Genomic DNA, 121,896 nt, shown 5'->3' on the forward strand with positions numbered 1-121,896 from the left:
AGCAATTTCCACAGTACACACACACACACACACACACACACACACACACACACACACGCACAGTCTCTTGACCTTCATGAGATCACTGATCACTGTTCATATCTGATGCAAAATTCCTCCTCAATCTAGTAATCCTCTCTAAGGAGAGTAGCTAGAGTTATGTTGAAGAAGCAAAAGAAGTTTGGCAGATTATCCTCAAACAATTTGGATTTGAAAAGACAATTGAAATGGTCTTCATAAGAAAATACTCTCCAGGGGCCGGGAGTTTGGCCTAGTGGTTAAAGTGCTTGCCTAGCATGCATGAAGACCCGGGTTCGATTCCTCGGTACCACATACATAGAAAAAAGCCGGAAGTGGTGCTGAGGCTCAAGTGATAGAGCTCTAGCCTTGAGAAAGTCCAAGGACAGTGCTCAGGCACTGAGCTCAAGCCCAGGACTGGCAAAAAAAAAAAAAAAAAAAAAAAAAGAAAATACTCTCCAGTCTCCAAGATGAACCAGGAGAATACTATATGAGAGACATTTGAAATGACTTTCTCAGCAATGCTGGAAAGTAGCTACTAACTAATCCAAAATAATTCCAGACATAAATACCAACACACACACACACACACAGGCCAAGATTGTGGTCTAGTGGTAGAGTGTTTGCCTATCATGCATGAAACCCTGGGTTCAATTCCTTGATATCATATACACAAGAAAAACCAGAAGTCATGCTTTGGCAGAGCACTAGCCTAGAAAGCTCAAAGACAGAGCCCAGGCCCTGAGTTCAAGCCCCAGGACTGGCAAAAAAATATACCCCCACCAGACCAGAAGATGGAGGAACAGATACACTTATGTCCTGACATACCCACTGAGACACAGACAAGGGTCAGTATAAGCTGACCCTTGCACAAACCCTAGCACAGCTACTAGAAACCATGCAAATGTACAAATATCCGTAGGACTCAAAAACGTATTCTTCTCAAATAATGCTGGGATACAAAGCTAAATAAAAATAGGGCTTAGAGTGTGGGTCAAGTAGTAGAGTGCCTATCAATAAGTGCAAATTCCTGATTTTAAACCGCAGCAACACACACACACACACACACACACACACACACACACACACACACACACACAGGTTTAGGGTTGGGATGTAGAGCACTTGCTTAACATGTGTGAGACAAATAGCAACAAATGGATATAGTAGCACTGAATATCTTTGGAAAAGAAAATAAAATGCTCAGACATGTTGGCACTCTGGCAATATCTTTATTAACTTGAAGATAAAATGGAAGGTTGAAGGCCAGACGCCAGTGGCTCATCCCTGTAATTAGCCACTCAGAAGATTTGAGGTTTCTGATTCAAAGTCACTCCAGAAAGTCCATGAAACTCTTACCACCAGTTAACCACCAAAGAATCAGAAGTGAAGCTGTGGCTCAAGTGATAAAGTGCCAGCCCTGAGCAAAAACACTAAGGGCCAGAAAACTTAGGCTCTGAGTTCCAGCTCCAATATCATTGCATACACAAAAACTGAAGGTTGAGATCCTACAACCAAACAATTAAAAGTACCCAAAAAAGATAGCATTTAACTTTGTTGTCTATAATTCTTTGTATACTACATATTCCCAATAGGACATCTCATCTCAACTGAAGTCTTATCAATGCCTATTCCTTCTCTGTAGCTCCCTTTCCCAGCCCCATCCCCAGCCACAGATGGCATATCTGACTGCCTACTATAGATTGTTTGTAGTTTATTGTAGCTAAGATACATTCTGAACTTGTTTCTCATATAACAGATCAGCAGTTGACAGCCCAGTACCAATTAGATAATGCTTCCATCCTCAACTTCTTCTCAGCTCTGAGCCCAAGGCAGCTGCCTTTGTTCTAGCTTATCTCCTAACCTGTGGGATGTTAGAGAGTCAGGAGAGTTTATGAGCAATCATTCTAAAAGCAAAATACATATTACCTCTTCTTATAGACCATTGGTCAAAGTTGGTTCTCATGGCCATCCTTTCTGCAAGAGAGATTGGAAGCAATGTTTCAAGTTAAATGGCCACAGCTAAAACTATCCTTTATGAAGGGAAGAAAGATTTGTATTTGGGGACTGGGGTGGAATCAAAGTCTACTCTATCCATCAGATTCATCACATTTAATATAAATAAAAGCAAAATCATCCTCTTGCTCTTCTCTCAAACCCTGTGTCTTCTAACCAATCCCCAGTTTCATCAATGACCCACTATTAATACACTCACCTAAGTAGATTAAATACAACTTAAATGGAGGGACAAAGGATGAACAAATGCAGTACTCACTAGACTATATAACTATATAACGTGTGGGTGGGGGCAGTAGAGAAAAACAGAAAGAGTGAGGGAAGTGGTGACATTGTCCAAAAAAAAATGTACTCTGTATGTGACTTATGTAACTGTAACCTCTGTGTATATGACCTTTATAATAACAGTTTAAGCATTTTAAACATTCAAAATACAAAAATACAGCTTATATTTAAAAATACACAAGGAATAATGCTTGATTATCAGTTCATCTCAAATACTGCATGCCTTTACTTTTTCATTTGAGTGGCTTGAACTCGGCCTGGGTCCTGTCCCTGAGCTCTTTTGCTCAAGGCTAGCACTCTACCACTTTGAGCCACAGTGACACTTCTAGTTTTAAGTGGTTAACTGGAGATTAGAATTTCATAGGGGCTTTTCTGCCTAGGCTGGCTTCAAACCACAATCCTCAGATCTCAGCCTCCTGAGTAGCTAGGATCACAGGCGTGAGCCACCAGTGAGTGCCCAGTGGCTCTATGCATTTTTATTCACTAAATCTCCTACCTCCAACCTAAGCCAGAAACCTTGGAGCCAACCTGATTCCTCCTCTTCCTTCATTTTAATTGCCTTCTATGTCCTCTTGACACATTTCTGTACTGGTTCTCAATCTGTTGCCTCCTTTCCATTTCCATTATATCTTCCCTGATGTAGACTATCCTCTCTCTCTAAGAACTCCTGCAATAGTCTCCCTCTGGCCTTTCTGTTTCCCGCTATGACCCTGTTAATTCATGCTCCACATATGCAGGTAAACTGGTCTTTCTAAGAAACAAATCTGATTATATCCCTCCTCATGATCAAAATCTTTCCATTGTTTCCCATAGCTCTCAGGATAAGCTTCAAGTTTTCAGCCATGTTGATAAAACAGCAGCAGCAGCAGCATTATGGTGCCAGTCCTGGGCTTGAATTCAGGGCATGGATGCTGTCCCTGAGTTGTTTTTTTTTTTTTTTAACTCAAGGTTAATGCCCTATCACTTGAGTCACAGCTCCATTTCCAGCTTTTTTCATACTTAGCGATAAGAGTCTCATGGACTTTTTTGGCCCAGGCTGGCTTTGAACCATGATCCTCAGATCTCAGCCCTTGAGTAGCTAGGATTATACCCTAATTTATATTTTAAGCACATGGTTTTGTTCCCATAGCCCTAGCCACTCTATGGTCAGACTGACTCATCTAAATGTTTTCTCAGTTACATTGTAAGTTGCTTTAGGGCAAGAACTCCCTCTTGCTTATCTTCATGTACTCAGCAACGGATACAGTACCCTGCACAGAATTGTTTGACTTAAATTGCTCATAATCCTTCCTCTAGCTGCTGCAGCATATCTCAGTTGGAAGTGTCTGTCCATCACCAGATGTAGGCCTGGGTTTTGGTTTTCAGTTCTCAATTGTGATGAAGAGCTGCTTGTCTACTCCATTACGCTGTTACATAACAGATGCTGAAATGAAGAAATGACACCTTAGGGATGGAGGTCCTGGCTGGTTCCCCTCCAGAGCTGAGTCTCCGATCCTGATTCCAGCCGACATTGGACAGCTGTTTGGAGGAGAGGCTTCCCCTTCCCTCTCAACCTCCTCAACCTGCCTCTAGCCTTCTCGCACCCCCTGGGGACAAACTTCTTTTGTGTGTGTGTTGAGCCATAGCAGTGTTTAGTAGGAGCAGGCAGCCATGCCTTGTTTGAGCTGTGATCTAACACCAGCTGACAGGTGGGTTTCAGTGGGTGTCTCTGGGGCCATGGCCTGTTTAGTGGATTTACCACTCTAAACTCAATTACAGGAGACTTTCACGCTCCACAGGCAACTCCAGTCCCTTTCTGATAAGAACTCTGGTGAGTAAATAAGTCATGAAGGTGATAGGGGCTTGCCATTTAATATTCATTGAAGTACACATGTTTAGAAATTGGAAGCAAAGTTTAGTCCATTTTCATATTTATATCAACATGCAGCTTTAAATAGGATCTCTCCTTTTCCCCAGCAATCTTGTATATGTGCTTATTTTTGCAAGATAACAGTAAAGAAGACTCACACATTTTAAAGTTAGACATAGCTGAAGCTGGTAAAATATGAGTTCCTTGGGCCGGGAGCATATCCTATTGGTAGAGTGCTCACCTAAAACATGAGTTTCCAGATTCATTCATTTTCACTGAAGAACTGCTTCTTCCTTTTCATTTGAACTCATGGGAGAGGTGAGTTAATGAGCAACTCAAAATCATTGCCATTTCTTGCAGCTAAACTTTTAGGGTTAACTTTACATTGGGAGCTGGTTAAAAAAAAAAAAAGGAATACAGGAGGACCTCAAGCCCAAGGTCCAGGCAAAAGCATCCTCTTCTGAATAAAAGTAAGATTTTCATAAAAACATGTGTTTCATGCTGACCAATAACAATTCTAGAACTCTTCAGTGAGGGACTTATGTATTCTGAGGGGAAAGAGTGAAGAGTTTGGGGGCACTGTGGTGATATACCTCTCCAACCTTTCTTTAATGTAGATGAATATTTAAGTATGGTGCTGTGGTAGAGGGCATCTCTTTTAATAATGTAACACATGACTTCCTGAGGGGACAGCAGTTGATTTGAAAACAGAATATGGTGCACTCTAAATTCTCGTCCCTGAGGAAAGCTGACTAACGGATAAGTGCCATGAGCGAGCATGGGGACTCATTCTGTCAAATCAACTTGCTAGAGAGGCCCCATGCGGAACCTTCTCCAGTCTGCAGGAGCTAATGTGAGCAGACACTTGTGACATTAGACAGAGCGCCTGGCCTGGCATGAAGGAAAAGTTCACCATCCACTGACAAGGTAGTCATTAGATGACAAGGATAAAGAAACCAGTGAAAATTTGTTAATATAACAACTTGGAAAAGTATGCTTTAAAAGGCCACTCTGTGGGAGGCAAAGGATCAAAAGAAAAGGCATCTACTAGTAATACTTGAAAGCTTTTTTGGGCTCCTTCTATGTAGGGGGCCTTGCATGTTCTCTGGTGCTTGGTAAGCTGAAATATGTCCAGTTAAATGAGCTAGTCCCCAACTTTGTTATCCCACAAAACCTCACGCCACCTAAAACTGGATAAAGTAAAAGGAATGGAGTGAAATAATAAGGAAGAGAAGGGAAATGAAAAAATCTGCATGTTTTTGCCTAAATAGAGAAAAGAATGCCTTTTCTGTTTCAGATGGTTAATGGTCTGGTTCTTTTTTTTTTTTTTTTTTTTTGCCAGTCCTGAGCTTGAGCTCAGGGCTTGGGCACTGTCCTTGGGTTTTCTAAAGGTTAGCGCTCTACCACTTATGTAACAGCACCACTTCCAAACTTTTTTCTATGTATGTGGTACCGGGTCTTCCCACATGCTAGGCAAGCACTCTACCACTAGGCCAAACTCCTGGCCCCCTGGTCTGATTCTTTGAGTGAGGTTCTTTCCAACTCTTGTCCATTTAGCCTAAAGGAAAATGATTGTTATCTGAGAAGAGAAATGATTACAAGAAGTTGCTCCCACTCTATTTTCTATTGTCCTAATCATTCCCTAGACTGAGTAAAGAATAGATATTCATTTTAGTTCATGGTTCTGGGAAAAGAACTGGGAATTCCAAGGTTCTAGCACCAGAATCTTCTCAAACATTTGACCTAGTTCTCCTCCTACCCCAACTCATGGTAGAAGGCATAAGGGTAAGTGGATTTGTTAAAAAGAGAGAAAAGGAGTGTCTTCCACCACATAAAAAGCATTAAAGTGTGTCATGAGTGGTCTACCCCTTTAACCTTCTCACCTCTCACTGGGCTCACCTTCCAACAATGCCCAAAGGATGAGTTAAGGCCTCAACACTTGAACCTTAGGGGGATATACTCAAACAATAACACTCCATAATATAAAATGTAAGAACATTTCTGTAACTGGAACAAATGAAAGACTTTAAGAATTAAACATCATTCTAGGGAATGGGAAGGTGGCCTAGCATGCATGAAGCCATGGGTTCAATTCCTTAGTACCACATATACAGAAAAAGCTGGAAGTGGTGCTATGGCTCAAGTGGTAGAGTGCTAGCCTTGAGAAAGCCCAAGGACAGTGCCTAAGCCCTGAGTTCAAGCCCCAGGACTGGCAAAATTTTAAAGAATTAAGCATCATTCTGGAGGAAAAAAATGTTATTTATTGAGATCAAATAGACAGATTAGATGCCCAGGTACATATGATTTTCCTTAACTATAAAGACTTAGAGCTCTTTACAAAAATAATTTATGCTGTCTATCTGAGAGACAAAAGGCATGTGTTTTCTCTCATATATGAAAGCTGGATCCAAAATACAACTAGACATGATTACTTACACAGAACTCTAGGAATTCACATATAGTCAGACTGAAGGAAGAGGGGAGGAACCCAAAAACATCTCTGAATATTTAAAAATACTATATATTAACAAATTCCAGGAAATGGAAACATGGAGGGGGTGTTTTCATTAGAGGTGTTTTGCTTTTCTTGTCTTTTTGGGATGACAAAGGAGGGACATAGAAATGGAGAGAAGAAGGATGAATAAATGCAGTCATAAAATTCAGTATATACCACGTGGAAAATGAGCTATGTAAATTAAGGGCAAGGACGGGGGGGAAACTGAAGGGGTGACATTGTCCAAAAATAATTGTATTCATTACCTGATTTATGAAATGGTAACCCCTCTGTACAGCAACTTAATAATAATAATAAACGTATGCTGCCACAGTTTAGGCAGTATAAACCCTATTAGTTAGACTTTATTAGACCTGTTTTATCAATGAGGAAACAAGTCTCAATGGAGGTGACATATTGTGAATTTTCTCCAAGATCTCATAGTCAATAAGTGATAAAGCCAAGAAATCAACTTCACATCTGCCTGACTCTAAATCTCTTAGAACCACAGAGCTTAAAAATTGGAAGTGGCAATGTGACTCAAGTGGTGAGTGGTATCCTTGAGCTGAAGAGCTAAGGGACAGTGCCCAGGCCCAGAGTTCAAGACCCACAACCAGGGGGGGAATAAAGGACATTGAAACACATTTTAAATGGGAATTAGTATTGGCCACATATAATTTATTTCTACCAGTTTTTACAAACTTTTTTAATTTCATTTTTTTTGCCAGTCCTGGGCTTGAGTCCAGGGCCTGAGCACTGTCCTTGGGATTTCTTCAAGGCTGGAGCTCTACACTTTGAGCCACAGCACCACTTCTGGCTTTTTCTATGTATGTGATACTGAGGACTTGAACTTGCATCTTTGTGCATGCTAGGCAAGCACTCTACCACTAGGCCAAACTTCTAGCCTCACAAACATTTTTGATACAAATGTCCCTATCTTGAATAGCTAAGGACTGATAACTGAGTATAGCATTATGCAGAAAATAGACAACACTGGACTGTCCCTTAACTGGATGATTATTTAGGGACATTGGCTAATTAATTAACTTTCCCTATGATCTATGTATACTTGCTAGGATTATTACTACGATGACTATGTGTCTGAGGACCCCATCTGGAGTAAGTCCAGTCACCTGTATTAATTGAGCTCTACCTCCTGGTGTTTCTAGATGGGAAATTGACTGCACAGCCAGTAGCTTCATGAACTGAAGTAGAGCAAGTTCTGTCAGAGAAAGAAAATCCATATTAATGATATGCTATAAAACACTTTTGTTAGTTACATATATTCCTTTACTTTCATTTCCCAAGAATAGCTCAGCTGTCAAAGCAGTTCCAAGATTTCCATAGATTCGGCAAATACTGTGCTATCGAATTATTGCTCTGAGAGAAGCTACAATTAAAACACATTAATCGTTGTAACAAAAGATCCTTATTGAGGCTGACAAAGATGGTGAAATCTGATGAATAATTAGTCTGGTTAATCTTTTAAAAGTGAATTAAACTGCTAACAAGTTAAATCACTGTGATTCTGAAAATAAGCCTCTTGGGTGAGCAAAGATGGGGGATATTATCATGATTTCAAAAAGAGTTTTTTCTCTCTTTCTTATCTCTGGGCTTGCACTGGAATACCTGTAGTTAGAATAGCACAACTCAGTGCCAGCAGGAAGAATGAAGCTGAACAAGGCATGAGGGCAAGTTCTTTGCTTTTTCTCAAAATGACTAGGAGAGTTACACAGTGACTGGAAGGGGAACTAAATTTAATGTCATTTACATCTGACTCAAAACTAATACAGTACCCTCTTTCAACCACTCTCAATTACCCCAAGTGGAATCCAGTGTGTGGTTCTAACCAGCCCCAACAATGAGGTCAATCTTGCAGAATATCCATGCCCGCACCCTCTCTCCAGTTAGGTGACTTCATTTGACAGGTCACACCTCCTCTTTTTGCATTGCAATTACTATAGATGAGATCCATCATTTTCTGAGTAAAATGAAATGGGCAAAATGTACCTGACAAAATATGAGAAGGGGGATAGAAAAGGTCAACAGGTCTAACAGGGACTGTCCTTAGTAAACAAAATTACCTCAGTGAAAGTTTACATCCTTTAAGGGTAGCTAGTAACTTATTGATGGTTGAGGTGGAACATAAAGACGGGCCCAATTTGGCAGAGTAACACAAACAGCACGCTATTAGCATAAAAACAGGTACATAAGCCAATGTAATCCGTGACCCTGACATAAACTCACATACCGGCAGCCATCTGATTCTTAACAAAAGTGCAAAAAACTATATATTGGAGAAAAGTCAACCTCCTTAACAAATGGTGTTAGGAAAATGGGATGTGTCCAAAGGTGGAAGATTAAAAGTTGCTATCATCTCTCATTCTGTACAAAATCAACTTAAAATAGATCAAAGACTTTAATGCAAGACCCCAAACTTTGAAACTACTGGTCAAAAATATAAGGGAAATACTTCATGACCTGGGAATGGTCAATGGTATTCTAAATAGGACTCCAATAGCTCAAGAAGCAATAGCAAGGGGCAGGGAGTTTGGCCTAGTGGTAGAGTGCTTGCCTAGTATGCACGAAGACTTAGGTTCGATTCCTCAGTACCACATACATAGATAAAAGCCAGAAATGGTGTGTGGCTAAAGTGGTAGAGCTCTAGCCTTGAGAAAACCCAAGGACAGTGCCCTGAGTTCAAGGCCCAAGACCGGCAAAAAAATAAAAAAAAGAAGCAGTAGCAAGACTTGACAAACAGGATTGTATCAAACTAAAAACACCAGAAAGGGGGACATGTGCCCTTAAAAGAAGTTAGAGCCAGGCACTAGTGGCTCGTGCCTGTAATCTTAGCTACTCAGCTGGCTGAGATCTGAGGTATGCAGTTCAAAGTCAATAAAAATCCCCATGAGATTCCTATCTCCAATTAACTACTCAAAAAATGGGAAGTGGCATTGTGGGGCTCAAATGGTAACGTGCTAGTCTTGAGCACAAAAAGGCTCAGGGACAGCGCCCAGGCCCTGAGTTCAAGCCTCACAACCAAAAAAAAAAAAAAAGAGTTGGAAGAAGGCAGGGTTTGAGTTGAATGTGAAAAATGACAAGCTTAATCTAAGTTTCTATGAAGTATTTGAATTGAAGTAGCTAGAGAAGCTGTCAGAGATCTCCCAATGGAGATTTAAAAAAAACAACTATTATTTTAGTCTTTATTATATTATACACCTATAATAGTCTTAATGTGATACAACAATAAAAAAAAGAAAAATCCTATCTTTATTGGAAAACAAGTATATCAGACATTAACAGGAAGATGAGGCAGAGAGAGAGAGGGAGAGAGAGAGAGACAGAGAGAGAGAGAGAGAGAGAGACAGAGAGAGAGAGAGACAGAGAGAGAGAGAGAGACAGAGAGAGAGAGAGACAGAATTACTAGAAAGTAGGTTTACTGTACAAGCATACATTTAATTTCTTGGCTCCAGTAATTGACAATAATGTAAATTCTCAGAGTCCCCTCAAGAAATTTCAGGTTCTAAACTCCAGTGGCACAGTTCTATCTTTTACATTCAGACCAGAGTCAGCTCCAATAAGAATCACCTAAAAAGAAAAAAGTCACATGAGACGGGAGGCATAGCTTAAGATTTGGTTGTAGAGCACTTGCCTACCTTGGAGCCTTGGGAAAGGAAGGAAGGAAAGAAGGAAGGGAAAAAATAGAATCATCTGGTATTTACTAAAAATTTATCAGTTCCTGAGCCGTAACCTGGACCCACTTATTCACAGCTTCCTGGGGAAATGGCCTGGAATTTACCTTTTAGTGTGTGTGTGTGTGTGTGTGTGTGTGTGTGTGTGTGTGTGTCAGTGAAGTTTTGTCATTAGAGAATTAGGGAAACATAGATCTCTTCCCTTTCTGTAAAAAGACAGCTTCTTATTAGATACAAAAAATAGGTAACTTGGGGCCGGGAGTTTGGCCTAGTGGTGGAATGCTTGCCTAGCATGCACGAAGACCTAGGTTTGATTCCTTGGTACCACATACATAGAAAAAAAGATAGAAGTGGTGCTGAGGCTCAAGTGGTAGAGCTCTAGCCTTGAGAAAGTCCAAGGACAGTGCTCAAGCCATGAGCTCAAGCCCAGGACTGGCAAAAAAAAAAAAAAAATAGGTAACTTAAAGATACTTGATTAATGCTTGGGGGAATGAATGAAACTATATCACTCTGTTTGTGAAAGTTAATTTTGAATAAATCAATGATTTAAGTGTAAAAACACAACTTCACAAAAAGTGATAGAGGAAATAAGTTTAAGATTAAAAGGTAATCTTCAAGTATGAAATTACTAAGTCAAAACAAATGGAAAGATATTAAGGAAAAGAATGATAATTGGATGCAACAAATTTCAAAATGTATGTGTTTGTGTGAAACCTCTCATAAAGTTAAAGCTAACTAAAAATACAGTCCACATGGTAGACATAAGGTTGTACTGAATTGATCAAAAAAGATAAATACTTAGAATACTCAACACCATAGCCACTTGGGGTCTGTGTCTTGGAACCTACAGAGGGAAGACAAATTCAGAAGAGCAAAAGTGGCACATCAAATCTTCCCTACTTTTCTCCTTTTGGCTTGAATGTGTACATATGCACACATATGAATGAATTTATATAGCAAATCTCAGAGAAAGTGCAAGTAGGGCTCTCCTACTTAGTGGAAGTCCAAAGGAAGGGAAATTTGATAGAATGATTAATGTCAAATTCACTGAGAGTCCATTGCTCTGGTTTAGTGTGACTGAGCGACCTGCTCACGTTTAATATGGACTCTGTGCTTCCATTTATCCAGGAGGCCACATGGTTTCGCTGTCCATGGTGCTGATATAGCTTGGTCCACTATAAGCTATGGCTATTTCTGTTAACTCTGGGACACCTGATGATAGACTGAAGGCTTATATTAAAATAATCAAGCTGGGAGTTAGTGGCTCATGCCACCAGGAGGCTGAGATCTAGAACCGTTGTTCAAACCCAGCCCAGACAGGAAAGTCTATGAGACTCTTATCTCCAATAAAATATTCAGAAAAAGGAGTAGTGCTGTGGCTCAAGTGGTAGAGCACTACCCTTGAGAACAGGGAGGCTCAGGCCTTGAGTTCAATCCCCATCACCAGAAAAAATTAAAAATAAATGAAATAATCACAGCAGCAATGGTAATCACTGGACACTATGGTGTGTGTGTGTGTGTGTGTGTGTGTGTGTGTGTGTGTGTCTTTTGCCAGTCCTAGGGCTTGAACTCAAGTGCTTGAGCACTGTCCTTGGGCTTTCTCAAGGCTAGCACTCTACCACTTGAGCCACAGCACCACTTCTGGCTTTTTCTGTGTATGTGGTACCAAGGAATCAAACCCAGGTTTTCGTGCATGCTAGGCAAGCACTCTACCACTAAGCCAAACTCCCAGCCCCTGGACACTATGTTGAAAATGAACTATCCAACTTGTGGGTGGTAATGGAAGGGAAAAACTGGGAGAGCACAAGGGAAGGGATGACACTTTACATGACTTATATAACTGTAACCCTTCTGTACATCATCTTTATAATAACAATACAAAATTGAACATATAATCATCATCCTAGTTGAACATTATATTTTCTATCTTTTGACTCATACTTTTTGTTTCATTTCAGAATAAAGCAATTACAATTTTTGTGATTCAATATATATAAGGGATCCATAAGCCTAAGAGTTCTATCATGCTTAAGTTACTTACAAAATGTTCCCTTGGAAGATTTCCCATCTATCTCAGGCAGTTTGAGATGCTCTCCTATAACAAAGTACCAAGACTAGCTCTTTCATCCTCCCCCTGCTCCAAGACATGCTATTGCTATGTAGCACAGTTTGGCCTAGAATTAACCATCTTCCTGCCTCACCCACCTAAGAGCTAGAATTACATGAACATTTGCCATCGTGCCCAGTGACAAATTTATCACAAGTATAAAAGTGTAAAGGCTAGAAGTCTGAGATCAGGTTACCAACACAGCCAGGTTCTGGTACGGGTCTTCTGGCCTTTGACCGTTGATGTCTCATAACCAATCTCAGATAGAAGAAAGACAGCAAGCTAGATTCTCTGTCTTCTCTTTATAATCACCGCCCCAAAGCCAAATACCATGATGACATATGAATTTGGAAGATACAAACATTTCCACCAATCTTTACCATATTTCATTACTTGTAACTCTGCCTGATTTTGAAAGTGCTGTATAATCTGGTGCTAATACTGAAATATCTCACCACCTTCTGGTTTCAGCCCACACCTTCAATGGCCTCTTTATCTCTCACCTGCTGCAGGCATTCCCTCCACATCTTAGTGCATTCTGGTTCCATCTATAATTCCCCTCACATGTTATGACTTTCCTTTCTGCTCATTCATATCTCACCCAGGTGCTGCCAATCCAGATCTTATCCTGGCTCATTTATGAAGCTTTCTTTGGTTATCTAAACACTTTCAGTTCCTCCTCTTTCTCCAAAGCCCTTCAGAATTTCTCTGATGTCTGGTAGACTCAAGAGTGTTCTTGGGCTTTGCATTTTTGTAAGGGAATCTCAATTTTAATTTTGTGTCAGTGTAGTACAATGAACAGGGAAAGCGCTTTAATATCTAATCATTCTCTTCTCCTAGATTGCTTATGGGTGAATTATCTAAACTTTCAAAGTTTCATTTCTTCTCTAATCATGAAGAACATTGTTTATCCTTTGCACGAGAAAATTATATATTAGTATAAATTATTTGGCATTCAGTCGACTCTCATTAAGCATTTTTTTGGGGTGAGAATATGGTTTAGTGGTAGTGTTTGCTTAGCATACATGAAGTCCTGGGTTTGATTCCTCAGTTCCACATAAACAGAAAAAGCCAGAAGTGGCACTGTGGCTCAAGTGGTAGAACAATAGGCTTGAGCAAAAGAAGCTCAGGGACAGTGCCCAGGCCCTGAGTGGAAGCCCTAGGACTGGAAAAAATTAAAATGAAAAAAAAGCATGTTTTTCCTTTCACTTATTTCTCACTGCAGTCTTTCGATGACCTAGGTCAGCGTAGAGCACAAAGTATCTTTTGACTTTGCAGAAAATCAGTTGATGCAACCTCACTGTATAAACTGCCTGCAAGGAAAACATCTCTGATCAAGCACAATTTGGCCAAAGAAGTACTCACAGATCTCACAGAGCAAACATAAGAGAGCAATTGGAGAAGATATTGAAATACTTCACTTCCATAATGGTTTGATTTCCCAGTGAGGTCTGATGAGTGAGTGTGGATGCATTAGTCATTCGGGGATGACACACATGGATGTAGAATCCTGATTTTTTTTTTTTACAGTCTATATCCCAAACCTTTTAAATTTCAAAGTACAGGAGTAGAAGAGATTTCCACTTTTCACAGCATGCCAAAATTTGACACTCTTCTCTTGATGTTCTTTATTTTCTATTATCAGAAAGGGCAGAATTTCCTGGGTTGGGGGGAGAGAAGAAAAAGAAGATACACAGAATATCAGTTTTAAGTGTTATTTTTGTTCTTGAAAAGGCTTCTCATAGTCTTTAAAAGGAAGCTTTTTTTTTCTTTCAGAGATTTATTTTGATAGAATTAGCTGAGCCTTGTCAGGGAGAACAAAATTTTTGTGAGCCTACCATACCAGTAAATGCCAAATTATATGCTGTAAGTTTTTTGTTTTATTATATCTGGGTCCAGGCAAAGAGAGAAAGGAGTTTGAATCCAGAACTATTAGCATTTGGAGACAAAAGAGACCCTTCACAGTATGCTCACCATGGGCTCTTTACAGCCCCGCCCCTCCGTCCTGCAGTTCCCTATCTTTCAGGTGGAAAGGGGTGGATTCCCCTCCACACTTCTTTGCAAACTCCTGGAGACCAAGGAGTCTCACATAGGATCAGTCTCCTCAGCACAGGGACAGTCGTTGGCTCAGTTACCCTTCTGCCCTCAAAGTAAAATTTTACTGACAGATACTAAGTCAGCACTCACATATTCTGATCAGAAAAGGGTGGATTGAAATAGAATTCATATCTAATTTCACAAGTATCTGTATGGGCAGTCCAGGTGAGCACTGAGGTATTGGGGATGGGGGAATGGTAAAAAGTGTTTTGTAGCTGGGAGCAGTGGCTCACGCCTATAATCCTAGCTACTCAGGGGGCTGAGATCTGAGGACTGTGGTTCAAAGCCAGCCTGGGCACTAAAATCTGTGAGATTCTTATCTGCAATTAACCACTAGGAAGTCAGAAGTGGTGCTGTGGCTCAAGGGGTAGGGCAGTACCCTTAGAGCTGAAGAGCTCAGTGACAGTGCCCAGGCCCAGAGTTCAAGAACCATGACTGACAAAAACAAAAAGTGTTTTGTAGAGCACTATATCTTCATGTTGGAGTGTTGGAGTGTTGGAGTGTTCGAGTTGACATCTTAACGGTCTGAGGGATGGAGAAGATGACTTTGAGTTGGGCACTGGTGAGTCACACTTATAATCCTAGCTACTCAGTAAGCTGAGATCTGCGAATCAAGATTCAAAGCCAGCCTAGGCAGAAAATGTCTGTGAAACTCTTATTTCCAATTAATCAACAAGAATGGCTCAAGTTCTAGCTTTGAGAGAAAAAACCAAGTGAGAGTATAAGGCAATCCCTGTGTTCAAGTCCAGTACCAGAAAAAAAAAAAAGAAAGGAAGGAAGAAAGGAAGGAAGGAAGAAAGAAAGAAGAGAAGAAGAGGGCTGGGACTTCAGCCTAGTGGTAGAGTGCTTGCCTAGCATGCACAAAGACCCAGGTTCAATTCCTCAATATTGCATACATAGAAAAATCCACAAGTGGTGCTCTGGCTCAAAGTGTAGAGTTCCAGCCAAGGACAGTGCTCAGGCCCGGAGCTTAAATCCCAGGACTGGCAAGAAAGAAAGAAAGAAAGGAAGAAAGAAAGAAAGAAAGAAAGAAAGAAAGAAAGAAAGAAAGAAAGAAAGAAGGAAAGAAAGAAAGGAAAGAAAGGAAAGAAGGAAGAAAAAAGATGGCTTCCAGGCTTTTGATTGGAATCATTAGAAAAGTGAATGAAAAGAGCCATGAATGAGATAGAGAAGACTGGGAGAATCTATTTGGGTCAAAGAGAACAGGGAAGGAAGAACTTTGCTTTGGTCATGTGCGGTTTAAACATATGTATAAATCATCTAGGTGGGGATTAAAAATGGAGCTTCAGAGAGAATGTTTCAACACCATCATGAAAAAGATAATATAAAGCCAAAAGTGTAGAGGAGATTGACAAAGGGAAGTGTAAAGAGAGAAGGAGCCCAAGAATCGACTGAGGCCTAGGAGACTGCTATGTTTAAGATTTATTTTTAAAGCAGGAAAAACAGTAAAAACAAACTCAGGAGGTATATTCACCTCTGAATTTGACTAAATGAAGGCTTTTGGTAAATGGAATGGGGGACTGAATGCCTAATTAAGGAAGTTCAAGGATGAATGGAAATTTAGAAAACTCTTTTTTGGGAATGTAATTATAAAGGGAGTGGCTAAAAAGAGAAATAGAGTCCAGAAAGACATTTTCTAGTTTTGGTGTGTATGTGTTCTGATACTGAAGGCTTGAACTCAGGACCTCTAGCTCTTGTCAACAGCTGAACCTCTACCACTTCCTCCAGTGACAGCTTTTTTTGTTGGTTAATTAAGATAAGGGTCTCCCCTTATCCTTGTATACCTGAGCTGGCTTCAAACCTCAGTTCTCAGCCCTTAGCCTCTGAGTTGCTAGTCACCAGTGCCCAGCATTGGTTTTTAATTTTAAGACAGAAAATACATGAGAGTTCATGCTGATGCAGTCGATTTGGTCAAGAGGGAATTTAAAATGCAGAGGAGAGAAGAAAGAATTTCACAAGTGCAGTAAGTACTTGAGTAGGCAAGAGAAGAAGGTGAGATCTGAATGTACACTAAAGAGTTGGATTTAGCCTCAATGGATTATAAGAGGAAAGAAGTCCAAGTTTGTGAGCACAGAGATACGGGGCTAGTAGAATAACGGCCATGAATATTCCAGAGGAGGGCCTAGACCAGGGTATTTTACTGAAGAGCACCATAATCAGGAGGAGGAAATTCTATTCATGTGCGGTTTCACAGCACATTACAGGGGAAGTTGGTTTCATGTGTCTTCTGGCTTCCTTCCCATGGACCTATCTATAGTTTCTATGGCTGCTCTAACCAAGCTCCAGCATGGACACTGCATGCTAATGAGACAAGACTTAGTCCAATCTCAGGCACTTGTTTCTGAATAATTAATCTGGCACTTTACCAGCACCTACGTGCCTTGGTTTTTCTGATGATTAAATAAAAGGCCAAGGCTCTTAACAATTGCCCATTAGCTCTTCTGTGCAGTTTGGCTTCATGTCATCTGAACACATGAGAAGGAAGGGAGCTTGGAAAGAGCTGATGAAAGTACACTTTCCCCTCCGCTGCTTGCGCCCTCCTACTCCCCCAACTTAGCTTAGACAGCAGGAAGTTCAGCTTTCAGGAAAATGAAGGAGAATAGGGTGTCCAGACAAATACCACGCCTCACATCATTTTTATCTTAATAAATTAATCAAGCAATCAAACAATCAATGTATGGTGCTGAGCATGGAATTCAGAGCTTCCATGTATGTTTGGAAAGCTATCTACTACTGAGCTACAACTTTAGCCTACCACATCCATTTCAAATGTCATGTGGACCCTCCTGAGCCCCTTTCAGTCATCCATGTGCCTTGTTTTTGTTTGTTTTCTGATCTTGTATTCCCCTCTCCTAGTGTTTATTTCTCATTGGTAATCATCAACATGAAGTTTCTCAATCTGCATTACTTAAATACTAAATTAAAAATTAAAAAAAAAAACCTCTCCATCTAGAGAAATTAAAATAAAAACAAGAAAAAAAGCAGTGAAGATGGTTTGTGCCTGTAATTCTATTTAGGAGGCTGAAATATGAGAGTTCTGGTTCAAAGCCAGTCCACGCAGGAAAGTCTGTAAGACTCTTATCCCTAATTAACCAGAAAACTAAAAACAAAAACCCACTGTTGGAAGTAGAGCTATGTTTGAAATGGTAGGGTACTAGGCTTGTGTGAAAAACCAAAGGGAAGCCAGATGCTGGTGGTTCACATCTGTAATGCTATCTACTTAGGAGGCTGAGATCTGAGGATCACAGTTCAAAACCAGCCTGGGCACAAAAGTCTGTGAGACTCTCATCTCCAATTAACTGCCAGAAAACTGGAAGTGGCATTGTGCTCAAGTGGTAGAGCACTAGCCTTGAGCTGAAGAGCTCAAGGACAGCAACCAGGCCCACAGTTCAAGCCCTAAGACCAAAAATAAAATAAAATAAGGGACAGTGCCCAGACCTGAGTTCAAGCCCCAATACCAAACGAAAGTGTTGGGACAGGTCCCCAGAGTTGAACTCTGAGCCTGTGTGCTGTCCCTGAGTGTCTTTTGCTCAAAGCTAGAACTTTACCATTTGAGCCACGCACCACTCCTGCCTTTTTCTGAGCAGTTTATTGGAGAAAAAGTCTCATGGACTTTCCTGCCCTGGCTGGCTTCAAACCACAATCCTAATAGCTAGGATCACAGGCGTGAGCCACATGTGCCCAGCTAAGTTCCACCTTTAAATAGGTTTCCAGGCTTCATTATGGGTGACTTTGAAAGATGGGAAGAAAGAAGATAGTCAGCAATCTGTTTTGGTGACATCCTGTCAGCACCACTGAGCTCTCTGAATTCACATAGGGCATCAGAGGCACTGAGATGGCAGAGATTGCTGTGGCAGAAGCAACTGGAAAATGTCCTGAGACTGAAACGCAGACAGATTAACATCACCCTAGTGGGCACTAATGACTCGCACTTTGAAATGCCAGAGGCTCATGTTGCTCGTTAAGACAAGAAAAAAAAAAACAAAACACATTTCTAGTCTCCAAAGACCTTAGATCTTTCCAAACTCCACAGGCAAGTACAGCCCCATGAATTTCTGCAGCAGAGCTGGGCCGCCCCTTCATGCCACAAGAGGAGTCACTGCAAGAGTTGCTACAGGCAGCTAGTCAGTCAGCAAAGCTGAATAAAACAATCACTGGAAACCACCCAGAGGTTAAGTTGGTAATGACTCAATTTATAATTCAGTGCAATCAAGCCTACAGCATTTCCAAATACTAGGCTGATTTTAGTGGCACCAGGTAAACTATTCTTTCCTCTGAACGCACAAAAGCTCAACAAATGGGTTTCCAAACAAGTTTTATGATTTCCATCGACAGATAATTAGAATGTTATTTCAATCACTGGCATCTGGGTAAAGTAATTTTGTCCCAGCATGGGCATTTCTGGGAAGCAAACAAAAGTCAAACAGGAAAGAGTATGCTGGAAGCTTTCTCAAAAGCAAAACCTCTCAAGAACCACTCTCCCATACAAGAGGGATTGTGCCTATACCAATTTGATTAGTGAAATATGCATGATGCAAATCAACAAAAAGGATTGTCTGATTGACTGGAAGAAGGCTCTAGTTACACATCTAAAATTCAAAAGGGTAGGAATTGATCAAATGTACTATAAATATCATGATTTTAGTCCTAAATGAATCTAAAATTCATAATGAGTGGGTTTCTAAAGCTACAATAGCATTTCCAAATTAGATAAACAAATAACAGGGAACTGCTCAGGTGCCAGAAGCCTGGTGAGATATAAACCTGGACTTGAGCCAAGTGCTGGTGGCTCACATTTGTAAGTCTAGCTACTCAGGAGGCTACGACTTAAGGATCTAGGTTTGAAGCCAGCCCAGGCATAAAAGTCTGTGAGACACCAAAAAACTGGAAGTGGAGCTGTGCCTGGTAAAACATCAGTTTTGAGTAAAAAAGCCAAGCAAGAGTTTGAGGCCCTGAGTTCAAATCCTAATACTGGCAAAAAAAAAAAGCAAAACAAAGCAAACAAGATGAACAACAAAAAAGTGGACCTGAATTGGTAATGGTGGTTGCATGCTTGTAACTCTAGCACCTAGAAAGCTAAGGTACAGGAAAAGCTCCAGATCAAGCTAGCCTCTATATTGACAGAGCTTATTTCAAGAACATGAATAAGGGCCAGGAATATAGACTAGTGGTAGCATACACGAAGCTTGGGGTTTGATTCCTTGGTATCACATACACAGAAAAAGCTGGAAGTGGTGCTAAAGCTCAAGTGGCAGAGCACTAGCCGTGAGGAAAAAGTGTCCAATGACAGTGCCTAGGCCTGGGCACTGAGTTCAAGCCCCGAGACTGGCAAAAAAACAAACAAACAAAAACATGAGTGAAATCCTGAATCTGAGTTCTTGTTAACAAAGTTGAGAAGACAAGGCTAACAGAAGGAGAATAATTAAATGACAAACTGTACATTGAACATTTGGAAGTGAAAGAAATCAGCAGAAGAATTCTTAGAAGAATACCAAAAGATCTCAAGTGTATACAAGTACATCTTCCACTGGCCTGCCTGCAAGGTTTGATTTAATTTTTGTGTCTCTTTTTTAAGGCCATTCTTTCAAACAGTACAGAGTAGTGGTTAAATCTCCTGGTCTTGGAACCAGCTTGGCCGGCTCAGCTATGTGATTCTCCTTCCTGTACCTCTTTTTTTCAGTTATAAAATGTGGCAATACAGAATCTAGTTTAAATACTCTTTGTGTGTGTGGGGTGGAGGGTCATGGGGCTTGAACTTGGCCTGGGCACTGTCCTTGAGCTCTATAGCTCAAGGCTACCATCCTATTCCTGGGCCTAGGCATTGTCCCTGAGCTCTTCAGTTCAAGGCTACCACCCTATCCTGGAGCCAAACCTCACTTCCCATTTCTTGGAGGTTAATTAGAGGTAAGAGTCTCAGGTCCTTTTGTGCCCAGGTTGGTTGTGAACCTTGATCCTCAGATCTCAGCTGCCTGAGTAGCTAGGATTACAGGCATGAGCCACCATTCTGGCTCTAGTCTAAATACTCTTAAGATGGCTAAATAACTTGTGTGACATGCATAACTTTCATTAAAAAAAAAGTTGAAGACATTAACTGCTCTAAAGCATGAATGTGAATTTGGGGAGGCAGTGGAACTGTAGAAGTGTAAAGTTTGATTCTTCTTTTTTCTAAGACATTTGGTTGGCAGATGATTTCTCTTTGACTTTTCTTAACCTTTCCAATTATTTACTACAGAATATCTTCGGTATATTAGCTCCAATTTATAAAGTAAATCTATCTCTGTAAGTTTTTAATTCACTTTGATGCCTTACTTTAAACTTTTCAGGATGGCTTGGCTACATTTTAATCTTGTACCATTTTCAGTGGATCATTTACTAATCATTCAATGAGGATAGAGCAACAAAATGACCAAACTGAAATAATGGGAACGTAGAGGATAAATGCTATAGCTCAAAAAGTAGCATGCGGGGCCGGGAGTTTGGCCTAGTGGTAGAGTGCTTGTCTAGCATGCACAAAGACCCAGGTTTGATTCCTCGGTACCGCATACGTAGCAAAAAGCCGGAAGTGGTGCTGTGGTTCAAGTGGTAGAGCCCTAGCCTTGAGAAAATCCAGGGAGAGTGCTCAGGCTCTGAGCCCAAGACCAGGACTGGCAAAAAAAAAAAGTAGCATGCTAGCCTTAGGTAAAATAGCTCAAGGACAATGCCCAGGCCCTGAGTTCAAGACCCGGGACCAGCACCAAAAATAAAAGAGTGAATGTATTCATGTTTAGAAGTATGCTGACAATATAACAAACTAAAACTAGAGAGTATGATCTTATAAACAACATGTATCAAATCAGGCCTTTTTCTAGTACAAACAACAAAACTTTCACTCAAACTAGATTTACCACAAATTAGCTCTTGTAACCAGGAAGTTCACAAGTGGATTTAATCATCAGCTTCTCTCCATTCTCTTTCTCCTATTTATGTGTGGTTTGGGGAGAATGAAATGAGAGATACAGGAGAGTGACTACCAGCAATTACTGATTCACAGAAATTCTTGCCATGGGACTCAAAGATTAGACATGCTTCTACTAGCTGCAGGTAGCAAAATTTAATGCAATTACTTTCGCTGGCTTGTTTTGGACTCCTGCAACAATCACTCTGGTAGGGATGGAGAAAATAAGGCTCTATAAGGCTGGTGAAATGACACACGATAGGACAAACATGTATGCTGGTAAAATGATAAATGATAGGATGAACATGGTGTACTTTCACCTGTTTTTCATTGGCTGTTGCCATCAACCTACATTAGTCATTTTGTTTGGCTGGTGAATGATTTTAGAAACATCCAAGTAGACCTTAGCGCCCCCCCCCCAAAAAAAAAGAAACAGAAGCAAACAACAAAAAGGCCCAACAACAATAAATTTCTCCAGCCTTGTGAGCCAAAAGAATGAGATTCTCTTAGGCTAGGCCTGTGTCACATGCAGATCTCTGTGACCAGGGGTGTGTGTATAGTGACAGTGGAAATTAGAATATGTTTTTAGAGAATGGGCTGGGAAGATGGTTTAATGTAGATTGCTTGCCTACCATTCATGAAACCCTGGCTTTGATTCCTCAGTACACATAAACAGAAAAATCCAGAAGTTCACTGTAGCTCAAGTGGTAGAGCACTAGCTTTGAGCAAAAGAAGCTCAAGGTCCAGGTCCTGAGTTCAAACAAGAGGTTTGTCTATAGGGGAACTATTGGAGAACAACAAAGGCCAACACAGTCTATTTCTTGACTTCAAACTTGCCATCATAATCGCATGCTTGTCTTCCTTAACTAATTCACAAAGGACTTTAAAGCTAGTCAACTGAACTACATTCAAGTGAAAACTTAGTACTCATTCTTCACTGAGAGACAACCAGAAAAAACATTTATATACATATATTACCTGTCTATATCTCTGCTGGTAGACTTGCATTTGTATCAATCAGAATCCAGAGGCAGCACCTAGGTCCTGAGCACAAGCCCCAGGACTCACCAAAAACAAAGACTGTCAAGAATGAATTCTTCCAGTGACTTGGTCTGCCATACAGGATTTCTCCCTTCTGGGTGAAGTACTCATTTCCTCAGCTCCTAGGAGTGTTGGAAGTTTGTGACTCTTGCTTTGAGCATTTCTTCTTGGGAACTGCCTTCAGCTTTACCTGACCCAAGGCCACAACTCTTCCCCAGGGAGTCTATAGATGGGAGTGGGGGTACAATTGTCCAGGTGCCTTAACTCAAGGCAGGACCACTTCAAAGGGTCTCTAAAGGTCATGGGCTTCTGAGGGAAACCCATCAAATTTTGACTTCTCTGACCAAACGTGCTTCCCTCATCCTTCATAGATAATGGTGGCTAGGACATTCTCCAACAGACTTCCTGTTCTCAAAGCTGTGGCCCACTGTATGTCTCTAGGAAGCCATGCTATGAATCAATTATATAAGACAATATGGATCTGATACTTGATTCCAGGGAGGATGAAAAAATGATGTCTGACAGAGGGGAATTGTTTCCTTCATCAGGGAACCTGAATCTTAAGGATGTCTCTCTCCAAGGAGTCCCCCTTCTGTTTTGGGATATCCTCTTCCTTACTTGGCATCCCACTAACTTCAAGGTAAGACAGAGAATTCAGCCTCAGCAATTCTCCCAGGACCACATTATCTGACATCAGGTGTCTTAGATGGAGAACAACTAGAGAACGAATTGAGCAATAAAGAGTTTCAACTCTCCTTTCGGGTGACTCAGCAGGAAATGTTTTCTAGTCAACCCTACTTTAACCCTGTTAGAGTAAAAATAAATCATTGCTAAAAGAAAAAAAAATACAAAAACAACTGGAAAACTCTATGACTTTAGAAACTAAAACACCTTCCTTATTAGTTCCCTTAGGGACAGTTTTTGATTAGGCCAGATTGAGCCTCATTTCTGGGATTGTTACAGAATCATCTATTTATCAGGTGTCTCTATGGAGATTTAGTGGTAGGCATCTATTGGAAGAAAAAAAGAAAGCAAGATAAGCAGCCAAAAATAATAGGCATATCTGTGTCTTGCAACTTAATGCAATGGAAAATTTCTTTTCCTTTTTTTGGGGGGCGGTGATAGAAACTGAACTTCAAGCCTCATATATGCTCGATAAATGTATCACTAAACCACACTTCCCAATACAGTATTCTTTGTACAGTCTTTAATAAGACCAAGTAAAATCTTTTAGTCTTTCTCCCATTAAACTGGAAGTTATCAAAAGGCAATGTGCATAAAAGTGTCCAAGGGAAATTATTTTTCAAACCTTAGAAAGCCATCAGCTAAAACAAAAATTCATTATACATGAATCTGAAACAGGAAATTTGTAAAGAAAAGAACAATACATATGCTCAGAAAAAAATTAAATACACTTTCCAGTTCCTTAAAAAATACATAAAAGAAACCCAATTAACCAGATTTAAGAAACGCATGGCACATTTTGGTAATTAATGATGACTGTTCAACAAAGACTTCCTAAAGTTTATTTTCAGCTATTATAAGGATTATAACTGCTTTCGGTATTGAAAGGACTCAGTTGTGTAGTACACTGAAATGCCAATTATGTTTGACTACCATTGTATATTGATTTATCTAGACACTATCTGCCCTATGGGAAACACATAAACTTTCCAGCCTTCACACATAGTAATGCTGGGAAAATATCAGCTACAAACCCTTGTTGCCAGCATGGGTGGTTTTCTTATAGTAAATGACCCTGCATCTGTCTTCTTGGTTTGTGCACTTAAGAAAGAATTGTTGACAGAAGTGTTGCTGAAGGGTGTAGCGATAACAAGTTGGACCTCTATTTATAATGAGAGTCTCCAGACTGTATGCAAACAAGGATCCAAGTGCAATATTTTGAATAATTGGGAATTATATACATGAATAAATTTGGATATGAAAAATGTAGTCACAGATGGCAGAAACCCTTGAGTCAACAGATAACTTGCCTTAAGTAAAAAAAAAAAAAAACACAGCTAAAGATTAAATCTGCTACTTAAAATATGGGAAGGCTTTTAAGTAAAATAGACATTTAGACTCAAGACAATTATTTGATTTTTTTTTGCTCATCCTATTTTGAAGATATTTATATGAAAAGAGACTAAATCAGTTTTATTTTTTGATCCTTTGTGAGTTTCATAAACTGTGTGTGTGTGTGTGTGTGTGTGTGTGTGTGTGTGTGTGCTGTAAGGGACTCGAACTTAGGGCTTCATGCTCTATTTTTTTTTTTTTTTTTTTTGCCAGTCCTGGGCTTGAGCTCAGGGCCTGAGCACTGTCCTTGGGTTTTCTCAAGGCTAGAGCTCTTCCACTTGAGCCTCAGGACCACTTCCGGCTTTTTTCTATGTATGTGGTACCGAGGAATTGAACCTGGGTCAAACTAGGCCAAACTCCCGGCCCCACTCTACTTGTTTTTTTCACTTAAGGCTGGCTCTTTACACTTGAGCTCTAACTCCACTTAGAAAATTTTCCTTGTTTTTGTTTTTGCCAGTCTTGAGGCTTAAACTCAGGGCCTGGGTACTGTCCTTGGACACTTTTTGCTCAAGGCTAGCGCTCTGCCACCTGAGCTATAGCACCACTTCCAGCTTTTTCTGAGTATGTGGTACTGAGGAATTGAACCCTTTGCACATGCTAGGCAAGCACTCTACCACTTGGTTCCCCCGCCCCCGACTTTTTTTGTCAACAGTTGTGGGACTTGAACTCTGGGCAGGGCACTGTCCTGAGCTCTTCAGCTCAAGGCTACTGCCCTACCCCTTGAGCCACAGCACCATTTCTGGTTTTTGGGTGGTTAACTGGAGATAAGAGTCTTACAGACTTTAGTGCTTGGGCTGGCTTTGCACCGTGATTCTCATATCTCAGCCTTGTGAATAGCTAGGATTACAGGCGTGAACCCCACATACTCGGCTCCTTCTTTGTTTTTAAACTTTGTTTTTTAATGAAAATTTGTCTCAGGTTGTAAAGGTTGTATTCTCTGATGTTTAACATTTTATGTAAAACAATTGAGAAACAACTGTAAGCTTTGACGTTTGAGCAAGTATTTGTTGGAGAAATCAAACAATTATGTTGCTCCTTGAACTTAGGTTGGTTGGGCTCTTTTTTTTTTTTGTAGGTTGAGGGGCTTGGACTCTGGGTGTGGGCATTGTTCCTGGGTACTGTCTCTAAGCTCTTCAGCTCAAGGCTAGCACTCTACCACTTAAACCACAGTGCCACTTCTAGTTTTCTGGTGGTTAATTGGAGAAAAGAGTCTCATGAAGCTGGCTTTGAACTGTGATCCTCAGATCTCAGCCTCCTGAGTAGCTAGGATTACAGGTGTGAGTCATCAGCGCCTGGCTGTGTTGAGCTCTTAAAAGTACAGTTTGGTATATTTGTTTCCCTGATGCTTTATGTTTATTTTCTTTTAAAGATTTTATTTACATTGATTTTTATATCATATTTCAAATGTCATATTTAACAAACAAGTATTCAAGAGAAGGGATTCTCTATCTACAATCACTGGGCATAGATTTTAGAACATATTTAAAATTAAGCTGAGGGTTTGTATGTCATAGGCCTTATATTTATTTATTTATTTAAACTTTTTTTGTGGGTCATAGGGCTTGAACTCTGAGCCTGGGTACTATCCCTGACCTCTTCAGCTCAAGGCTACCACCCTACCCCTGGGTGTGGGGAGATCCTTATCTCTAAACCAGCCAAAAGCCTGGGATGAAATTGTGATTTAAGTTGGCAGAGCAGTAACCTTGAGTGAAAAAGCTAAAAGACAGCATCCACCCCCTGAATTCTAGGCCTAGTACAATAAAAGAGAAATAGTAAGAAAATCCAAATTTGTGAGGTTTACCCTTGATCACGAAAAGTAATAACAGTTAAGACAGTTTGAGGCTTCCTTACTCAAAATGCTCAGAATTAGAGGTATAGAAATTTTGACTGGAATGTCATTTATTTCACTTTTTTTTCTTTTCTTTTTTGCCAGTCCTGGGACTCGAACTCAAGGGTTGGGCACTGTCCTTGGACTTTCTCAAGGCTAGTGCTCTACCACTTGAGCCACAGCACTATTTCCAGCTTCTTCTGTGTATGTGGTACCAAGGAATCGAACCCAGGGCTTTGTGCATGCTAGGCCAGCACTCTACCACTAGGCCACGCTTCTGGCCCTTATTTCACCTTTTAAACCTGCTTCCTCTCTCAGTTTCCCCACTTATACTTGTGCCATCTCCATCTTCCTAGAAGCTCTAGCCTAAAATTTGAAGGCATCCTTTGATTGTACCCAATGCCAATCTGTGAGCAAATATTTTGTTTCTATTATTTGAACAGAGTATTACTTGGACCCTTTGTCACCATTCTACCTGGATTAAAGCCACCACTATCTCTAGTGCGCATTATGAAGTGGCCTCCCTCTTTCTCCTAATCCATTCTTTCCAAACAGCAACCAGGAAGCAAGAATGACCAGTTAAGAAGGCAAATTCAGGGGGGCCTGGAGTTTGGCCTAGTGGTAGAGTGCTGGCCTAGCACTCACGAAGACCTGGGTTCGATTCCTCGGTACCACATACATAGAAAAATCCGGAAGTGGTGCTGTGGCACAAGCGGTAGAGCTTTAACCTTGAGAAAGCCCAAGGACAGTGCTCAGGCCCTGAGTTCAAGGCTAGGACTGGCAAAAAAAAAAAAAAAAAAAAAAAGAAGAAGAAGAAAAAAGAAGGCAAATTCAGGGTTGGGAATGTGGCTTAGTGCTAAAGTGCTTGTCTAGCATGCATGAAACCCTGGTTTGATTTCGCAGTACTACATTAACAGAAAAAGCTGGAAGTGGCACTGTGACTCAAGTGGTAGGGTGCTAGTCTTTAACAAAAGCTCAGTGACAGTGCCTAGGCCTTCAGTTCAAGCCCCAAGAATGGGGGGAAAAAAGGCAAATCCATACCAGAGCAAACTTTCTGATGATTCCCCATCTCATTCTGAATAAGTCCTGAAATGAAATAAAAGTCAAAGGCTACCTGTAATCTCTTGCACAATCTGTTACTTATGTCTTTGAACTTCCCGTCTACCCCAAACCCCTTACCATTCTCTCATGAGTTACCTCCATTCTTAGCTCAAGGTTCTGATGTTGCTGGTCTCTAGACCAGTTTCCTCCAGAATTTCCTTCTGGCCTTTTCCTACCCTTTATTCAAGACTGTGTCAAACTGGTTAAACAGCCCTCCCCATTACTGGGGTTTGAATTCTGGGTCTCAAGTTTGTTAGGCAATGACTCTTATCATCCTATAATACCTCCAGACCTTTTTGCTGTAGTTATTTTTCAGTTAGGTAGGGCCTTGCATTTTTTTACCTGCCACCTTTGGGCATTGATCCTGTTTAGCTGTGGTTATGCCAACCAACACTCTGCCCCAGCTGGTAACTTTCTTTTCTTGCAAAATATTTTTCAGCATACATGTTGTAGTACAAAGGTTTCATTATGTTGTCTTCACACAACCTCATCCTCTCCATCATACGCCCTTGCCCAACTCTCCCCTATTCTACTGATCCTTCTTAAAATTTCAACAGGTTTTACTGTTCTATTTTCACATATACATATGAAAAAATATCTATGAAAAAATGTATGTATAGCCTGGAGCATCTTTGAGCTCTTTTTGCTCAAGGCTAGCAATCTACCACTGATCCACAGCACCACTTCTGGTGTTCTGGTGGCTACTTGAAGATAAGAGTCTCACGGACTTTCCTGCCCTGGCTAGTTTTGAACCATGATCCTCAGATTTCAGCCTCCTAGATAGGATTACAGGTGTGAGCCACCAACACCTGGCTTTTTCTTTTCTTGTGTGTGTTTGGGGGTGGGGGGGAGTTTCTAGAGATGGAAGGGCCTGGCCTTATTTATTTATTGCCAGTCCTGGAGCTTGAGCTCAGGGCCTGGGCATTGTCCTTGGGCTTATTTATTTATTTATTGCCAGTCCTAGGGCTTGAGTTCAGGACCTGGGCATTGTCCTTGGGCTTGCTTATTTATTTATTTATTGCCAGTCCTGGGGCTTGAGCTCAGGGCCTGGGCATTATTTATTTATTTATTGCCAGTCCTGGGGCTTGAGCTCAGGGCCTGGGCATTATTTATTTATTTATTGCCAGTCCTGGGGCTTGAGCTCAGGGCCTGGGCTTGCTTGCTTAATTGCTTGCTTTATTTATTTATTTATTTATTGCCAGTCCTGGAGCTTGAGCTCAGGGCCTGGGCATTGTCCTTGGGCTTATTTATTTATTTATTGCCAGTCCTGGGGCTTGAGCTCAGGGCCTGGACATTGTCCTTGGGCTAATTTATTTATTTAATGCCAGTCCTGGGGCTTGAGTTCAGGGCCTGGGCATTGTCCTTGGGCTTATTTATTTATTTATTTATTTATTGCCAATCCTGGGGCTTGAGCTCAGGGCCTGGGCATTGTCCTTGGGCTTATTTATTTATTTAATGCCAGTCCTGGGGCTTGAGTTCAGGGCCTGGGCATTGTCTTTGGGCTTATTTATTTATTTACTTATTGCCAGTCCTGGAGCTTGAGTTCAGGGCCTGGGCATTGTCCTTGGGCTTATTTATTTATTTACTTATTGCCAGTCCTGGGGCTTGAGCTCAGGGCCTGGGCTTGCTTGCTTGCTTTATTTATTGCCATTCCTGGGGCTTGAGCTCAGGGCCTGGGCTTGCTTGCTTAATTGCTTGCTTTATTTATTTATTTATTGCCAGTCCTGGAGCTTGAGCTCAGGGCCTGGGCATTGTCCTTGGGCTTATTTATTTAATGCCAGTCCCGGGGCTTGAGTTCAGGGCCTGGGCATTGTCTTTGGGCTTATTTATTTATTTACTTATTGCCAGTCCTGGAGCTTGAGTTCAGGGCCTGGGCATTGTCCTTGGGCTTATTTATTTATTTACTCATTGCTAGTCCTGGGGCTTGAGCTCAGGGCCTGGGCTTGCTTGCTTGCTTGCTTGCTTGCTTGCTTGCTTGCTTTATTTATTGCCAGTCCTGGGGCTTGAGCTCAGGGCTTAGGCATTGTCCTTGGGCTTTTTCAAGGCTAGCACTCTCATTGCACCATTTCTGGCTTTTTCTGTGTAGGTGATACCAAGGGATCGAAACCAGATAGCGCGGCGTGGGGTAAAATTGAGTGTTAAACCTGCGTGTCCCTCCGACCACAAGAATCACACGTCCCTTGGAGCGTCGGCGGGCGGCACGCGGCCCGACGCGAGGTCCCCCGGCGTCTCCGCCAGCCCGGCCCCAGCCCAGGCTCGTCCAATCCGCGAGCGCGGCAGGAACTCGTGGTTCCCGCGCACGACGTCAGAGGCGACTTCCGGGCACTCCTCCCACCCTCCGCGAAACTCACGGTAGGCCCCCGTGCAGGGCCCGCTGCGTCGGCGCTGGTTGGCCCCCCGCGAGCCTCTGCGCGGACCGGGGCGGAGTCGACCTTTTCAGACGCTACCAACTCACAAGCGCAGGGGTGCCTGCACTCAACACGCCCCGGGCGTGGACTTAAGGTGGGACAGCACACCTTGTTAGATACCAAGCAGACATGCCGTTTAATACGCGGAGGGCCAGGATGCCGGTGACCTCAGGAAAGTGGTTTCCGTCGTCTCCATCTAAAACGAGCCCCCGTGCGGCCCCTCGGACGCCGCGCACGCTCAGACGTTGGTCTCTCCCGCGCTGGGCGACCCCGGTGTCACGTGCTCCTCCAGTCCTTCTGGCGGAACGTGCGTCCACTGTAGGGCAAGCTGAGCCATGGCCGCGCTGCTGAGACCTGCAGGCCGCCTCCTGGGCGTCGGGGCCTCCCCGCGCCTCCCGCTCTCGCTGCGGCTCCTCTCGGGCAGTGTATGCCGCCCGCTGGCCGCCCCCTGTTGGCCTGCCGTTTGCGCCAAGCCGGTCGCAGGGTGAGTAACCGGACCATTCCTTTCTCAGGCTGCCGCCGGCGTGATCAGCTGGGGACCGGGTAGTGTCCCGCCGGCCCGTCGCCGCTCCAGGATCCGGTGTCCCTGGGCTTGAGTCGTCTTCTCCACTCGGAGGAAGGGGGTTCGGATGACAGGCTCGCGCGCCTTCCGAAGGTCATGGCGTAGGGCACAGCTCACTTCCGGCAAGGCCAGTGAGAATGGGGATGGCGGGGTGCCCGCTACGAGGGTGAGGTGGAAGTCCACCCGCGCTTGGGTGCTGCCCCACGTGGGATTACTCGTGGTTCCCCGGGAACCGACTGCCGTGACGCTTTTGCCTGAGTTCGTGCCCGGAGGGCTGGGAATTGACACAGTGGGATCTGATCCGTTGTGCAAACTAAGTGACCACATTCACGCAGGACACTCTCGTCGTGGGGTGTACAGACGTATTAAATTCTCAGTGGGTGTCAAATGTGGGAATAAATGCCCCTCATTGGTTGAGGTTACTGGGATGTCTGATACTGCAGACTTGTGGAGGCAGAGAATAAGGAAGGTTGGTGAGGGTGTTAACTTTGAGTGGTATTCTAACCACTCAGATAGGGGAGATATGGGTACTTAGGTATTGCATTGAAGAGAAACTTATTGAAAGGCTTCGAGGTAATGGTACATTGGATTTAACATACAAATTAGAACTGACAATCCGAAATTAGAGGAACGGTTAGGCTCCTCAGAGTGTTTTCATCTTGCCATTGGCCAGATCACGACCTCTTTGGGTCTCAGTGGCTATAGTTAAGAAGATTGGAGTAATAATAATGTTGCTAGGAGTTTTGCATGAGATTTCCCTACAGAGCATGAAACATAAGTGCTTTACTGTTACTGTGTTTATGTGGACCTTTCATTGACCAGACTGGAAACGTAATCTCTGCACAAAAGTATATATGTATATATGTAGAAAATGTAGGCTTTCTTAACATTTTAATTATATTTGTGGAATATAGCCTACTTGTAATTGAAACCTGCAGGTGTTTTTTTTTTTTTTTGGTTGGGGCCAGAGAGTTGACCCTTGGGCAGAAATCATGGCCTGCTATTATAGAGCATAGAACTATGTGTCTGGATTTTCATAGTTTCTTTTTCTTTTTTTCTTTGATAGGTCATGGGACTTGAACTCTGAGCCTGGGCGCTGTCCCTGAGCTCTTCAGCTCAAGGCTACTGCCCTACCCCTTGAGCCACAATGACTCTTCCAGTTTTCTAGTGGTTAATTGCAGATAAGAGTCTCCCTGTCTTTAGTGCCCTGGCTGGCTTTGAACCACGATCCTCAGATCTCAGCCTCCTGAGTAGCAAGGATTACCAACGTGAGCCACCTGCACCCGGTCACAGTTTCTTTTAAGAAAGTTATGCGAATTATTGTTACTTTATCTAGTCCTTACCATGCCTGTGAAATTAGTGAAGGGTTAACATTATCTTTGATCTTCATTTTTGCATTGAGGAAAACTGAATGAATGCATTTTAGTAGAAAGTCTGTTGGTTTGAGTGTTAATCAGATCTGAATTCAGTTTTATTACTGCATAACTTTACCTCTGACCTAAGTTGTCTACACCTCAGTTTCATTATCTTTGAGGCAGAAGTAGCAAGGCCTTTCTCTTTTTAAAACTGATTTCTTGTCATTCAGGACCCAGATGTTTATTCAGAGAAACCTACCTCAACAAACAATTTTAAAACTGATCTTAAGTCTTAGTTTTATCCATGTTTCGCTTACTACTTATTTGTTAGGTTTCTTTAGTATATAGTAAGCTACTTGAGGGTAGGGCGTTCTCTGTGTGCCTAGATTATAGACAAGTCTCCTGAATTCTGAATGCTTTTACAGTCTTCTATCTCATAGCCTTTAAGTACACCTAGGTCTTTTCTACTTGAAGAACAAAACATAGTCTCTTCTATCTGAATTTCCTGTCTTCTTTGTCTCTTCACTTTTCACTCACTCTACACACTGTAGCCATACCCCTGGCAAAGGTTCCATCTTTGCCTTTTTTTTCTGTATCTTTAAAAATTACAAAATTTGGATTCCTTCAGGAACAATTGGGAAATGCTGAAAAAATTAACTAAAATTCACCTTTTATCACTATCCTTTATTAGAAAAATCGATGTTTATTTAATTTTTGCAAAGGAGGTCTTATCAGATCCACATTTTAGGCCTTAACATTTACTCTGTCATCTAATTTCTCCTTGAAACTTTTCACAGTATTGAAGATGGACTTTGTGAATCTCTTCTCTAAGATTTTCCTCATTCTTCTTCTTGCTTCCTTTATCCTAGGTAAATAAATGTATCTCATCAGATGCTCACATCCTTGGGATTATTGCTGTTGGTCACTTTATGTTTTCTCATTTTCCCCCCTTTCTCCTTGGAGTAACAGTTATTGAATTACAGATGCATCAAGTGCATCTCAAGTTAGACTAGGCTTTTCTACCAAATCTGTGCTTTGTGTATTGCTAGATCTTGTAAAGGATGGTGTTTTCCTTTTCTGAAAGAATCTGGCATCTTTATACTTGAATTTTCATTCCTGTTTCATCCTCATTACTCTCCTACATTGATTGACGGCACAAATGATTAAATCCTGTAAGACCTGCTTCATTTGGACTGGATCCCCTTCTTCCAGCCTCAATACAATCTCTCTGTCTCTGTCTCTCATCCCCTCCCCTCTCTCTTTTTTGCCAGTCCTGGGCCTTGGACTCAGAGCCTAAGCACTGTCCTTGGGCTTTCTCAAGGCTAAAGCTCTACCACTTCATCCTCAATACCACTTCCAGCATTTTTTCTATGTATGAGGTACCAAGGAATTGAGCCCGAGTCTTTGTGCATGCTAGGCAAGCACTCTACCACTAGGCCAAATTCCCAGCCCCTACAGTCTTTTTTTATACTGTGTCCTGATAAGGGAATATTGTTTTCTTATTTATATTTGAGCACTGGGATGTCTTCTTTTGGTTCTGAGATAAAGTCCTGATACTAGCATAGGTCATTTAGAAACTAAGAAGCCTCTGGAGCCTCAGACCTTAGATGGCATTCTGATTTTAGTCATACTAGATAGGTTACTATATGGGCTTAAATGGCAGGGCTTCTCAAACAGGACATGATTCTCTGTGAATCTTGGTAAAATGTGCATTTTGTAGGTCTAGTCAGAGAACTAAGGTTCTGCATGTCTAACAAGTTCCCTAGGAAACAGTGCTGCTGGTCTGTGCATTAGGATCTGATGAGCTAGGATATATATCTTTTTGCTCTTGGGTGTATTGTTTACTCCCCCCCCCTTAGATGTCCCCTTTCTTTGTTAAGGTTTTCTAGACTGCTTCCCATTTGTGTCCCCGCCCCCCATTTTTTTTTTTTTTTGGACCAGTCCTGGTGCTTGAACTCAGGGCGTGAGCACTGTCACTTGGACTTTCTCAAGGCTGGCAGTCTACCACTTGAGCCACAGCACCACTTTTTGTTTTTTTTTTTCTGTGTATGTGGTACCAAGTAATGGAACCCAGGGTTTCGTGCATGTTAGGCAGGCACTCTACCACTAGGCCACACTCCTGCCTCCCATTTGATCCTTTTGTCTCTCCTCTTATATCCTCTACCATTAAGAACTCTCATTAAGCTGAGCATCAGTGGCTCATGCATAGCTACTAGGAGGCTGAGATCTGAGAATCACAATTTGAATCCAGCTTGAATAAATCATGTAGACTTTTTATCTCCAATTACCACCAGAAAGCTAAAACTGAAGATGTGGGTCAAGAGGTAGAGCTAGTGAGAGTTCACAAATAAGCCATCAGAATACCCTAAACCATTAGCTCTCTAGACCTGACTGTCAGTTCCTTAAAGGCAGGGACTTCATCTTACCCTTTTGATATCTTTTGATATCTACCATATAGTAAATATCAAGCGTTTGTTGAAAAAGCCAGTGAACATTCTAGTCATTGAAAAAGGAGTATTTTAAGATAGAAAGATTGATCCATTCATGTATACTACAGTGTGACTATACAAATTCTCCATGATCTTTCACTCTCACTTTTTATACATTTCTTTTTATTCAAATACCTTCCTCTAGCTCTTATTCATCATGAAGAGAGGGGACTTTTCTCAAAGATTTTTATTCTGACACTTCTGGATCAGAAGCTACTTATGTATTTCTTGTGAGAAATTTTAGAGTAATATATCCTTCAGAGGAAAGATAAGCTTTGAACTAAATCTGTGTGGAAGTTTCATATTCAAAGGTAGATATCGCACATCTATAATAGAATGTTGTTACATCTACTTCTGAGACTTGAGATAAGAAACTTTCCCTTATTTTCTTTTCATTTTAGGAAAAAAAGTCTCTTCATATATTGAGTCTCTGAATTTTTTTGGACTTGTGAAGACAGTAAGATTCAGCCTCTGATTCTTTGTAAGTTTTATAGAAGACAATGACAGGCACATAAATACTTATTGTTTATGTCCTGTCTGTAAGAGAGGAACATATGTAATCCTTTGGTATATCAGAGGGAGGAGTAGTCAGATAATTTTTTTTTTTGTCCGTCATGGGGATTGAACTTTGGGCACTGTCCCTGAGCTCTTCAGCTTAAGGCTATTGCTCTACCACTTGAGCCACAGTACCACTTCTGGTTTTCTATTGGCTAATTGCAGATAAGAGTCTCATAGACTTTGGTGCCTGGGCTGGCCTTGAACTGTGATCCTCAGATCTCAGCCTACTGAGTAGCTAGAATTACAGTTGTAAGCCACCGTGTCCAGCTAGTCAGATATGTTTTATGGTAAAGAACCACTTGAGTTTTAGAGGACAGATGGTAATGGATGTTTATTGTGTTCCAAAATAAAGAAGTCCTTGGAAAGATTTGGAGTTATACTTTTTTTTGGTCAATCATGGGGCTTGAACTCTAGGCCTGGGCTCTTCAGCTCAAGGTAGGGGCTGTCCTTTATCAAACTGGGCAGCATGGAGGAAGTGATCCTGCAAAGGCTGATTCCTTGAAGCTTCCACAGTTATATAGAAAGATAGTTGTAGGTAGAAATGAAATAATTTAAAAACGAATGAAAACAACAAAAAAGAGGACTGGTGGATGGTTGGAACCCATTTTGAGAAGTGCAGGTTTGGACAGTTTACATAAAGATAAGGGACTGGCAATTGGTACTGCATATTAAGGAATCATAGGACTCCAGCTAGTAGTATAAAACACAAAAAAAACTTTTCATCTTGAGACAGCAGGAGAGGCTTTGGAAGGGTGGGTTTGGAGATTAGTATAAATCATGGTACCTTTACTGCAGATCTTTATAATTTTCTTAATATGCTCTAAATATGCATTACCATATGCCCTCTTAAAACCCAAGTTGAAGTTGTGTGCTCAGGCCTGTAATCCTAGCTATTGAGAAGGCAGATCTGAGGATTGTGGTTCAAAGCCAGGCATGGGAAGTCCCAGTGAAATTCTTTTTTTTTTTTTTTTTTCGTGGGACTTGAACTCTGGGTCTGAGTGCTATTCCTGAGCTTTTCAGTGCAAGGCTACCACCCTATCTCTTGAGCCACAGCGCCACATCTGGTTTTCTGGTGGTTAATTGGAGATAGAGTCTCATATTCTTTAGCCCTTGGGCTGGCTTTGAACCGAGATCCTCAGATCTCAGCCTCCTAAGCAGCTAGGAACAGGCATGAGCCACTGTGCCGGCCCTTCTTACCTTCAATTAACCTCTCAAAAACAAGAAATAGAACTATGGCACAAAGTGATAGAGTACTATCCTTGAGCACAAAGTGGCTCCAGGGACAGTGCCCAGGCCCCAAGTTCAACCCTGTGACCTATCAAAAAACACAAAAAACTTAAGTGGTCCTATCACAAAACAGATATGATTGTTCCTCTGAAATACCAGAGTTTTACACTCCTCTCTTATAGGACAGCACATACATAATAGGTGTAAGTGTAATAAGTACATATTTTCTAAATGTATTCATCACATACGTATTTCATCCTCTATAGATTGACAGTACAAATTAGGAAATTGAATCTTAGAAAAGTAATTTTTAGCCAGGTTTCAAGTTGGGATTCTGTGATTGTGTTTTTAAATGTGTTATGTTTTAGTTCTTAGGGGATTATTTATGGATATAGTCATTTTTTAAGGCAATATATGAACTCTTAAGGAATTAAAACCTTTTACAAGTAATCATATGATAAGATACTAGAATATTATATCTGAGCAAGAGCTTTAGAATCTAGTGTAGCTCATACATGTTTTTATATAGGTTCTGAAAAATCTTGCTTCATGTTAAATCATAGGTCCTAGCCAAAGTCCATCATAAGACTCCAGCATTTCATAGCAAAGGAGACATCCCTTTGGACTAGAGGAGCCTAATAGGGAGGGGATGTATAGATAGAATGGATTGACCTGTAAAGCCTAGAGTCTGTTACCAAATGTCAGACAGCTGCTAGTAGCTTTCTAGGCTGAAATTCTATGACTACCATAAAGCATAGAACTGCAGAGAACTTAAACTTGGCAAGACTTTTTTGGAGACTCAGAGCTTTATACTAATACATTTGAGAGAAAGTCCATTGTTAGTTCTAAAGTTTTAAAAACAACCATCTGGGCATGGTGGCTCACGCCTGGCTCACGTCTGTAATCCTGGCTACTCAGGAGGCTGAGATTTGAGGATCACAGTTTAAAGCCAACCAGGGCACTAAGGAACATGAGACTCTTACCTCCTATTAACCACTGGAGAACTGGAAGTGGTTCTGTGGCTCAAGGATAGGGCAGTAGCCTTGAGCTGAAGAGCTCAGGGACAACGCCCAGGCCCAGAGTCCAAGTCCCAACTCCGACAATAAATAAATAAATAAAACAATCAAGAAATATTTGTACCTATATTTAGAGCAGTTATTTATTGAGCACTGCTTTGTTAGAAGTCTTAAATTTGTTGATTATCTAACCCTTGAGCCACACCACCACTTCCAGTTTTCTGGTAGTTAATTGGAGATAAGAGTCTCATGGACTTTAGTGCCCAGGTGGGCTTTGAACCTCCATCCTCAAATCTCAGCCTCTTGAGTAGCTAGAATTATAGGCGTGAGCCACCGTGCCCAGCATTAGTACAGTTCTTATGGAACATTGTTTCTCCCTCCCTTGTTTTCTCCTACTACTACCTCCCTCCATTCCCCTTCTCTCCCTCCAAGTTGTAAAGTTCATTTCCAACATAGTGTCTTGTGAGTATCACTGTTGTCTTGGTTCACCCCTTGTCCTTTGTCTCACCATTTCTGTGATTCCCCTTCCTATCCCCAAGTCAAATAAACATATGTACAATACAAAAAGTGCTGAAATAAAAAATAGTGACAATAGTGGGTAAACAAAAGGAAAATAACTGCATACAGTACAGTTAGAGGCAAAAAACCTGTCTTGTTTCCATATCTTGTAGTTCATTTCTATTAGCATCATTTTTATAAGGTCATAGGTACATAGCTTTTGAGCTACTGTGATCCCTGCTAAACCTATCCTAGACATATACTAATTATTACAAATGAGGCAAACCAGTAAGAATGGCTAATGGACATTTGAAGAGATGTGTTCAGAGTCTCTGGCTACAAAAGAAATGTAAATCAAAATAACATTGAGATCTACCTCACAACAGTTTGAATGGTTATTACCAAGAAATCTAGTAATAAGAGATGCTGGCAGGGATATGGCCAAAAGGGAATGCTGCTATTGTTGGTGGGAATGTAAAGTTGTTCACCCACTCTGGAAAGTAGTATGGAGGTTCCTCCCAAGGCTAAACAAAGCTTCTCTATGATCCAACAATTCCACTCCTGGGCATTTACCCAAATGACCACCTGCACAGCTATGTTCATTGCAGCATTATTTATCATAGACATAGAGTCAGTGCCCTGCAAGGGATGACTGGATCAAGAAAATGTGATACATACACACACACACACACACACACACACACACACACACACACACACACACACACAATGGAATTCTATGCTTCTTTCAGAAAGAATGACATGGCCCAATTTATAAGGAAATGGAAAAGTTTGGAAAAAAAAGTATTAAGTGAAGTAAGCCAAAATCAAGGTGTAGATTTTTTTTGAGAGGGAAATCAAACCCATGGTTTCATTCATGCAAGTGAGCTGTATCACCAGACCTAAAATAGTCATTTTCATTCAAACCTAAATGTTTAGAAAGAGCCAATACCTTTTCTAGAATCACATAGCTATTAATAGCACAGCTTAGATTTGAACAGCCCTTTAAAAATACAAGTCTTGGCCAGGAGTTTGGCCTAGTGGTAGAGTGCTTGCCTAGCATGCACGAAGACCCGGGTTCGATTCCTTGGTACCACATACTTAGAAAAAGCTGGAAGTGGTGCTGAAGCTCAAGTGGTAGAGATCTAGCCTTGAGAGAAATTCAAGGACAGTGCTCAGGCCCTGAGCTCAAGCCCAGGACTGGCAAAAAAAAAAAAAAAAAAAAATACAAGTCTTGTGATTTCTAATTTATTTTGCCAATCCTGGGTTTGAGTTCAGGGCTTGAGTATTGTTGTTGGACTTTCTCAAGGCTAGACCTCTACCACTTGGGCCTCAATACCACTTCCGGCTTTTTTCTATGTATGTGATACCAAGGAATTGAACCTGTGTCTTTGTGCATGCTATGCAAACTCCCAGCCCAGCTTAACTATTATTTATGTTTAATATTTTTTGTTACCTTTGTTTTAGGTTCAAATTGACTTCTTTATATATATATATATATTTTTATTGTAATTAATAAAAGGGTTACATGATATTTGTCAGATAGAAGGTGCATTAATTCACATACATTGATACCCTTTCACATGTCTTGGTACCCAGTACCCTCCCACCACCCACTCCCCGTATTGGTTTTCCCCTCTTCTCTATCAAGTTTCAGATAACCAAATACAAATAAATTCAATATATCAGATAACAAAGTGAGATACTGTAACAATATGAGATACCCAAGGGACAGCAAAGGAGATGAGGGATAACATAGCTTAATTCCCCTAGCTTAATTTTGTGTTGTACACAAGTTATTATTAGTAAGATAAAGGGCTTGGTATGATAGTTTCTAGTTGCTTTTTGTTTATGTACTTGGGTTTGAACTTAGGGCCTTACACTTGGTAGGCAAGTGCTCTCCCATTTGAGCCATAAGTCCTTCCCCTCTTTTTAAAAATTTTTTTAAAAAATTTTATTTATTTTTTTCCAGTCCTGGGTTTGAGCTCAGGGCCTGAGCACTGTCCTTGGACTTTTTCAAGGCTAGAGCTCTACCACTTGAGCCTCAATACCACTTCCGTTTTTTTCTGTGTGGTACCAAGGAATCGAACCCAGGTCTTTGTGCATGCTAGGCAAGCACTCTACCACTAGGCAAAACTCCCAGCCCATCCTCCCCTCTTTAAAAGTATACGCACTGAAATGAAAAATCATTGTCTAACTACTATCTAAAACCATCTTGCAGCCTCTCACCAGTGGCTTATGCCTGTAATTGTATCTACTAAGGAGGCTGAGAGCTGAGGGTCATGGTTCAAAGTAAGCATGAGCAGGAAAGTTCATGAAAATCTTCTCAACTACACCAAAATCGGGAAATAGAGCTTTGGCTCAAGTGGTAGAGCAGTAGCCTGGAGTACAACAGCTCAGGGACACTGCTCTGGCCCTGAGTTTAAGCCTCAGGAATGGCACCAAAATCAGTCAATCTTGCCTTGAGGAAGTATAGCACTGTATCACATTAGTTAATCATCACAAATAATATCCCTATGAAATAAATTCTGTTGTCCCCTGAATTTTAGGCCTACGGAATATTTTATGAGATGGTAAAGAAAATTTGAGCATTGGTAAAATTGTTGTGAACAGAAGTTATTTTTCACAAATTTAGAAGTCCAAGATGGTTGGGCTGGCCTCTGACCAAGGGCCTTCTTTGTGCATCATTCATATGATGGCATGGCAGAAGAGCAGGACAATTCATTCCTGAAAGCCATTTTGAAAAGGCATTAAACTGGAGTTGGGAGTGAGGCCTAGTGGTAGAGTGCTCGCCTAGCATGCAGGAAGCTCTGGGCTTGATCCCACAGTATACATACATAGAAAAGGCTGGGAGTGGCTTTGTGGCTCAAGTGGTAGAGCACTAGCCTTGAGCAAAAAGTGTTCAAGGACAGTGCCCAGGTCCTGAGTTCAAGCCCCCCAAGACTGGCAAAAATAAAAAATCTGGGCTGAGCGTGGTAGCTTACACCTGTAATCCTAGCTACTCAGCAGGTTGAGATCTGAGGATTACAGTTCAAAGCCAGCCTGGGCACTAAAAAGTCTGTGAGACTCATCTCCAATTAATCACCAGAAAATTAGAAGTGGCACTGTGGCTCAAAGGGTAGGGCAATAGCCTTGAGCTGAAGAGCTCTAGGACAATGCCCAGGCCCAGGGGTAGTGTGATACCCTCAAGCTGAAGAGCTCAGGGATAGCACCCAGGTCCAGAGTTCAAGTCCCACAACTGACCCCCTCCCTCCAAAAAAAATCTGTACCTCAAATAAAATTTCAGCTGCTTCAAAACCCATGAAGCAATCCTGTGTTTTCTTTCCATTCTTATTTTTTCCAGTCTTTTTTTTTTTTTTTGCCAGCCCTGGGGCTCGAACTCAGGGCCTGGGCACTGTCCTTGGGCTTTTTCCTCAAGGCTAGTGCTCTACCACTAGAGCCACAGCACCACTTCTAGCTTTTTTCTATCTAGCTTTTTTCTATGTATATGGTACCAAGGAATCAAACCCAGGTCTTCATGCATGCTAGGTAAGCACTCTGCCGCTAGGCCAAACTCCTGTCCCCCTGTCTTATTCTTAATGTCATTTCGTCTCTCTTGACTGTTTTACCTTGCCTGGAGTACTTATCCTCTGCCATCTAAATATGTTTCCTCTCATCTTTAGTCCAGTCTTTTAAATATCACCTTCCTGACACATTTGTCTGGTGCAGGTCCTTGCTATTATTCTTTATCATAATTCCTACTTAATTTTGTTCATCCCATTATATTTGTATTTTTTTTAAAGATTTAATTACCAGTATTCTCACTAGCTAATTGAACAGTACTTTGTGCATAGAACTGTGCTCTTTTGAATTAGTAAATAAAAGAACTTACAGTTGTGATGAAGGTAAGAAGCAAGGATAGGATTTTAATGAGGGAGTAACATGAAAGAAGGTGGGTTTGGGGATGATTGATCTGACAGCTGAAGGCTGAGAAAATTAGCTTTCATGAATCCCTGTATTCTGATTTTAGCAAGGGCCTTGGAAAGAAAGATACTTAAGGATTCAACAGATGGGATGCAAACAGTGATTAAAAAGTGAGCAGTAACAATAATTACTAGTATAATAAATGCTATAAAAAATATACTAAAAATTGTATAAAAAAGCTATCATACCATAGGAGGACATCGCAGAACATGAGATATTTATTTTCGGTTGTGGGCCTGGGCACTGTCCTTGAGCTCTTCAGCTCAAAGCTGTCTTACCCCTTGAGCCACAGTGCCACTTCTGTGATATTTTTTTTATGACATTGTCATGGTGAATTCATGCCATGTATTTGTCACTCTGTAGTTACACGCACATAGAGTGAATCCTAATGTAAGGTACCATTTAGCTTTTGTAACAAATGTAGGACAAAAGGCAAGGATGTTAATAGGGGAGGCTAGAGGGTAAAGAATGTATATGGGAACTGTATTTAATGCACCATTTTCTGGTAAACCTGAAAAAGCTCTAATAAAGTATACATTGTAATATATATTTTAGAATTCTGAGTATGTTTATAGTAATTTGCTCTTTGCATCTTTTGGCTTTTTGAGATATGAGCACCTTATTACCAACACCACCACTACCATAATTTTGTGTAAAACAATGAAAAATAGCTCTTTAACATGTCAGGTATTACCAGAGGAAATTGGTGTTGCATGCCAGTCTCAGGAGGTAACCTGAGACATTTACCTCAGCATCATGAAGGAAACATTACTAATGATAGTTGAATGATGTGGTATGATCATTTTCCCTATGTAATCACATCGGTTTTTGTCAGAATTTGGAACTGTGTGTCCCAACTTGTGAAGTCTGGTAGGTAGGCTCCTACTTTGTGTAGTCTTACCCTAATTTAGCCCTGTCCCTTTTGGTCACAGAACATCCATTGCTTGGGGGTTGTGGAGTCCTTGTTTCCCTCAGTGAACTAGAGTGGATTTATGAAGAAAATCTGGCTGGGGCCGGGGTGAGGAGGGTGTTAGCTTTTCAAGCATGACTGTGATCCCCAGCCAAAAGTAAGTTCCGAACTTACATTGCACAATGCAATGTATCCATCCCTAACTCCAATTTATTTAATGGCAGATGGATGTTTCTGCTTTAAAGCCAACATGTTTCATATAGAGACTTGGCTTCATTCTCATTTATACGCAGGTGGCAAGAATACTTAACTAGCACTCTGAAATTTCTGTATTGGTTAGTCAGTTTTTGTTGTTAAGTAGATTTACATACTCCCCTGAACTTTGAACTCTGGTAAGGGTGATTTAAAAATAACCCTGTCAGGGCATAGTTTGGTGACAGCTGCTACAGTAACAAATATGTATCCATAAAAAAACTGTGGAAAGTAAAGGATAAATATGTGTCTCCTCTAGTTCCTAATACACTTTAATCAGTTGATTATCTTTAATGTGCTAATCAAGTGTGTAAAGATGACATTGTAGCTTGGGTTTGTAATTGGTACAGTGCCATAATATTGGGGTTTAAGAAAAAGGTAACTGAGCTGGGAGTTTCACCTAGTGGTAGAGCATTCATGAAGACCTGGGTTTGATTTCTCAGTACCATATACATAGAAAAAGCCAGAAGTGATGCTGTGGCTCAAGGGGTAGAGCTCTATCCTTGAGAAGCCCAATGATAGTGCTCAGGCCCTGAGTTCAAGCCCCGGTACTGGTGAAAAGAAAAGAAAAAGATAACTAACTTGTTTGCTTTGATGTCTGCATTTTTTGTGTTGTTTTTCAATTTGTGTGTTTATGTAAGTGAGATCATTGGTGGTATGTTCGCATTGGGTTGAACGTGGTACCTCTCACGTAAAGAAAATGAACTTGAGGCCAGGAGTTTGGCTTAGTGGTAAGAGTGCTTGCCTAGCATGCACGAAGACCCCGGTTCAATTATTCATTACCACATACATAGAAAAAACAAAGCTAGAAGTGGTGCTGTGGCTCAAGTGGTAGAGTTCTAACCTTGAGAAAGAAGCCCAAGGACAGTACTCAGTCCTTGAATGCTCAGTCCCCAGGACTGGCAAACAAAACAAAACAAAAAATGAGTTGGGAATTAGGCCTAGTAGTAGGCTTGCCTAGCACTCCTGGGTTGGATTCCTTGGTACCACATACATAGAAAAAGCCAGAAATGGTGCATGGATCGATCCAGTGGTAGAACTGTAGTCTTGAAAAAGCCCAAGAGTCTGAGTTCAAGCTCCAGGACTGGCAAAAAAAAAAGAAAAATCACCTTGATTGCTTATGATCGATACCTCCAGTCTGACATTTTGTTGTTAACTTGAAATAGAATGTCCTAGACTTATTTGTCTGCTTAGACTAACACTGATGGTTGTTCCTCTGGATCTCAGCCTTCTGAGTAGGTAGGATTACTGATGTGAGCCATGTTTGTGCTTTGTGATAGAATTTTTAGTCTAGCATCAATTATAGACTGTAATGACAAAACAAAAAAGAACCTCCAGTGTAGCTCCTCCCCCGCCTTTTTTTGTGGGTCATGGGGTTTGATTTTGGCCTGGGTGCTCTCCTTGAGCTCTTCAGCTCAAGGCTACTGCCCTACCCCTGGGCCTGAGCGTTGTCCCTCAGCTGTTCAACTCAAGACTACTGCTCTACCCTTGAGCCAAGCTCCATTTCCCGTTTCAGTTTTTCTAGGGGTTAATTAGAGGTAAGAGTTTCAGGTCCTTTTGTGCCCGGGCTGGCTTTGAACCTCAGATCTCAGCCTCCTGAGTAGCTAGAATTACAGGCGTGAGCCACCTTTCCCTGCTTCTAGTGTAGCTGTTTATTAAACTGCAACTTCATATATTTGATCATTCAGTTTGACTGCTTTTGACCACAATCGTTTTTTTTGTTGTTGTTTGATTGCTTTGTATTTGTACTGGAGATCAAACCCATGAATTTTGTGCAGACTGAGGATGCACTGAACAACAGCTCCAGCTCCTGCAGTTTTACTTTTTATCTCATCACTGGCTGATAAGACTACTATATACATGCCAATAAATAAAAAATAAATAACTGAAGTCCTTTCTGAATTAATGACTTTTTACGTTTTACTTATTTTATGCTTTTTACATAATATTTAGTTACATGCAGTGGCTGCTCTAAGATATTTGGAATAAATGTGTGTGTCTCCAAGAATTTAAGTGTTATCTGTTAAAAATGATAGCTATCTAAATTGAGAGAAAAGCTTAAAGTTCAAACATTGGGATAGGGCTTTCTTTACAATAAGGAATATTTTTATTGAAGTCTGATATTTGTAATCCGGTGTAACCTATATTTTTGCAGTTTAGAATGCCTCTTATTTTCTGCTTTAGAACATTTGGGTATAATTAAACTCTCCAAAAATATGTGCTATTCAATATTCTAACCCCTAATTTTTCTCTTGACTTGAAAAATTAATGTTTAGGCTGGGGGCACACACCTGTAATCCTAGCTATCCAAGAGGCTGAGATCTAAGGATCTTGGTTCAAAATCAGCCCTGGCACAAAAGTCTGTAAGACTCTTATCGCCAATTAACCACCAGAAAACTGGAAGTGGTAGCTTAAAGTGGTAAATCCTTGAGCTGAAGAGCTTAAGGATAGCACCCAGGCCCTGAGTTCAAGCACCATGGATCAACCAAAACAAACAAAAAATTAATATTTAAAATCAGAATAGTATTATGTTCGTATAATATTTTAATTGTTGCAGTTGATTATTTAGGAGAAGTGTCCAATCTGCTATCTTAACATATGCAAAGCAGTTAAGAATTAGCTTTTTTTACGATGCTCTCTTCATTACTTAGGAGATCACTGCATGCTGTGTGTCTGTGAATAATTTTATTAAGACAAAAGTGAAAACCTGTCCTAGTTAAACCTTCAAGTATTTTTGGCGCTAAATTGTGATTTTAGGTGTTTAATAACAACTTCATGTAAAGTTTGCTCAAAAAGACCTAGGCTTTATTTGATCTTACTTTATTACTAATTGTTTTCCTTTTTATAGAGAACTGCTAAGCAAAACCAGGTTATATTCCACTGCTGCTGAAGAAAAGAGTGTTCTTCAAGAGGACCCTACTATTTCTACTAATAGGAATGTCAAGCCATTTGATTGGGCTCTAATGAGACTGGATAATTCTGTCCGAAGAACTGGTCGAATTACAAAGGGGCTTCTGCAAAAAGTTTTTGATAGCACATGTCATTCAGGTAATTTAGAATTTTTGTTGAGAAAATTGAGCTTTTTAGTTAGCATTCATTTGGAAAAAAACTCATCACAGAGGATATTATTTGGTATATTAGGTGTTATCTATGATTATAACCTTATTCAAATTTACCTAGACAAAGTACATAGTAATTAAAGCATTTTACTTTAGCTATTTGTTTCAAAATCAACAAAAAAAAATCATTTTTTCCCATAGTTTATAGAAATAAAGTTAGTAAATTGTATGGAAGATACTATTTTTTTGTATATTCCTTTATGTCGGTTTTCCTAAAATGATCATATATAATAAATTTCCAGGTAGCTTCTCATTTCCCTTTCATTTTCAGATAACTGCTAAAATCACTGTATCACATACTTGATAATCTAATGGAAGCTGTAGGTTCTCTGCTTAACTTCCATTCTTGCTTACAAAAAAAAAAAATTGGGAAGTGCACTCATTGCAGCTTAAGATTCACAAAGCTTTCTGAAACCTGTTTGTGATAACAGTTATATTTACAGGCATTGCTCTTGTATTTGATGATGAGACATACCAAAGAAACATCAATTATATTTACAACCATTTATATTTAATGATTATTTTAATAATTTTCTGTTTTATTTAGTTTATCATTACAATGAATTTTTGAACATTTTCTCATTCTAAAAAGAAAATGCCTTCTCTCTCTTATCCCCTCAGCCTCTCCTTCCTCCCCCTCCATCCTTGGCACCAACCGTGTATTTCTTGCTAATGTAGGTGTTCTATTTTGGATAGTTCATATAAATTGAGTTGTATAGTAAGTACTTGTTTTTCTTTTAAAAGTTAGCCTTCAGGAATGTATAGATAATGATTACACATATGAGAAGAAAGATGCTTATTTATTCTGAAACTAATTATAAACTTGAGTTTAATATCCATGAATTTTCATTATATTGCATTGCATCTTTTTCATAAAATACTGAGAAATTCAGTCTTTCAATTAGAAAATAAGTTTTCAGTAGTTAGGCAGACTGTAGACCTTTTTAGCCTTAAGATTCCTCCAGAAGCTGATTAATATTAAATTTTTAACTTGTTTTAGTGATATTTAGTGCATTTTATATATTTTTTTTCTTTTTTTGGGTCATGGGGCTTGATCTTTGGCCCTGCGAATTGTCCCTGAGCTCTTCAGCTCAAGGCTACCACCCTATCCCTGGAGCGACAGCTTCACTTCCCATTTTCTAGAGGTTAATTAGAGATAAGAGTCTCACAGTCTTTAGGTCTTTAGTGCCCAGACTGGCTTTGAACCTTGATCCTCAGATCTCAGCCCCCTGTGTAGTTAGGAGTACAGGTGTGAGCAATTGGACCAGCTGGGCTTGCATTGTAGATACTCCCAATTTTATCTTTGAGCCAGACAACTGTATGGATACTTGTAACTTGATGCATGTTTTGTTGATCTCTTTGAGAAACCAGAAGATTTTGTATATTTATAGAGACAGGTTTAAGTCTGATATTTATGTACATTATTTATACTGCTACACATTTTCTGTTAATCTTTTGTATAGATAACCCAAGTGGAAATCAAGCCTTGCTTCTTCTTCGCAGCTGTGGTTCCCTCTTGCCTGAACTGAGCCTTACAGAACGGACAGAATTTGCTCATAGTATATGGGATAAACTTCAGAAATTGGGTAAGATTATTTAATGTATGAACAAGGTGTGAATTTTTTCTATTCATTTGAAAATATTTCTTTACATTAATACTATAATTCAATATTTGAAAGGATACTTGATTCATAATCTTTTGGTAATACATTTTATTTGGTGAGTTATAGTGACACCTAGGGGTAGTAAGAATATTTTTCATAAAAAGTATTAATGACTTCCGTAAGTGAAAAAGAAAACAAAACAGAAAGATTTATAGAAGTTATAACTGCAGGTACAGTTTGGCCAAGCAGTTCCATTTTTTAGGACTTACAGACATAACCACATGTACAACAGGATATCTTCATGGTAGCTTGTTAATAATAGCAAGAAACTAGAGTCAATATTAATGTTCTCAGTGGAGATTAGATAACTCAAAAAATGAAGGTTCTCTCTAAAACAAAAATAGATTCAGAATAATATATACAATATTCTACTATTTTGAGGCACTGTTTTTTAATATTCATGTGCATATTTCTAGATGAACCCAATGCAATTTTTACTCTATACCTTTTTTACTTCATATTTTAAGTATTAGTACTAAGAATCAGGCACAGCCAGGTGTCGTGGGTCACACCTGTAATCCTAGCTACTCAGGAGGCTGAGATCTGAGGATCAGGGTTCAAAGCCAGCCTGGGCACAAAAGGACCTGAAACTCTTATCTCTAATTAACCTCTAGAAAACAGGAAGTGGGACTTGGCTTAAGGTTAGGGCAGTAGTCTTGAGCTGAAGAGCTCAGGGAGAGCCCAGGCTGAGTTCAAGCCCCATGACCCACCAAAAAAAAAAAAAAGAATCAGGCTCATCTTTAATAAATTCATATGTGCATATATTATCTTGATAAGGAAAGCTATGCAGTGACATTTTACAGTTTTAACTTTATACCATGTTCTTTGTGTTTTGTTTTGTTTTCTAGTCGTGGAGCTTGAACTCAGGCCTGGGCACTGTTCTGGAGCTTTTTTTGCTCAAGGCTAGCCTACCACTTGAGCCACGGTTCCACTTTGAGCTTTTATTGTTTATGTGGTACTGAGGAATCAAAACTCACAGCTTCATACATGCTAGGCAAGCACTCTGCGACTAAACCACATTCCCAGCCCCTCCATGTATTTCTTGGTGGATGACCATGTTACAAGTGGATAGTATGAGTCTGTAGACACTGAATACAGAAAGAAAATCTAGGGTGTCAAACTCCAGGCAGTAATGCTAGCATTGTAGAAATGGCGTTCAACAATGAAAATATAAAAGGTCTCTAAACACAGTCTTAGAGTAGCCTGCTAAAAAAATTTTTTTAAATTGCTACACTTTATAAAGAACATGCTTTTATAATCTGTCTGTAATATGGTGAAGATTCTTTTCTATAGGAAAATCTTCCAGTGAATTTTAAATATAGTGATGCTGTCTGCATTTTCTAATAGGAATACAGTATTATGCTTCATAGGAAAAAAGACATTAATACCTATAACTGTACAGTAATATAGTAATTATCTCTAAAGTGATCATTTTATTTTTTGTTTGTTAAATTTAGGTGTACATCATTCTAGTTTTGTGAAAATATTTTAATTGCTTTTCTAAAATTTGGACTAAATTTTATTTTAGGTACAGTGTATGATGTAAGTCATTACAATGCTTTACTTAAAGTCTATCTTCAAAATGAATATAAGTTCTCACCTACTGAGTTCTTGACAAAAATGGAGGAAGCAAACGTTCATCCAAATCGAGTAGGTAGTTGTTACTGTGAATACTGATTAGTCATGTCCTTTTTTTTGTTGTGCCCATTTTTTTAACTCAGAAAAAAAATGTTATTTCATTAACAGGTGACTTACCAGAGGCTGATTGCTGCTTACTGTAGTGTGGGAGATATTGAAGGTGCCAGGTATGGATCTCTATAAATATAGGGCTTTACATGGGCCGTATCGTATTAGATAATACGATTTAGATCAAATATAAAGCTATAATAAGCTCATGCCTGTAATTCTAGCTACCCAGGAGGCTGAGAGCTGAGGATGGGGGTTCAGCCCGCTCAGGCAGTAAAGTCTATGTTTATCTCCAGTGAATCACCAAAAAGATCTACTGGAAGTAGATCTGTGGCTTAAGAGGTACAGTAGTAACCTTGAGCAAAAAAAAGCTCTGAGATAGTACTCAGGCTCTAAGTTCAAGCACCAGAACAAAAGAAAAATGCATAAACCTATTACATAAGGACAGATGAGTTTTAAAAGTTGCTGTTTTAATTATTGGAGCATGTGTATAAAATCGTTGATAGAGAGCTGGCATTACTTTTTTTTTTTTCTTCTTGGCCAAACTAGGGTCTTGAAGTCAGAACTTGAGCACTGTCATTGGGCTTTCTCAAGGTAGAGCTCTACCACCTGAGCCACAGCTCGTCATTTCCAACTCTTTCTATGTATGTGATACCGAAGAATCAAACCCAGATCTTCAAGCATGCTGGGCAGGCACTCTGCCACTAGGCTAAACTCCTGACCCAGCTTTTGATTTTTTAAAATCTAGTATTTCCATGCAAAAATGTTTTTGTTACATATTTGCAAAGAATATCTTTGTTTTTCTTTTGTTACAGCAAAATTCTTGGATTTATGAAAACTAAAGATCTTCCAGTCACAGAGGCGGTATTCAGTTCTCTTATTACAGGGCACGCAAGAGCTGGGTAAAGTTCAAAGGTTTTGGTTCTTCAGGGGATTCTAGGCACAGAAAATTATGTGGTGCGTGGTATGGAGGGAAGGTTATTGGTTGAAGGATTATAGTTTGAGGTTGGTCCTGGGAAAAACTATGAGGCTGTACCTAAATTGAACTAAATTGCTCTACCACTATAAAAAGGAAAAGAGAAAAAGAAAATTGTTGGAGAGAATTCTTAGAACATGTATATTTATATTTTCCTGGAATGTATGAGAAATATAATGGTATTTTTATAACTTGCTCTTCAATTCCAATATTATTTAATGATTCAGCTTAAAAGATTAGTCTTCATAAAAATGACTACAGTTATAAAATTTACTAGCTGTTCAGGAAAATATACTTCATGCTCTTTTGAAAGCAAATAAAGCTGTGACAATACACTTAATCTAAGGAGTATATTTAATGTTTATTATATAATTTGTTTGGAAGGGACCATATCTATAAAAATTTCAGATGTTGGGCTGGGAGTTTGGCCTAGTGGTAGAGTGCTTGCCTAGCATGCACAAAGACCCGGGTCTGATTCCTCGGTACCACATACGTAGCAAAAAGCCAGAAGTGGTACTGTGGCTCAAGTGGTAGAGCCTTAACCTTGAGAAAATCCAGGAACCGTGCTCAGGCCCTGAACCCAAGCCCAGGACTGGCAAAAAAAAAAAAAATTCAGATGTTTAGAATTTTTATCACTTTTAAACCAGACCAGTTTATATGTGTCATTATCTTTTTTTGACATAATAACTTACATTAGTAATTAAAATTGTTGATTTTAATAATCATAGGTAAGATATATTAGATGGAATATATTACATTAGCTATTATAGTAATCGTTTTTATTTTCTCTCACTGCTTTTATAGAGATATGGAGAATGCAGAAAATATTCTCACAGTGATGAAAGATGCTGGAATTGAGCCTGGCCCAGATACTTATGTGGCATTATTGAATTCGTATGCTGAAAAGGGTGACATTGACCATGTAAAGCAGGTATTATGGACGTAAACATTAAAATCATTTTTATAATATATAAACACAACTTGTGTTGTGCTTTATGTTAAACACATAAGTAGTTTTGTTTTAAAAATGCCTCCTTGTAAAGAGTAGTCTTTAAGGCAAAGTCCTTTGGGACTTTGGTGTTTATATATAACTTATTGTTGTAATAGAAGAGCTCCTGTTCTATAGAACAGGTTTAAACTATTAAGTGGCATTTACTCTAATTATTTGGATTTGGTATTTAATTTATTTAGCTTTAATTCTTAAAAACACTGGTTTCTAACATGTTCTAATATCTGGAATTTTCAATAGACTCTGGAGAAGGTGGAGAAGTCTGACCTTTATCTCATGGACCGTGATTTATTGCAAGTTATCTTTAGCTTCAGTAAAGCTGGATATCCTCAGTACGTCTCAGAAATTTTGGAAAAAATTACCTATGAAAGAAGATATATTCCAGGTAGTTTGAATTTTGTATTTGCATTTTTTTTTCAAGTCGACCTTTTTTTTTGGTGGGTCCTTGGGCTTGAATTAAGGGTCTGAGCACTGTCCTTGGACTTTTCTCAAGGCTAAAGCTCTACCACTTGAGCCACACCACCACTTCCAGCTTTGTTTTTTCTATGTATGTGGTACTGAGGAATCCAACCTGGGCCTTTGTGCATGCTAGGCAAGCCCTTTACCAACAGGACAAACTCCTGGCCCCCACTTTTTTCTATGTATGTGATACCGAGGAATAGAGCCCGGGTTTTTGTGCGTGTTGGGCAAGTTCTATACCACTAGGCCAAATTCTCAGCCTAAAAGCATTTTGCTAAGCTAAAAAATGGAAGTTAATAAGTATAAGAAAATAAAGTACTTTTTTAGATGTTTTATTTATGCAGACATATTTTTAATGTTTGCAATTCCCAATGTTTTAAGTTGATTGCATTACATATGATTTAGTAACAGAAGCTGTTTTTGTTTTCTTCTCAGATGCAATGAACCTCATTCTGCTTTTAGTCACCGAGAAACTGGAAGATACAGCCTTGGAAGTTTTATTAGCATGCCCTGTGTCAAGAGGAGACAATTCAACTGATTTTGGCAGTTTCTTCCTGCGACACTGTGTGACAATGAATACGGTATTCTATTTTTAATTTGTAGATAGTTTAATTGGCAATGCAGTAAGATTCCTTATTGTGTCAAGTTAATGCATAGAGAAGTTACAGTTACTCAGTTCTTTTTTTCTTTAAATCCATCAAGGGCAAAATATTTACAGTAAGTGAATTTGGTGGATATTTACCAGTATAACTGATATGACTTTTTTTTCTCTCCTAGCCTAATGAGAAACTGATCAGCTACTGTAGAAAGTTAAAGGAAGTGAGGATGCATTCCTCTCCTTTGCAGTTCACCCTGCACTGCGCTTTAACAACCTGTAAAACCGGTACTATTTCATTTTGTTAAAACTGACAGTCACACAGATTTTGTCAAGGCAGCTTCATGGTATTTTATGTCATCTTTTTCAGATTTGGCAAAAGCTCTAATGAAGGCTTTGAAGGAAGATGGCTTTTCCCTCAGAACACACTATTTTTGGCCCTTGCTAGTCGCACATAAGAAGACAAAAAATGTTCAAGGTTAGGTTTTATCTCTTACTGATTTGAAATGGATCAGAGAATCAGTTTAAGAGTATATATACATATATTTGAATTCTCGGGGAAAGTATAATAATTCTTGAATATTAGATATAATGAGGAAGTGAAAGCATATTGTTTATATAATAGATATTAATGCAATTTTTATTTTAAAATTTGTGAATTCTTAAAATTTGAAAGAATATATCATGATGTACCTTTTGATTCTAATTTCATTTCTTGGTTCACCTCTGATGTTTGTATTCCAACAAGGGAGTGCAATTATAAACAGCTCATTTATTAATAGGGTTATTTTTTGAAAAAAACTTTCTGATATTAGTTTGTTTATCCTTACTAAAGTTACATATATAATCATATGAAAACAAAAGTTTGGCTATTTTCTTTGTGGGTCAGTCTCCTTCTTAACTGAGTTTTGTTACAATAATAGAAAAGGCAAGAAAACTTACTATAAAATGAGTGCTCATGACCTGACAGCCTGCTGATTGAAGGACAGAAATGCTCAATCTTTCAGCTCCTTAAGTACGTTTAAGCATTTAGCATACTTTTTCTTTGTACACATGGGATGTCTATAGGATATGAATAAGAACTGAACAAATATTAAATTTTAGAGTACAGTATCTAATTCTTTGGTTTGCATTATTGGTAATTCAGAAAGAGTAGTTTCATAAAAAGATGCTTTTAACAGAAGTACTTCCCCCTTGGGGAAACAAAAAAATGGTCTTTTTCATTTTATCTTGAGTATAATGTGCTTTGGAATGAGATGCAGAGTTGTTAGTGTGACACTGGGTGACAAACAAAATGCACAAACAACAAAAAAGTGCTTTTAGCAGAATTTCATATTGCAATTTTATTTTAAATATATAGCCGTCTTCTGGCTTAAAGGAAGTAGTGAAACAACTATTCCCTAATTGTTTCTGGCTATAAAAGTCTCTAAATCCTTTTTAGAAAAATCTTTGCGAAAACAATATGCTAGTTGATTAACTCTTTGTGTGTTTTCCCCTTCTGTAAGCTCTAAGAGGTAACATTGAGTCCTTGTTTTTGAATCATACAAAGTTTGCATCAAACTCTTGGGTCATGTTAATATTGTTTACCTTTATACAGTTGTGAAAATGCTTTTCCGAACCTATTAAAATATTTGTTTAAATTGACTTTTCTCAATCATATGATTATGTCTTGAGTTCAATCAGTTTCTCCATTGTTATTAACTTGGTAAACATAAAAGCTTTAGTTAGCCACTTTCTTTAGTTAGAGCTACAAATGTCTAGTTAGTAGAAAGGGACTTTGTCTTGAGTCTGTCTTTTCTTAGAATTTCTCCGTATTTACAGATTTCAGAGATTCCTTATTTAAAACTTATATTCCATTAGTAAAAAAAAAAAAAAAAAGAACCATGAAGGTTTCAGAAACTTAAGGTTCTACATCTATCTGTCAATAGTTCAAGGATTAGGATGGAGAAATCCCTTTTCTTTCTGTCCTGAGAAATAGTTGATTTGAGAAGACAGGAGATTATTTCCAGCTTTTCAAAACTCCTTTCTTGGGGGCTGGGAATAGCATGCACAAAGACCCAGGTTCAACTCCTGAGTACCATATACATAGAAAAAGCCAGAAGTGGTGGTATGGCTCAGGAGGCAGAGTTCTGGCCCTGAGAAAGCTCTAGGACAGTCTTCAGACCTTGAGTTCAAGCCCTGGGACTGGCTAAATAAATAAATAACCCTCCTTTTTCCTTTGCATAAGAGCTGGAAAAATAGGAAAATATGTATTCTAGAGTCTTATTTCTTGTCATAGGGAAATTAACAAGTGTTTTATTGTTTGTTGTGTCTTGAACTTAGGATCTTGTAGCCTTTTTACTCACTACTAGTATTCTACCACTTGAGCGATGCCTCCTGTCCAGCATTTGTTGTTTAATTGGAAATGGACTCTTACAGACTTTTCTGCCCTGTCTGGATTTTAGTCTTGATTCTCCAGGTCTCAGCCTATTGAGTAGGATTACATTTTGAGCCATTGTCACCAACTTCTGTGTATTCTTTGTAGTTTTGTGTAAGATTAGAAAGAATATTATTAGTGTAATGGCCTTATTCTTTGTCCAGTGGCATTTATACTTAAGCTGATAGAAATGACAGAAGGTAATAGCTGCAGGAGTGGAGGACATAGCAAACCTTTATTAAGGAAATCATATTTGGAGGCCAGATAAGACTGTACCAAATGAACAACAGGATAATCAAATTTGTATTGAGTTTTGGGCTATTTACCTATCAGCAATCTCTTGATTCTTTTACCTTCCTCATGACTCATCTTCCTTTGTTTGTTTATTTATACCTGTCCTGAGACTGAAATTTAAGCCTGCGAACTGTCCCTGCTCAAAGTTAATGCTCTACTACTTGGAGCTATACTGCTACTTTTGGCTTTTCTGATGGTTAATTGAATATAAGAGTCGCATAGATTAGGTCCTGCCTGAACTGACTTTCAACAACGATCCTCAGCTTTTAGGCTCCTAAGTTGGAAGGAGTGCAGGTGTGAGCCACCAGCATCTGACAAGATTTTCTGTGCCCACACACAGAAATTTCTTACTAAGGTAGTATAAGATTAATCTTTTATTTTATTTTTTTTTAATTAAAAACATCACCAGGCCAGGAGTGTGGCCTAGTGGTAGCGTGCTTACCTAGCAAGCATGAAGACCTGGGTTGATTTTCTAGGTACCACACACATAGAAAAAGCTGGAAGTGGTGCTGTGGCTCAAGTGGCAGAGTGCCAGCCTTGAGCAAAAGTGCTATAGGACAGTACAGGGTCTGAGTTCAAGCCCCCATACAAGTATTGTGAGGCACCCATTACATTCCTTGCTACTGTTTTTAAAAAGTACATTTCATTTACTTGTAAGAATTTATAAACATTGAGCAGCTCAATCATATTTTCCTTCTTATTGAGAAGTACTTTCCCCCTTTCATCTGGTCATAGTTACTAAAGTTGCTAGAGGACATCCAGGGGAGAAACTAACATCACCTGAGTGGAGGACAGTTGCCCAGCCTAGGCTTTCTGGAACTTCATAGTTTTGGTTAGAAATTTAGAGTTAATAGTTTTAATTTGACATTGACGTAAGCTAAAAAATAGCAGCATCCTGGATTCTTCCCTTTCTCAGTATTATTGGGAAAATGAGGCATCGTTGTCAGGGTAAAGTGTTCGATATTGAAATAATCTTTTTCTTTTTTTTTTTTTGCCAGTCCTGGGGCTTGAACTCAGGGCACTTGAGCCACAGCACTATTTCTGGCTATGTGTGGTTACTGAAGAATGGAACCCAGGACTTTATGCATGCTAGATGAGCGCACTACCAGTAGGCCACACTCCCAGCCTCTGAAATAAGGATCTTTATTTGCAATTTACTGGCCTGTTTGCAAACTTAAGAAAATCTGTTGCCTAGGGAAGTTGAAAAATTTCAAGGATATTTACAGTATTCACAATGGTCAGTATGCTGTAAATGAAGTCCCTAGTACTTATTTTTCTTATAACTGAAAATTTGTATTGTTGGACCAGTACCTATACTGTCCTAGTAGTCACCTTTCTATTACCTCTGAAATAGCAAACTCAGCCTTTACTTGGCTTACCGTTGCTTGAATGTTAGGTACCTTTGCCTCCAGCTTCCCTCCATGGTGATGCAATCTAGGATTTTACTGAACCAGCTATCCTGAGACTATAATTTTCTCAATCTCAGCATCCCACATAGTTTATAACAGGCAGGTGCCACTGCATATAGTTTGTGAAGCGTTCTCTCAAGCTTTTCTGCCCAGGCTGGCCTTCAACTATTATCCTCTTGATTGATTCCAGATGTGAACCAGATCTGATCTGAATGTATTCCAAGTTCTTCATCTCTGTTTCTATATTATATATGTTGCAGGTATAATTGATATCCTCAAAGTAATGCATGAATTTGGAGTGGATCCTGATCAGGAGACATACGTAAATTATGTCTTTCCATCCTTTGATAATGTAAAGTCAGTACGTGCTCATTTGGAGGTGAGTACAAGTATGATTTAATTTCTGAATTTAAGAAATAACCTTTTTACTTAATGTTGGTCATTAAAAAAAAAAGCCATTGAACTGGGGACTAAAACTGGTCTTGTATGGCAGTTTTCTAAAGCTCTGTAGATAACAGTGATTAGTATGGCATGTATCATAGTTTACCTTAAAAAGGCAAATCAACACTTTAACAGTACTACTTTTATTTTCCTGAATAAAAAGATTATTGGTTGGACTTCAAAGTATTTCTATCCTGAAATGTATTTATTGTCCTATCAGATAGGCAAAGTATTAATAAAAGACATTTGAAGAACTTGACCTGCAGTCCAGCAATTGCCTTTTCTATTTTCAGAACCAAATGTTGTATAATTAGGAACTGCATGGAAGAGTGCCACATATTTAATAAAATACTTCACAGCTATCCTCATGATTCTTGGAGTTTTCTAAAAATGTTAGGATCATTTTTAGGACTTATAACCTGACTTAAGAATTGTAACCTCTTTGTACAACTAATTAATAGTGAAGGAAGAAAAGAAGGGAAAATCATTAAGAAAGAAACACTGAGGGTATAGAGATAACTAGATGAAATAATATCATAGGGGATCAATAAACTTATCATTTCTGCTAAAGAAGTAAAAAGAAAACCCCCCTTTACTCGCACAGTGAAAACAAAGGAGGATACTCCTAGAAAAGAAATACAAAAGCACAGGGGCTATGTATATTTGATCTTATAATGAAATTAACTCCAGGAAATGAAGTTTTTTTCTTCGTTAAAAAGCAAAAACCTTTCTACATATTCTTTCTTTTTTAGTTTAATTTTGTTGTAAAGGTGATGTACAGAAGGGTTACACTTACATAAGTAAGGTAGTAAGTACATTTCTTTGTTTTTGCCAGTTCTGGACTTAAGCTTAGGGCCTGAGAGCACTGTCCTTGGACCACTTGAGCCTCCGCACCACTTCCAGCTTTTTTCTATGTATGTGGTACGGAGGAATCAAACCTGGGCCGTAGTGCATGCTGGCTTTGAAGCTTTGAATCTCGATCCTCATTTCTCAGCCTCCTGAGTAGCTAGGAGGCATGTTTCTTATAGTTAAGCTCATGCGTATAATCGTAGCTATTTAGAAGACTTAAATCTGAGCATTATGGTTTGTAATCAGCCTGAGTAGGAAAGTCTGTGAGACTTATCTCAATGAACCACCAAAATCTCAAAAGTAGAGCAGTGGCTCAAGTGGTTAAATGTTATCCTTGAGCACAAAGGCTCAGGGACAGCACCTAGGCACTGAGTTCAAGACCCAGGACCAACCTGGTTTGGTCCGATCTTTACTTGCTGTATGCTCCAGAATTTCATTTAAACTCCTCTTGTTCAGTCTCAAATGAGAAAAGTAAGTTGCTTCTACAACCTTCCCTGCACCATCCCCCCCCCCCCAAAAAAAAATACCCCACTATACTGGCAATATATTATCTATTTGAGAAAAAAACATCTGATTGGAATTCCATCTTAAAGTTTTTATTAGAATTTAGTTATTGAGCCCTTGGGTAGTATTTAAAAATCAATGTAAGGTGTTTAAAAATGAGCTATGGGGCTGGGAGTATGGCCCGCTTAGCATGCACAAAGCCCTGGGTTTGATTCCCTGGAACCACATTCACAGAAAAGGCTGGAAGTGTTGCTGTGGCTCAAGTGGCAAAGTGCTAGCCTTGAGCAAAAGAAAGACAGTGCCCAGACCCTAAGTTCAAACCCCAGGACTAGCCAACAGACAACCAAAAAAAAGTTCATCAGAGAATATGGTGATTGTATATTGAGAAATAATAAATTTGAATGAAACCTATATTGATAGATATACTTTATCTCTAGGAAAATGAATGTCTACCTAAAAGTACCACCTTTTCTCAAGCTGAAATTCGAAATGAAGCAATAAATGGGAACTTAGAGTACATTCTATCATTTTGTAAGTATTCATCATCATTATTAATTTGACTCATGTTGATTTCAGTTATTATTGAGGTCATGCAGGATAGATAGTTCATGTAACACATACAAGGGTTATGTTACATCAGACTAACAAGAAAGTTCAGAGGGCCAGGAGCATGACCTAGTGGTAGAATGCTTGCCTAGTATGCAAAAAGACCCAGGTTCAATTCCTTGGTACCACATACACAGAAAAAGCCAGAAATGATGCTGTGGCTCAAGAGGTAGAGTCCTAGCCTTCAGAAAGCCCAAGACAATGCCCAGGCCCTGAGTTCAAGCCCCAGGGCTAGAAAAGAGAGAGCGAGAGAGTAAGTGTGCGCGCACACACATGCATGCATGGAATACTTTGGAAATAAGCTGATGCTAGTGTGTAGTTTGGGCTTGGGGACCCTGAAGACTTGCAAAGCATTTTAGGAAAGTTGGATGAGATACTGTTTTTGAAAGTATTTTCTGAACTTAGACCCATCTATTATGACCATAAGTCTCATGAAGCCATTCCTAGACTTCCTTAATACTAACATAGCAAATATTTATCTATATTTAAAAGTGCTGTGGTACAATATAGTATTCTTCTTGTAATAGATTCACCTTTGGTGGTAGACAAAGTAATGAGCTTAAATGATATGCTCAAGGTTTGAATTGAGCCAGAAGCACGATCTAATGGTTTAACTTTTTTCCTTCTACCATACCCCATTTTACTTTTAGTAAGTTCTTTAATAAGATATTCTTTAAAGCATTCACTTTGAACCCATTCATGTTATTTGTCATGCTTTCTGCTCTTGTGAAAAATCCATAATTTAAAACCAGACCACAGAAAGAGCAACTTCTAGCACCTTAAAAGTTAAAATCAGTTATGCTGGGCGCTAGTGGCTTGTGCTTGTTGTCCTAGCCACTCAGAAGGCTGAGATCTGAAGATCATGATTTGAAGCTAGGCCAGTTAGGTAAGTCTGGGAGAGTTTTATCTGCCAGAAAATCTAAAAGTAAGAGTTGTGGCTGTAGCCTTGAGCAAGTGAAGTTCAGGGACAGGCACAGGCCTTGAGTTCAAGCCAGATTATTTGATATTGATAGCTAGTTAATAAAATACTAGCCTAGTTATAAAATACTTCATTAACTAGATATAGTATTGTATGGAAAAGGGAGAATCCATTATGAACAGTGGTGATTGTTAGAGGTATAGTTGTTTGAGTCAGAGCTTGGGATTAATGCTGGCTGCTGAGTGTATTGATTTTACCTTCCATTCTGTATATATAATACATAGAATCCCATACCTGACAAGTTGAAAACAGAAGCATTAGCTGAGGAGTCTAGCTAGGCTCATAAGGTGCATCCCCCAGAGCTGCCTTTCCCTTTTATCATGCCATCCATTCCACTTTATTGCCAACCTCTTTTCCAGACTTGTTTTTGTTGCTAAGGAAACTAGATGCTTTATGTCAGCAGCCTTCCTGGGGCTGAGATGGTTCTGATCACCTTTTTAAATGGGGGTGTGGGGGTGAGACTTGTCAGTATTCTGTAAAATACTATCTTGAAATAGTATAAAAATACGTTTTCAAGAGGTTGTTTATTAAAATTGAAAAAGGAAAATGCACAGCTCTGTAAGTCTGAAGAATATTTGAGCTGACTCCTGTCGTTCCCGATTCTCTTGATTTTATATGTCTTTGAAGAACAGTTCTGTAATACCTAGTATTTGCTTTAGGCAGCTTTAGATATGTATTTTCTTAAAGAATGAATGAGGAAGGGTAGATGGATTATCTATCAAATTTGTGGGTACTTGGGTATGTCCTCCCTTTTTATTTCTGGGCATGCCAAATTCATTTGGTCAGTCAAAATCATCAAAGGTTACTGAAAGGCATGTGATGGTGTTGATTTCAGATTCCTTGAGTACAGGTCTTTTTTTTTTTTTTCCCTAGTCCTGGGCTTGAGCTCAGGGCCTGAACACTGTCCTTGGACTTTCTCAAGGCTAGAGCTCTACCACTTGAGCCTCAGCACCACTTCCGGCTTTTTTCTATGTATGTGGTACCAAGGAATCGAACCCAAGTCTTTGTGCATGCTAGGCAAGCACTCTACCACTAGGCCAAACTCCCGGCCCAAGTACAGGTCATTTTTAAATGACTTATGTTTTCAGATGTTGTAATATCACTAGGAAACTTAAGCTCCTTGTTCAAAATGTGTGATAGTTTATTTAAACAATTCTCATGAGGATGGGTATTGTTATTGTTACTTATTCCTTAACAGATCCAAGTAAATCTTTTAAATGATGGATTCTTTGCATGGATTCTTCAAAAAATTAGCCAGATATCTGAAGCTTATGCTTAACCCAAATTTATATACTGTCTTCAGAGTTTGCCTTTGCTGTGAATACCTATTTCTCATTCCATTAGGTTGCTTGTACCATTCAAAAGTCACATTATATTGGAAAAGTTAAATTAGTATAGATTAATTATAACATGATGGCATTGTAATACATCTGCAAGGGAAAGTAAATTCAAGAGGTCTATAATGATCTCATTTACCCTTTGCTAGTTATGACAAGGGTTATACAAAGAAGAATCAGTATCAGGCCCGAGTCTTAAGGTAAGGTAGATCAGGCTTACAAATCAGCATTGAAACACTCAAAGTTGTTGAGTAGCCAAAGTGATGATTATTTTGCTGTAACTTCAAGTTGTCTCCCTTGTGTTAATAATACAGATCATTGATCCTGGTGAAAATGGAATGAGAAAGTGTGAATAGTTCAGCAGAACCCTGTTCTTCTCTTAGAAAAGAGCTTTTTCTTCTGCCTGTAAAGGATTTTCTTTCTTTTTTTGTAGTCTTTCTAGAGTCTCCCCTTGTCCAATAACCAACTGCTCAGTTATATGTACTCGTTATATAAGGTCATTCAAGTATGATATCTTAGTAATTGTCATTTTTCAAAAAGAATTGTTATAGCATAATTTATTAGTTGTATATGTTCTTGAAAATGAAGTAAAATTCCTGAGAATGATTTTATTGCAAATATTTTACTGTATTATTTACTTAATTTTGTATGAAAACATTTTTTACAATTTCCTAATTGAAAAGCTATTGGTCAAAATGTTGTCAAGCCATGTTCATGCCTATAATCCTAGCTATTCAGGGTGCTGACATTTGAGAATCATAGTTCGAAGCCAGCCTTGAAAGAAAAGTCTACCTCCAGTAAACTACCAAAAAAGTTCCAAGTGGGGCTGTGGCTCAGTTGGTAGAGCAAAAGAACCTTGAGCAAAAGAAGCTCAGGGACAGTGTCTAGGTCCTGAGTTCAAGCCCCAGGACAGGTACACACACACAAACACACACACACACACACACACACACACACACTCACACACTCTCACACTCACGCACAAAAGTATTGTCAGCTGAGCACTGGTGGCTCACACCTCCAATCCTAGTTACTCAGGAGGCTGAGATTTGAGGATCATGGTTCAAAGCCAGCCTGGGTACAAAAGTCCATGAGACTCTTATCTCCATTTAACCACCAGAAAAGCGTAAGTGGCACTGTGGTGCAAATGGTAGAGAGCTAGCCTTGAGCTAAAAAAGAGCTCAGGGATAGCACCTAGGCCCAGAGTTCAAGCCCCATTACTGACAGAAAAAAAAACAACAACAAAAAACCCACCAAGTATTGTCAGATAAGTTGGTAATTTGTTTATTGTTTGGTCCAAGGTTTTTGATGGTCATTTTCTTTTGCAGTGGAATCTAATACATCACCTTTCTCGCTCAGTTCTTTGAGAGGCAGCCTAATTCTAGGCTTTAGGAGGTAAGATTATCTGTACATCTTTTGGGCTGGCTATGGGCCTATTTCTTCTTTTGTAATGAATGAAGAAAGATAGTTACCTTTATTTTCTAATAAGTGAAGTGTTTTTGCAAGTCTTGCTACTTAATATTGTGTTCTTTGGGGGCATTTGTAAGCCCTTTATTTCTTACTTTCCCTTGTTCTTACATGTAATTGGAATCTGCATGATAAGTTGTTCTTGTTGTTTTTCAGCTTAAGTTCTTTGTAGCCTTTATTGTGTCTTACTCTTTCCTGTGTAGTATTTTATCCTAGTGACATCTTGAAGCCTCTTTTTTCACTGACTTTTGACCAGAGATAAAACAAAAAAATTTGAACTCCTATGGACTCTGCTTTGTAACTGATAGGTGGCTTAAATAAAACTCTTGTATTTGTTGAATAAACTGTTTCTTTTTTTTTTTTTTTTTTTTTGCCAGTCCTGGGCTTGAGCTCAGGGCCTGAGCACTGTCCTTGGACTTTCTCAAGGTTAGAGCTCTACCACTTGAGCCTCAGCCCCACTTCCGGCTTTTTTCTATGTATGTGGTACCGAGGAATCGAACCCGGGTCTTCATGCATGCTAGGCAAGCACTTTAACCACTAGGCCAAACTCCCGGCCCTGAATAAACTGTTTCTATATCCAAAAATTTGATTATTGTGAGAATGTAATATAATTGGAGTCCTATAGGCGGTGTGTTATCTTTTACCTTTTTTTTAAAGAAAACATTTTATTGACACTGATTTTTAATATCATATTTCAAATGTTACATTTAACAAACTATTCAAGAAGGGAATCTGTATGCAATCACTGGTACATAAATTTTGGAACATAAAATTAAGCTGAGAGTTTGTATGTCATATCAATCCATATAACATGTCTATAGATTATATATCCCATCATATATTTTTATGTCTATGTAGTTATGTTTATATCTCCAAGACCATGTCCTTAACCTTGGGTACCCAAATATTGAATCATCGTTTTTGTTCTGTTTGGGTGTAATGTCCACATATCAAGGAGGCCATGTGCCTTTTGTTCCTTTGATCTTGCTCAACATGATTTGCTCTGGTTTCATCCACTTCCCAGAGAATGCCATTATATTATCTTGTCTGTTAGCTATGTAGAATTCCATTGTATATATGTACCACAGTTTTTGTATCCATTCATCTGCAGTAGGGCATCTGGGTTGTTTCCATTGTTTGGCTTTTGTGAATAGTGCAGTAATGAACAGGGCTGTGCAGGTGTCCTTATCATATCCTGGGTTATGATGCTCAGGGTAGTCGTATGGGAGCTGGATCATAGGGAAGGTCTAGGTATAGTTTTTTTGTTTTTGCCAGTCCTGGCCCTGAGCTCAGTGCCTGAGTACTGTCCTTATGTTTTCTTAAAGCTAATGCTCTACCACTTGAGCCTCAGCACCACTTCTGGCTTTTTTCTATGTATGTGGTACCAAGAAATCGAAGCCAGGTCTTTATGCATGGTAGGCAAGCACTCTACCACTAGGCCAAACTCCCAGCCTGCACTTATTTTTTTTTTTTTTGCCAGTCCTTGAACTTTCTCATAGCTACAGCTCTACCATTTGAGCCTCAGCACTACAGCTTTTTTCTGTGTGTGTGGTACCAAGGAATCAAACCCTGGTCTTCGTGCATGCTAAGAAAGCATTCTACCACTACGCCAAACTCCCCCCCCCTTTTTTTTTTTACTTAGCATAATGTCCCTGAAGTCCCTACAAGTTGTGGCATGCATCTATAGGTTATTTTTAGGGTAAAAATAGGAAAGTGCTGTGTATCAACTGTGTCAGAATATCATTCCATCAAAAAGCCTATGAAGTTTTGTGAGTCCTAGTTGTTTTCACTGTAAAATTACCATGAAAACCGTTTTCATAGTTTGAATTAAAGACATACTTTGTAGACATCAAGTATTTAAAATTTATAGGTAATGTAAGATCAGCATTCATTTTCCTGTATTTCTGAATGTTTGTAACAGTTCTTAAGCCTTTGTCTTTTATGACATTAACCTTGTTTGAGAATGTAGGTTAGGTTTTTGTTTGTTTGCTTGTTTGTTTTGTGGGTCATGGGGCTTGAACTGGTCCTGGGTGCTGTCCCTGGGCTCTTCAGCTCAAGTCTACTGCCCTACCCCTGGGCCTAGGCTGTGTCCTTGAGCTTTTCTACTCAAGCCAACCACCCTACCCTTGAGCCAAGTCCCACTTCCAGTTTTCTAGAGGTTAATTGGAGAGTCTCAGGTCCTTTTTTTACCTGGGCTGGCATTGAACCTTGACTCTCAGATCTGTCTTGTGAGTAGCTAGGATTATAGGTATGAGCCACGGCTCCTGGCTCTGGGTTAGGTATTTTATAGAATGTTCCTAATCATGGTTCTTCCTGATTGGCTTCAGTTTCATCCCCAAACTAGAATATTACTGTGGTGATATTCTTGTCTTTTCAAGAATCACATTTAAAGACACACTGTGCATCTCATTGATGATACTATTTTTGATTTGTCCAGGTATTCCATTTCTACATTCTAAACTTAATTTCCCCTTTAACGACTAGTCTATGAGCAGATACTTAAATCCCAACAACTTAGAAATTATTTAAAATGATTCTTATCCTAACCTGATTCTTATTTTGAAGAATCACAGTAGATGAGGGTTATTAGTTCTAAATTACCTTATCATAGTCATTCAGCTTGATTTTGCACACACTTATTTACTTGTTAAAAGCTTTTACCTGTATATTATATAATTATATGTATTTTAACAACATGTTTTTTAAAACGTGAGCTTATTTTTAATCCTTTGCTGCCCTCTGCAGGTCTGTGAACGTAGATGTCTGGAGCAAGGTGAGTATTTCCAGTACTGCAAGTTATAAGGCAAATCAGTTAAGAGCAAGAGTTTTAATAGTTTCACATATTAATGATGTACTAGTATAAACAGATGTAGAATCTTAAAATTGGTAGTGCTGAAATAGAAACTTTGTTTCAGAAATCTTGACGTAGTCCTAAAATCTTTTTAAGATTGACCTTACATTTTAATGGTTTTCTAAATATACGTCTAAGCATACATTTGTATGCTTTATATAAATGGTTTGTACACCAACTTTGTAATGTTACCTTTTCAAAAAATTAATCATTTTATGCAGGAAGAACAATAATACATTGAAAGATTTTTCAACTTAATATAGTCGGAATGTATATTTACTGAAATTCCCAATTTAAAAAAACTTTTGTCTTTTTTTGCAATGTCAGGATTTGGATCTATGGCCTATACAGGTTTGCAAGTATGTTTCTACTTAGCTATAACATCAACCAAAAAAAATTTTTTTTATTAGTCATGGGGTTTGAGCTTTGGTCTTGGGTGCTGTCCCTTAGCTTCAGTTCAAGGCTCCTTACTGGTCTACCACTTGAGCCACAGCACCACTTCTGATTTTTCTGATGGTGGTTGGGAATAAGAGTCTCATAGACTTTTATGCCTGGAATGGCTTTGAACCTCCATCTTCAGATCTCAGCCTCTTGAGCTAGCTAGGATTACAGATGTGAGCTCCCGGCACCTGACCCAAAAGTGTTTTTGTTGTTGTTGTTGTTGTTTTATTAAAGAATTTATTAACATTGATTTTTACATCATACTTTAAATGAGAAGTTTAACAATCAAGTGTTCAAGGGGGAATCTCTATTTACAATCACTAGGACTTAGGTATTTTGGTTTTTTTGTTTTGTTTTGTTTTGGTTTTTTTTGCCCAGTCCTGGGCTTGAGCTCAGGACCTGAGCACTGTACTTGGACTTTCTCAAGGCTAGAGCTCTACCACTTGAGCCTCAGCATTACTTCTGGCTTTTTTCTATGTATGTGGTACCGAGGAATCGAACCCGGGTCTTCTTCATGCTAGGCAAGCACTCAACCACTAAGCCAAACTCCCGGCCCCTAAATGCTAAGTCCCAAAAGTGTTTTTTAAGGTCTAAATTTCATTCATTTCTATTCAAGTGTTAACTTGAAATGCCATTGAAACTGTACACTCAATTCTAATATACACTCTTATCTAAAAATATTAGTTCTACCCAGAGATATTTCCGTTGCTTCATTAACTGTATCATTGTTCAAAATTGACAGTTTGTATGACCACGTTACAACTGATGTGTAGCTACAATTTGTGTTACCACTTTATGTCTTCTTTGTGTATTTTGATTAAAAGGAAGTTTGTGGGATAATTGCTTTTTGCTTTTGTACAATTTTTGTTTCTATCTTAGCTATTTTTTGAATTTCCATTAAATGAAACATGATTTTCATGGTGGCATATGGCCTCTGTTACCTAATACTAGAAGTAAATGCGGTTTCAGTTCCTAATTCTTACAGTATGTTCTAGCCCTTTAGAGAACATGTAAGGTCAACTACAAATACCACATAATGTTCAAAAATCTTAACCCATATCAATTTGGACAGCTTTTATATGTTTCTGTTCTGACTTCAGCCTCAAGGTCTATATAGAACTACTGTGTGTTATGCGTTACTGCTCAGCAGTATGGCTGTGGAGCAATTTCAGTCATAAAATAAGTATTAGAATTACTTTTCTTTTTTTTTTTTTTTGTATGGCGGGGCTTGAACTTGGTCTGGGCACTGTCCCTGAGCTCTTCGGCTCCTGGGTACCACTCTACCCTTGAGCCAAGCCCTACTTCCCATTTTTCTAGAGGTTAATTGGAGAGAAGCATCTCAGGTCTTTTTGTGCCCGGGCTGGCTTTGAACCTTGATCATCAGATCTCATCCTGAGTAGCTAGGATTATATATGTGAACCCAGCTAATATTAGAATTTTTTAAGTTAAAAATTTGCTGATGGAATTAATGTTTATGGATGTAATTGATAAGAAGATTCTTATACAAACAACTTAAAAATATTTTACCTCTTTCATTTTAGTGCCACTAAAATATATGGAAAAATGTCTTTGAATAACAAAAAGCTTCAAATTATTTATTGGTCCATCACAGTGCCACATGTTAGCTGGCCTGTGCTTATTAACCTAGTTCTGAGGAGGCTGAACCAGAAGGATGAAAATTTATAGTCAGCCTGGGCTACATATGTAGATCCTGTTTCAAAAAACCTAAGTCAAGAAAGGGAATGCACTGGTCTGATTTCAATGAGACTAAAAATAGTGTGATAGCAAGTTATATTGGTTCATAATTTCTGTATGTCATTTGTTACTTAGTAAGAATTAATTTAAAATAATATGCAAACATCACTTGAGAGACTTTCTTTGTGACATTGCAGTTTTCCTTCAATGTGGGTTTGGTTTTATTTTTAGAAGACAAACCTATTATTTAAAAACAAAACAATCTGCTGTGTGGGTGGGGGTGGTTTTAGATTACTGTGATATAGAATAATACCTTACTAGGGAGAGGTTTTATTTCAAGAATTCAATTTCAGATTGTATTTGTTCTTGTGTGCTTCTCTTGCTGCAATGCACGAATTTTCTGTCTTACCAGATCACAGAATTGTGGTACAAGGATGGACGTTATTGCCAGGACCCTTCAGGACCAACGGGTAGCGTTTCAATTTCGATGATTGTAACTTATCCACACATCCATTCTTCTCTGTAATGATGGGCTAGAAGGATTACAACAATAAACACTTCTCTTTTGAAAGTGAAATTTGAAAACATTTGGTTACAAATCTTTATATTGATAACCGTTTTTTAAGAGAATTGGAATAGTTTTTCTTTTCAGGTATAAAGGAAATGTTTCTTACAGAATCTATAGAAACAAGCTTAAGATAAGAGAATATCTGTTTATGTGATTTTAATATAAAGTAGGAAAAATCTTGTAATATTTTTAACTTAAATATAATTTATTACTCAGAAGGTATTTTGGCATGTAATGTTTTTTATTTGTTTTATAGTGCAGCTTAGATTATATAGTTTTCTTCAAGAAACTACTTTTCTGGAAGTTTAAATCTCTTATCCTGAACATTGGCCCTATACGTTTTATGCTTGAATGCTTAAGAAAAGTACTGTTGTTACAAAACATCTTTGTTAATCTTGTATTTTCATTGGCTAATAGGCAGCCCTCAATGGGATTAAAATTATTTAACTTTCTATATTCCAGATTTAACAGTCCTTTCTAATTTTATATATTTTTCCTCATAATGTTAAAAGGAATATAGACATGTGTAAAAGACATTTATTTATTCTCACTATTTGTGGTTTGGACAGGAGAGGAATATAAGGCCTTGGGCAGGACCACTTCTGTCACAGAATGGTGGAAAAAAATAGATTGAAGTAAGATTCAGTACTGAAAAGCTGTCACTCGGTCTGAAAATAATTAATATTCCTTTCACTCACCAGTTAGATATGTGCTCCCAAACCACATAATCTCTATGCCTCAGTGATCATTGTTGCCATTTCAGAGCCTCTCATCAGGGTGACATCTCACACCAAAATGATTTCTTATAAATTAATCTTGATAACATGACAGTCTCAGTAATTTTAGTGGAATGCTTTCTCTTGTATTTTTTTTTTTCCCACAGAAGCTGTTGGCTATTTTCTTTATAACTTGATTGACAGCATGAGTGACTCAGAGGTACAGGCCAAGGAGGAGCATTTGAGACAATACTTCCATCAGCTGAAGGAGATGGTACCATTTCATTTTTTGCTATATAATGCCTGTTCCTTCTGACATGTATCTATTAGATTTGAAATTGCAGCTTTTAAATACAACCAGACCACTTCTCAATGACATGCAAGAGTTGGAGACTTAAATTATGTCTGAGATAATTTCTGCTAGACAAATTTTGATTTAGTTGTCGAGATCTCAGGGTTTTCTTTTTTTCTCTCCCTTCCCCTCATACAGAACGTAAAAATTCCTGAAAATATCTACAGAGGCATTCATAATCTGCTGGATAACTATCATGTTCCTGAATTGATTAAGGTGTGTGAAAATAATAATCAACTTTATGAAGTGTTTATTTGTAAAAGCTTGTTAAAATTTTATGTATGATACTTTTGGCCAAATTTTTTATTCAATGATACCGAAATAGTAAAACAAAACCTTTCATTAATTGTGGGTAAAAGCTGTTTATATATTAAAATATTAATGGCTGATAATTTCTGCACAGTTTTAGAAAGATACCAGTAAAATGAGGTATAGGGTTTTGAAAACTTGCTTTCAATATTTCCTATTTAGTTTATCCTATGTCCTCTAATTTTGTGCTCATTTAAAATCCCAACTTTAGGATGTTAAGATGTTGGTTGAAAAAGAGAAGATAGATTCTCCAAAAGTAAGTTGATTTTGAGCAGTTCTACATTTCTATAATAATGGTGTGTATTGAGAATCCTGGGCTGTGTCATTGTAAAACTAGTAATTCCTGGCATTTTTATAATTTTGTATACCTATAAGAAGTTGGTAATTCTCAATCCTCATCTCAGAAAAATAAACAAAAATCTAGGAAATCTGCTTATGTTATTGGGGTGGGGTGTTCATGAACCTTTGGAGATCATCCCTGGATTATCAGACATCATTTAAGATGAGAAAAATAGAAATGAAAAGTAAATGTAAAGGGTAGAGAGACAATATTTCATTTTATAGTAGAATTTTATAGTAATTTTCTTTCTTTCTTTCCACCTTTGTAGACTTCACAATTTTCATCATCTTATTTAGAGTCCACACTTGAGCAACTGAAAGCTAAAAATCAACCTATAGGAGATACCCTAAAGCAACTTATACTAACGCTTTGTTCAGAAGAGGTAACATTTTAAAAATATTTCAAATTTTGTATTTGGGTAAAATAGTCTATATAGATAATGGTAAACACACCCAGTGTACTACTTACTATTTTTACAATTGATTATTGCTTGAAAACAATGCAATTAAATGAAAGGTTAACTAATTTCAGATACACCTTGAATGGCATGTTTTCAGGTTGCTGTAGTTTGTTTATGATAATCTGCAAAGTGAATGATAGTAACAGCTGTGATAGGTTTATCATACATGCCAAATGTCCTTTCAAGCCATGGTGCTGGTCTCTTATATCTAGATTGTCAAGCAACTGATACATGCAATAGTCATTTGCAAGTCAAATACTAGAGGTTGTTAATGCAGGGATTGAAATTCCATTTTCCTTCTGGTAAAAAGCTCTTTCTAAGATAAAGGGTCTGTTGCCTCTTTTTCAGCAGGCACCCAGCTGTACTTGATGTTCATTTTAGTGTGTGTCTGTAATTTGTGGGCTATCACCAGACATTTTTTGGTTTTTAGTTGAGTATGATTCAATCATAAGTCTGTGGCCTTAAGGAAAAAAAATCCAATATAACTTTCAGATAGCTCAGTACTTTTATTATATTCTTAAAGATTTTGTAATACTTGCTCTAGTAAACTTGATAAACTTTTAAATGATATTTATTTCCACATGTGGAAGTTTCGCTTTTAGAAGAAGCTGACTTGAGAAATGATTAATCTGAAAATTTTTTTAAACATGCCTTAGATTTGTATGTAGTTTTTTAAAGGATGAATGAAAATACCAGGGGGGCAGGGTAAAATCTATAATACATCAAAGTACTAACAATAATTTGTCTAAACTCTGAATACTAAAACTGACATTTTTGCCTTTATATTAATTTTCCTCTTTTTCATTTCAATATTTTAGAATATGCAAAAGGCTCTTGAATTAAAAGAAAAATATGAATCAGACATGGTTATTGGTGGCTATGCAGCTTTAATAAACTTATGCTGTCGACATGATAATGCAGAAGATGCATTGAGCTTGAAACAGCAATTGTAAGTACCTTAGTACAAAAGCAAGTCATCAGCATTTATGCTGATGCACAGAGCTTGATGAATCACCTAGACTGAATGTTACTGCCACATAGACTTTTAAAAATTCTTTACTGTCATTGCCTTTAGTTTTGTGGCATAAGGGCTCTTTGACTTGTTTTCAACAGGGTTTGTGTGTGTGTGTGTGTGTGTGTGTGTGTGTGTGTGTGTGTGTGTGTGTGTATGTAAATAAATTTATTTATTTTTGCCAGTCCTGGGCTTGAGCTCAGGGCCTAAGCACTGTCCTTGGACTTTCTCAAGGCCAGAGCTCTACCACTTAAGCCTCAGCACCACTTCCAACTTTTTCTATGTATGTGGAACCGAGGAATTGAACCCCGGTCTGTGAGCATGCTAGGCAAGCACTCTACCACTAGGCTAAACTCCTGGCCCAGCAAAGTGTATTTTTAAGTATGGTAAAACATTGTAGTTTTCAGATCAAGGTTTGCCCCCATTGGTTATACAATTGTTTATCACAGCAGTGTTATTTTATGTGCCCTGATAATGTTTACTTTTTGACATTGTAGTGTGTACAAGCTTCTGTCCATTTCTCAGGGATCTTTGATTTCCCATCTTTACAGATTTATCAGATAAATTTTGGGGTTGATAATTTATTTCATTGCTGAAGGCTAGTGTCATGAAGCCAAGGCTAGTGTCACACAGCCAAAGCATTTCTTTTGAATGTGTGTCATGGGGCTTGAACTCAGCCTGGGCCTTGTCCCTGAGCTCTCAGCTCAAGGCTACTGCCCTACCCCTGGGTCTGAAAGGTGTTCCTGAGCTCTTCAGCCCAAGGCTACCACCCTACCTTTGAGCCAGGCCCCAGTCCCAGTTTTCTAGAGGTTAATTGGAGTCTCGGGTCCTTTTGTGCCAGCGCTGGCTTTCATCCTGATCCTCAGACCTCAGCCTCTTGAGTAGCTAGGATTACAAGCGTGAGCCACTGTGCCCAGCTAAGCTAAAGGATTTCTTTAGCAGTATCTTCTGTAGATGGATATAGTATACGTATAGAGTTAGATGTTTACTTCTGTAGTTACTCTGAATGTGGTTATGTGTGAACAGATAAATAATTTTAGAAATAAGTTCAGAATAGAAGTCAGTGTGAATAACAATTCAGATGTTCTGATGAGCTTTTGGGAAGTAATAAAATGGCTATTGCTGTCTATTTCGTTCATTGACTTTTAACATAGTATAACTGGTTTGATTTTTATAGTGATCGCTTAGATTCTTCTGCAGTCCTTGATACTAGCAAGTATATTGGCCTTGTAAAAGTATTGGGAAAGCATGGCAAGCTCCAAGGTAAGCATTGGCAGATAAGGGGAAAATGTGATGAAAGTATTTGCCTCTGGAATATCATGTGATTTGGTATTAATGGTATATCATGTTCTACAAAGCACTTGAACACTTTGCATACAAATTTGCATGTGAATCCAACTGGAGCTGCTTGGACAGTGTAGGCCATTAGTTTTAATGGATTGGCAAGCTTGTCATTTACATTTGCACAGCTCAGTGCTTTTTGCATTTCTGCAGCTAGTTTGCTGTTTGGATTGAGTTTGAAGATCATGACTTATGGCACAATTTGCTTATATGCCTGCACTAATGGCTTTATTTTTGCGTAAGAAGATCTAAAGACTGACCATAAAATCTATAAACATTGTCTGATGTATAGAAATATTAAGGTTTTATTTAGAAATTCATGAGGAAAGCTTAGCCAATTATATAGTGAAGTTGACTTTTAATTTTGTTCAGATAATTCTAAACCTAATATGATTAATTGTATTTGATGATACATTCCTACTATTTGCTTGTTTCTTAACTTGGTCATTTGGCTTTATTCTGAAATTGCATTTTTAGCCTTTTCTTTTTTTTTTTTTGTAAAGAAAAGACTTTAATTTTGCTGTGTGGGAAAATATGCAAGAGTAATACTTTATTTGAACATTGCGATTTTTCCTAGGAAGCTTTTCTGATACTGAAAAATCTTTGTACAGATTAGCCTGCTTTTCCAAAAATCACTTTGTATAAAGTGGTCAAAACATTTTGTCTGTATAATAATTAAGAAAAACATTATAAAAATGCACTTATTCCATATCCTAAAATGTTTGTTTCTGCCTTCTTAATGAAGCTTAATGAATCTAATGTATTAACATGCAGTCTTTTGGAAAGCTTTCATTGGCTCTGCCTGGCTAATTAGTATCGACATAGCAAACAGACCCTATCGGTATCAGACCATTAGTCTGGCTGTATATACAGTGTAAACACATCTTTATTATCTGGCCTCCTGACAAGCCATCTGCTGAAGAAACAATAGTGTGATTTAGCAGATGTTAGCACTGAATGATAAAAGCATCCATTTAGGAGGATCTTACAGCTATAGGGCAGACCATACAGGGTTATGTGGTACAGAGTGGGCACACAGTCCCTATCTATAATTTGTAGTCAAAGTTGCAGGGAAATGATAAAACCATGCTATTGTGGGTTTATAATTGTAGTCTCGTTTAGAAATGCAAGTAGTAATTAACTTGAAATCGGCATTATACACTAGAATTTACATTCCTGCTGGGCTTGAAATGCTGTTTTAATAGCAGTTTGTTTTCCCTACATGAAATTACCTAAGGGTCTTTTGTGTTACTTCATTGTAGATGCTATTAACATTCTAAAAGAGATGAAAGAGAAGGATGTTCTTATCAAAGATGCAACAGTCTTGTCCTTTTTCCACATCCTAAATGGAGCAGCTTTAAGAGGTGAAACTGAGACAGTAAAACAGTTACATGAAGCCATCGTGACTCTAGGGTTAGCAAAACCATCTACCACCTTAAGTTTCCCATTGGTCACTGTACACCTAGAAAAGTAAGTCAGTTGAATTTTGAATTTTGAATGTTGGTGTTTAAAGATTTAATCCAAGCATTTTTAGATTATACTTTGTAAATACTCTGGTGATGTGGAAGCCTCAGGAGTCATTTACCCAAGAATAAAAGGGCTTAAAACATGGATGGACTAAGTGACTAAGATTACCACCAGCCCTGTGGCTCTGTCACTTTTCCATGGACTGAATGGTCTCTAATGATTTTTTTGAGGGGGGGGTTGGGGAAGAGGGCAGCATGTGATGTTATTACATGAAATTAAATCTAGTTTTTGAGCTTAATAAGTGCTATTAATAAACATAAGAAAGAAGGAACTTTTGAGACTTTAAAATAGTGTGTCATGACTGTTACTCAAACAATGAGTATAGAAACATCTCTGCTCATAATCTCCATGTGGTATTTTAATCCCATACATTGATACAATTATCCTAGCTTTAAAAAATATTGGAGATGTATCTGTGTTGTTCATTTACTGGAGTTGAACATTTTTCATTTGAAATGCTCTTGCTGATATTCAGGTTAAAGAATCAATTTGTTCTTTTGTAATGTGTGAAATATTTTAGCAAAGTGATTAGTACTCTTTGTCTTACTCCTTTTGGTATTATTTTTTATAATTAGGATTTTCTGATTTTAGTGGGGATATCCTATCATTTCCAAGTGAAAATAAAATTTGTGTTTGTTTGTTTTTTGCCAGTCCTGGGGACTGAAAATAGGGCCTGAGCACTGTCCTTGGCCTTTCCTCAAGTCCAGTGGTCTACCACTTGAGCCTCAGCACCATTTCTGGCTTTTTTTTTAAATGTGTGTGGTGCTGAGGAATCAAACCCAGGTATTCATGCATGCTAGGCAAGCACTCTACCACTAGGCCACACTCCCAGCCCCAAATTTTTGTTTAACAGTTCTTATATTTTCAGCAAATTTTTGGAAGTTTTTATTTAGTATTGAATTTAAAATACAGAATTAAGAGTATCTCTGAACTCATAGTACTGTTCATACATGTGATCCATGCAGCTGACACTTTGTTCATTAGTATCATCTGTAGACAGAATGAAGTGTATGTATAGTGCACATCCACCCAACAATTTCCTCGCTATATAACTTGATAAATTAGGTGTTTACCAATTCTTAACCTCAGAAGCTCATCATTACATCCTTTCCCTGGACTAGTGGTTCAGTGTATTTTTAAATTCTTGTAATCACAGACAACTTTATAATCCTATAATTATAATGCTTTCTACTATTATTTAAAAGACCCATCTCTGCAAATTGCATGTGAAACTCTGCAGAGGGATTTGGAAAAAATGGGCCCAGTGCCCAGAAAAATTAGGACCTCCTACATCACTGGGAAAAGATAAAATAATTAACAAAGAAAAACAAGCAATAGTAGAAAATTATTTTACAAACAGAAATACTTCAAAAGATAGAGAAAATGGGACAGTTTTCCAAAATAGGTGTGCTGATTGGGCTCATAAACCATAGAGAAGTTACAGGAAAATGGAAGCAGCATGGAATTTACATGTTTACCCGAAACATGCTTTCTGCTTTTGATTAATTAAAACCATCAGATATTTATATCTCAATCAAAGATTTGGCTGTCTTTGAGAGCTGGGCTAAAGAGATCTAAATTAGTGTCTTTTATGGTGTCTTACTACTCTGCAGTACGTGCAGAAATTTTTATTAGGTTTGTGTGTGTGTGTGTGTGTGTGTGTGTGTGTCGTTTTGCTTTTTTTTGTTGTTGTTAATTATTTCTTGCTATCTCTACTTAGCAGAGATAGTCTCCATAACAAGTTCTTTTGGCTTGATCTATCGTAATAAGGTTATTCAATGTCTTTTGAGTCATGAAAATAATAAAAGGAAACAAATGAAAATTTTTATTTATAAAATTACAAAAACAGTGATAACTCTTCATGAGGAATAAATCACTGACATGGAAGTTTTTATTCAATTGTTTTGTCTGTCTCAGAGAAGATAACTAATTAATTCAGAATCATGACAGGTGCTAGGATTAACTAAACTACCCTGTCCAAAAGTCCACATGTATTTATATGATTAAATATGTTCAGTCTCCAGTAATGACCATGTAATTAACCCCAGCAGGTATGAGCTCATCTATGGTCGTTGGAACTTAGTAAGATAAACTATGATAAGCATTTCAGAACATAATAATTTTGAAACAAGCCCATGAAATTGAGTTCCTTAGATAATCTTTAAAATTCTGTGGGTCTTATTTTAAATTGGCAGAACGAAGGAAATAGTAGTTTGTGTTCTTTAGATAGTGAAAAAAATGCTTTGTGGATTTGGAAATAATGCATTTTGTTTCTGTTTATTTACTAAGTGAAATCCAAAACAATGACAGGTTTGTAACACTGTAAATGAGTTAGTTAACCTTTTTCTGAATTGCCAATATGATAATGCTTGCATTGGAAGGAAAAAAAATATTTCAGGGTTAAACTAACTTTGTATGTTTTATATTCCATTGTAATCTATAAGCTATTATCTACATATAATTCAACTGTTATTTTAAAGATTTTCTTAGATAACTTCCGTTTTTCAATTTATTTATTAAAATCATGCCTAATTCAGGTAGGTGACAGAAACCCTCCATAAGAAATGCTTTAAAATGTGTCAGAAGAGTTTTTGTTAGTTTTTATGTGATGATAAGGCAATGGAATTAATACAGTCTGGGCCATAATATGTGAAAGCATGAACAGTATAAAGCAGTCTCAGACTCACTTTATAGCTGATCCATTTTGGTTTCATTGCATGTGAAAAATATCTAAAGCTCTTTAACTGGATTATACTAGTACGAATGATCAAAGTAGCTTTAATTTCTGCTTTCCATTAAGGATTTTTCTGTGTATCCTGATTCATGCTGTAATCCATATCTGAACATAAGCATTTCGTTAACTGCATTGCAGACTTTGTGTATATATTCATCGCAGACCCATTGATAAATCAAACTGAGTTCTTCATAAATACCATATATTCTCTAAAATGAACCTATAAACAGTACAACTTTTAAAACTGATTGCAATACTTCTGTAGGTTACATAAGTGGAAAATATGCTTTAAAAATGCTGTTTATTCTGTCATCAGCACTCCCCTTCAATTTTAGCATCTTCATTTGTACTGGATACTTTTATTATTTATGGGAATGCTTGCCTTCTAGAATAAAACTCTTTATGTGCTGAAAGGAAATTAAGGAGGTTTGGCTCTTTTACTCCATTATTGCAATTAAGAATTTAGCATCATCAGTGCCAAAGGACAAAAAGTGTTTCATTTGCCCTAGGGGGACAGGACAGTGATAAGATGATTTTTCGTCAAGGATCATTGGGTCGTAATTAAGTTACATTCATGGCTATTGCTTTTTGAAGGATGATTGGTAAATGACAGGCTTCATGTGCTTAGTGCGGACAGTGTGCAGTAAGGTTTTTTCTCCCTCTGTCAGAAAATCCTGTTGAGCCTGATAATGTAAATGTGGCATTTTATTCTGAACAAAAGAGCAGGGAAATGAGCTATCTTGTCTAATCATTCAGTTGTTTAACACCGACTTCCAGTTTAGACTCAATTGGTTGGAAAGCACTTGACATGTGAAGTTAGTGCTGTTCGGAACGCATGTTTGAGTAAATTTTAAAGTAAGTGACAGCTAAATTGTACCTAGGGAAATTACAAAGCCTTCAACACAGTTAATTTTTTGGGGAGGATTAGTTGTAATTGCAATACCAGTCTCCTTGAAGATTCTTCATTTATAGATGATGAACAGAGAAAAAAAACATTTAGATTTTTCTCGGGCTGGTTCTCTTAGAATCATTTTTGTGAAGATGATTTCTCTTGAGTTGCTTTCCCCTATACTAAACATCTGAAGACATATGGTTTGTTTTTAGGGTGTTAAGTTTGGGTTCTTTTTTTTTTTAAATTCTGTGCCCCACAGCTCCACTTTTCACTAATGATTTCAGATTTGAGAGCTTTTCAGTCAGTAAGTCCTTTAGATAAATTGCCACTTCACCAAATAACACTTTATGCATAATGTTGAAGCACTTTATTCCAATTAAAAATCAATATTTGTCATCTTTTTTGTTGCTTAAATTAAGTATCCGCTCTGAATTGAGAATGTATTTTCTATGAATACTAGGAAGAGTAAGTAAAAAATCTACAGATAAGCAAATAGACAATTGTCATTGTAGTTTAGTAATTCAACATTTGAAATACATGTATGGTTTTTACATTTATATATATTGATTGATTTGACTTTATTTCCTTTATGTCTTAAAGGAAATATTATTAGCATTGGTGTATATGAACATATGAATAGGTCCAGCATATTTACATCATACTTAGCATCTGTTTTTATATCATTTATATTACACTATATTTTAGTTTGCTGTTACTACAGGCAACAAATTCCCCATGAATTTCTTATATGCCTTTTTATGTTCTCTAAATGAAAAATTTAAGATTATAGTTGATTTTTATATATTCAAATTTCCTTAAAAGAGAATTGTAGAATACAGAAAGAATTTTGATGCGGGCCAATTGAATCCTCTGTTGCATAAAATAAAGCTTTCAGGTTTTCAAAATTATTTGCTAGGCCTGTGTACGTGTATATATGTGTAGAATTGAGAATTACCAAATTGCCTTAATTTTTTAAGTTCACAGAATTTTGGTAAAGCCTACATTTATTTTAATCAATGAAAATACTCCTTTTTAAAATTTTTATTTTTACCAGTCCTGGGGCTTGAAAGTCAGGGCTTGAGCACTGTCCCTGAGCTGCTTTTGCTCAAAGCACTCTACCATTTGAGCTATAGCACCACTTCTGGCCTTTTCTGTGTATGTGGTATTGAGGAAATAAAATTCAGGGCTTCATGCATGCTATACAAATACTCTATCACTAAGCCACATTCCCAGCTCCCAAAGTACTGCTTTTGAAAGGTAATTGCTTCTCAACACATACAGTTGTCATAAAAATTTGTATAGGTCATTTGACTTTTTTTTTAGTATAGTCTGGAATTTTAAAAATGCCTTGATTGGAAAAATAAAAAAGAAGAAGCAAATGCAAAGCCCTGAGTTTAATCCCCTAAAAGTAATGCCAAAAAGGAAAAGAAAAGAAAAAAAAGCAAAAGTTTACTAATTTTTGCTCATCTTAAAGTGTATGTATATATAATATATTGTGTGTATATGATCAAATTTTGATGTCAAAATTAATGTATCAGCATGACTTTTGAAAGAATTTGTTTATTTTCAAATAGTTATAAACCTTGTTATAAGCAAAATTATCGATCTCTTTAGGTGATCTATTTTAGAAGCTAGAAGTATACTTATTGGTAATGTCCCACATTTTGTCTTGGAAGCATTTTCTTCCCTTTTTTCTTTGATGTTTTTCTGCTCTTACTGAGTTCATCCTCCTTAATAAAAGTGATGATTTTGTCTGCTGGCATGAAACGTATTAGCAGATGAACCTAATCAGCACAGTATTAAAACCGGGAGGGAAGCCAAAGGTCCCCCGTTCAGCCATTGTGATAATCTGCCTTTCATCACCACCTCTAGGAGTCTTTGAGTTAAATATAATACTTGTGGGATAGGGTTAAAATACTAAGTTCTGTTAGTATCCGAATACTCTTGTAAGCAATATGAATATTAGATTCTTTTCATGGTTTTTATTTACACCACCTAAGGATTTTATGGATGATCTAATTGAAGGTGAATTTTTACCACCAGTCCGAATGTGGGAAATAGAGACAAAAGACTTCACTAATTATTTCATTTCTGTCTCTAATATACTTTGTAAGGAGTGTTGCATTGAAGATTTATTTCATTTGTCTATGGTGGTCTGAACAATAACCTTGGTATTTAAAATTACTAATAAATATGAATTATTTTCATTCTTCTGTTCTTTTCTGTTGCTCTGATCATGTATAATCTTCAGAAGCATATATTTGGAGACCAAGGACTATTAACATGTCGCTTTGATTGACAGAACAATTATTCATTCATTTATTGATAGTTTGACCTAATGTAGGGGAAATAAAATTGAGACAATACTATTTTAGTTTGAGAATTTTCCTCTGTAAAAGCAAATCTTGCCATTTATGAAAAAGAAATAATCAGTACATGTTGTTTTTACTTTTAAAAATGCCTTAGTAATTTTCCATGAAGTGGTATTATAGAAAGGCAATAATGGAACATGTATCTGAGGCAAGGGAAAATACTCATTACATAAAGCTTTATATCATATGTAGTAGCTACTGTAGCATTTCTCTTGTACGACAGTAATCTAGCCTGCAACATCTACTTGCGGTTTTGAAATTAACCTATAATTTAGTCTTCACCCCAAATGACAAAAATTCAAATGACTCTGTGGGGTGCCAGATGCACTGTAAACAGGACTTCATAAGGGATAAGATAAGGTAAAGTTCCCTTAGGATAGATTTGTTTTCACACTAATAGTAGTATTGCAGTGAAACCAATACTTCTTTGTAGCACTTAATTTTTTTAGTCCATCTTAAACTCTTAATCTGGATTAAACAATAATGTAGGCCAGCATAGCATTTGCATGATGGTCAGAATGTTAAAGCTCTAACCAGAAATTCTTAAATATTTTCTTTTGAAAACTGTTGCATAAGATAATTTACGTTCTCTACAAAGATGTCACTAATTCTCACTAGTTTGTACTTTGGGTCTATCTCTATATTCTCTTAAAAATAAATTTCACATAATCTTTTCAGAAACCTTTCTTATACCAAATTGGACCACCGTATTGGCTGATGCAAACAATAGTGCTTTTCCTAGAATATAATACATAGATGTTTGAACAAGATGTGGGAAGTCAAGGGATCTGCTGCCAGGCCCTTGCTGTGTAGATTTACTAGCTCTAAGCAACTCAGTTAATCTCTGGTGGCTCAATTTCCTTTTTTCACTAAAAGTAAATGTTTCAAAGAGAATTATGCCATAAGCTCTATAGTGATCCATGGTCTTAAGTAATTTCTCACATTCTTTTCTTGTAAAGGGAGCAAAAAGTGCTTTTGAGGATCCACAGAAAGTATTTATATACTTTATCTTATATACATTAATATTGAGAATATATTTAGATAAAAGTCGGTAATGAGTTTTTAAAGTTTACACTTTCATGAAACAAAAAACAGTTTATGAATACCATAATTTTTATAGTAGTCAGTTTTTATATGCATCCTCAAACCTTAGTCTTATTTCCTACTTAACTAGTAAGAAGAGAATACTATGATAAAGTTGTAAAGTACTTATAAATTCTTTCATGACTGTTGACAGGTATTTTATAATGTTGCCTAAACCTAGAATTGTAGAGACCCTACAAAAGCCTATAAGTACTTGGAAAAAGTATTTGACAGATGGCCTTGTTTTTTTATATTTCATACATTCCTAGGGCAACTTTCTTTTTTAATTTTTGTTTTTTGCTCTACCTTTGGCTCAGTTCTTTACATTTCTCTTTTTTTTTAATTGTCGGGATAATGTATAGAAGGGTTACAGTTATATTTCGTCATTACTTCTCTAACATTGCTACCCTTCTCATGTTTTTGTTCCCCTTTCCTTCCCCCCACCTCTCCCAATCATCCTGTTTTCCCCCCTTCACTTTCCTATTTCAAATAAACAAATAAACTTGCATACAATATGCCAGGCAACAAAGTCAGATACAGTAACAACATGAGATTAACCATAAGGACAAAAAAAGAAGAGAAATAACAGTACATTAAGAACAACAATCACACAAAATAAAGTTCTTTCCATATCCTGTAGTTCATTTCATTTAGTTTCATCCTATGTCCTTTATGTTTATAGGTTTTGAGCTATTACAATCCTCTGCTAGGAAAGTCCTAGATGTGTACTGATTATTACAAATGGGGGAAACCATGGAGCCTATGTTCCTTTGGTTCTGGCTTACTTCACTTAATGTGATTTTTTTTTTTTCCCCCAAGTCTACACTGTTGGTGGGAGTGTAAACTTGTTCAGCCACTCTAGAAAGCAGTATAGCCGTTCCTCAAAAGACCCAGCAGTCCCACTCGTGGCATTTACCCAAATGTCCAGAAACAAGGACATACTAAATCCTCTAGCACAACAATGTTCATTGCAGCACTATTGACCATAGATAAGATACGGAACCAACCCAAATGCCCCTCAGTAGATGAATGGCTCAAGAAGATGTGGAATTCTATGCTGCCATCAGAAAGAGTGACATCTCACCCCATTTGTAAGGAAGTGGAAAGAATTGTTTACATTTCGATTGGTCATTTAACATCTCTTTAAACTGAGAGTCTAAACTGAATTTAGATATATTTTATTCGTTGCTAATTGTTTTTATTTTTCCAAGGGGTGATTTACCTGCTGCTCTTGACGCTACCATTGACTGCCATGCCAAGTATAAAATATTACCCAGGATTCATGATGTCTTATGTAAATTGATAGAGAAAGGAGAGACTGATCTCATCCAAAAAGGTCAGCTATCATCAAATATCTTAGTGTGGGTGTGTCTTTTTTTCTTTTTCCTTATGAAGATGAATGTAGTGTTGTGGAGAGACAATTTAACAGGAAAATTCTGTTATAATTCTGAGTTGAATTTTGTATCTTTGATTTTTTAATGATTTCTTCCTCTTCCTCCTCCTCATCTTCCCCTCCTCTTCCCTTTCCCTCTCCCCTTCCTCTCTCCCCTTCCTCCATCTCCCTCTCCTCCTCCTCTTCCTCTTTCTTTCTTTCTCCCCCCTCCTCCTCCACCTCTACCTTCACCTCCGCCTCCTATGTGGTACCAAGGAATCAAACCTGGGTCTTTGTGCAGGCTCGGCAAGCACTCTATTACTAGGCCAAATTCCCAGCCAAGTTCTCTTTAAAAAACTGGTCTGAATATATATGCTATGGCTACATGAGGGATAATGACAGCAAAAAATAAAAAAGTTATCTTTAAAGTTATTTATTTAGGAGGTACTAGGTAAAGTCAGAGTGTTATGTGCTTACTAGGTAAGTGTTCTGTCACTTGAGCCACACCATTGGCCCAGTAATTTTTTTATTTAAAGATGCGTTTGTCCAGAACTTCATATACTATGTTTCTTTACTTTTTAAAAATATTTATATACCTGTGTATATGTGTGAATTCATATACATTTGCTTTTTTCTCCTATCTAGCAATGGATTTTGTGAGCCAAGAACAAGGTGAAATGACAATGCTCTATGATCTCTTCTTTGCCTTCCTGCAAACAGGAAATTACAAAGAGGCTAAGAAGATCATTGAGGTAAGTTTTTTTAAAAACTACAATGTCCTAATTGTACATCTATTTTGATTCTTAATTACAATACATTTAAATTTTTTAACTATTCATTGCACTTGGTCTGATTCATGTTAATAAAATTCAGTCTCTAATGGGGAAGGAGGCTTGTCCAGCTTCTTTATTATATATAACTACAGTTCAGAAGAGGCAGTCTGGTTGTATATCATATTTATTACCTTACTTTGTTAAATTTGCTATTCTGTATCAAAATATTTGCATATCAAATCTTGCATTTTGGAACAGTTAAACACACATTCCAGGGCATAATGTTGCTGATCCTCTTTGCCAAAGAATTTCTTGTTCTTAAAAGCAATAGAATTCAATTTTCTGCAGACCATGCTCAGATTTATTTATTTTTTTGCCAGTCCTAGGCTTGAGCCCAGGGCCTGAGCACTGTCCTTGGACTTTCTCAAGGCTAGAGCTCTACCACTTGAGCCTCAGCACCACTTCCGGCTTTTTTTCTATGTATGTGGTACTGAGGAATCGAACCTGGGTATTCATGCATGCTAGGCAAGCACTTTAACCACTAGGCCAGACTCCTGGCCCCTCAGATTTATTTTTAATGCTTGTCTATAAGTTAATCAGCCACATAAGTGCCATCTGCAACTATTCGCTGTTTTATTTAATTTCTACCCCCTTCTCTGGTAAGCAGCTTATGGGAAGTGGTAGGTGACAAAACCTGTCCCACCTAGGATTACTGTATTTTATCTAAACTTTACTGAAATTTTTCTTACCTGAATTGAGAAGGCAAAAAGCAGCTATAAAAGTTTCAACAAATTTGAATTTCACTATTAAAACAATTCTTTGTCCACTCTGGAAAGAAAACATTCTACAAGAAATAGATTCATTCTGACACTTAAGCTTAGGCAGGAGAATGATGAGTTTAAGACCTGACTGAGCTGTACAACAAGACCTTGTCTAAAAAAATATGAAAAAAATATTTCATAGTATTAAAAATGTTTACTTACAAATACACTAGCAATCACATTTCTTGCATATTGTACATCCACGTGTCCTTTTCTAAAAATGTATGATAGTCAGGGCACAAAGGTAGTATATGGCCTCTTTTGTCTACGGATGACTCCTTATCAGGATTTTCTATATATGTGACCTAGAAAATCATTACCTCTTCATTTGGTGTTTTTCAAAGAGAACTCTAGTATGGGAAAAAAATGAATGAACTGTATTCAGAGCTTTCTTCTTCTGTCTTATGACTCAGTCTGCCTACCTGTCAGTGTCTTAGTTACTTGTTGCTACAGCACAAGTAATTCATTTGTATTTTGTGGGAAATGGTATAAATTCTCCCATTGGCAGTACACAACAAATCTGAAAATGAGAGGTATTGTCAGCCAGTTAGTTTGTACTCTGTATTATCAGGTCACTGATCGAAGTAGAAATGAAGCATAAGTTTTTAGATAATGGCAATGAAAGGTATGTAATAAGCAAGGCACAGTAGAAAAAGCTAAAGGCACAAAAGTGAGTTCCCCTTTGCCGTCTATTTGCTTGTATGATAATGGACAAGTTACTAAACCACTCTAAGCTTCTTTCTGCATAAGGGAATATAATATCCATCTTTAAGATTCAATCATGTAATGTATATAAAGCAGCTTGCATTTTTTCCTAGCTTATGGTAAGTGAGCAATAATATTAATTCTCTTTGCTTCTTTAGGGTAGGAATAGTGCTATCTTTACCATGCATAATATTTATTATGATGCTTAGCATAAGGGCCATACTTGTCACAGGTAAGAGAAGATTGCTGCTTAATTACTTTAGAGCTTTGTCAGTGTAGGTCATTTAGGAATAACTGCTGATGACAGGATTTTCAGGGAGATGAAGATAAAATTGCTCAAAGTATAAAGTTTCATAGAACTACTCCATCATTCAAGCATAGGACAGCAAGAAATGTGTATGAGAATGGACTAAAAGACCTTTTCACATTGGTTATTTTATTTCTTAATGTTAGAAGGTAAATTGGGATTTGAGGTTTTTTGTTTTGGGGGGTTTTTTTTGCCATTTGAATTCACATTTTCTGAGCATTGTTAGAAATCTAAAAAGTAAAGGAAATTAATAACCTTGATGTGGGATCCTGTTTGAACAACACTGGTGCGTGCGTGCGCATGCGTGCGCCTGTGCACATGCGTGTATACAAGTAAAATCTTTAGTTGTACAGAGGAGTTGGTATTTGACAAAGTGGTTTATGGATACAATATATCTTGATCAATGTTATCCCTTGCAACATTTTTACCTATCTATCCCCTACCCATCCTTCCCTCATTCTTCTTAATTTTGTAGGCTACACATTGAGTTTTTAACTGCATTTCTTCCCTTCTGTTTTTTGTCTACCATTTTTCCCTTGACCTCACCCTACCCCTTCCAAGTGCCCACTTCAAAGTACTTTATTTTTGCTGATCTTTGAAATCAAACTATTTGAATTCTCTCCTGAATCTACTATATTTCAAATAATATATTTGTATATACTTGTATCACCCAACTTACTTACTTGTAAGTTTATACATTAAATCTAGTCTTCACATATAAGAGAAAGCATGCATCCAGCAACATTTATTTTATCATTCCTCAACCAATAGTGAGCCAGGGTGCTGTTGACTCATACCAGTTATAATCCTCGCTATTCGCTATTCGAAACTGAGATCTGAAGATCTTGATTAGAAGTTAGCCTGGGCAGGAAAATCCAAGGGATTCTTATCTCCAATCAATCTCAGATAAAGCTGGAAGTGTTGCTATGACTTTGGTAGCAGAGCACTAGCCTGGAGCGAAAGGAGCTTCAAGCATCGGGACTCATAAAAAAAGAAATATTGGACAGGAGTTTGGCCTAGTGGTAGAGTGCTTGCCTAGCATGCATGAAGACCCCGGTTCGATTCCTCAGTACCACATGCATAGAAAAAAGCCGGAAATGGTCCTGAGGCTCAAGTGATAGAGCTCTAGCCTTGAGAAAGTCCAAGGACAGTGCTCAGGCCCTGAGCTCAAGCCCAGGAGTGGCAAAAAATTGAAAAAAAGAAAGAAATATTGTGGGCACTGGTGGCTCATACCTGTCATACCTGCCTGAGGATGATCACTGTCCACAAGCCTGAGACTCTTATCTCCAATTAACCACCAGAAAATCAGAAATTTGGCACTATGGCTCAGGGGATAGTTAGAGTGGTAGCCTTGAACTGAAGAGCTGGACAGTGCCCATGCCCAGCATCCAAGTCCCAGGACTGACCTCCCCCCCAAAAAACATTTTATCAATTAGTAGATTCCAAAGCTTCTTTATGATAAAGCACTGTGTGATATAAGAGAAATCAGTCATAGCAATGTGTATTTCATGAAGAAATACTACTAATACCATGAGTACAGTGTGATGTTTTGTTTTTTAATGAGCTAGTTTTGTCTAAATTATATACATATGTATCATGTACATTATACTATAATACATTTCACATAGACAGTACACGGGTGTTTTTTTGTTTGTTTTACCGGAGGGTAAATTCCCTTGACTGAAGTCACCACTTGAAGACCAATTAAAGTAAGTGTGTGTTCGCATATTTTTACTCAAGGTGTAGTGTTCTACCACTTGGGTCACAGGTCTTCTTAGGCTTTTTTGGTGGTTAATTGCAGACAAAAGTTTCACAGTCTTTCTTGCCTAGCCAGGCTTTATATTTAGATTTGAGCCTCTTGAGTTTCAAGGATTATGGGCATGAGCCACCAGTGCCTGTAACAGTTTTTTTGATACTTCATTGTGTGCAAGGGTATGAAACACTAAATAACATTAAAAGTTTCTATAAGGAAATGTCACTTATTTTACCGTCTGCTTTGTGAATTCAATAATCACTGAAGAACTGCTGTAGGCCACAAGCTACACTATTCTCTGTAATTGCAAAGATGAGCAAGATTCTGCCTTCAGCTTAACTCCATAGTCTATCTTCTTCTTCCCCTGGGGCTTAAATCTAATATTACCAGCTATATGCTATAATAGAACTAACTCTTATGTTCTTGTAAGTGATTTTCAAGTACATCTTCATATGAGCCTCAGACAGCAACTTTGAGAAGTAATTAGAGCAATGAAATTTGTTTGGAATGTGGACTGGGAGCTTGTTTATTAAATAGTAGCCAGGAATTTGATTCTTGTTTTCCATGAATTTCCTCGTACCATCCTTGCCTCTGTCTCTTTTAAATCCTGAACTATATGAACAACACACCTTTTCTGTAAATTTGTTCTTCTTCCATCTTTCCCTCTCTTTATGGTTTTTCGTGTAAGACTAGAAATTGGAATTCTAATGATCTCGCAATCTTGTATTCCTCTTGCTTTGTTTTTGTTTTTGCCAGTCCTTGGGCTTTGAACGTGGGGCCTGGGCACACTGTCCTTGAACTTTTTCAAGGCTAGCACTCTACCCTTGAGACACAGCACCACTTCAGCTTTTTCTGTCTATGTGGTAACTAAGAAATCGAGCCCAGAGCTTCATGCATTGCTAGGCAAGCACTGTACCAGTACACCACTCTCCTGGCTTTGCCTTTGTTCTTTACTGGATCAAATTCAAGGTATTAATCTTGTGTGTCTTCCTTAATAGAGCCTTGAACTCAGGGCCTTGGAACTGTCCTTGGACTTCCTCAAGGCTAGAGCTCTACCACTTGAGCCATAGCACCATTTCTGGCTTTTTTTTCCCTATGTATGTGGTACCAAGGAATTGAACCCATTTCTTCGTGCGTGCTAGGCAAGCACTCTACCACTAGTCTAAACTCCTGGCCCTACAGAGTAAATTTTAAGAACTATTTTTCTCCTCTGTCTTGGGTGAAAATTTTAATATGCTCATATCCATGCTTACTTTGTATAATATCTCATATTGCCTGGTTAGATTGCTCATAATGCCTGGTTAGAATCTTTTTAGTTTATGATTGGTTTTTAATTTAATTTATTTGTTTGTTTGTTTGCCCATCCTAGGTCTTGAACTCTAGGTTTGGGCACTGTTCCTGGGCTCCGTTTTCTGAAAGCTAGTGCTCTACCACTTGAGCCATAGCACTACTTCTGGCTTGTTCTGTATATGTGGTACTGAGGAATCGAACCCAGGACTTCATGTATGCTAGGCAAGCACTCTACCACTAGGCTATGTTCCCAGCACCTAGATTGTTTTTTTTTTTACTTGCTCAGCCACATTTCCTCTCTGTTGGAGATGTCCCTGAAGATTTTAGAGAAAGGAAACAAATGTTGAAAAGCTTGATAATATGATGACACCCTTTTTCTTCTTGTTTTTGTTTCTCTCTTGTTGGAAGCCAGCTAGAGAAACTGAGGCTTAGTGGGGGGGGGACATTGTGATGTTGATGATCATTTAGAATAAGGGCAAGTAGGTAAAACATTATTTTTGGGTTAAACTTAAGATGATCTTCTTAAAAATAGAATTTGAAATATAGGCATAAAATCTTCATTTACTTTTACTTTATATGTAATCATTTGTGGTATATTTTACTAGTATACATAGAAATTTATTATGGTACTTGCAGATTTATGACAGAGCGAGCAATGAAATTAGAGTAATTTTATCTTGGCTCACTTTTCATTGCTTGTGAAAGGAAGTCCAGTAATATAACTGCAGAAAGTTATATTTTAAAGTGCAGTAGCACAGATAGAAACAAACATGTCAGGTTTTTTGTTAATGTTTATGTCTCCAAGACCATGTCCATAACCTTGGGTTCTCAAATATTGAGTCACTGCTCTTGTTCTGTTTGGACCTAATATCCACATATCAAGGAGGTGTTTGTTCCTTTGGTCTTGACTTATCTCGCTTAACATGATTTGCTCTAGTTTCATCCACTTCCCAGTGAATGCCATTATTTCATCTTGTCTATTGGGTATATAGAATTCCATTGTATATATCACATTTTTTGTATCCATCTATAGTGGGACATCTAGGTTGCTTCCATTGCTTGATTTTTGTGAATAATTCAGAGACATGGTTGAGCCAGTGTCATATTCTGGGTTATGATGCTCAGAGTAGATGCCTAGGAGTGGTATGGTGGGGTCGTAGGAAAGGTCTGTTTTTAGTTTTGTTTTTTTTAAGTATTAATGTTTTTATTATGGAATCAAAGCAGTATTTTATACATTAACTCAACTTAATCTTATTGTAAAAACATTTTATGTACAACTGCAGTGAAAGCTTTACACAAATTGAGAAAAAATGGGCTTAGTTTCAAAAGTACATTGAGTTGATACATAAAATATTTTTCTGTAGCAAAATTATATTTCCCCACTTAAACCAATAAGCCCATTTAACCCAATAGTAGATGAATTATGAATTTATAAATATGGTTTGAACTCTGGGATCTAGAAAAATTGCCTTCCAGAGTGGCTGTACTAGTTTACATTCCCACCAGCAGTGCAGCACAATCCCATCAGCATTTGTCGTCTGATTTCAGAAGCCCAGTACTATATTGTAACTCTAGAAAGTTGTATTTTAAAATGCAGTAACACAGACAGAAGCACACATGTCAGGGTTTTGGTTTTGTTTTTAAATAATTTTTAGCCTTACTACCTATTAAGTAAGTTCTAGAAGTAAAATCATTATTTTAACTAACATTAGCCCATTTTCATACTAGATTTATCATTCCAGTTAGAACTCTCCAAGCTTTTATTATGTTTTCTATTTCTGCTTTCAACTTGCAGTGTCTAAAATTCAATAAGATGTTAAGAGATAAGGCAGAAATGTTTACTGTTACAACAAACAGCCTAGGGGATTTAGTTAATCTGACCTAGATGTTCTTTTGATGATTGAGATTTATATGTGAAAGCAGCTCTCAATTTCAAAATGAAACACAGGAAGATTCACTGTCTAAATCAGGATCCTTTCTGTAAATTCCAATTCAGTATTGTTCTGCAGTGACAAGCAGATTAATCAACACACAGGACGAATTTGCCATGAAAGTTCTGCTTGTTAGATCTTTAGCATTTGAATCAACAATAATATTAAAAGTTGTAGCATTTGCATCTTGCTGTCTTAAAAGGGATTATTTGCTAGTTTTCATGAGCTCTTAATTTACATTGATGCTAGTTTCATTTTTGGTGTAATGCATGTGAAATGAGATAGATGTGAGGCAATCTTTGAATAGAAAATACCTGAAGGTATGATAATTTGAAAATGTATTTTATTTTATTGCCAGTCATGGGCCTTGGGCTTTCTCAAGACTAGAACCCTATCACTTGAGCCACAGTAACACCCGGGGCTTTTTTCTGTGTATGTGGTACTGTGAAATTGAATCTGGGTTTTCGTGCATGCTAGGCAAGCACTCTACCACTAAGCCAAACTCCAAGCCTTGACAATGTATTTTAGTAGTTGATTTACTCAACATTTCTGTCTTAAACATTTTAACTGTTGCATATTTGCACAGTTAGAATATTTACACAACTTAAATTGTACCCATTTTTCTGTTCGCTCAGTTCTTAATTTAAAGTCGTACAGTATTGGTTTTTAAATTAGGAATAATGGGAAACCAAACATAGTGGTACATGTCTTTAGTCTCAAGCTGTAAGGAGGCTGATATGGGAGAATCACTTGAACTTCTGGAAGTTAGGCCACCCTGGGTTAACATAGTGATGCCCTATCTCTAAAGTTAATGGGAACTAACAAATAAGTCAGATTCCAGGAATACTTGAATTCAGCAACAGAGTCAAGTGGCAAAAGCAGGAAAGGTATTTCCTGTCAGCTGGAACACAGCCAGTGCTGATGAGTATGTGGTTATCTTATCATAATGCTGTGATTGAAATGTAGTGTTTAGTGGTGAAAACCCTCTTACAGATGATGTAAAAACCTGTTAGAAGGACAAATCCTCAGAATTAATGTTGAAATGGTTTGTCTATTATTCCAGTATTCAATATTGTGAAATGAGTTTTTGATGCCAGAATCATTGACTAAACCTTAGTAATTTCAAATCGAGGGAAATAACATGTCTCAATTATTAAACAGCATTCAAACTAATTTTTAAGTAATTTAATTTCGTCTTAAAGCATTTAATTTTGGATATTAGACCGAATGTCTGGCAGTTGTTAGAGTACTTTTGTTGCTGTGAATTTTCTTTTTTTAATATATTTTTTATTGTAATTAACAAAAGGGTTACATGATATTTGCCAGATAGAAGGTGCATTAATTCATATTCATTGTTACCCTTTCACATGTCTTGGTACCCATTAACCTCTCCCCCACCCCCCTGTTGCTATGAATTTTCTTATGTAACTTGTTCATGAAACTATAAATAAAATCGTATTTATGTGCTGGGATTTCTGAAGATTAGAGGGAGGGAACATACTCAAGAATATGCATACACAGTTGTGTGTTTAATTTGACATTTGGAATGATTTTAGTTCATAAGGTCTTTTTGAATTAAAAAAATTAACCATTCTGGGGCTGGGAGTTTGGCCTAGTGGTAAGAGTGCTTGCCTAGCATGCATGAAGACCCGGATTTGATACCTCAGCACTCCACATACATAGAAAAAGCCAGAAGTGGTGCTGTGGCTCAAGTGGTAGAGTGCTGTGCTAGCCTTGAGAAAGCCCAAGGACAACAGTGCTCAGGGCCTGAGCTCAAGCCACAGGAAAAAAATAAAAAAATAACCATTCTAATCATTAAAATTTGTGGAAGAATTATTGACTTGCAAAGCAGCATCTTGAAAAAATATTAATCTTCTAGGCATAGGTTAAATATGGGTTCTATTTATGCTCTGTTGTGCTCAATTAAAGGTCTTGGTAACTGGGAGGTTATGTTGTATTCTTATGTGTATATGTTTGGCTACAAATTTGTCAGAAGGGAAACTATATTTGAGGAAGGATAAATGTTTTGCTAAAACTTTACCCTGTGTTCTGTATGAATATTTTATTTTACAGACTCCAGGCATTAGAGCTCGACCTGCAAGACTTCAGTGGTTTTCTGAGAGATGTATTGCCAACAGCCAGGTTTGTTTTTACTTTTTATGTCTTAAACATGTAAAGCTGAGTAGAAAAGCGCATCCTATGTGTCATATGATGGCTTATGGATTTCAGAAGTCGAAGTCTCATGGAGGCATATTATCTTGGTTGTTTTTCAAATGAGCAAGTTGATTTCTTGGTCCTACAGTGTACCAAGCATCCTAAAAATAATACTAACCTGGGCCATGATGATTTTTAACTTGCTTTTTACTAGCTGGGTAAGCAAGCTGAGTTCGTTTGCTTAGCAATTGAAACCTGATTCAGTCCTTGACTGCTGATTAAGATGCCCAGTAGATATAGCCCAGTGAAATCTTTGCCTTTCTCTTCCCCAGCACAGGTATCTGTTCATGGTGTGCCAAGGAAAAGTGACAGGGAATGAAGGATTCAATGTTTGCGTGGAGGAGTTTTTATTAATGTAAACTTTTTATATACTGAGTTCTCCCTACCCTGTTCTCTGCCCAGAAATCTTCAAATTCTCCAAAGAGCTGTTTTGTAGAGATTTCCACAGGCTTGCCCAAGGCCAGTGCTCTACCACTTGAGCCATAGCTTCACTTCCAGGTTTTTGGTGGTTAATTGGAGATAAGACTCTCAGACATTTCTGTCCATGCTAATTTTGAACCTCAATTCTCAGATCTCAGCATCCTGAGTAGCTAAGATTACAGGTGTGAGCCATTGGCATGTGGCCATTTTAGCCATTTTTAAGATATAGTTTAGTAGACTTAAGTACATTGTGGTATTGTTTTCAGCTGTTTAACTTATTATTTTCCAGTACTGGGGCTTTAATCTTGTACTTGCTAAGTGATTCTTTATTGCTGAACTACACCTCCAGACTTTTCTGTGTTGAGGATCTTAGAAATAGGATCCTACTTTTCTGCCCAGTGTATATGTTGACAGCTCCACCCAGTTTACCTTTCCCATCATTGTAGCTATGTTGATAGATGGATACCACTTCATCCAGCTTCTTCCACTGGCATAATATCTTGCCAGCCTTCCCACTAAGGCTGGCTCAGAACCATAATCCTTCTGATCTCAGCCTGCTTGCTATAACACTAGGATGACAGGCATATGCCACTGCAACTATCTGTGGGTAAGAAGGAGGTCTCAAGATCTTTTTTTCCTGGGCTGCCCTCAGATTATAATTTTTCCCATTCAACCTTCTGAGAAGGTAGGATTGCAGATTTGAGCTATTTCACCTGGTTTAGTCCTTTTCTTTTGAGTAAACAATTACTTGAGAGATTTTTCAATTGCTTCTTGTCAACAGTGTACATCTATCTGTTCATGTCATTTAAGGTTGAAGTTCTAGAAAAATTAGTGGAGCTTACACAGAAGTTATTTGAATGTGACAGAGACCAGATGTACTACAGCCTGCTGAAAATGTACAGTAAGTGATTTGACTATCATTTTAGTCTGTTGAAGGTAGAGGCGGGAAGGAAGTATCAAGTTTTGAGGAACTTCAAAGATATTATCCAATGTGGAATCTTCAACAAACCAAAGTAGAGGCTAGAATGAGCTAGTCCTTGGTTCTGTTTCTGGGCTCCTTGTGCCTAAAAGGAAGTTGCACATCCTGGAACTGTAGTTCTACATATTGTTAGTGACTGCCAGGGTTATTCATGCTTCACTGGCTTTTGACTCTTGATCGTTCCAGCCTACTATCTGAAGTAAACGTGATATAGCTAACCATGACTCTTTAGTAGTGGGATATAGCATGAGTCTAGTCTGTTCATAAACTACTTTCTCTTTTTCTCTCCTATTTCCACCTCATACATGAAATTTATAAGAGGCTATTGGTTTGAGCTAAGCACTTTCTGAACCAGAACTATTAGACCAAATCAAAATGTTATTTATGTGACCTTCTAATAAATTAGGAGAGTGATAATAACCACTTTCCTAATCATACCAAGTTTTATCCTGCATGATAAGGAGGTCTTGCCTGCTTTAACTTTTTTTTTTTTTTTTTGCCAGTCCTGGGCTTGAGCTCAGGGCCTGAGCACTGTCCTTGGACTTTCTCAAGGCTAGAGCTCTACTACTTGAGCCTCAGCACCATTTCCAGCTTTTTTTTATGTATGTGGTACCGAGGACTCAAACCCGGGTCTTCATGCATGCTAGGCAAGCACTCTACCACTAGGCCAAACTCACAGCCCTCTGTTTTAACTTTTATAAATAAAGTATCTTTGAAATAATCACTCTGCTGTTTTGTTCTTTTCTTTAGAAAACAGCTCTTTTCTGCCTCTGAAGTGTTATCTGGTTCCTTTTTTTTTTTTTTTTTTTTGCCAGGCCTTGGGCTTGAACTCAGGGCACTGTCATTGGGCTTTTCTCAAGGCTGGCAGCACTCTACCACTTGAATCACAGTACCATTTCTGTTTTTTTTTTCTGCAGATGTGGTACTGAGGAATTGAACCCTGGGTTTTGTGCATGCTAAGCAAGCACTATCACTAGGCCATGCTCCCAGCCCCTTGATTCCATTTTAATAAATAAAAGCTAATTCAGATCTGAAAGAAAGAAAGAAAGAAAGAAAGAAAGAGAAGAAACTCTTCTCATCAGAACCATATTTCATATGACTTTTTGGAGCAAGACTGCTCTTTGTCCCCCCTCTTCTTGTGTGAATTCTAAGTGCATTTATTAGTCATCATTTCTTAAATAGCTAACTGTCAGCACATTCACTTGTATGGATCTTTTTGTAGAAAGATGCATATCTATATGCACTCATTCCTAAACAACGTCTCTAGTATATTTTTTACTTATTTTAGAAACTTTTTTTTTACTTTAGCACCTACAAATAACTAATACACTAGACAGATAATCTAGAATTTATTCAACCCTATTTAGTCAGCTTTTTTTTTTTCGGTCATGCGTGCTGTCTCTGAGCTCTTGAGCTCAAAGCTACCACCGTACTCCTCCAGGCACAGCACCACTTTCTTAAGTTCCAAGCAATTCAGTTTTTATTTTATGTATACAAATTAGAAGCTTATTCTTTGTGTCAAAACTAATACTGACTCAAATTTTTCATTTTGAATTTGAAATTGTTTTAATACTCATCCCATCTTTGTCCAATTCTGTGTCTTCTGACATAGTCTTTGATATTTGATAGCACTTTGTTTTCAGACAGTCCATAGTTACAGTGCATAATTCCAGCCCTAGACCTGAAACTCTTTATTTTATAGAGGAATAATATTTAGAGTGCTGTAACAGATGATTGACAAATGGGGAATTTGGAAATAGCCACATTCTATTAATAATATGTAACAACTGTCAGCCTCACAATTGTAACCCTGGATTAGAAATTTTGAGATCTTAGTTTAATATCAAAGAGCAAAGGCATGTTGGTCAGATTGCCTCTATTATCTAAGTATATATAAAACCACTGAACCTGGGTTCATTTCTAGTATTTGGGCCTCTTTTTCAATGTGTGTGTGTGTGTGTACATTTTTTTTTTTTTTTTGGCCAGTTCTTAGGCTTGAACTAACTCATGGCCTGAGCTTGGCTTGGGCTTTCTCAAGGCCAGCGTTCTACCACTTGAGCAACAGTACCACTTCCAGCTCTTTCTATGTATGTAGTAGTACCAAGGAATCGAACTCAGGTCTTTGTGTATGCTAGGCAAGCACTGTATTACTAGGCCAAACTCCTGGCTCTCCTTTTTGATTTGCTATATATGAAAATGCAGGTTGCAATCTGTATGACCTGGGGAACCATTTTGAATTCAAAATTGTTTTTAATAATCATCCTATCTTTGTCCAATTCTGTGTCTTCTGACATAATCCTTTAGTGTTTGATAACACTTTATTTGCTTATATCAGATTGTATTTTTCACTTTGTGTTTTAAATATCTTGTAGAAGCCAATTGCTTCAAAAACCCCGAGGGTTTGGTTTTGTGGAAAATTCCATTTGTTATAGTGTTTGAGTATTTGTTTGCTATAAAAATGGTAACCAGATGTATTTGTGTTTTCTGTAATGTTTATTCAAAAACCTCCCCTTCCCTGCCTAGAGTGTAAAATTTAAATATAAATATTCTTTGAAGCTTTTGCTATTTGTGAAGGCTGTGTCACCAAAGGAGGATCTAGGATTCTCAAGTATGAAATAATTGCCTTTTTTCTTCCCAATGTATATATTCTGTTTTGCTTTTTCTTTTATATTTTCTTTCTCTTTATTTTTTTTTTCTTTTTTTTGGCCAGTCCTAGGGACTGAACTCAGGGCCTGAGCTCTTTCCTTAGGCTTTCTCAAGGCTAGACTTCTACCAGTTGAGCCACAGCACCATTTCCAGCTTTTTCCTGTGTATGTGGTACTGAGGAATCAAACATGTGTCTTCATACATGCTAGGCAAGCACTCTACCACTAGGCCAAACTCCTGGCCCCAGTGTATATATTCTTATATATTTATATATATTCATATACATACATATATGTACACTTATGTATATATGCATATGATTACATATGCATATATATTCCTTATATATTTATGTCCTTATATACTTAGTGTAAAGTAATTCTCTTAAGGTAAGAAATCTTACCACTATGTAATCTATCACATAGTTAAGATATAGTATAAGGCAACAGCACAAATAACAGACACTTTATCTGTTGAACCAAATGAAATGAGATTTAGGAGAAAAATAATATAACATAACACCTTCAGTCATTTAAGACCCACAGTTTTGTACTCAGCAACCTACTTGTATTCATCAAATACTGTAGAACATAGTTGAATTATTCCTGCTTCTGGTTTGATTTTTACTTGGGAAACTTCTGAGTTACTTTCAAAATGTAAATTGTTACTGTTACTGTATTTTAACAAAGTTTTTGTGTTTTTTTGTTTTTTTGTTTTTTTTTTTGCTAGTCCTGGGACTTAAACTCAGGGCCTGAGCACTGTCCTTGAGCTTTCCTCAAGGCTAGAGCTCTACCACTAGAGCCATAGCACCACTTCCTGAGGAATAGAACCCAGGTCTTCATGCATGCTAGGCAAGCACTCAACCAATAGGCCAAACTCCCGGCCCCAAGTTTTTATGATTTTTAAGTGGCTAATTTATCCCTCTTCCCTCCCTCCCCCAAAAATCTAGGAAGGTATATAGAAAAACATGTTACCTTGGATTGGCACTCGCTCTCAGCTCCTTCCTAAAATCAACATCTGGGATCTGAAATGTTTCCCTCAACATCAAATAAGAAAGCATGCATTTTTTCCTAATAATTATTTAATATTTTCAATAATTTCTGTTTACTCAAATTCTACAGAAATAAATGGTGATTGGCAAAGAGCTGATGCTGTCTGGAATAAAATGCAAGAAGAAAATATTATTCCTCGTGAAAAAACATTAAGATTGTTGGCAGAAATTCTTAGAAACAATAATCAGGAAGTTCCATTTGATGTTCCTGAGGTAACTCTTTTTTTGTATAAGTGTAACCGGATTGTCTTAGATCCTGCAGGACCCCACATTTATGCTGAAAAGATCATATGTTTGTTCAGTTTTATTTAATGGACTAATTTTATTTTAAAGGTGTGGTATGAAGATGATGCTCAAAAACTGAGTTCCTCATCACTGTCATCTTTTGAAGCAAATATTGAGAAAAATATTTTGAATGCCTGTCAAATGAGGAAAAGCAAAGGTAAACATGCCCATGGTATCTTGTTTCTAATGGCAACATTGATCTAAGCCCAGGAAGCTTATAGAAGTTCCATAGTAAGAGATGAAAGTTAAATTATATTTCTCTGTGTATTCATACTTCCAACAAAAGTATCTTAGTACATTTAAGGATCAGGTGAGTAGTAGGTAATATTAAAGAATGACTCCTATTTTTACCATCACATTTTGCCATTATAATAAAATAATGACCTCAGGTTTTGAGATCTCTGAAATATTTAGGCATAGAGAAATGTCAAGATTTTATATAATTTGTTTTTAAACACATAAAGAACAAAGGAAGCTGGGTTCCTAGTAGTTCACGCCTGTAATCCTAGCTACTCAGGAGGCTGAGATCTGAGGCTCATGCCTCAAAGCCAGCCCAGGCAGAAAAGTCCAAGGAGACTCTTATCTCCAATTAACTACTAGAAAACCTGAAGTGGTGCTGTGGCTCTAAGTGATAAAGCATTAGCGTTGGGTGAAAAAGTTAACAGACAGTGCCCAGGGCCTGAGTTTGGGAGTGGTGGGGGATGGACAAAGACAGCAAGTCCTATATACAGGTGGCAGTATGTACTAAGGATTTTGTGACCTGATAAAACCTGTAAAATAAGAAAAAGCTAAAATCTTATGCAAATGTACATATTCCCTTCTTGAATACTTGGTTTGTTAAACATGACATTTGAAATATGATGTAAAAAATCGGTGTTAATAAAATCTTTAAAAAAAGGAAAAAGCTAAAATCTTATGCAAATATACATACTTGATCTGTATATCCTTGTGTCTTTTTTTTTTTTTTTTTTTTTTGCAGTCGTGGGCTTGAGCTCAGGGCCTGAGCACTGTCCTTGGACTTTTCTCAAGGCTAGAGCTCTACCACTTGAGCCTTAGCACCACTTCCGGCTTTTTTCTATGTATGTGGTACCGAGGAATCGAACCTGGGTCTTCATGCATGCTAGGCAAGCACTTTAACCACTAGGCCAAACTCCCGGTCCCCTTGTGTCTTTTATTGTCAGCTGAATGTAAAATTTTGGTCAATACTATAAAAATATTCTGGGGAAAATTTTTTTTAGAACTTCCATTTACTTTTTTTGTATCACTCAGAATTACAGTGCTTAACAAAATAGAAATGTTTTAAAAAAATGGAATGCTTAGTTAATATTTCTCTTAACATTTTTTTAAGGTTGTCATATCAAAAACAAATCTGATCTGAATATGTTTGGTACATTACAATGCTAGTTAAAAATAAGAACAACTAGTTCGGCCAGAAGTTTGGCATAGTGGTTAAAGTGCTTGCCTAGCATGCATGAAGATCCGGGTTCGATTCCTCGGTACCACGTGTAGAAAAAAGCCGGAAGTGGTGCTGAGGCTCAAGTGGTAGAGCTCTAGCCTTGAGAAAGCCCAAGGACAGTGCTTAGGCCCTGAGCCCAAGCCCAGGAATGGCAAAAAAAAAAAAAAAAAAAAAAAGAACAACTAGTTCTTAATGTACTGTGTTATTTCTTTTCTCTCTCTCTCTCTTTTTTTTTTTGGGGGGGGGGGGGGCCAGTCCTGGGCCTTGAACTCAGGGCCTGAGCACTGTCCTTGAGCTTTTTCTTCAAGGCTAGTGTTCTACCACTTGAGCTACAGCACCACTTCCAGATTTTTTCTATGTATGTGGTACTGAGGATGTATGTGGTACTGAGGAATCGAACCTGGGTCTTTGTGCATGCTAGACAAGCACTCTATTACTAGGCCAAACTCCCAGCCCTCTTTTCTCTTTTTTTCCCGCTTATGGTTAATCTCATGTGGAGGAAGTAGTGCTAGGGCTCTATCTTTGAGCTGAAGAGCTCAGGGATAGCGCTCAGGCCCAGAATTCAAGCCCCATGGCCAACCAAAAAAAAAAGAAGAAGAAGAATTTGTTTGTCTATGTGTTTTCATGTTATACTTTATGCCAAAGCCCAGGAACATACAGATGTTTACAAATAAAAGTCTGGTACATGGTACTTGGTATTTCGTTACTAACAAGGATTTTTGTTGGAAGGCTTATTTAAAATCTAAACAACCTGGAACCGGGAGTTGGCCTAGTGGTAGTGCTTGCCTAGCATGCACGAAGAACCGGGTTCGAATCCTCCGTACCACATACATAGAGGGAAAAAAAAGCTGGAAGTGGTGCTGAGGCTCAAGTTGTAGAGCTCTAGCCTTGAGAAAATCCAAGGACAGTGCTCAGGCCCTGAGCTCAAGCCCAAGACTGGGGGAAAAAAAGTAAAATCTAGACAACTGCCAGGGCCATTGGCTCATGCCTATAAATCCTAGTGGAATCCAAAGAATCATGGTTTGAAGCCACCGACAGCAAAGTCCACAAGACTCCACCTGCAAAATAACCAGGAAAAAGAACAGGGCTAGACAGTTGATTTGGTGGTAGTACTCTAGTCAAACAAGTAAGCCCCCAAAGCATGTCCCAACTCGCATCCTGGCAAAATAACAACCTAACTGACTTGTATACCACAGTTACTTTACTTACTTGAACTGCTCTCATTAAATACAAATACTGTCTCTCTTTATATTACAATATTATTGTTGTACATTCTGAGGCTTGAACTCGGAATGTGTGTGTGTGTGTGTGTGTTTAATTGGAGATAAGAATCTCACAGACGTTCCTGCTGGGCCTGCTTTGAACCCTGATCCTCAGATCTTAGCCTCTGGAATAGCTAGGATTACAGATGTGACCCACCAGTTCCTGCCTTTAATTTGAAGAGCTAAACTAGCTTTTGACCTAGCCATTCCAGCCTCTTATGAGAATAGTGAATACTCTTCTAATGTGTACATAAGCATAATCATTTGTGCCTGTTCAGGAACATCTAAAGTAGCACAGAATGTTCTTCTAAATATTGATGTTAGGTCCATTCCTAGTTAAATATTCTGTATCTCTTATGTTCATAGAAGTCCGTATGTGATAGTTCAGTTATACTCTCTTTTCATTGTGATGTGTTTATACACAGACAAGAGTGGATTGTAGTTTCAGTTGGCTGTTTATAGCTAAGCAATTTTATTTCAGAAAAGTAAGTGACTGAAAAGTGTAGTTACTTCTCTTTTGGTAACATCTTTTCATTCACTGACAGTTATTGTGAACAAGTGAAATAAAACTGTTAATCATTCAAACAAATGTTGCCTAGTTTACTTGTTAGATACCTGTATATTTGAAAATTGTATGTTTTTGTATAAGTCCTGTCGTAGCCAAATAATTTGATCTCCTAATTTTAGAATTATAGGCTATATTCAGTTTAATGCTATTGTGCTGAAATGTTAACCATTGTAACCACCCACTTATAGATTAAAGATAGCTTTAAAGTGAGTCTTTTGCTCTCCTCAGTCTAAATTATACCTTTGGCTTATTTGGACTTTAACACACATTTGTAATATATTTTTAAACTGGTGCATCATTTGATAATATCAAAAGTGTAGGTTCTCATTAATATTGACATGAACATAATTGTGTCACTTAAATATGGAAATTGTTTTAAGAGAAACCCCAGGTACCATCTATTTTGTTGAAGTTATACTTTTCATAACTAGGATTCGTTTTAAAAGATTAGAAGAGCGTTCATCTGCTTGACTAGTCATTGTGGAGTTGTAGTGGATGAATTTTTTTTCTAATCCAGAAATACAAGGTTTCGAAACTTTTTGGTTTGGATTTTTTTTTCATTTTTGCTATTTCTGAATAATACTGTTGTTTTGTTTTTTTTCTCTCATAGATGCGTATAATATTTTCCTGAGAGCACAAAAGCAAAATATTGTATTTAGCAATGAAACTTACAGCACACTTATAAAAGTTCTGTTGTTCAAGGATAATTTTGTACAAGCAATGGATGTGAAAAATTTGTAAGTAGTAGTTCATTTATTAAACTTCAAAGTGAAGAACAGTGGATTTCCTTTGAACTGAAAAAGAGTGTCTTTTTCTTATGGCTTTGCTGTCTGTGGAGTATTGTAAGATGCACCTGACGAGTTTTATTGACAAAGTTGTTTAACTCTCTCAACAAGTAATGAAAGCTTCAAAAGTAATAGTTAACAGTTTTCTTGACCAAAAAAAAAAAAAAGAGTTGCTATATTTTGAGCAGAATCTTAAAATGATGCTCAGAGTGGACGTGGACTTGTTGAATACTCCTGAGGCTCTGCTTCCACCCTCGAGCACTGTGATTACACTCATGTGCTGTTACATACATGGCTGATACTTTTTAAAGACAGTTTCCTTTTTTTTCTTTTCTCATTTTATTTTTTTTGTTATCAAGGTGACATATAGAGAGGTTATAGTTACATTTTCCAGATAGTAGGTGCATTATTTCTCACACTTTGATACCCCTTATGTTTTTGTCCTCCTTTTCCTTCCTTCACCCCCTCGTAATCATCTTGTTTCCTCTCCTTCCCCTATTTCAAATATTGTATATATATACAATATACCAGGTAACCAAAGACTTTTTTTTTTTTTTTGCCATTCCCGGGGCTTACACTCGTAAGGCCTGAGCATTGTCCTTGAGCTTTCCTCAAGGTTTGAGCTCTACCACTTGAGCCATAGCACCACTTCCAGCTTTTTTTTTCTATGTATGCAATACCAATGAATCGAACCCGGGTCTTTTTTTATTAAAGAATTTATTAACATTGATTTTTACATCATATTTCAGATGACATGCTTAACAAACAAGTATTGAAGAAAGGGATCTCTATACAATTACTGGCACTTAGGTTTTAGAACATAATTAAAATTAAGCTGAGGGTTTGTATGTCATACATGCATATTAATCTATGTAATAAAACATGCCTATAGAAATTAATTTTTTTTTGGTCACTCATGGGACTTGAACTTAGGACCTAAGTGCTATTTTTACGCACTTTTGCTCAAGTCTAGTGCTCTAGCACTTTGAGCCAGAGTACCACTTCCTGAACCTGGGTCTTTATGCATGCTAGGTAAGCACTCTACCACTAGACCAAACTCCTGGCCTGAACAGCTTCCTTTTAGTTTCCTGCGTTACAGAGTAAGAATTTACTGAAAGAATTGTTTCAAAAGAGACATTGCTTATTCAAAGAATAAGGGATATAAATTATAATAATAAATCTCTGGTAATTTGAGGATTGTTTTCTCCATCCTTGGTAGTTTCCTGTTTTATTCTGTCATTTATATAAATGTAAATCTATCAGAGCTTTTTTTTAAACTTTCGGCCAGTTTTGTTATCCAAAGTCATATAAATTACAAACATTGACTAATGTCCTGTGTTCTTATTATATAAGCATAATCAGTAATCTATTCATCGCTCTGAAATGGCTAATGTGGAACTTGCCCTGTACTACTGTCATGTTTGGTTAACATATGTTAATTTTTGTAATTGATTTTAAGTTGAAAGGTGATACTTCTTTATCCTGTCATTTATTTTCTTTTAAAATGTGGCAGTTTAAAAGTGTCTTTTTAAATTGTTTCAAACTAAATATAATTATAATTTGATTATATTATTTCTCTTCTCTCACAGTAACCATATAGCTACACACAACTAATGACTAGCTCAGGTAGCACAGATAAAGAGTATTTCCTTTACGTAGAAAGCTTGGTTTGATAGCTCAGGAAAAAATTAACATTAGGAGGCAAAAGTAAATTTAGTGCATTGCATCAAGGATTCCAATGTAAAGATCTCTGACAGTAAGTTTTTTTTTTTTTTTTTTTGCCAGTCCTGGGCTTGAGCTCAGGGCCTGAGCACTGTCCTTGGACTTTCTCAAGGCTAGAGCTCTACCACTTGAGCCTCAGCACCACTTCCGGCTTTTTTCTATGTATGTGGTACCGAGGAATCGAACCTGGGTCTTCATGCATGCTAGGCAAGCACTTTAACCACTAGGCCAAACTCCCGGCCCAGACAGTAAGTTTTTGTACTCTTCTTTTGCCAGTTTGGAATATATTTTTGTTATGAACGGTCAAGTTTAACCATATATAATAGGTGTCTTAAGTTTTTTCATTCTGATAGCTATCTCAAGACAGCTTCATGTTTGTAATAAGTAGGCAACTTCTTAAGGTTGGAAGAGATTATCAGAAAAGAATATTGTGTCTTGAAATTTTGTAGTTTACACTGGTCCAATAAGAATTTCTAACCTCATCATTTTAGAATTCTAGGTAATATTTTGACATATGTTAATAGTACTAATTTTTACTTAACTATGCTTCAGATTTAAAAAACGCTTTATTTTAAGCAATTTATATTCTCATGTGAGTTGTTGACTTAAGAACTTTGACAGACGGGACAAAGAGAAAAAGTTGAACTGAGCAGTGGGTACTTCAGCCGGATTTAGAGGATTGATAGGGGAGGGAGATTTTTTAAAAGCCCTGTATTGTGGGACTGCAGTGGCTGAACATGACAGAGGCTGGTCATAGCCACCCTCATGCCTTTACTGGATTATTTGTGAGAATAACTCAGTGGTGGCCCTGCTTCTTTCTCCAGCTTCTCAGTTTGTAGGTTCATGCTGGCAAGCAGTGTCTGTGTTGGCAGTGATGTTACCACTGAGCTCTATAAGGCAAATGGCAGCAGTTGCTTCTACTCCGCGTGACCTGTGGGGATTTCCTAGCTAAGGAGTGAGCTTGGGGCATTAAGGATGCTACAATTTCATCACCAGAGATGTCTACAGAATAGCAAACAAGTCATTTGTGCTTAGGTTTTAGGAGTTGTTTTTATCAAGTAGATTTTTACGCCAACTAGCAGTTTTTTTGCTCTTTAAGTTTTAAGTATCAAGGGTTTTGTTTTAAATTTAAGGCTGGGACAAGTTTGTTAGGTGAAATTTTTAAATCAGTGTAACAGCAGTTTTGGTTCTGCAGTGTGCATAAAAGCTTTTAGAACTGCACATATCTAGATGACAGAAATTTGAAAATTAATCAACCAAATGATATGGTGTTGGTTAGTAATATGCATTAGTTTATATTTAAAACACGTGGTGCTGAAAATAAATGTTCATTTTTGTTGCTAGAAGAATAGTTTTACATTTTATAATTATGGTGAATGTAGAAAAAAAAAGAGGAAAAAGTATCCAGCTTCGGATACAGCTGAACAATGCAGGGCATGCAGTTATTTTAGTCATCTAATATGTCAGCATTCAAGAATCTGAACCGATTGTTTAAAAAAAATCTTGTACTTTGTTTCTTTTGTTGCTCATTTCCAACTTTGTCATCTGTCAGAATGCAAAAAAAAATTATCCTTCTATAACCATTGACAGGATAACACAAAAGCTGTCTCCAGGTCGATATTTTGCAGCAATATTTTTAACATACGAACAGTAGTTTTTATAATTTCACCTTGGTGCTCAACCATTTATTATCGTATCAGAAGCATGTCAGTAATTCCTTTCTAAATGTCTGCTTCTTTTAGCGCTGAGACCCACATCAAGGGCTTCACACTGAACGATGCTGCCAACAGCCTCCTCATCATAACGCAAGTTAGGCGGGATTATTTGAAAGGTATGTCACAATGCTTGACCTTTACGTCACATTAATGCCTCTGCAGATTTTTCTTGTAACGCCCTTCGAATACTTGGATAAAGGAGTCCATTTAGCAAATTACCTGCTTATCAAGAGCCTTTTGTGGTAGCTGAGAGACGTAAATTACTGTACATGCATTTATAATACAGCTTGAATATGAATGTACTTGTCATTTGACCACTTAGTCCAGTTTCCATTCCATTTAACACAAGATGGGTTTTCTTAAGATGAATCACAGCTCTTCAGACATGCAAAATTTGTGTTCCAGAATGAGAGAAAGTACAGGCTTTCAAGTGCGTTAAAATTCACAGCACAAGTCATTTTGCTTTGGAAATTAACATACTTTCAAGCATCTGAAACAATTCCCAGCAGTTGTTTTTTTGCATATTGTGTTGGTTGTGTGCAAGATAGCAAATGAGTTAAATTGAGTGTTAAATGTGTAGGATTGTGAACCAAATGATTATAATATTGATTTTTAAAAGTTAATCTAATACTTTTTAAATAGTTCATAATACCAAAACAATAAAATACAGTGTTTGTTTGAAGTTTAGAGTTTTAAAATGGATGTAACACAAGGTAGATGTGGAGATGACCTTGTGAGAAGTGTTGGTCAGGGACTGGGAGTTGGTAGAGACGGTTTATGTCTGTCTACCGTGGGGTAGATTTGGATCCCTCTTATGAATGGATTCCCAAAGGAGCTAATGAAAACTCTTAAGTTTAGATAGCATGCTTTTCACATTAACTTTTAGGTTCAAATGTTGGTCAGTACAGTAGCACCAGTTTTGTCAATGTAACAAAATTCACTTTAAGATAGGGAAGAACTTTCAACTATTAGATATTACGTAGTTTCTTTCCTGCGTGAAATAATGGTGTTATTCCTCATTAGTATGTCAAGGATTGATTTGGGAGCCAGATCAAACCTGTTTGCTAGCTTTTACTAATACGTTAAGTTCTTCATGACAACAGTCAGAAAGTGCATAAACTAATTTTCGACTGCCCTTGAGGTTTCAGTTTAACTGCAAGTTGCCCATCTACCACCTCCAGCCCAACCTCACTGCCCCTTACCTTGCTGTAGACTCGTTCATATGTAGTAAGGATGGCAACAATGTTGGCTGTCTTTAAATAAAAATCCTCCTCACTTCTGCTTCTTTTCTTCTTGCCACTTTATTTTAATCAACCCCATTTAAGGAAGTAAGAAAAAATTAAGCCAATTAAATCTTACTAGAATTTTATTAACAGTACTGTTGTAAACTATTAATAGCTGGTACATGTCACTATGGATAGGTGAGTAGATGTTGGAATTGAGTCACAGCAGGAAATGATTTAGGGAGAGGGATGCAAATGGGTACCAGTTACAGTGTTCCCTAAGCTGCACAGATGGCAAGTTTCGTGTGAGCATATGCTTAAGTCACAAGATCTTTGTACTCCCTTTGGATAGATGCAGAGTGATCTCTATCTATCTGCTCAGACTCAGGGTGGTATCTGCCAATATGACTTTGACTCAAGGAAAAATATTCTTCCTTAGTGATTTATCTATAAAACCAATGTTTATCTCAGAGTGGTAATTGTGAATGGAGCTTGTTTAGTATTGTGCCAGGAATGTGGTAAATGCTACACAATGCAGTAAGTGATTAATAAATTTGAGTTTCCATCATCACCATCATTATTTTTCTTGGTATTATGTGGGACTTAAACTCTGAGCCTGGGCATTGTCCCTGAGCTCTTCAGCTCACAGCTACCAGCCTACTCCTTGAGCCACAGCGCCACTACCAAGTATGCTTTGTAAACTACCTATTTTTCCTTTGCCTATTTGAGACTCAGTAATCGAGATTATTTATAGATTTTTGAGTTACAATAGTTCATTATGAAGACTGAATCCTTCATATCTTTAATTATTACCCTTTCACATTCTTCTGTGAGGTAGGCTGTTCTTCCTAAAATGCCTTGAGAGTCTTTGTTTTGTTATTTTACTTTAACTGCTATAAAGCCATGAAGTTTTGTTGTAGTGATGATAGTGATTGCACCCCTCCTATCACTGTTTACTACCAGGATTTTTACTACCCTTGCACATGAGGCAGTACATTAGAAGAGCATTCTATATTTAGCTGTCATCAAGTACTTACAGTGGGGCTTTTAAACAAGAAAACAAAACATTTATTATAACCATAAGAAGTGAATGTAATGTAAAAGAAAATCTGTTAGTCAAAGTTGAATGATCTGTTTGGACCTCAAAGTATGAACCCAGTAGAAGTGACATAATTTTGGGAGCTTATTAATTTTTAATATTTATCCTTATTTATACTTCTATGAACTAATCAGCTTCCTTAAAGTTATTTATGAAGTTATCCCTGAATGGAATTCACATTGTAAGTAACACTTGTGGTCTTTCTGTGACAGAAAGGTTCTGTAGTCACTAATACTTTACAAATAGTCAAGCCATTTTTTTAAAATTTCTCATGATTTTTAATATTTACTGTAATGTATAACAAATCATTCATAGCTTTTTGCCTATAATACTTGATGTTCATATATAAAAGCTGGTTTTCCAGATGCATTAAAGTCAGTATGAGTCATGTAAGAAAACTGTCCTCTGCTCTTGGTTTTAGGAGCTCTGGCAACTCTACACGCATCTCTGAATTTGCAGCAGACCCCTTCTAAGTTAGCTGTGACCCGCCTCATCCAGGCTTTGGCCCTGAAGGGTGACCTTCAAAACATAGAAGCCATCCAGAAGATGGTAGATGGACTTGACTCAATTCAACTCTCAAATATGGTTTTCATCAATAACATGGCTTTGGCACAAATAAAGAAGTAAGTGTTTTGTTGATCATTATTGCAGATAAGCACCTTTAAAATCTTCTTAGACCTTTGAAAACTATGTCAACTGCTGTGGGAATGTCCAATCTGATTATTATTTCTGATTATTTGCTAACATTTATGAATTAGATGTGAAAGGGGGGGGGTTATGTATCCATGCACACACATGTACCTGCACGTCCTGGAGCTTGAATTCAGGGACTGGTCACTGTCCCTAAGCTTTTTTGCCCATGGCTAGGACTATGATTTGCCACAGCTCCACTTCCAGCTTTTTTTTCCCCCCTGGTGATTAATTGGAGATTAAAGTATCACAGACATTATTGCCCAAGCTGCATTTGAATCTCAGCCTCCTACGTAGTTAGGATTACAAATGTGAGTCACTTGTGGCTAGCTATTTTTTTGCTTGTGCTGGGGTTTGAACTCAGGACCTTGCACTTGGTCCTCTGGAGCCCTACTACTTGAGCCCATCATCAGACCTATTTTTACTTGTCACGTATTATGTGCTTTATATACAAGTAAATAAGAGTATATATATTGTATATGATAGCGCATACATATATATGTGTACTTATGCATGCTGACCTCTAATTGTCAAAAACAATTTTATTTGTCAGGAATATTTGAGAGAGTGACATTCCACTCTTATGTGAAACCCTTCTGCGGAACAGGCCTAGCAAACCTGTTAAAAGTAAGCATTTTTAGGATTTGAAAGCATGTATGTAACATGCATGAAGTCCTTGGTGTCGTGCACTTTCTTTTAAAGCAACTTTTCAAATGTGTTTTTAGTTGGGCATGAATTGCTCAATCCTATAATCCTAGCTGCTTAGGCTGAAATCTGGTCTGTGAGTGTTATCTTCAATTAAAGAAAAGCCAAAAGTGGAGCTGTGGCTCAAGTGATAGAGCGCTAGTCTTGAGCAAGATGCTCAGGGATAGAGCCCAGGCCCTGTAACATTCCAGCCCTGGGACCAGCACCAAAAAAAAAAAAAATCCATATTCCTCATTACCCTATTAATACACATACCAAAAAGAAAGGAAGGTATTCAGAATTGGTTTTCTTGCCCATATACTCTAGATCAGCATTTTCAACACTTTAAAAACTACATACAGAACTGACCCTTAATTAACCCTACTATCACTCAGCTTAAAGATTCATAGGGTTATGTTTAGTAGTACCTGCCTGTGTGCCAGAAAGTTGGAGACAGAGGCTAGATAGATGGGTCTAGATAATAGCAAAACCCTATCTCAAAACAAACACTGAAGTTTTAAAAAAAATTTTATTTTTGTAGGATTTTTGTTCCTGTTCCTTCAAATATAAAAACAGTTGCTTTATTTATTTTTACTTTTCAAAATTATTTTCCCAATTAGAACTTCAAACTTTCTGTCTAATCAGAGAATGTGATTGCTTTAAGGGGAAAATAACCAATAAGAGCTGAATAATTTTTAAGAAGTTTACATAGCATTCAGTTAGGTAGTAAACCATAGGCAAAATCAGTTAATTTAGGTTTGGGGTGTGGGTGTTTTCTTTTTGGTAGTGTGTGCGTGTGCGTGCGTGCGTGCGTGTGTGTGTGTGTGTGTGTGTGCGCGCGCGCTTTTTTGGTACTGGGGATCAAACCCAGGGCTTTGAACTTGCTAGGTAAATGCTTTACCACTGAGCTGCATATCAGCCTAGTTTTAGTTATTTTTAGTGTAGTAACTTCAGTATAAAGTTATTTGCATTTGGAGGACTGTATCCTCATTGTGAAGGATCAGTTATAGGTTACTTCGGATTGCTTTCATCAAAGAGTCATGAAGAGAATTTATTAATAATTTAATAGTCGGGTGTGGTGGCTCATGCCTGTAATCCTAGCTACTCAGGAGGCTGAGATCTGAGGATCAAGGTTCAAAGCCAGCCCGGCACAAAAGGACCTGAGACTCTTATCTCCAGTTTACTTCTAGAAAACAGGAAGTGGGGCTTGGCCCAAGGATAAGGCGTTAGCCTTGAGCTGAAGAACTCAGGGACACACCCAGGCCAAGTTCAAGCTCCATGATCCGCAAAAAAATAAATAAAATTGTTTAATAAAGCCATGAAATTGATTTGTCTCAGTGTAAAGATAATTCTTTTGTTGGAATTTAGTATTTGGTATTTTCCAAAAATACCTGTCAAAAAAATTGATATAACTGTAGATTAGAGATGTGAAAACACCCTTTACATATATTATCATACCTTAAAATATTTATGATAATGACTATTGGATTATAAAGCCAAAATCATAACAATTCAACAACTTTTACATCCAAATAGCTACAAAGCCAATGTGAAATGTTTATGATAAAATCTTGCTTAATTCTTGTATAGGTAGACTGTTTTTGTCTTAGCAACTATTAAATAAAATAAACAACTTACAGCATGAACCACTCTTTTGTTCTTAAATATGATTGAAGTTGCATAATGCTCTTTTAAGTTAGTCAGTGCCAGTGAGTCACACCTATAATCCTATCTACCCAGGGGCTCAAAATCTGAGGATCAGATTAGAAGCCCAGGTGGGCAAGAAATTCCTTAAGACTATTAATCTCTGACCACCAAAGGTCAGAAGTATAGAGTGCGAGCCTTGAGCGATAAAGCTCAGGGACAACATCTAGGCCCTGGCTTCAAGCCCCAGAATAGACAGACCTACACACACCAGTTATAAATATTTATTTTTTTCTAAGATATTTGTATAAGTAGATCTAAAATTACATTAAAACAGGCAAATATTTCTTTGCAATTTATTTTGCTTTATTTTACAGCAATAATGTAGATGTGGCTATAGAAAACATTGAAAATATGCTTACTGCAGAGAATCAACTGATACAACCTCAGTACTTTGGTTTGTCATATTTATTCAGAAAAGTAATAGAGGAGCAGCTAGACACAGCAATGGAAAAGTGTAAGTTGGTTGTTTCTGTTAAAGAACACAAGTATGTTTTCTCTCTGGCAAAATTCGAAATATTTCTGTGGTGAATAGATCATGTCACTGTTTTAACAAAAAAAAAATATTTATTTTTTAACCTGTCATTTTTCCAGTAAGCATCATGGCAGAGAGATTGGCCAATCAGTTTGCAGTTTACAAACCTGTTACTGATCTTTTCCTCCAGTTGGTGGAGTTGGGCAAAGTGGATGATGCCCGAGCTCTCTTACAGGTAATGAGTCATGGTGCAGTGGGGCTTTGGTAATGACAAGTAAACTGGGAAGCTGCTTAATTAGACAGTGAAGGGACATTTGGGTTCAAATGGGCAGCAAGGCCGTGCGTGGGACAAGAAACTAGACCGGAAGTTGTACGTGCTGCCAAGCAGGACTAGCAATGTCCTTACAACAAGTAGGAGCTGTGAGTAGAGAAAGTGCGTTTTACAGAAATGATTCTAAGACAGGTGTTTCTGTGCAGATAGGTAATGCAAAACAAGAATTTCTTAGATTGCCTATTTTAATTTCTTCAATGAGCTAAGTACTGTGCATTGCCATGGCAATACAGTTTGCAAACAAAAAGTAGGAAATGTTTGCTTTTAAGTACAGCTTCTCATTTGAAAACTCAAACATTCTCAGTGCCGTACTCAAGGTTTATTAAGAGTTGAATTTGCTTTCTATTCACTTACGTGTCACAGACACATTAAATGACAAATGCAGGTCTCTGTTGCCCGCACTTGCAGTTAAATTAGCAATCTTCAACGAAAGAGACAACTGCATTCATGCCATTTTAACAGCACTAAATATAAAGCTGCACCAAGTGCGATGGAGCGGTGGCTGATCGAGCTGCCACTGGCAGTGTACACAAACAGGCACCGCTGGGGAGCCCTTCCCAGCAGGTGGCAGTCAAACAGTCACCGTGATCCTGCCAGCCGCTCTGTTTGTGTAGACTCCCTGTGTCAAATTGAGGTCTGGGACCAATTTCTGATAGTAAATAGTATTATATTCACTTACACTTCTACCAGCTGTGAGATACAGTAAGAAAGAGATAAGGAAGGTGAAGCTGTACCCATTTGTTTGAGCTCCCATTTTGATCTTCTGTCTAGGTCTTTGGAATGCCTGAAAACTGATCTCTGTGTTAACAGTTATATTGGGGGTGGGGGAGATGCAGATTGATACTGCTTTTAGAGGTTTTACTTTATTTCTTAACAGGGATTTCCAACTAATTAGGAATTTTCTTGTTTCGATTCATTTACTTTTCTCACTCTACCTTGCTCTTCCTTTTTATGGAAAAGGCAATTGTGATTGATAGGATCATTTAGCTGCTGTTGGTGTCAAATGTCTTAACATTAGCTGGGCCCTGGTGGCTCATGCCTGTAATCCTAGGTACTCAGGAGGTTGAGATCTAAGGATCATGGTTCAAAGCCAGCCCGGGCAAGAAAGTCTGTGAGACTCTTTTATCTCCAGTTAAGCACCAGAAAGCCAGATGCAGAGTTGTGGCTCAGAGTAGTAGAGCACTACTGGCCTTGAGTAAAAAAGTTTAGGGATAGTGCCCAGGTCTTGAGGTCAAGACCCATGACTGACAAAAAAAAATCAACAACAATAACATTAAAACTGTTACATGTCAAATAGACATTGTTTTATGTTTACATGTGCATAGCTAAACACTAAGAATATTAACACGTAAATACCTAATTATTGTCGTGATGGCACTTAATCAGCTTTCATCCATTATTTTGATAGTTTTTAGAAATCGGCACTTGGTACTCTTCGGCGGGTTTCTTTCCAGCCATAATCATCCTGGCTCCTCCTAGGATCGCAGTGACCCATAGCCTTGGCAGGAGATGGCAGGCTGTGGTTTGCTGCCATTGTAGCTGCGTTTGCTTGTGTTCTTACCTAGGGGCTCTTGGTGACAGCTAAGGTTTGAGGTAACAGCAACAGTCTTTTGTCACTTCTGTCCCTTCAGTAGACTGAGGATCCAGATGATGCGCCTTTACTCTTCCACTACCTGCTTGTCAAATAGTAAAAGATTATTCTTGCCTCAGAGAAGAACACTTTACACACAGATGTCGAAAACATCGGTTCATAATGTAAACGTTCTATGTGTCCCCCAGAGTTCTTTTTATACTATTCGTTTTAGTATTGACAGTCTGTTAAAGCTTTGAAAGAGGAATGTGCTTTTAGAAACTTAAGAGAATGACATCTATGATGAGTGTAAACTAAAATATTGTCTTGCCATATTTGATTTGACTATAGCATTTTAGGTTGGATAGACACTTGATTTATCTGGTCTGTCATATAAACTTTTTTTTGAGTTTAACTTTTGTCTCTTTCTCAAGCACTAGCTGTCTGTTGCAATGAAAGCCTTTTATAAAATAGAGATTGAAATCAGTCCTTTTGTATGCATAAGTGTAGGTAATTATACTTTAAAGAGAACTTGCTTTGTACATTTTAATTTTTATAAAGAAACGAGCAGTTATCTCCCTGACACCTTATTAAATGTATAATTAACCTTATGATCCCTAGCTCACTTGTGAATGCTTGGCAGTATAATTGGAGAGGAATAGTGTTTCTTTTTTCCTCTTTTCTTTGCAGTCCTAAACCTTGTTCTTTGGTTGTTGAAGCATTAGTTTAATTTTTCCTTTTTCTTTTTAAACAAACTTTATCCTTGCAATACCAAGGACTACATTCACCAAAGCCTAGTATAGCCTAAACTTGTTTTCTTCTTTCTCATTTAAAAAAAATGGTCGACTCTTAGGCCTTCTTGGTGGTAATGATATACTACTACTGCTACATTATTAACTTTGTTAATTGCAAGTATTCACCTTGATCTATTTGTTTGCCAAAAGCCTCCACTTACTGATTAATGTTTTAATTTTTTAGAGATGTGGTGCAATTGCTGAACAAACCTCAGTTCTGTCGGTATTCTGTATGAGGACTTCTAGGAAACAAGGAAAGGTATTGTGCTGTACTTAATAAATTCAGGATGCTGTAGGCAGCTGTGTTTAGTTTTATGGTTCAACAGAAGAGCTCTTGTTTTAGGATCTTACCTAAAAAACACTATAGACTAAAAACTTTAGACTATGGTCACTTACTCTCTTAGGATCTTGGTTCAGAATCAATCTTGCCTCTTTGGTTGTATATGAAATGTAGAACAACTTTATGTTACTCTGTACTGAGAACACCCAGTCAGGCAGGACCCTTTGACCTGAAAGCAAATCGTGTCACTGAGATTACTGGGTGTGATTAACAGTGCAGTAGCACCCATCTAGGAAGACTGACCACTACTAAGTATCTCCCACCTGCTGGCTCCTTCTGACCAGTATCAGACATAAGCCAGATCAATGAGCCATTTCACTTCAAGATTAATGTTCCCATTGTTGAAGTTATTCCATCTGTCAAGGGGGCATGTATGTGCCTGTAACAAAATCAAGTCCTGTTTGATGATGATGATGCTGTTATTTGGTGGTATGGGGATTGGGCTGTGAGTCTGTTTAGTGCTAGGTGAGCACTCTGCTGCCGAGGTACATCCCAATCCTTATTTTTTTAAGTGTAGTTCAGAATTATTTAACTCTGATTTACCTCTTGAGTTTATTTGGGCACTTGATGAAGTTTCAAGCTGTTCTAGGAGAAACCACCTGTGTGTTTTACCTAAAGCTATTGGGTCTAATTTTCCTTAGTTTCTCCTGCTTCACTTCTTTCCCTTCCTCCCTGCCTGCCCACCCTCTGCCATACCTTCCATTCTTCTGCCTTTCTCTGTCTCTCTTTTCTCCTCTGAGTAGATTGTAGGTCTTTTTAACTAAATTAAACTGTTTAAAGTCCCATCTTTTTAAGTCCATAAATTTTTCTTTTTGTTTTGCCTGTCCTGGGCTTGAACTCAGGGCCTGGGCACTGTCCTTCAGCTTTCTCAAGGCTAGCGCTCTACTACTTGAGCCATAGCACCGCTTCTGGCTTTTTCTGTGTATGTGATAGGGAGGAATCAAATCCAGGGCTCCCTGCATGCTAGGCAAGCACTCTGCCATTAGGCCATGTTCCTGGCCCCAGTCCTTAAGTTGTTTCTTTTTGTTTTTGTTTTGTTTTCTTTTTGTGGATCATGGTGCTTGAGCTTGGCCTGAGGCCCTGTCCTTCAGCTCTTCTGCTCAAGGCTACCACCCTACCCTTGAGCCAAGCCTCTCTTCCATTTTCTAATGGTTAATTGGAGATAAGAGTCTCACAGACTTTTTGTGCCTGGGCTGGCTTTGAACCTTGATCCTCAGATCTCAGCCTCCTGAGTAGCTAGGATTGCAAGCGTGAGCCACCATGCCCAGCCATAAGTTTTTAAATAATAAAAATATTTACTCTTACCTGATCTTTGTTTGATTAATATTTTCAAAGCAAGCATAAAAGCCTCACATTGCAAATTATTTAACACACATTCCCAAATATGATGTAATTCTTCCAACATTTTAAACTCTTGAACTAGTTATTTATAAAATACAGTAGCTATCAATCTTTCAGCTAAAGAAAATAATAATTTTCTCTGCTTTTTCTTCCAAAGAAATTTTTCTTTTTTGTCAGTTGTGGGACTTGAACTCTAGACCTGGGGGTTGTCCCTGAGCTCTTTAGCTCAAGGCTACTACCCCTTGAGCCACAGCACCACATCCAGTTTTCTGGTGGTAAATTGGAGATGAGTCTCATGGATTTTAGTGCCTGGGCTGGCTTTGAACCTTGATCCTCAGATCTTGGCCTCCTGAGTAGCTAGGATTAGAATAAGGAAAAAAATTTTTTTTTAAAAAGTATATATGTTATAAGAATTAGAAAAAGGCTGGGAATGTGGCTTAGTGGTAGAGTGCTTGCCTAGCATGCATGAAGCCTGGGTTCAATTCCTCAGTACCACATAAACTGAAGTGGCCTAAAGTGGTGCTGTGTCTCAAGGTATAGAATGCTAATCTTGAGCAAAAGAAGCTCAGGGATAGTGCCCAGGCCCTGAGTTCAACCCTCAGGACTAACAGGAAAAAAAAAAGAAGAAGAATAGGAAGAGTCAGGTGCCAGTGGCTCATACCAATAGCAACTCAAGCAGTTGAGATCAGAGGGTCACAGTTCTAAGCTAGGCTGGGCAGGAAAATCCACCTTGGCGTCATAGCAAAAGAAAAAAAAGCCAGAGGTGGAGGTTTGGCTCAAGTGGTAGAGTGCTATGAGCAACAAACAGCTTGTTTAACAATTGACAAAAGACACAATCTTTAGATATGTAAAGTATTAATCTGATGTAAGCATTATGTTTAGATATTTTGTAAAATATTCAGAAATGCAAGTTCCATTAACTTTTGAAAAATGCTGATTTATTTTGTCTGTAAATTATTAAATCAACATCACTAGGGTGGTAGCTTTGAGCTGAAGAGCTAAAAGACAGTGCTTAGGCCCAGAATTCACGCCCCACAACCGACCCCCCCCCCCAAAAAAAAAAAAAAAAAAGAATAAGTCAATATCAGATGCTAAGATAGCAGACAGGAGAATAGTCCATTAAATGGTATGGGCAGATTTGTTGTAATTATGCTCAAGATTTACTGATATAATGTTGATAAGTCAGTGATCTATTTCACTAGTCTTAAGAGTTTGTGGCAAAATGGCAATGTTACCTGTGTTTCATTTTCTAGGCACCAGTATTAAAGACTTTGTTAGAACTGATTCCTGAATTACATGAAAACGAAAAAGCATACAGTTACATTATGAAGTGCTATGGTAATGAGTTTAATTTTGCTCTCTTTACATGATTTGAATATTTATAGTATAGTTAACTAAGTTTCAGAAGTGATCCTAATACGTTACAAACACTTCACTCCAACCTGTATTTTAACATGAAGAAAAATAGGACATTTTTCATCTAACCTTAACATTGAGAAATATCTGAGTCTTCAATCTTTAAGGTAGGAAAATCTTTGCTTTATGAAATATTTTTTTCTCTGCTTTTTCTTCCAAGCTAATTTCTTTCAAAATACAATTTTTTATTTTTATTTTTATTTTTTTTTTGGTTACAAGAATTGGAAGAGGGGGCCTAGTGGTAGAGTGCTTGCCTAGCATGCACAAAGATCCGAGTTTGATTCCTTGGTACCACATACATAGAAAAAAGGCAGAAGTGGTGCTGAGGTTTCCTTCAAGTGGTAGAGCTCTAGCCTTGTCCAAGAACAGTGCTCAGGCCCTGAGTTTAAGCCCAGGACTGGCAAAAGAAAAAGAATTGGAAAAGGACTAGGAATGTGGCTTAATGATAGAGTGCTTGCCTAGCATGTATGAAGTCCTGGGTTTAATTCCTCAGTACCACATTAACAGAAAAAGCCTAAAGTGGTGCTCAGGTATGTTGAACAACATCTTGGGCTTCTGGAAAGACCTGGAAGTTGACTTAGACTAAGATATTAGAAACCAGTCTGCCCAGGGCTCACTACCCAAAAGACAACACGAAGCAGATACATATTTGAGGCTCCCACCAGCCTTGATGCTCCTTCAGTGTCTGCCTCATCTGCCTACCTACTCCTTTTAAATTGTTAACTGAACATAAAACCTCATGTCTCAGTTGAAATTCTGAATTTTTTTTTGAGGGGGTGGGCCAGTCCTGGGGCTTGAACTCAGGGCCTGAGCACTGGCCTTGGGTTTTCTCAAGGCTAGAACTCTACCTCTTGAGCCACAGCACCACTTCTGGCTTTTTCTATGTATGTGGTATGGAGGAATTGAACCCAGGTCTTCATGTATGTTAGGCAAGCACTCTGCCACTAGGCCAAACTCCCGGCCCTGTAATTCCAGATTTTTAACCATTCTGTTCCCTCATTGCCAGACAGTCTATGTAGAGCGGAACACAGATAAATGTTAGAGCAAGCAATCATTTTCTGATTTGCTCTCTCGAGTAATGGAGTAAATAAAAAGTTACTTTTATTTTTGACCGCATAACATGCTTAAAGATTAGAATTAGTATCTTAGATTAATGGAAATTTGTCTACCTTTTTGAAAGGAAATGTATTTTCAGAGTAAAGCTATTGTAAAACCTCAGATTTCTCGTTTCTAAATAACATAAAACAGTTATGTGTTACTACAAATAAGGCAGGATGTAGAGAAAGGGAAATTGCTTGAATTTTCGGGGCATCTTTTTTTTTTTTAATTGTCAGGATAATGTATAGAGGGGTTACAGTTACATTTGTCAAGTAGTAGATGAATTACTTCTCACACATTGATAACCCTTCTTATGTTTTTGTCTTTGTTTCCTTGCCTGCTTTTTGAGTATCTTTAAAAGATTATCAAACCTGAGCCCCTGGCTGTTACAGGCCTCTTGAGAGAGGAACTGAGGATTTACACAAGAGACACTGACTCAGCCAGACTCTCACAGCAGCCAGGCAGTTATTGGGACTTAGTCCCTTTGGGAAGAGCCTTGAATTGATTGCTACTCTTTTCATACCCATGTACTTTTTATAATTCAGAATTTCAATTTGTGGTCATTTTATCAATGGTTTTCAAAATAATTAGGAGAGTGATGATGTGTATGTGATCAAGTTACATTGTATACAAGTATGGACATGTGAAAATGAAACCCCTTTGTACAACTAATTGATGTGGAAAAAGGTACTGTAATAACTGAAATGCCTGATACACTTTATGTTCACGAAGAGCCTTCAAATATTGCCGTGTGTGTCATTTTCCTTGGTGGTGAACTGAGGCTGAGTAAGTGGTGTGAGGAGGGTAGCATCTCCAGATTCTAGGGATTCTGTGGCCTGCAGCCAAAAGCTTTGTTTATTTGCCTTGGGATAAAGGTATCCAGAGGTCACTAAAAAGCAAAGTTCTAACAAGAAAAAGGTCATGTCTGCCCACCAGTAATACATTTCTCTTCTCAGTTTTGGACAACGATTTGGCGTCTGCTAAGGCACTGTATGAGCAGTTAACTGCAAGGAACACAAAATTGAATGATTTGTTTCTAAAGCGTTATGCACTTCTACTAAAGAATGCCAGCGAACCTGTCCCTTTCATCGAACCTCCTGTGAGTATTTCCATAAGGATTAGGTCTGGTCAAGAGCCCCGAGTAGGGCTGCTGGGACCAGGATCCAAATACAGGATCTGCTCAGCCCTGAAGCCCTTGAGCAGTTCCACTGGAGATGGAACTTAATGGGCCAGTATTTTAAATAGCCAGTGGAAGATGTAAAAAGAAAAAAAGTCTTCATTTAGGAAATAGTGTTCTTCACTATGAGAAATCATATATCCAAATTCCATTTTATTGTATCATTAAACAGAAAGCCACTGCCCTGTTTCTTTCAACTATTTCAACCTCCCATACTCAGGTTTGATTCGTTTCTCCATGACAAGTAACTCCATGGGAGTAACTTGCACTCAGAACCGGAAGCGCTTACCCTTAGCTTTTCAGGAAACAGGAAGGGTTATTACCGTAGCTCGAAAAAGTCATGGGCCCACAGGCCTGGCTGTCATTTTGCTCTGCTTGGCACCATCACCTCTTCATGGTAACTTCCCTCTTTTTTTCTCCCCAACAGGAAAGCTTTGAATTTTATGCAAACCAGCTAAAGCAGTCAAAGGAAACCTCTTCATGAAGTAATCAACTATACTGTTTTTGTGTATATTTGTGAGCATATATCTACATGTTATTTTTAAAGTGTACTTGGGAGTAAATAAAACTACTCTGCTGGTATTTTTGTTTTGTTTGTTTGTTTAAAAAAGATGATATTCAACCCCTCATTAACAATAACACTTTTTTCACTGAGCTCTTCTGGTTCTTTCTGTGACTTAAGTCTATAGCTTTTTCTTTAGTGCACGTAATGTAGGAGGCCATAAATTTTTATGGGTATCTTCCGTTGACCCCTCAGTTCTCTTCTACTTATTTATAACACTGTTCATTCTTTTGTTTGGGGGAGCTATATAAAATGATGCCTAGTGAGTTTCCTGTTGCTTAACACTATCAGCTACAATAATCCCACACTATGTGAATTTTCAAGTCATGGTTCCGTTTTTCTGGCATCAAAAGTCACCAAGTTCAGGGCCAGGAGTGTGGCCAAAGTGGTAGAGTGCTCACCGAGCATGCATGAAGCCCTAGATTTGATTCCTCGGTACCACATACACAAAAATCCAACATTTGCTTCCTTCGAGTGAGAAGCAGAGACCCTGCCCTTGGTCGGGGTGCTGATGCCAGAACCTTCGGCTCTTCACGCTTTCTTCCCCTTCTGCCCTCCACCACAGTAATTTCCATATTGAAGCCTCGACATTGAGTGTTGGCTATGACTTTGATGAAGTAGAGCAATGTATTTCGTTTCATCTGCTTTTAGGATTTTGTTACTATAAAGTACACCCTACACAAGATTTGTTACTTTAGATTCATATACTATGAAATATGTGGTTTGAAATTGTTTTTTAACAGCACCCCCACATTGGCTGTCATGCATACTAGTGCCTCCATTGTAATTGGTTGCTTGTGTTTTAATATGGAACATGTTCGAGGAAAAAGTGATTATCAAGAATGTGTTTCAGGAACCCTTCCAGTTTGTATTCTTTGGCCATTTGAATTTGGTAATGGCCCGTTCTGTTTCCGTGCTGATTGATTGGGAGGGGGAGACGCTGCCATGGGGCGGTGTGTGTGCTTTTTGCTGTGTGTGCTGTTTACCTTGTTTCTTGTGGAACCAACCAGTCCTGCCTGTAGTGCTCACAGGCAGAAGGTTGATGGAGGGAAACCCAAGAAGTATGTACTGTTGTGGGACAAGCCATGTTTCTGCTTCCACTAATTTGTGACACTCAACCTCTAGAAGCAAGGAGTTTAGCCAGAGCCGAGGCCCAGCCTGGAGAACATGGTGGAACTTGCTTTGATGTCCCCACCCAGATCAGGACTTGAATGTGTAGTCTTGCTATTGTCTAGTTTGCCAGGAGCCTCTCCTTGGTATGAGTCTATAATGGCCTTAGATTTTTATAGTCATGCCAACTCATATTGGATGAGCCAAGTGTCATTGATGTTACTTAACCTTGAGGCATAATTTATACTTCAAAATTATCTTAGTGGAAATAAAATACAATTTCATTTTCATGAAATAGCAAAATGTTAGTGTAGTACAAAGGCAGTAGGTAAAAAGGCCTATCTAACACACTGAACATATTTGTTGACAAAGGACTGTTTAGTATCTTCAGCACTATACCATTTTGAATGTAAATGCTTAAGAAGTAATTGTATATCTAGGTGAGTTTGTGGGTACCTTCTAAGTATGTAATCCGTACAGTGAAATAGAATTATGGAGTATAAAACTAATAGCTGTTTATTACACTCAAATTATAGGCAGCTAATTCTAAAAAGTAAACATAAACTTTTGGGAAATACAGTGTTTTATATATAATTAGATGGTGTTTGTGTGTTAGAAACCAAAATAATATAAATGAATTACTTTGAATAAAGTATTCCGAACATCTTGGCTGCTGTGTTTTAATCACCAAATATCTGCATGACTTCTCAAAGCCACTTTAAGGAATTTTTAGTCTAAATTCTTTAAATGGAAGTGGTAACATTTGGTATGACCAAAATTCTCTTATTGAAGGCTCGTGGGGCATCAGTGAGGTCACTGTTTTATGGACAATGAGTCATTTGAAATAACTAGATCTTTCATCAACAGCCAAAGAGTGTTTTGGAACTCCAGGTGGCTAGAATCCGTCCACCCCTCCCCCCATAGGTTCTTAGCACTCTCACCCTTTTT

General features: G+C 38.0%; 1 protein-coding gene across 1 annotated transcript; it reads left to right on the forward strand.

Moving 5' to 3' along the window:
• The first annotated feature begins 30,258 nt into the window (after positions 1-30,258).
• On the forward strand, positions 30,259-119,858 carry Lrpprc (leucine rich pentatricopeptide repeat containing). Its single transcript, XM_090337037.1, has 38 exons — positions 30,259-30,430; positions 45,625-45,824; positions 47,359-47,481; positions 49,088-49,209; positions 49,306-49,364; positions 50,061-50,147; positions 51,026-51,152; positions 51,471-51,615; positions 52,125-52,270; positions 52,467-52,572; positions 52,655-52,762; positions 56,664-56,782; positions 58,635-58,728; positions 62,448-62,514; positions 65,332-65,359; positions 67,986-68,043; positions 69,025-69,131; positions 69,348-69,425; positions 69,730-69,774; positions 70,127-70,240; positions 71,137-71,267; positions 72,508-72,593; positions 73,934-74,141; positions 82,491-82,615; positions 83,297-83,403; positions 92,305-92,373; positions 93,676-93,766; positions 97,612-97,754; positions 97,875-97,983; positions 101,723-101,849; positions 105,362-105,450; positions 108,078-108,279; positions 111,052-111,191; positions 111,329-111,444; positions 114,089-114,163; positions 116,839-116,923; positions 119,056-119,198; positions 119,704-119,858. The coding sequence occupies exons 1-38, from the start codon at positions 30,282-30,284 to the stop codon at positions 119,758-119,760; spliced, it is 4,185 nt and encodes a 1,394-aa protein (XP_090193163.1). The 5' UTR covers positions 30,259-30,281; the 3' UTR covers positions 119,761-119,858.
• Positions 119,859-121,896: the final 2,038 nt, after the last annotated feature.

This window comes from Megascapheus bottae, chromosome 7, assembly GCF_031878675.1.
Source record: "Megascapheus bottae isolate mThoBot1 chromosome 7, mThoBot2.hap1, whole genome shotgun sequence".
Lineage (NCBI taxonomy): Eukaryota > Metazoa > Chordata > Mammalia > Rodentia > Geomyidae > Megascapheus > Megascapheus bottae.

Bases quoted from the DNA above. Each gene is read 5' to 3' on its own strand.
- Lrpprc (XM_090337037.1), top strand. From the start codon at position 30,282: ATGGCCGCGCTGCTGAGACCTGCAGGCCGCCTCCTGGGCGTCGGGGCC. The intron at 97,984-101,722 runs GTAAACATGCCC...TTTCTCTCATAG, and splicing joins TCAAATGAGGAAAAGCAAAG to ATGCGTATAATATTTTCCTG. The intron at 105,451-108,077 runs GTATGTCACAAT...TCTTGGTTTTAG, and splicing joins TAGGCGGGATTATTTGAAAG to GAGCTCTGGCAACTCTACAC.